The sequence below is a fragment of the Oncorhynchus tshawytscha genome, linkage group LG07 (genome assembly GCF_018296145.1).
Source record: "Oncorhynchus tshawytscha isolate Ot180627B linkage group LG07, Otsh_v2.0, whole genome shotgun sequence".
In the NCBI taxonomy this organism is placed as follows: domain Eukaryota; kingdom Metazoa; phylum Chordata; class Actinopteri; order Salmoniformes; family Salmonidae; genus Oncorhynchus; species Oncorhynchus tshawytscha.
In genome coordinates, this window is record NC_056435.1 from 21,669,635 (window position 1) to 21,802,210 (window position 132,576).

The following is a 132,576-nucleotide window of genomic DNA, read 5'->3' on the forward strand; positions in this document are numbered from 1 at the left end:
CAGAGCCGCCCGTCAGTCAGGAGCTGCCAGAGCCGCCCGTCAGTCAGGAGCTGCCAGAGCCGCCCGTCAGTCAGGAGCTGCCAGAGCCGCCCGTCAGTCAGGAGCCGCCCGTCAGTCAGGAGCTGCCAGAGCCGCCCGTCACTCCGGCGCTGCCATAGCCGCCCGTCACTCCGGCGCTGCCATAGCCGCCCGTCACTCCGGCGCTGCCAGAGTAGCCCGTCACTCCGGCGCTGCCAGAGTCGCCCGTCACTCCGGCGCTGCCAGAGTCTCCCGTCAATTCGGGGCCCGCTGAAAGGGTCCCCAGTCCGGGGTCGGCGGCGAGGGTCGCCGCTCAAAAGGTGCCACCTAAGTGGGCCCAGACTAAGGTGGAGTGGGGTCCACGTCCCACGCCAGAGCCGTCACCGCGGACAGATGCCCACCCAGACCCTCCCCTATGGGATTAGGTTTTGCGGCCGGAGTCCGCACCTTTGGGGGGGGTGTACTGTCACATCCTGACCTTAGTTCCTTTTTTATGTCTCTATTTTAGGTTGGTCAGGGCGTGAGCTGGGGTCGGCATTCTATGTTTGTATTTCTATGTGTTTGGCCTGGTATGGTTCTCAATCAGAGGCAGCCGTCAATCGTTGTCTCTGATTGAGAACCATACTTAAGCAGCCTGGTTTCGCCCTTGAGTTGTGGGTCCGTTGTTTTCTGTCTCTGTGTCTGCACCAGACAGAACTGTTTTGTGTTGGTCTATTTTTGTTATTTTGGTCTTAGTGTTCTGAGTTAAAATAAATATGAACATGGACACTTACCACGCTGCATATTGGTCCGATCCTTCCTACTCCTCCTCAGACGATGAGGACAGCCGTTACACAGCAACCTGGTATGTTTTGGTCTGTAGAGGTTCAACCATTTTGTAACGTTCAGGTCACGCTGTCTGTCATGCTGGTCCAATGTACATTTCTTTACCAAGGCTTTTATCCTCAGGTAAAAAGGGGTGTTTCAACACAATGTCTGTGCTCACTTGGGCGTGGTTACTGACTGGGCAAAAGTTTATATGAAAAACAATTATCTTATTTAGAAGGCTAAAATCACATTGCTATCTTCACAAAATTATTCTCATATTTAGTCATATTTTATACAATATTTAGATGTAAACTTGATACATACACTTTTAGAGTTACAGTTACTTTTTTATACCATCCTTAATGACATCACAAAAAAATAAACAATGTGACAGGATTATACTTTAGATCCCCCCGGACCATTCCTAACATTCCTATCCTATGAATATTATTCCATTCTCCTTATTCTGGAATGCCACCGTGATCGTGACGAGTTAGCTGCAATTATGTTTCTATTTCCGGCGACATTCACGTGTGCAAAATTGGTACTTTTAGTTTTACACTGACAGAACCGCAAAGAATCCTAAAATCTATCAACATGACAAGCAGTATGAGGCTATCACAATAGTTGGATGAAGAGACAGTTTTTACCACAGCAATGTTTTGAACACCAACCTCTACATCGATCTGAATGTACCTGTGGAGCCCCATACGACCTGCAGTCTTTGCGGCTATGGATCAAAGCATTGAATCTAAAGAAACCACCAAAATGTCCCTTTGTGTGCTCCTGTCACTTTTTTTCACCTTTATTTAACTAGGCAAGTCAGTTAAGAACAAATTCTTATTATCAATCACGGCCTAGGAACAGTGGGTTAACTGCCTTGTTCAGGAGCAGAACAACATATTTTTACCTTGTAAGCACAGGGATTCGATCTTGCAATCTTTCGGTTACTAGCCCAACGCTCAAACAACTAGGCTACCTGCCGCCCAAAGCTGAAATGCAAATGGCATTTTGTATCTAAGCACAATTTATTTCCTCTAGAACTTAATTTTAAAAAATCCCATTTTATATACACTTTATTATTATTATTATTAAATATTATTAGATGCGTCCATGCAGTATGGTGTTTTGTTGTATGGTTTTGTTATTAATTGTAAATTGACTTGTATAACACTGATTTCTTAACAGATGTCAAGTGTTCATCAAATTTTTAGAAAGGGATTGGCCAACACAGATAGAAGGAATAGATATGCCTTCAGAGAAGGATGCCCAAACCCAATGGGAAGACCCATCTCTAAGTGATCATGACTACAGCTCAGGTGATGTAAAGCCCACTACCTGTGAGGCAGGGATACAGTGCCCCGCAGCACCTCTCTACAAAACCCTGCTGAGGAAGGAAGCACTCTGTCAACAACATACACGCTTGTCTCTTGCTGCCTTTTCTACCTTGGCAGAACATCTTCTACCCCTCTACAAAGGCAGCTTTCAGTTAGACCTGACAGACCAACTCCTGATGACACTGATGAAGCTGAAGCTCAACTTGCTGCATCAGTACCTAGCAGAAAATGTTGGTGTTTCCCACAGTATTGTCAGTCAAATTATTAGTTATTGGATTGACATGATGGAAGAGAATCTGAGGGAGTGCATTCCATGGCTGCCAAGGGAGACCATAAGTGCTACAATGCCACAATGTTTTAAGGACCACTACCCAAAAACAATCTGCATTATTGACTGCTCATAAACTGCTTTACAGAAGTGCAAGAATCTGGATTCAAGGGGGGAGTCATTCAGCCATTACTTCGCACAGAACACTATCAAGTACGTGGTGGCCATTGCACCTTGTGGTCTAGTGATGTTCATCTCAAATCAAATCAAAGTTTATTTGCACGTGCACCGCATACAACACCTTATAGTGAAATGCTTACTTTACAGGTTGTCACGCCCTGACCTGAGAGGCTTTTTACGTCTCTATTTTGGTTTGGTCAGAGTGTGATTTGGTTGGGCATTCTATGTTTTGTTTTCTATGTTTCTTTATTTCTATGTTTAGGCCGGGTATGGTTCTCAATCAGGGACAGCTGTCTATCATTGTCTCTGATTGGGAATCATAATTAGGTAGCCCTTTTTCCCTCCTTCAGTGTGGGTAGTTAACTTTGTTAGTGGCATTATCGCCCAGTTAAGCTTCAGTCTTTGTTTTGTTGGCGACATTCATTCAAATAAAAGGATTATGTACGCTCACAATGCTGCACTTTGGTCCACATTTTAAGACGCCTGTGACACAGGCCCTAACCAACAGTGCAATTTTTAAGTAAAAAATAGGTATTAGGTGAACAATAGATAAGAAATAAAAAACAACAGTAAAAAGTGAAAAATAACAGTAGCGAGGTTATATACAGTAGCGTGGCTATATACAGACACCGTTTAGACACGCTAATTGAGGTAGTATGTAGATGTGGGTATGGTTAAAGTGACTATGCATCTATGATAAACAGAGAGTAGCAGCAGCATAAAAGAGGGGGTGGTGGGTGGCAGGACACAATGCAGATAGTCCGGGTAGCCAATGTGCGGGGTCACCGGTTAGTCGGGCTAATTGAGGTAGTATGTATATGAATGAGTTAAAGTGACTATGCATATACCGATAAACAGAGAGTAGTAGCGTAAAAGAGGGGTTGGGGTTGTGAGAGAGGGGGATCCACACAATGCAAATAGTCTGGGTAGCCATTTGATTACCTGTTCAGGAGTCTTATGACTAGGGGCTAAAAGCTGTTGAGAAGCCTTTTGGTCCTAGACTTGTCACTCCAGTACCACTTGCCATGCAGTAGTAGAGAGAACAGTCTGTGGCTGGGGTCTGTCATGACGTGGCCCTTTCTGGGTTTAGAGCGTGGCATCCCCCTCTCTCTCCCTCCTACACCCAGGTTCTGTTATTTCAGGTCGTAAATTCCTGGAGGAGACTCTCTCCTCCTGGCCATGCAGTATAGAGAGAGTTTCACCGTAGAACAAAGGAACTTCTTCTACATCACAGAACTTGAGAACTGAACAATATCCATGTTTTGGAGAATGTGTAAACAGTCAGTTGGAGAAAGCCAGCTATGACCCGGTCCATTTTGTTTCATGTTTGTGACCTCATGAAAGACAATGCAGCCACATTACCATAACTCTGTTTACACAGGTGCCCCCATTATGGGATTTGCATCTAATTATTGTATAAAATTAATGAGTAAAGATTAAGCTATTTGTGAAATTATGTAATGATGTTATTGTGAGAGAATTGTATTCCCTTTAAAGTTTAGCTAAGTCATTGGCCCGCCCCCATGAGCACAGACATGATCTGGCATCATGGAACAGTACTTTTCTGCTGTTACGAATAAAAATCCCACCTAAAGAAATCCTCTTCAGACCATGCATACCTCGGTCAGCTGAGAGGGCAAAGGTTTGAGTAGAGACCACAAGAACCTCAGTCTAAGCTAAGGTTGTAATGGTTGTTGAATTCCTAACCATACCACGTGGAGCATTGGCTACACGGCGGGAAATGGTTAAACTCTGAGACTATCGATCCTGACAGAATAAGAGCAAATCTTAGATACTAATTACTAGTCTGCAGCTAGAAATTATGTCAACCTGAGATGCGAAGACCGACAACCGCCAAAACATCTATTCTATAAGAACATTTCTGAATGGTACTCTGAAGTATCCATTCTAACCATAAAAGACTTCAGGGAAGCAGAGAGACGCTCGGATGAACTTTCCAACAAAAAGAGACGGGCGATTCCAACAGAGATAAAGACACACTGAGCGTAAATATATTAGTTATTTACGCAGTTGAAGTCGGAAGTTTACATACAACTTAGCCAAATACATTTAAACTCGGTTTTTCACGATTCCTGACATTCAATCATAGTAAAAATGTTCTGTCTTAGGTCAGTTAGGATCACCAATTTATTTTAAGAATGTGAAATGTCAGAATAATAGTAGTGAGAATTATTTCATTCAGATTTTATTTATTTCATTACATTCCCAGTGGATCAGAAGTTTACATACACTCAATTAGTATTTGGTAGCATTGCCTTTATATAGTTTAACTTGGGTCAAACGTTTCGGGTAGCCTTCCACGAGCTTCCCACAATAAGTTGGGTGAATTTTGGCCCATTCCTCCTGACAGAGCTGGTGTAACTGAGTCAGGTTTGCAGGCCTCCTTGCTCGCACAAGCGTTTTCAGTTCTGACCACAAATTTTCTAAATGATTGATGTCAGGGCTTTGTGATGGCCAATCCAATACCTTGACTTTGTTGTCCTTAAGCCATTTTGCCACAACTTTGGAAGTATGCTTGGGGTCCATTTGGAAGACTCATTTGTGACCAAGCTTTAACTTCCTGACTGATGCCTTGAGATGTTGCTTCAATATATCTACATAATTTTACTCCTCATTGATGCCATCTATTTTGTGACGTGCACCAGGCCCTCCTGCAGCAAAGCACCCCCACAACATGATGCTGCCACCCCCGTGCTTCATGGTTGGGATGGTGTTCTTTGGCTTGCAAGCATCCCCCTTTTTCCTCCAAACATAATGATGGTCATTATGGACCAACAGTTCTATTTTTGTTTCATGAGACCAGAGGACATTTCTGCAAAAAGTACAATCTTTGTCCCCATGTGCAGTTGCAAACCGTAGTCTGGATTTTTATGGAGTCTTTTGGAGCAGTTGCTTCTTCCTTGCTGAGCGGCCTTTCAGGTTATGTCGATACAGGACTCGTTTTACTGTGGATATAGATACTTTTGTACCTGTTTCCTCCAGCATCTGCACAAGGGCCTTTGCTGTTGTTCTGGGATTGATTTGCACTTTTTGCACCGAAGTACGTTCATCTCTAGGAGACAGAACGCATGTCCTTGCTTGAGCGGTATGACGGCTGCATGGTCCCATGGTGTTTATACTTCCGTATTATTGTTTGTACAGATGAACGTGGTACCTTCAGGCATTTGGAAATTGCTCCCAAGGATGAACCAAACTTGTGGAGGTCTACAATTTTTTTCTGAAGTCTTGTTTGATTTCTTTTGATTTTCTTGGAAAATTCCAGAAAATGATGTTAGCTGATGATGTCAATTAGCCTATCAGAAGCTTCTAAAGCCATGACATCATTTTCTGGAATTTTCCAAGCTGTTTAAAGGCACAGTCAACTTAGTGTATGTAAACTTCTGACCCACTGGAATTGTGATACAGTGGAATAAGTGGAATAAGGGAAATAATCTGTAATAACCGACTTGCCAAAACTATAGTTTGTTAATAAGAAATGTGTGGAGTGGTTGAAAAAGGAGTTTTAATGACTCCTAAGTGTATGTAAACTTCAACTGTAATAGCACAATTGGTTAGGCCCCCGTAAAACTGCTGCCATTTCTTCCAACGCCATTTATCTCCTAAGCATATGGAGGTAAATGTAGCGACAAATAAAAACATAGGATTCTGGGCTCCCTCTGTCCAGGTGATGAGGTCATGGCTGACCGGGGCTTCACAATCTGTGATCATCTACACGAGAGGAAGGTCAAATGAACAATTCCAGCCTTCACAAAAAGAGGTGCACAGCTGTCTGAGGATAGCACATGTACAAGACGGATAGCTAACTTGAGGGATGCAAGCGCATCCAGCCTTCTCTACTGATCCTTTGTTGGATACAGGTACACAAGGAGAGTGGTAAAGAGCTACTTGATTGGTTGGGCAGAAAATCGGCCTTCAAAAATAAGAATCCTTTTCCCTCCTCCTGGTGAAGAAGAACTCGGCCCACCTTACCACTGTGGAGGTACTGATAGGCCTCTGTACTCTTGTAATGTTTTATAGTGGAACCATCAACTCCCAAGGAGAGCACAAGGTAATAAAAAATGTCCCCATGTGTAATTTCAGGTCATTTTATCATGTCATCCACTCAATTATTAATCATGGACGGATGGGGTACGGTGATACCATCCGACCTCTGAAGAGCCATTTGTGTGTTTCCCAAATGTGAGCCATGTTTTGTTTTTGTTTATTTGTTATGATGTGATGCGTGTTTTTTGTTATTAGCTAGCCACCGCTCTGAGGTAATTCACTAGCATTGACGGAAGTTGTGAAACACAAACACAAACACAATCGCATTCGTATGGAACTGGGTCGAGTAGGCGGGATTCCATAAGGCGAATACTATAGACACAGTAATATTACATTTGTTGGCTTCATTTTGCAGTGTTGGGCTGAGTTTATGTTAGCCCAACCATAATAAGATTACAGTGTTGTTGGATTTTTCACACAGTTGCTGGGTTGTGATAGTTTACTGTCACACTATTTTACAGTACAGACAGTAACCATCATAGTTTCCCATGACAACGCACAGCTAAGTGTGTAGCTGTGTTTACTATACTTCCGTTGCACTACTTTACAATACAGCTTGTAACTATCCCTTAATTGGAAATTGACAGCTCTATTAAACTACTGTTTTCTTCACACATTGTGTAGCTGGGTTTACTATAGTTTTTCTGTTGCACTACTTACATTAGGCTACATACAGTTAATATGCTAGTTTCCAGTGACTATCCTAGTTTTCCCGTGAGAACTCCTTTTTCAACTATTACACTGAGGCCTTGCACAGTATACAGCTGGGGTTACTAGTTTTCTGTTATACTTACAGTTAAGACAGTAACTATCCTAGTTTTCCCTGGAAACTCGCATTACAGCTCTAAAGTGCAGCCACAACGAGAAGTGCAATGCATTTAGCCTATGCCTGTTAACTGTGCACACACTTGTAAAACAAACTGGCTATCATCACAATCATAGAGATTATCTTACTATTGCAAGCAAAAATAAATTGTAGGCCGACGATATACATGCGTCCTGCTGTGCATTGGTTATAATGTTACTGGATTAAATGTCTATCACAACGTCGGAAATGAAAGGAAAAATATCCACAGTGCAGCAACAACGAGAAGTGCATTTACCCTATGCCTGTCAAATGTGCACACATGGTGTAAAACGAGCTGGCTATCATCACAATCTTAGCAATTTTATTTCTATTGCAAAAATACTTGTAGGCCGACTGGCAGACAATATGGATGCGTATTCTTGTTCCATCCAGATCCAGATCAGCGCGATTGAATTATGTTCTGATGGGGTCAAGTTGGGGGTCATGATAGGGACTGCACCAAATGTTTGATGTATTATAATAATTGATTATGCTTATGTTGTATTAATAGAAGGGGAAGGGCTTTAAGACCCCTCCCCCGCTACATTTATAGGGTCCTAGACTACAGATTAACAATATATATGAACTATAATGTTTCATATTATTCCACAGTTATTTTCTAGTCTCTGCCTCTTAAAAAGAAATGGTCTGAGAGATGTGAGTTATTGCAGTCAAAACAGGGTGTCTGTGAGAAAGAACCTCAAGGCTAAAAGAGATTCATAGACACAGAACCCTGCAGGGGAGTGAAAGAGATAAGAGACTAGTCAGACATACCACTATAAAGCAAATTGGGGAGTGGAAATGTACTGCTGAGCCCTTAGAAAACACTGGAACTACTCACCAAGTGTTGTTTTATAGAAGAACGATGCGTCTGTTGTGGGTCAGTGCAAATGAGTCTTTAATCTTCTGGACATCCAGGGCCTTGGTTCTTTCTGCGTGTATGGACAGGCAGGCAAGGTTGCTGAGTCGAGGGTTTGCCCAGTATTTCATTCTGTATATCATGATGCATGTACTTAGCATCTCGAGTATTATCTGAGATTTTCTGTGAAACTGTTTTGTAGAATTTGCCTATGACCTGTAAAAGTTCAAGGAAGTTTCCATGGTTGACAGCCATGTCGTCTTCTATGTCTCCTCTCTGTGAAAGTCCCTGGTATGCAGCGTATAGCAATGACTCCGCAACTACTCTCATATACTCTCTGTTCTCTCTGACTATTTTCAAATGTCCATCACTTAGAGCATTGCATATTGTTGAGCCAGACTCTTTCTGAATAGTCCACTCATTCCATGCTGTCATTGCATATTTATGCTCCACACTAGCATTGTGTGTCTTGAACAAAGCTGTTGCCATCTTTCAGTTCTGGTAGCCATCGTGGGTAAATACCGCCTTCTCCACCATGGTTTCCTGGACGTTGAAAGTGGCGGCATGCAAAGCAGAAAGCACAGTCCTTTGAAATATAATATTCCAGCCATTTGTAATCCTCATACCATCTACGATTGAAGTAGAAATCCTGCTGTCCAATTTTTGTGGCTGGATAACGTCGAAGAAGAGGGCGCCTTGATTCTTCAACAGGCGAATGGCTTAAATCAGAGGGACGGTGGCTGTGCTAACATTGCAGCTAACAGTGGCTGTGGAGCAGCTAGCAGCGATAAACTGCTCTGGTGCTCCCTCACGTCGTGGCTCACAAGTTTCTCTCTCCAACTCCCTCTTCTCTTCTTTGGCCCCCTCGGAGACAGGGTCTGGATTTTTTTTTCTTCTACCCGGACCCTTCTCTTGATCAGAAAATGGTTCATTTGGGCGGCTAGCTAGCTAGAAGTTAGCTCATATAACGTAGCCTAACATGCGCGAGCACACACACCCCCCCACCCCCCAGGGATCGGATTGGGAACAGAATGGCTGGTTATCAACTTTTACATGTTTCTTTATTTTTAAAACAAATAATACTAAAATGCTTGAGGGGGCTTAACTGGGGCTACACAGATTTGTAATGGGGCTTACAGCCCCCCTAGCCCCGGTGTAGCGCCGTGCATGCATCCTGAGGGGCTCAGACGAGCCATGTCGGCGTTAGAGTGCCAACAGTTACTGTCTACAGATGGTGGCTTCACTGTTGGTTCCGCTGGGCATTCTACATCAGGCCACTCCCCCGATGGTTCAACTCCTACTGCCGGCGCCTAAAACAAAACAGACAGTCAACTGTTGGTGATGAGTGCATGTTTGAGGCCCCTATCGAAAAAGCTGCCCCTTCTTGTTAAAGGGGGTGAGCCTGATCAAAGTCCACCGCAGAGAGCTGGTATGTATGGAAGCCTGTCTGAAGCCTGTTCCGTCAACTGCAAGATAAAGAATGGTTGGCTGATTTTTGCCTTCACCGTGGACATGAAGCGATGAACTGTGTGAATTGAATTCCAAACTACAAGGGAAGGGCCTTTTTGCACATCAGATGTACCGCCTTGTCAAAGCCTTCAAGGGAAAATGACTCCTGACTTTTCCCTCCGTACTTTTCCCTCTGTGTAGTTCATTGCATGTTTAATAATGAAAATACCTACCAAAAGGTGAACATGGGTGTGGTTTATTTCTGTGCATGTTAAAAAAGTAAAATAAGTAGCATATCTGGATGGGATTTACAGTAGATGTATCTGTCAACACAGTCGTAAACATTATGTATAATCCTGTAATATGATTCTGGCCCAAAATGTCAAAAATATATTCAAATGTGCCCCTCCATGGAAAATAATTGCCCAGGCCTGGTGTAAACTCTAGCCCCCTGGGCAGTCTCTCGAGAGCATGTCCGCTGCATTGTTCAGGACCCCGGGATATGTTCTGCTCGCAGTGATGCCAAGCGGGTCTGAGCCCACGGCAAGAGCTCCCGGGCCATTGGATCAGGAAATGCTGTCCTACCTGGTAGGGCGGGAACGGTTTAAAGAGCTAGTCGAACCACCATGAGCTCCAACACATTGATGTGACGTCGGACCCTACGGGTCTGGACGCCCTCGCTCACGATTGGCTAGCAACGACAGTCTTATACTCAGCTGGCCCCTCCCTGGAATTTGTGTTAAATGCTCTACAACAAAGCTTTCTTAGTGTCCAACAAGCTTTCTCTACCCTTAATAACATTGTTTTGAACACCTCCAAAACAAAGGTCATGTGGTTTGGTAAGAAGAACGCCCCTCTCCCCACATGTGATTACTGCCTCTGAGGGTTTAGAGCTTGAGGTAGTCACCTCATACAAGTACTTGGGAGTATGGCTAGACGGTACACTTTCCTTCTCTCAGCACATATCAAAGCTGCAGGCTAAAGTTAAATCTAGACTTGATTTCCTCTATCGTAATCACTCCTCTTTCACCCCAACTGCCAAACTAACCCTGATTCAGATGACCATCCTACCCATGCTAGATTACGGAGACATCATTTATAGATCAGCAGGTAAGGGTGCTCTCGAACGGCTAGATGTTCTTTACTATTCGGCCATCAGATTTGCTACCAATGCTCCTCATAGGACACATCACTGCACTCTATAAACCTCTGTAAACTGGTCATCGCTGTATACCCGTCGCAAGACCCACTGGTTGATGCTTATTTAGAAAACTCTCTTAGGCCTCACTCTCCCCTATCTGAGATTACCTACTGCAGCCCTCACCCTCCACATACAACACCTGTTCTGCCAGTCACATTCTGTTAAAGGTCCCCAAAGCACACGCATCCCTGGGTCGCTCGTAGTTTCAGTTCGCTGCAGCTAACGACTGGAACGAGCTGCAACAAACACTCAAAATGGACAGTTTTATATCAATATCTTCATTCAAAGACTCAATCATGGACACTCTTACTTACAGTTGTGGCTGCTTTGCGTGATGTATTGTTGTCTCCACCTTCTTGCCCTTTGTGCTGTTGTCTTTGCCCAATAATGTTTGTACCATGTTTTGTGCTGTTGTGTTGCTGCCTTGCTATGTTGTTGTCTTAGGTCTCTCTTTATGTAGTGTTGTCTCTCTTGTCGTGATGTGTGTTTTGCCCTATATTTATATATATGTATTTTTTAATCCCAGCCCCTGACCCCACAGGAGGCCTTTTGCCTTTTGGTAGGCCGTCATTGTAAATAATAATTTGTTATTAACTGACTTGCCTAGTTAAATAAAAACATTTTTAAAATGAAATTCCACTTCTCACCATTTTCCTCTGATCACAGCTACGCTAGACAGGGTCATCTAGACTGGCCACCAGCTGCTCTTGATTAGAGATCGACCAACTAATCGGAATGGCCGATTAATTAGGGCCGATTTCAAGTTTTCATAACAATCGGAAATCTGTATTTTTGGACACTGATTTGGCCTATTTTTTTTTTTAAAACACCTTTATTTATCCTTTATTTAACTAGGCAAGTCAGTTAAGAACGCATTCTTATTTTCAATAACGGCCTAGGAACGGTGTGTTAACTGCCTTTTTACCTTGATTTTTACCTTGTCAGCTCGGGGATTCAATCTTGCAACCTTACAGTTAACTAGTCCAACGCTCTAGCCACCTGATTACATTGCACTCCACGAGGAGACTGCCTGTTACGCGAATGCAGTAAGAAGCCAAGGTAAGTTGCTAGCTAGCATTAAACTTATCTTATAAAAAAACAATCAATCAATCAATCATCACTAGTTAACTACACATGGTTGATGATATTACTAGTTTATCAAGCGTGTCCTGCGTTGCATATAATCGATGCGGTGCGTATTCGCGAAAAAGGACTGTCTTGCTCCAATGTGTACCTAACCATAAACATCAATGCCTTTCTTAAAATCAATACACAAGTATAGATTTTTAAACCTGCATATTTAGTTAATATTGCCTGCTAACCTGGCTCGTTGCGAACTCTGTGAAGACTATTTCTTCCTAACAAAGACAGCCAACTTCGCCAAACGGGGGATGATTTAACAAAAGCGCATTTGCGAAAAAAGCACAATCGTTGCACGACTGTACCTAACCATAAACATCAATGCCTTTCTTAAAATCAATACACAGAAGTATATATTTTTAAACCTGCATATTTTGTGTCACTTCTCTTGCGTTCATTGCACGCAGAGTCAGTGTATATGCAACCATTAGAGCCGCCTAATTTGCCAGAATTTTACGTAATTATGACTTAACATTGAAGTTTGTGCAATGTAACAGGAATATTTAGACTTATGGATGCCACCCGTTAGATAAAATACGGAACGGTTCCGTATTTCACTGAAAGAATAAACATCTTGTTTTCGAGATGATAGTTTCCGGATTCAACCATATTAATGACCTAAGGCTCATATTTCTGTGTGTTATTATGTTATAATTAAGTATATGATTTGATATTTGATAGAGCAGTCTGACTGAGCGGTGGTAGCGTTTCAATTGGTGACGTCACTCGCTGAGACCTTGAAGTAGTTGTGTTCCCCTTGCCCTGCAAAGGACGCTGCTTTTGTGGAGCGGTGGGTAACAATGCTTCGAGGGTAGCTGTTGTCGATGTGTTCCTGGTTCGAGCCCAGGTAGGGGCGAGGAGAGGGACGGAAACTATACTGTTACACTGGCAATACTAACATGCCTATAAGAACATCCAATATTCAAAGGTATAGGAAATAGAAATGGTATAGGGAGAAATAGTCCTATAATAACTACAACCTAAAACGTGTTACCTGGGAATATTGAAGACTCCTGTTAAAAGGAACCACCAGCTTTCATATGTTCTCATGTTCTAAGTAAGAACATAAACGTTAGCTTTTTTACATGGCACATAATGCACTTTTACTTTCTTCTCCAACACTTTGTTTTTGCATTATTTAAACCAAATTGAACATGTTTCATTTTATTTGAGGATAAATTGATTTTATTTATGTATTATATTAAGTTAAAATAAGTGTTCAGTCAGTATTGTTGTAATTGTCATTATTACAAATACTTTTTTTTTTTTTAATCGGTCGATTTAATTGGTATCATTTTTTTGGTCCTCCAATAATCAGTATCGGCATGGAAAAATCATAATCGGTCGACCTCTACTCTTGATAGCCTCATTCTGGCCGAGACCACCATGCTTTAGCCTTCTGTTGTCCCCTCACGGGGACCACATGGCAGCTGACCCTAAGGCTCGACCTACTCTTTCAAGCTGGGGGGGAACACTGTGGATCAGGAACTTCACCGCCTCCAGCTTGGCCTCTGAGAGGTGTTGATGGACCAGTCTAGGCCTTCAGGATAATGTGTGAACACGTTGCGGAGCGCCATGGTTTCTTCCACCAGTGCGTCATATCAAATGTGGTTGAGCATATTTTGTACCTGGTGTGGGTGTCATATGTGCAAACGGTTTTATATTTTTCACATTCACTGCTCGATGCAGGCCGAGTGGCATCCACATTGAGAGTGTATTTCCAAGAGGGACCCATGAGTGGCTACCCATTGTTCTCCAAATTTATGAAGGTAGTTTGATGTCTGTTTCTAGCAATGGCCGCTCGGTGGCAGAACCTTGACGTGGGGCAGTCAGCGCTTGCTAAGCTGCCTCGAGCCCCTAGAGACGATGACTTTGAAGCACCTTTCTATGAAGGTGGCATTCCTGTTGGCTATTACCTCCACTGAGAGGGTGAGTGAACTTAATTTTACAGTGAGCACTGAATGTTTTTCTGAATGGGTCCAGACAAGGAGTGTCACCCTCTGTCTCGTAACCCCTCATTCTTGCCAAAGGTCCTGTCTGATAGACATGTGAACCGGCCTTTACATTTGTCCACATGCCCCTTCTGTGGCTGTGGGTGAGCTGGTTGTTTTTTTCCCAAGTGTGCTGTGGGTCAGGGCCTTGGACACTTACATTACACACACACACAGGCAATACGACAGTCTGATCAGCTATTAGTTTGCTATGGTGAGAGAGTTCTTGGCCAGATCCTATCAATACAAAGGCTCTCACATTGTATTGTGGGCATTATTACTACAGCATATTGGCTGACCAGCCAGCCTCTGCTGTCTGCTGTAGTGGCGCATTCTACTAGAGGAGTAGCTATCTTGGGCGTCCCTCAATGACATTTGCACCTCGGCCAGTTGCGGTTCGTCTAGCACTTTTTCTAGGTACTACCAAGTTATTGTTGCACCCGGCATTGAGGTCGGGGCGGCTGTGCTGGGTGTTGCCTCCGCTTCCCTGAGAGTTGACAGAGGGACATAGTAACTATGACTGCCCTGAGCTTAGTCCTACAGACTTTCCTCTCTGTCTGGCCCGTACCTAGTTCACCAATTAATCTGGTACTGTGGTCCCATATTGTACTGATCCAATATAGTGCTACATAACGAAGGTCACATGAGGTATTGGATCACGCCAATCTTCTTCTTTGTCAGTGATCTACGGTGCCTCAAAGGACACAAGGTGGAACTAGTGCTTCGGCAGCTATTTAAGGGGGTCAGCCGCAGCGCTACACAGGACTAATCTGAAATTCTTACTCGGAATATATCCTGCTGTGGGGAAGGATTAGAGTGATCCAATAGCTCACATGACCGTGTTACATACAAAACCTTCGTTTTTATTTTCTTTACTATTGGTTCCCCTTTGCATCTGTAAGAACGTTTCACAAACCCTTGACAATATCAAATCGAATTAAATGTATTTATATAGCCCTTCGTATATCAGCTGATATCTCAAAGTGCTTGTACAGAAACCCAGCCTAAAACCCCAAACAGCAAGCAATGCAGGTGTAGAAGCACGGTGGCTAGGAAAAACTCCCTAGAAAGGCCAAAACCTAGGAAGAAACCTAGAGAGGAACCAGGCTATGTGGGGTGGCCAGTCCTCTTCTGGCTGTGCCGGGTGGAGATTATAACAGAACATGGCCAAGATGTTCAAATGTTCATAAATGACCAGCATGGTCAAATAATAATCACAGGCAGAACAGTTGAAACTGGAGCAGCAGCACGGCCAGGTGGACTGGGGACAGCAAGGAGTCATCATGTCAGATAGTCCTGAGGCATGGTCCTAGGGCTCAGGTCCTCCGAGAGAGAGAAAGAGAGAATTAGAGAGCATACTTAAATTTACACAGGACACCGGATAGGACAGGAGAAGTACTCCAGATATAACAAACTGACCCTAGCCCCCCGACACATGAACTACTGTAGCATAAATACTGGAGGCTGAGACAGGAGGGGTCAGGAGACACTGTGGCCCCATCCGATGACATCCCCAGGACAGGGCCAAACAGGAAGGATATAATCCCACCCACTTTGCCAAAGCACAGCCCCCACACCACTAGAGGGATATCTTCAACCACCAACTTACCATCCTGAGACAAGGCCGAGTATAGCCCACAAAGATCTCCGCCACGGCACAACCCAAGGGGGGGCGCCAACACCGACAGGAAGATCACATCAGTGACTCAACCCACTCAAGTGACGCACCCCTCCTAGGGACGGTATGAAAGAGCCCTAGTAAGCCAGTGACTCAGCCCCAGTAATAGGGTTAGAGGCAGAGAATCCCAGTGGAAAGAGAGGAACTGGCCAGGCAGAGACAGCAAGGGCGGTTCGTTGCTCCAGAGCCTTTCCGTTCACCTTCACACTCCTGGGCCAGACTACACTCAATCATATGACCCACTGAAAAGATGAGTCTTCAGCAAAGACTTAAAGGTTGAGACCGAGTTTGCGTCTCTCACATGGGTAGGCAGACCATTCCATAAAAATGGAGCTCTATAGGAGAAAGCCCTGCCTCCAGCTGTTTGCTTAGGAATTCTAGGGACAATTAGGAGGCCTGCGTCTTGTGACCATTGCGTACGTGTAGGTATGTACGGCAGGACCAAATCAGAGAGATAGGTAGGAGCAAGCCCATGTAATGCTTTGTAGGTTAGCAGTAAAACCTTGAAATCAGCCCTTGTCTTGACAGGAAGCCAGTGTAGGGAGGCTAGCACTGGAGTAATATGATCACATTTTTTGGTTCTAGTCAGGATTCTAGCAACCGTATTTAGCACTAATTTAAGTTTATTTAGTGCTTTATCCGGGTAGCCGGAAAGTAGAGCATTGCAGTAGTCTAACCTAGAAGTGACAAAAGCATGGATTAATTTTTCTGCATCATTTTTGGACAGAAAGTTTCTGATTTTTGCAATGTTACGTAGATGGAAAAAAGCTGTCCTTGAAACAGTCTTGATATGTTCTTCAAAAGAGAGATCAGGGTCCAGAGTAACGCCGAGGTCCTTCACAGTTTTATTTGAGACGACTGTACAACCATTAAGATTAATTGTCAGATTCAACAGAAGATCTCTTTGTTTCTTGGGACCTAGAACAAGCATCTCTGTTTGGTCCGAGTTTAAAAGTAGAAAGTTTGCAGCCATCCACTTCCTTATGTCTGAAACACATGCTTCTAGCGAGAGCAATTTTGGGGCTTCACCATGTTTCATTGAAATGTACAGCTGTGTGTCATCTGCATAGCAGTGAAAGTTAACATTATGTTTTCGAATGACATCCCCAAGAGGTAAAATATATAGTGAAAACAATAGTGGTCCTAAAACGGAACCTTGAGGAACACCGAAATTTACAGTTGATTTGTCAGAGGACAAACCATTCACAGAGACAAACTTATATCTTTCCGACAGATAAGATCTAAACCAGGCCAGAACTTGTCCGTGTAGACCAATTTGCATTTCCAATCTCTCCAAAAGAATGTGGTGATTGATGGTATCAAAAGCAGCACTAAGGTCTAAGAGCACGAGGACAGATGCAGAGCCTCGGTCTGATGCCATTAAAAGGTCATTTACCTCCTTCACCAGTGCAGTCTCAGTGCTATGATGGGGTCTAAAACCAGACTGAAGCATTTTGTATACATTGTTTGTCTTCAGGAAGGCATTGAGTTGCTGCGCAACAGCCTTTTCTAAAAATTTGAGAGGAATGGAAGATTCGATATAGGCTGATATTTTTTTATATTTTCTGGGTCAAGGTTTGGCTTTTTCAAGAGAGGCTTTATTACTGCCACTTTTAGTGAGTTTGGTACACATCCGGTGGATAGAGAGACGTTTATTATGTTCAACATAGGAGGGCCAAGCACAGGAAGCAGCTCTTTCAGTAGTTTAGTTGGAAAAGGGTCCAGTATGCAGCTTAAAGGTTTAGAGGCCATGATTATTTTCATCATTGTGTCAAGAGATATAGTTCTAAAACACTTGAGCGTCTCTCTTGATCCTAGGTCCTGGCAGAGTTGTGCAGACCCAGGACAACTGAGCTTTGAAAGAATACGCAGATTTAAAGAGGAGTCCGTAATTTGCTTTCTAATAATCATGATCTTTTCCTCAAAGAAGTTCATGAATTTATTAATGCTGAAGTGAAAACCATCCTCTCTTGGGGAATGCTGCTTTTTAGTTAGCTTTGCGACAGTATCAAAAAGGAATTTTGGATTGTTCTTATTTTCCTAAATTAAGTTGGAAAAATAGGATGATCGAGCAGCAGTAAGGGCTCTTCGATACTGCACGGTACTGTCTTTCCAAGCTAGTCGGAAGACTTCCAGTTTGGTGTGGCGCCATTTTCGTTCCAATTTTCTGGAAGCTTGCTTCAGAGCTCGGGTATTTTCTGTGTAGGGGTGCAACTGCATCTAGGGTATTGCGCAAGGTTAAATTGAGTTCCTCAGTTAGGTGGTTAACTGATTTTTGTCCTCTGGCGTCCTTGGGTAGACAGAGGGAGTCTGGAAGGACATCAAGGAATCTTTGTGTTGTCTGTGAATTTATAGCACGACTTATGATGTTCCTTGGTTGGGGTCTGAGCAGATTATTTGTTGCAATTGCAAACATAATAAAATGGTGGTCCAAAGAGTCACCAAAGATTAGAATATTATCTGCTATGACTACAATGTCCGATAGGAATTCAGGGAACTCAATGAGGAACGCTGTATATGGCCCAGGAGGCCTGTAAACAGTTGCTATAAAAAGTGATTGAGTAGGCTGCATAGATTTCATGACTAGAGGCTCAAAAGATGAAAACGTCATTTTTTGTTGTTGTAAATTGAAATTTGCTATCGGAAATGTTAGCAACACCTCCGCCTTTGCGGGATGCACGGGGGATATGGTCACTAGTGTAGCCAGGAGGTGAGGCCTCATTTAACACAGTAAGTTCATCAGGCTTAAGTCATGTTTCAGTCAGGCCAATCACATCAAGATTATGATCAGTGACTATAATTGCTTTTGAAGTAAGGGATCTAACATTAAGTAGCCCTATTTTGAGATGTGAGGTATCATGAGCTCTTTCAATAATGACAGGAATGGAGGAGGTCTTTATCCTAGTGAGATTGCTAAGGCGAACACCGCCATGTTTAGTTTTGCCCAACCTAGGTCGAGGCACAGACACGGTCTCAATGGGGATAGCTGAGCTGACTACACTGACTGTGCTAGTGGCAGACTCCACTATGCTGGCAGGCTGTCTAACAGCCTGCTGCCTGGCCTGCACCCTATTTCATTGTGGAGCTAGAGGAGTTAGAGCCCTGTCTATGTTGGTAGATAAGATGAGAGCACCCCTCCAGCTAGGATGGAGTCCGTCACTGCTCAGCAGGTCAGGCTTGGTCATGTTTGTGGGTGAGTACCAGAAAGAGGGCCAATTATCTACAAATTCTATCTTTTGGGAGGGGCAGAAAACAGTTTTCAACCAGCGATTGAGTTGTGAGACTGCTGTAGAGCTCATCACTCCCATTAACTGGGAGGAGGCCAGAGACAATTACTCGATGCCGACACATCTTTCTAGCTGATTTACACGCTGAAGCTATGTTGCGCTTGGTGATCTTTGACTGTTTCATCCTAACATCGTTGGTGCCGACGTGGATAACAATATCTCTATACCTCTCTACACTCGCCAGTTTTAGCTTTAGCCACCACCATCTTCAGATTAGCCTTAACGTCGGTAGCCCTGCCCCCTGGTAACAGTGCATGATCGCTGGATGATTCGTTTTAAGTCTAATACTGCGGGTAATGGAGTCGCCAATGACTAGAGTTTTCAATTTGTCAGAGCTAATGGTGGGAATCTTCGGCGTCTCAGACCCCGTAACGAGAGGAGTAGAGACAAGAGAAGGCTCGGCCTCTGACTCCGACTCGCTGCTTAATGGGGAAAACCGGTTGAAAGTTTCTGTTGGCTGAATGAGCGACACCGGTTGAGCATTGCTACAGCATTTCTGTCCAGAAACCATGAGAAAGTTGTCTGGATGCGGGGACCGTGCGAGGGGATTTATACTAATGTTACTATCTGTACTTGCCTAACGATTGCGTCTGAAGCTGGGCTTGTAGCACAGCTATCCTCGCCGTAAGGTGATCTTTCTCCTGTATATTATTACAGTACAGCGACTGCAATTAGAAGGCATCATGTTAATGTTACTACTTAGCTTTGGCTGTTGGAGGTCCTGACAAACCATGTCCAAATAAAGCGTCCGGAGTGAAAAAGTTGAATGAAAATAAAAAGTTGAGGGAAAAACCAAAAATATAAACGGTAATTAAAAAGTAAAAACCGTAAAGTTGTCAGGTAGCAAAGTAAGGTTGGCAACAAAATGCACAGCAACACGTAAACAAGTCTGCAAGTAGCTTGTCATCAACTTATGGCGTCATTTCCATCTCACTATTTGAAGGCACAGGGGGGCATTTGTGAAAAATAATGTTGAGTGCGGGTGGAGAGTTGAGAGTTCAGATTAAAAATCTGGAGGGCGCAGAGGATCTTGTTGAGGAGCTGAGAGAGTTAAGAGCTCAGACAAAAATGCTGCTTTCCACAAAAGTGGAATTGAGCGCAAGAAATTAAGTGCAGAACACACGTATCCCTGCACTCCATTTGTTTTTGCAAATTCATAATATATTGTACGTTTTATTATCTATAAAGATTATAAAAAGGCCATTAGGAAGCTAGATATCTAGGTTGACACTGCTGGAGAACAGCAAGCTAACTAGATAACTTAACTCCCACCATCAGATGAGTTCATTCCCCTGACTGTTTATTGATGAATTGGTAACTGAAAAAGTAGCAAAGAGGCTGTTGTTTTGGTGTAATTGAGCTAATAAAGAATAAGCTTGTACATGTATTCATTAGTTAGCTAAGTTACTGACTGAGTAGGCATATTGTTATTCCTGTTTTTGTTGTTATCATAGCAATTCAAGTGGAGAGGGAATAAGATCACTAGAAAGGAGCATGCTGACAGACCAGGAAGAAAGCAGAGGTTTTACAGTCAGTGCTTATGAATTTAATTTTGAGTGTGAATTTCCCATTTATATCATTGGCACTAACAAAAGGATTGGATTGTTCAGCAACATGAGCAGTAAATGCTAACATGGCTTTGGTGATGAAAGGTATGTCACAGAGGTGACGATGTATCTATTAGAAGCTGCCCCCAGAACCTAATTCACCTGGTACGGGTTTCAATCCCACAAATAAGGTGTACACATATTTTGCCCTGGTAACTCTTCTCCCTGTTAATCACAGAGTAATTAATTGACGCATCACTGACTGAGACCTGAGAGGGGCTTGCACCTGTTCTTTATTTAAGGTGAATGCCAGAAGCAGCAAGCCATCAATGTGAGCTGGGAGCAGCGAGGCTGAAGCCGAGGCTACTGAGAACACGTCAAATGGAGAGTTGAAATGGAGATAGAAGGCCTTTATGGGAATGTTTAGGGTGAACGTGTCACCCTTCTCAAGTGTCCATATTCCATTTCATCTGCTGGCAATGCCTGCCGACCTTCTTTACTGATTTGTGTGCTATGCACTCGTTAATGCCAGTGCACCCACTGTGAACTAGAGAGGAGGCCTTTTGGGATACTGGGAGGGTGAAGCACATTCCATCCACAGTTTGGGAATTCCTTTTGATCACACTAGACAAGTTATTGTGGGTTATAGTGACTATTCTGCCTGAACACTCACATCTGAACTATTTGAGTCACTAGTGTCCCCCCACTGGCTCTTACTACAAAGACAATTGAAAACCTGAACTTTGGTGAATAGACATGATTGGCCTTTTTTGATACCAGATAAGGTTACTTGAGCCACTATGCCCTGTCTCCATTTGTTTTGGTTGAAATTACTGTTTCAAGCCTTGTTTATTTTCCCATTAAGTTTGTTTGAATTTACATATTTACTGTTTCCCCATTAACTTTAATATTATTATACTAATTTCCTTAGTTCTATTGTGGCTTATTGTGATTTTGTTTAATCATTTTTGGAGAGGTATTGTGGAGGTGTATTGTGTTTGGCCATACAGCATCTCAGCACAAGCTGCTGACAGAATCTTTATATTTTACTCACAACACAACCCAGGAGAGGCCTGATGCGAACACTGGCTTGTGTCCCTCAAAGTGTGCCTGCCGTGGTGGGACCACAGAACGCTCCTCAAGGACATTTAAAATAGGACTTTTACAATTTATCAGTTTGGACTTGTCCACTTGGGACTTTAATCTATTGTTAAACAAATAGTGTAGAACAGCCTTCTGTCTGGTGTGTGTTTGGAAGGTCTACATATCTTGCAACCACTCATTCATACAAACTGATACAAATGCAATAACTGACTTGTCTATAATATCCCATTCTTCAATCTGGTCTTTGATATATATTTAAATTGATACACCTGCGTGATATGTCCGATATACAGTGCATTTGGAAAGTATTCAGACCCAATACTTTTTCCACATCGATCTACAAACAATACCCCATAGCGAAAAAGGGAAAACAGGTTTGGGAATGTTTGCACGTTTATTAAAAATAAAAAACTGAAATATCTTATTTACATTTTTCCACAACTTGATTGGAGTCCACTTGTGGTAAATTCAATTGATTGGACATGATTTAGAAAGGCATACACCTGTCTATACAAGGTCCCACAGTTGACAGTGTACGTCAGAGCAAAAACCAAGTCATGAGGTCGAAGGAATTGTCCATAGAGCTCCATGACAGGATTATGTCGAGGCACAGATCTGGGGAAGGGTACCAAACAATTCTGCGGCATTGAAAGTCCCCAAGAACCCAGTGGCCTCCATCAATCTAAAATGGAAGAAGTTTGGAACCACCAAGGATCTTCCTAGAGCTGGCCGCCTGGCCAAACTGAGCAGTCAGGGGAGAATGGCCTTGTTCAGGGATGTGACCAAGAACCCGATCGTCACTCTGACAGAGCTCCTCTGTGAAGATGGGAGAACCTTCCAAAAGGACAACCATCTCTGCAGTACTCCACCAATCAGGCCTTTATGGTAGAGTGGCCAGATGGAAGCCACTCCTCAGTAAAAGGCACATGACAGCCTGCTTGGAGTTTGCCAAAAGGCACCTAAAAGTCTCTCAGACCATGAGAAACAAGATTCTCTGGTTTGATGAAACCAAGATTGAAGTCTTTGGCCTGAATGCCAAGTGTTACATATGGAGGAAACCTGGCACCATCCCTACGGTAAAGCATGTTGGTGCCAGCATCATGGCTTACTTACAAGCCCTTAACCAACAATGCAGTTCAAGAAAGAGTTAAGAAAATATTTACCAAATAAACTAAAGTAAAAAAATATTTTCATAAGTAACACACTAAAATAACAATAATGAGGCTATAATACAGGGGGTACCGTTACCGAGTCAATGTGCGGGGGTACAGGTTTAAGCACAGTTGGTTAGGAGCCTGTAAAATGGCAGCCATCCCCTTCGGCGCCAGTTAGTTTCAGAATGGGTGGCAAGGAATAAGTTAGTCCTAAATATAGTTAGTCCTGTCTCCCTGTAGCGCTGTCTTAGGCATCTCACAGTACGGACATTACAACTTAATTCCCTGGCCACATCTGCAGTCCTCATACCTCCTTGCAGCATGCCTAAGGCACATTCACGCAGATGAGCAGGGTCCCTGGGCATCTTTCTTTTGGTGTTTTTCAGTCAGCAGAAAGACCGCTTTAGTGTCTTAAGTTTCCATAACCGTGACCTTAATTGCCTACCGTTCATTTACATTAATTTCACCCGTCTGATAGAACATGATTCCACCATCTTTACCGTACCATACTTCCACCCAGTTCCAGCAATAAGCTGATGTAGTAGCAATTTAATTTACACATAAACTAGCAATGAAACTCCCCCCCCGCCCCCTAAGAAAGCAACAGAATTGTTAACGGGATATGTAATGCTCCATACCAGTTACTCTTTCGCTAATGGAAAAGTTTGCAAGGAATATTTTTTTACTAACAAGTTCGTAAAACTTTCTTTCTCAATTCAGTCAAAAGAGAATCTTATAAAACATGTCCAATTGCAGGTGGTTCTCCAAAAACCAGAGAATTTTCATCAAGATATTAAATCCACGTTTTGTATTGAGAAATGCCTCAAGTGAGCAGATCTTGGTTTTGGTCGACTGATGCGCTGTCATCTACTTCCACACTTCGCAGTGTTGCATAGAAACAACTAAGTCCTGCAAAGATGTTGGGAAACGCAAGATATCTGGCAGCTAAAATGGCAAAGGAACTCATCACTTGGTACAAAATGTGGGTTTATCTTTCTGAATATTTTCTGGAGAACCATCTGCAACTGGACACAGACATTTTAAAAATATACTTTTTGCTGAATCCAGAACAAAAGAAAGCAATGTCAAGAACAAGTTATTTGAAAAAAATCCTTGCAAGGCTTTCCATCAGCCAAGCTGCAACGGTTATGGAGCATCACATCCCATTAACAATTCTGTAGCTATGGAAGCACGGACTTTACATGTACATATTTCCTCAATTAACCGGTGCCTACCCCACACTGTACTGGTATCCCCTGTATAGAGCCAAGCTATTGTTATTTTACTGCTGGATATTTTTCTTAATCGCATTGTTGGTTAAGGACTTGTAAGTATTTCACTGTAAGGTCTACACAAGTTGTATTCACCAGTTGTATAACATTTTATTTGACTTCAACTGGTAATCTATGAGAATGATAGCTATGTTGCTTTCTTGAGCAAAGCTGTTTCTCTATCACAATTTTTGTGATAATTCAAAACGATGAGACAGAGGCACCCATAGAGAGAATAGTTTATTTATGAGAACATAACAGCAATGTTCGATCAGTCAATCACAGAGCAGGAACATCAGACCAGGAATGCACAATGGGATGCAACCTGTAATACAAAGGGAGACAGCATAAGATGTTGCACAGTACTGCAGTTATAACAATGAAAATTTGACAATAATTGATTACAAAGATATCCACCAAGAGGTCCGCAGCATGCCTTTGTTCTCCTAACCCAGCACCAACTAATCATCTGAAGACCTTGTTTAGATGATTCAAAAGGTGTGTTCAATAGGCAACAACATTTTGAAATACTTGCACACTTATTACACATTGAAACACCTAATAACTTGTGCCTACAGAACACAACCCAGGTGTGCTGCTGGCTGGGACAAAAGCCTGCACACACCCAAAACCTACAGGACAAGAAGTAAAAACACTAGCCTAATAGATAGATGAAATTATGCCTAATTGGTTGCAAAATACTCACGGGGGTTTATTCACCAGTTGGCCTGACACTTTCAAAAATACCAGCTTCCCTCATGTTGTTGAACTCCTTTGTGGCATCATAATGTTTGTAGAAATCGGCATAGGCCTGTTTCCTTGGTTCTGTTACGCCGTACTGAGAAGACAAAGTATTTACATCATGCCTGTTCCTGAAGACATCCATTCAATGTGGTAACATCAATTCCATGATGGACTTTAACTCTTTCATTTACACTTCTCTACCCAGAGTCTCAAGATATTATTATTATTTTTTTAATTGGCAAATTATTAGCATCCATCAGCTGACCTTGAAAGCTGCTGCAGCCACCACTGACAGGGCGAAGGCGATGGGCAGGTGGAACCTCAGACGCTTCCCGAGGAGTCCTCGCATTGCAGGCTTAGCCAGAGACATTGTGGAGTACCTGGAAAGTTCAGAAGAAAAATGTAACATTGTTTAATTAGGTTGAAGTAGAACAATGCTGCTTTCAGAAATGTCCTTATGTCAAGAAAATTCTTGATATGGTTGTAGTTAGACGTCCTCCAGCAATGTATGAACTTTTACTGTTGAAAAGCCATATCCCAAGCATAAATACAGTAAAGTACACACGGAAAAAATATATAAGTTGAGCACAATAGTGTTTCCTAGACAACTGCCAACTTCGAGTAGGGTATTCAAGGAGTTTGTCTAACGGGAATCTGTGATGTCATTGGCCTCCCCCTTGCTTGCGGAGGAATAGAGAAAAGTGGAAAGGCACCTGGGTTTGATACTGCATTTGCAACCATTTGACTCCTATTTTAGACAGCCAAGTTAAGTTTAGATAGCTGGCCGCTAAACTATCATGGTCGAATTACCGGCCGGGGGGCCCCCATTGATTTTGTTAGTCTCACTCAGTTACTAAAACAGCAAACATTTCTCTCCACCCCATGGCAAAATGTGTAGAATTGCAGCAAACTTGCTTTAAAAACAGCAACATTTTCTCTACACCCATTGCAAAATGTGTAGAATTGGGGGGGGTGTATGGGGACCAATGAGCAACAGCGGCCCCTCACGAGTTCAGATTTTTTGTGGCCCCCACCCTCATATGTGCCCATTCCTGCTATAGATAATATGTCGGGCAGAGAGCACGCAGCTCTCAAACAGCTGGTTGTTGTGTGGAGCAAAGACCAACAGCATTAAAGGTTGGAAAGATGTTCCAAGTTATGATAGCTCTACCAGTAACTGCTAAGGCATGACTGGGTATACAAACCAGGTATTTGAACTTTTTAAACACTTGGTTGAATATATGCGGGCAAAGTTCAGTCATCACAGCTTAACTTAAATCCGACATTTCCCCTAGGCTCCTTGGTCCTTGAAAAGTCATTGAAGTTATGGTAGCCGATTTAGGAGTTCTACTGCGCAAAACAAAATGTTTTCTATACAAAGCGTTCCATTACAAAGGGAACCTGGTTTTTGGTCACTTTCTCGTTTTAAAACATGATACAGTAAACCCCTCAACAACTCTTCAATATATCAAACGGCAAGACTGACAAGACATGGACAGACTTCATTAGTGTGTTCGTGTCAGGAACATTTTGTCTATTTAGCAATGTGGACATATTTGATTTCTTTAAAATAATGTGAATGTCAATGCATAATGTCAATGCATAATGTAATTCGGTAGGCCTATAAAAAAAACATTTAAAAAAGGCATTATTCTCAGTGGTAATGCATACTTTTTTTGCATATATTTGGGATATTTTTCCCCCTATAAGATTGTTACAATAATTAAATATAAAACGTAAGTTAGGTCCTTAAATTATTACAATTAATTGCTTGAAAAACCATTATATTTGACTTGCCAATGTCTGTATAAAACACTGTATAGGCTACTTGCTCACCCCGCACATGAAAGAGAATCACATGCTCCTGAAATTATGAACGTATCATTCGCTTTCCTGTCAGATCTTGACGTGACCCAGTTATTTTTTTATGTTTTCCTCATTCGGCCAGTTAGGTTTGGGCGACTGGCAAATGTACCTGAATGTAGAGCCCTGCTGTGTGCGATGATGAAGGGCTACTATGTCTAACACTTTGTGTAGCAGTTAGCGATGCTAATGACAGCCTAATCTTTTTCGGGTAGATGGAAGGCAATTAATATAACTACAAAGTAGCCTATGCCTACCTGATTATTTGCATCAATACAATGGCAATTTTTTTAAAACAGTATTTCAATATTCGGGAAAAAATCCAAATAAAACGTTTGCTGCAATTTGGTTGCTAGCTATAGTTTTACCGGAAGAATAAATATCTACAACACCAACCACTGAAAAGTGCATTGAAAATAGAACGTCGACAGTCCGAGGCTAAAGAAGCTAGCTAGCAAACGTTGCTACAAACTAGAGGGCAATGTCGACAATTATAATATTACTATGCAATGGACAGAATCATAACATTTCAACATCTTGAAGTACATATTTTCTGTACTGGTTAGATGGAAAGTATTCGATTTAGCGTTCACATTTACTAAATACTTACAAGAAGAACTCACGACCTTCACCAAAATATGTTAGCGCGACACTGAGGCGTTGATCTTCCGGAAGGAATACTATTGGTCTCGCGAAGGGACAATCAGAGTAAATAAAGTGGGCAATCCGAGACACGCGAAACGTCCATCTACGGAAATGTCATGGGCACAAAAATGATCAGAGATAGACAAGTTCAAGTGCAGGGTTCCCGACCGATTCGTGTATTGTTCTTTCAATCAATATCCGAATTTAACTAAGACGGATAATCATTTCGAATGCGTTAATTCATTTTTCATATTTCGTCCAGAAGATTGAATTAATGAACAGAGACGGTGTTGGCGTAGAGAGGAGGGGCTCGAACAGGAAGCGTGTGCTAGCTGTCTTCAAAGTAAAAGCTGTGTGACTATCTGACCCCAGTCAACACGGTGGGTTCGAGCCTATTCAGTTTGAGACTCAGGGGGACTCAGCATCGACTCCGGCAGAATCATACTACTCTGGGTTCCGGCTAATGTTACTCGGGCGAGTCCACTAAAGCATATCTGTCCCGATTAACTTTCAGAAGTAGGGCAATATGAGGTTTTTATTTGGCACGTGATGGAAGAGCTAAAAACTAATAAATATAATAATTTCACCTCTAATTAGCTAGGTCATTTGCATGCTAAAATTCGTCCCATTAGGCTATTAGATGGAGAAGGACCGTAGAGAATTGATGCTATAAATGAATTCAATTTTACCACAGATTTTTTTTTCTCCACCTAACTCACACTAATTCTAAAAATGTAAGTCCATCGGCCAAACCTGGCTGGTATAATGGCTGGTGGCCACGTTAATTATAAGATGACTTAGGATACATGATCCAGCACATCTCAGTGTCATAGTCTATAGCCTATTTTTCTATAGTAGGTCTATTCGCTGATACATCCTGACAAAATACACCATATGAGTGGCCTAATGTAATTTTACATCATTGCCATTTACAGCCTAGCGTAGACAATAATTGTGTTCCAACAATAATAAATTCGTCATTGTTACAGCATAGGTCTAGGAGGTATAATGTTTTTTTTTTCTTCTAAAAATGTAGGCCTATCAATAATGGAGGAAGGAATGAATTATGGGATGTTTCAGGCCCCGAAGTGAACATAATTGTACAAGCAAACTCAATCAGAAACGAGGGCTGTGGGCCTTACATTGCAAACTTCCCTTGTTTGGCTATTCGTTTGAACCGAGAGCCAAGATGGTGACAGGGATTCCCCCAAGGGCATAAGGGTAAGTGGCGGAGGGTGTGTCTTTAATGATTTTGAAGCGCAACCCGAAATATACAAGCAGTGGACCCTATTTCCATGCTTTTAGGGCCCATACTGCAATTCAACAGAAAATGGGCGTGGCTTCGCAATGTTTTCAGATTTAACCTTTTGGGATAGGGAGCAGCATTTTCACTTTTGGATGAATAGCGTGCCCAGAGTGAACTGCCTCCTACTTTGTCCCAGATGCTAATATATGCATATTATTATTAGTATTGGATAGAAAACACTCTGACGTTTCTAAAACTGTTTGAATGATGTCTGTGAGTATATCAGAACTCATATCAGAACGCAGGCAAAAACCTGAGAAAAAAATCCAGCCAGGAAGTGGGAAATCTGAGGTTTGTACTTTTTCAACTCAGCCCCCATTGAAGATACAGGGTGATATTAGTTATGTTTCACTTCCCATGGCTTCCACTAGATGTCAACAGTATTTAGAACTTGTTTTGAGGATTCTACTCTAAAGGAGGGGCTCATAAGGGCTCTTTGAGTGAGTGGTCTGGCAGAGTGCCACAGCCTCTGTCTGGAGCGCTCACGTGAAAGGTAGCTACGTTCCACTTCATTTGTACAGACAAAGGAATTGTCCGGTTGGAACATTAATGAAGTTTTATGTTAAAAACATCCTAAAGATTGATTCCATACTTAGTTTGGCATGCTTCTACGAGCTGTAACGGAACCTTTTGAACTTTTGGTCCGACGTTCGGCGCGACCTGAACGTGCTTTTGGTTTGTTTACCAAACGCCCTAATAAAAGAAGATATTTGGACATAACTGATGGACATTATCGAACAAATTAAACATTTATGGTGGAACTGGGATTCCTGGGAGTGCATTCTGATGAAGATCATCAAAGGTAAGTGAATATTTAAAATGCTATTTCTGAGTAATGTTGACTACCCAATATGGTGGGTATCTTTTTGGTTGCTTTGTTGTCTAAAGGCTGTACTCAGATTACTGCATGGTTGGCTTTCTTTTTTGAATATCTGACACAGCGGTTGCATTAAGGAGAAGTTTATCTAAAGTTTAATGTATAATAGTCGTATCTTTATCAATGTTTATTATGAGTATTTTTGTAAATTGATGTGGCTCTCTGCACAATCACCGCATGTTTTAGAACTACTGAACGTAACGCACCAATGTAAACTCAGATTTTTTATATAAATATAAACTTTATCAAACAAAACATATGTGTATTGTGTAACATGAAGTCCTATGAGTGTCATCTGATGAAGATCATCAAAGGTTAGGGATTAATTTTATCTCTATTTCTGCTTTTTGTGACTCCTCTCTTTGGTTGGAAAAATGGCTGTGTTTTTCTGTGGCTTGGTGGTGACCTAACATAATCGTTTGTGGTGCTTTCGCTGTAAATCCTTTTTGAAATCAGACACTGTGGCTGGATTAGCGAGAATTTTATCTTTAAAATGGTGTAAAATACTTGTATGCTTGAGGAATTTTAATTATGAGATTTTTGTTGTTTTGAATTTGGCGCCCTGCACTTTCACTGGCTGCTGCGGTGGGTTCCGCTAGCGGTCCTAGACAGGTTAAAGAAAATGGCAACTCCCGTACGGACTCAGGAGAGGCAAAGGTCGAGAGCCATGCGAAATACAACCCAACCAAGCCACACTGCTTCTTGACACAATCTCCACCTAACCCGGAAGTCAGCCACACCAATGTGTCGGAGGATACACAGTACACCTGGCGACCGTGTCATCGTGTATGCGCCTGGCCCGCCACAGGAGTCACTAGAGCGCATTAGGACAAGGACATCCCTGCCGACCAAACCCTCCCCTAACCCGGTCAACGCTGGGCCAATTGTCTGCCTCCCCATGGGGTCTCCCAGTCGTGGCCGGCTGCGACAGAGCCTGGACTCAAACCAGGATCTCTAGTGGCACAGCTAGCAACTGTGATGCAGTGCCTTAGATCACTGCGCCACTCGGGTGGCCACTGAACAGGTGATGTTGAGATGTGTCTGCTACTTAAGCATCAGCTGTCAGAGCAGCTTACCTATCGCTGCTGCTGTACACAGCCCATCTGTAAATAGCCCATCCAACCAACCAACTACCTACCTCATCCCCATATTTGTTTTTGTTTTTCTGCTGTTTTGCACACCAGTATTTGCACATCCTCATCTGCACATATATCACTCCAGTGTAAATTGCTAAATTGTAATTACTTCGCCACTATTGGCCTATTTATTGCCTTACCTCCTTACTTGATTTGCACACACTGTATACAGATGTTTATGTTGTGTTATTGACTGTATGATTGTTTATACCATGTGTAACGCTGTTGTTTTTGTCACACTGCTTTGCTTTGTCTTGGCCAGGTCACAGTTGTTAATGAGACCTTGTTCTCAACTGGCCTACCTGATTAAATAAAGATGAAATATTTGTTTTATTTTTTTGTACTTGAACTCTGTGATGCATTTATTTGGGCTGCAATCTGAGGTTGGTAACTCTGACTGCACTTGAAGAAACTTTCAAAGTTCTTAAAATGTTCCTCATTGACTGTCCTTCATGTCTTAAAGTAATGATGGACTGTCGTTTCTCTTTGCTTATTTGAGCTGTTCTTGCCATAATATGGACTTGGTCTTTTACCAAATAGGGCTATGTTCCACCCCTACCTTGTCACAACAACTGATTGGCTCAAACGCATTAAGAAGGAAAGAAATTACACAAATTAACTTTTAATTGAAATGCATTCCAGGTGCCTACCTCATGAAGCTGGTTGAGAGAATGCAGAGTGTGCAAAGCTGTCATCAAGGAAAAGGGTGGCTACTTTGAATCATCTTTATTGGTTACTACATGATTCCATATGTGTTATTTCATAGTTTTGATGTCTTCACTATTATTCTACAATGTAGAAAATAGAAAAGAAAAACCCTGGAATGAGTAGTGTCATATATATATATATATGTAAACATTCATACACATAGCTCATATATTATACAGCGCCAAGCCAAACCGCCTGACTCAAGTCATCTTACTTACCCCTGCTAAAACAGGAACCAGCTCACTCACCCAGCAATAAAACTACCCCCCCTCAGCTCTGTTGTCTTACCACCCCAGGAAACAAAGACATTCCATCGCAAGAACACATACACCCAGCCATAAAACTGACCCCCTCTGTTCTCTTCTTTCACGACCCCCTCTGCTCTCCTGTATCAGATTTCCAGACACACAAATATCTCCTTGTATAAACACACATCTCACCCCCCTCTACTGGTCGGGTGCTCAGAACAAGACTCTGCTGTGCACCAATGGGGCTTCTGCTCTGGCTAGAGCAGGTCCGCCTCCAATCCTTTGGGACCAGTCAGAAGACCAACACGACAAGACTCCACCTACATATTCCATGTATAAAATCTGCTGTGACCAATGTCTAGGTCCCTTTTTCACCTGACTCACTTGATGAGTTATATGAACTAGGTCCATGCACGTAAAACTGCAGGACGAGATATCTTTGACTCAATAAATTGCCTTTTGATACACCTGATTCCACTCTGTCCAGCATTGTTGTTTTGCATTCCCTCTCCAGTATGTAAACACTAACAGTAGATGTGTCCAAACTTTTTACTGGTACTGTATATATATATATACAGTGGGGCAAAAAAGTATTTAGTCAGCCACCAATTGTGCAAGTTCTCCCACTTAAAAAGATGAGAGAGGCCTGTAATTTTAATCATAGGTACACTTCAACTATGACAGACAAAATGAGGAAAAAAATCCAGAAAATCACATTGTAGGATTTTTAATGAATTTATTTGCAAATTATGGTGGAAAATAAGTACAGTGCCTTGCGAAAGTATTCGGCCCCCTTGAACTTTGCGACCTTTTGCCACATTTCAGGCTTCAAACATAAAGATATAAAACTGTATTTTTTTGTGAAGAATCAACAACAAGTGGGACACAATCATGAAGTGGAACGACATTTATTGGATATTTCAAACTTTTTTAACAAATCAAAAACTGAAAATTTGGGCGTGCAAAATGATTCAGCCCCCTTAAGTTAATACTTTGTAGCGCCACCTTTTGCTGCGATTACAGCTGTAAGTCGCTTGGGGTATGTCTCTATCAGTTTTGCACATCGAGAGAGTGAAATTTTTTCCCATTCCTCCTTGCAAAACAGCTCGAGCTCAGTGAGGTTGGATGGAGAGCATTTGTGAACAGCAGTTTTCAGTTCTTTCCACAGATTCTCGATTGGATTCAGGCCTGGACTTTGACTTGGCCATTCTAACACCTGGATATGTTTATTTTTGAACCATTCCATTGTAGATTTTGCTTTATGTTTTGGATCATTGTCTTGTTGGAAGACAAATCTCCGTCCCAGTCTCAGGTCTTTTGCAGACTCCATCAGGTTTTCTTCCAGAATGGTCCTGTATTTGGCTCCATCCATCTTCCCATCAATTTTAACCATCTTCCCTGTCCCTGCTGAAGAAAAGCAGGCCCAAACCATGATGCTGCCACCACCATGTTTGACAGTGGGGATGGTGTGTTCAGGGTGATGAGCTGTGTTGCTTTTACGCCAAACATAACGTTTTGCATTGTTGCCAAAAAGTTCAATTCTGGTTTCATCTTTACCAGAGCACCTTCTTCCACATGTTTGGTGTGTCTCCCAGGTGGCTTGTGGCAAACTTTAAATGACACTTTTTACGGATATCTTTAAGAAATGGCTTTCTTCTTGCCACTCTTCCATAAATGCCCGATTTGTGCAATATACGACTGATTGTTGTCCTATGGACAGAGTCTCCCACCTCAGCTGTAGATCTCTGCAGTTCATCCAGAGTGATCATGGGCCTCTTGGCTGCATCTCTGATCAGTCTTCTCCTTGTATGAGCTGAAAGTTTAGAGGGACGGCCAGGTCTTGGTAGATTTGCAGTGGTCTGATACTCCTTCCATTTCAATATTATCGCTTGCACAGTGCTCCTTGGGATGTTTAAAGCTTGGGAAATATTTTTGTATCCAAATCCGGCTTTAAACTTCTTCACAACAGTATCTCCGACCTGCCTGGTGTGTTCCTTGTTCTTCATGATGCTCTCTGCGCTTTTAACGGACCTCTGAGACTATCACAGTGCAGGTGCATTTATACGGAGACTTGATTACACACAGGTGGATTGTATTTATCATCATTAGTCATTTAGGTCAACATTGGATCATTCAGAGATCCTCACTGAACTTCTGGAGAGAGTTTGCTGCACTGAAGGTAAAGGGGCTGAATAGTTTTGCACGCCCAATTTTTCAGTTTTTGATTTGTTAAAAAAGTTTGAAATATCCAATAAATGTCGTTCGACTTCATGATTGTGTCCCACTTGTTGTTGATTCTTCACAAAAAAAATACAGTTTTATATCTTTATGTTTGAAGCCTGAAATGTGGCAAAAGGTCGCAAAGTTCAAGGGGGCCGAATACTTTCGCAAGGCACTGTATTTGGTCACCTACAAACAAGCAAGATTTCTGGCTCTCACAGACCTGTAACTTCTTCTTTAAGAGGCTCCTCTGTCCTACTCGTTACCTGTATTAATGGCACCTGTTTGAACTTGTTATCAGTATAAAAGACACCTGTCCACAACCTCAAACAGTCACACTCCAAACTCCACTATGGCCAAGACCAAAGAGCTGTCGTAGGACACCAGAAACAAAATTGTAGACCTCCACCAGGCTGGTAAGACTACATCTGCAATAGGTAAGCAGCTTGGTTTGAAGAAATCAACTGTGGGAGCAATTATTAGGAAATGGAAGACATACAAGACCACTGATAATCTCCCTCGATCTGGGGCTCCACGCAAGATCTCACCCCGTGGGGTCAAAATGATCACAAGAACGGTGAGCAAAAATCCCAGAACCACACGGGGGGACCTAGTGAATGACCTGCAGAGAGCTGGGACCAAAGTAACAAAGCCTACCATCAGTAACACACTACGCCGCCAGGGACTCAAATCCTGCAGTGCCAGACGTGTCCCCCTGCTTAAGCCAGTACATGTCCAGGCCCGTCTGAAGTTTGCTAGAGAGCATTTGGTTGATCCAGAAGAAGATTGGGAGAATGTCATATGATCAGATGAAACCAAAATATAACTTTTTGGTAAAAACTCAACTCGTCGTGTTTGGAGGATAAAGAATGCTGAGTTGCATCCAAAGAACACCATACCTACTGTGAAGCATGGGGGTGGAAACATCATGCTTTGGGGCTGTTTTTCTGCAAAGGGACCAGGACAACTGATCCGTGTAAAGGAAAGAATGAATGGGGCCATGTATCATGAGATTTTGAGTGAAAACCTCCTTCCATCAGCAAGGGCATTGAAGATGAAACGTGGCTGGGTCTTTCAGTATGACAATGATCCCAAACACACCGCCCGGGCAACGAAGGAGTGGCTTCGTAAGAAGCATTTCAAGGTCCTGGAGTGGCCTAGCCAGTCTCCAGATCTCAACCCCATAGAAAATCTTTGGAGGGAGTTGAAAGTCCGTTTTGCCCAGCAACAGCCCCAAAACATCACTGCTCTAGAGGAGATCTGCATGGAGGAATGGGCCAAAATACCAGCAACAGTGTGTGAAAACCTTTTGAAGACTTACAGAAAACGTTTGACCTCTGTCATTGCCAACAAAGGGTATATAACAAAGTATTGAGATAAACTTTTGTTATTGACCAGATACTTATTTTCCACCATAATTTGCAAATAAATAAATTAAAAATCCTACAATGTGATTTTCTGGATTTTTTTTCCTCATTTTATCTGTCATAGTTGAAGTGTACCTATGATGAAAATTACAGGCCTCTCTCATCTTTTTAAGTGGGAGAACTTGCACAATTGGTGGCTGACTAAATACTCTTTTGCCCCACTGTATATGGTCCCGGTGTTTCTGTGTATCGTTCACAAACTGAATTATTTGGACCTAACTAGTGGTTGACAACAAAACAATAAATCGTTTTGCAAAACTATTCATGGTTGACCCTGTACAGTCAATGGGTCAATCAGCACTGTCTTCTTTCATTGAAAAGCAAATCTATAAAAACAAACTAAGTATAATGTTCAACAGAGGTTGAATGTTTAGTGTTTCAAGTTGATCCCATCTCTCACTTGAACCCCATGTAAAGCAATGTGCTCAAATGTACTGTATGTCTTCTTGTTTGTCATCCTTCCAGCATGTTCTCTCTCCACCCTCTGATGGACAGTCTCCACCTTCCACCACCATTTGCCAAATACTCCGACTGTTCACAGCCTGAAACATATGTATGACAACAGTTTTCACTCATAATAACATTATTTGTTGAACAATTACAGTCCATCCATTCTGGTTTACAATTTTTTTTAAATAATTGCAATACTTTACCTTCCACCACTGTGTGCCAAATACTCAAAATGTGAATCTGAAGGCAGTCGCCCTGAGCTGGGCACTGTATACCCATTCATTCTTGAAGAAAATAATATATAAATGCTTGTTGAGCTTAGTGTAACTGTTCTTCCCATCAGAACCAATCATATGCCTTTTTTACTGAAAAAAAGACTGTATAGCCTCAAAACATGGTTAAAACTATCATTTGTATATAATGGATGGCCAGTCCTTGCACCAATTGCTCCTAAATGTTTATGGGCAGTGCTAACTGGAATCCTTGGGACATCCCTACCCTAAACCATAACCAAGTCCTTTACCTAACCATTGTAAAATGTCAACATCAATGTAGTAGGGACGTCCAAATGATCTTAAAATTGCACGCAACATATGTTTATCATCTGAGAGCTGTATCCATGAATACTAGGCAGAGGACACACGATAAGCGAGACTGGTGTGAGAGACCTTAGATTGACCATTGAATTAGAAATTAGAATGCTATTATTAGCATGAAAATAGAAAAATTTTATTTTCCGAGGGAAATTGAGCCAAGGCCTTTGTGGCCCGCCAGTTGCCCATAACTGACCTAGAGTCCTGAAATTCGGTGCAATGTTCCCTCTCAAATTTGCCTCAAGGACCCACAAAGTCTGCCATGAGGGATTTTTCGCATTTCGAAAAACACTTAAATGACATCTCCCGAACCACAGGGCTTGATACTGTGGGGAGAACAAGTATTTGATACTCTGCCGATTTTGCATGTTTTCCGACTTACAAAGCATGTAGAGGTCTGTAATTTTTTTAAATCATAGGTACACTTCAACTGTGAGAGACGGAATCTAAAACAAACATCCAGAAAATCACATTGTATGATGAAGTAATTCATTTGCATTTTATTGCATGACATAAGTTCTTGATACATCAGAAAAGCAGAACTTAATATTTGGTACAGAAACCTTTGCTTGCAATTACAGAGATCATACGTTTCCTGTAGTTCTTGACCAGGTTTGCACACACTGCAGCAGGGATTTTGGCCCACTCCTCCATACAGACCTTCTCCAGATCCTTCAGGTTTCAGGGCTGTCGCTGGGCAATACGGACTTTCAGCTCCCTCCAAATATTTTTTATTGGGTTCAGGTCTGGAGACTGGCTAGGCCACTCCAGGACCTTGAGATGCTTCTTACGGAGCCACTCCTTAGTTTCACTGGCTGTGTGTTTCAGGTCGTTGTCATGCTGGAAGACCCAGCCACGACCCATCTTCAATGCTCTTACTGAGGGAAGGAGGTTGTTGGCCAAGATCTCGCGATACATGGCCCCATCCATCCTCCCCTCAATACGGTGCAGTCGTCCTGTCCCCTTTGCAGAAAAGCATCCCCAAAGAATGATGTTTCCACCTCCATGCTTCACGGTTGGGATGGTGTTCTTGCGGTTGTACTCATCCTTCTTCTTCCTCCAAACACGGCGAGTGGAGTTTAGACCAAAAAGCTCTGCCGTGTAGTTCTGGGCTGATCCCTCACCTTCCTCATGATCATTGATGCCCCACAAGGTGAGATCTTGCATGGAGCCCCAGACCGAGGGTGATTGACCGTCATCTTGAACTTCTTCCATTTTCTAATAATTGCGCCAACAGTTGTTGCCTTCTCACCAAGCTGCTTGCCTATTGTCCTGTAGCCCATCCCAGCCTTGTGCAGGTCTACAATTTTATCCCTGATGTCCTTACACAGCTCTCTGGTCTTGGCCATTGTGGAGAGGTTGGAGTCTGTTTGATTGAGTGTGTGGACAGGTGTCTTTTATACAGGTAACGAGTTCAAACAGGTTCAGGTAATACAGGTAATGAATGGAGAACAGGAGGGATTCTTAAAGAAAAACTAACAGGTCTGTGAGAGACGGAATTCTAACTGGTTGGTAGGTGATCAAATACTTATGTCATGCAATAAATTGCAAATTAATTACTTAAAAATCATACAATGTGATTTTCTGGATTTTTGTTTTAGATTCCGTCTCTCACAGTTGAAGTACCTATGATAAGAATTACAGACCTCTACATGCTTTGTAAGTAGGAAAACCTGCAAAATCGGCAGTGTATCAAATACTTGTTCTCCCCACTGTATATATGGCATATATATATGGCATCTATGGACCAATGTCTTTCAACACAATATTTTCCAGACTAGTATGTCAAACAACTGACCTATAAACATTCTTGAGATAGTGAGATGGAGAAGTTTGTCATTAAGGTTGCTGCAGCTTGCACCAGACAGAGACTAAGGCAGAAAGGTTAAGACCGAACACAGGAAAGGGCGGATAGATCCAGAGAGACGTAGATACATTTACATACAAAACATACAGTGCATTTGGAAAGTATTCAGACCCCTTGATGTTTACCACATTTTGTTACATTACAGCCTTATTCTAAAATTGATTAAATATTTATTTTTCCTTCCCAATCTACACACAATACCCCATAATGACATAGCGAAAACCGTTTTTTATACATTTTTGCAAATGTATAAAACATTTCAAACAGAATTACCTTATTTACTTAAGCATTCAGACACTTTGCTATGAGTCTCGAAGTTGAGCTCAGGGTCATCCTATTTCCATTGATCATCCTTGAGATGTTTCTACAACTTGATTGGAGTCCACCAGTGGTAAATTCAATTGATTGGAAATGATGTGGAAAGTCACACACCTGTCTATATAAGGTCCCACAGTTGACAGTGCATATCAGAACAAAACCCAAGCCATGAGGTCGAAGGAATTGTCCGTATTGTGTTGAGGCACAGATCTGGGGAACGGTATGAAAACATTTCTGCAGCATTGAAGGTCCCCAAGAACACAGTGGCCTGCATCATTCTTAAATGGAAGAAGTTTGGAACCACCAAGACTCTTCCTAAGGCTGGCCTCCCGGCGAAACTGAGCAATCGGGGGAGAAGGGCCTTGGTCAAGGAGGTGACCAAGAACTTGATAGCCACTTTGACAGAGCTCCGGTGTTCCTCTGTGGAGATTGGAGAACCTTCCTGGAGGACACCCATCTCTGCAGCATTCCACTGATCTGGCCTTTATGGTAGAGTGGCCAGATGTTAATCCAAAAAATGTCATGTGAAAAAGTAGATTTTCAGCCGGTGCCTGATATTTCTGGTTTGAGCAACATTGTAACCTGTTTGAGACCAATGTGTGGCCTTGGTTGTGTGAAAAGTGTGCCTGTCTCTCTCAGAACTAGAATGAGATTAACTCCCACTCTCTGCTCTGACAGACATCTCCCTAGGATTGCACTTCATAATTTAGTTCCTTATAGAATCATAGCCGCGCAAAGGTTTCTGGAGGAGCTGAAGCACCTCTGATAAATTGAAATACATTTGGAGAAAATGTTAGTTATTGCTGTCTGTTTATAAATACATTTAATAACTCAGAATAGCCTACTACACCATGAGAAAGCCTGTATTTTTGCCCCAGAGGATCAGTAGCAGTCTTGTAAAAAATAGCCTAGCTGTGGAGTGTAGCCCAAAAACAAGGCATAGCTTACAGTTGGGCACGCGCAGAAAATCTGTCATTGAACAAACAGCATGCAGACAAAACAGGCCATTTTGCAATATTTCAAATACAGTCGCGGGTAAACACAGGTTGGAAAGGAAATTTCTCTTGCTAAAAAGAGAGAAAGAGGCTTTTGGCATGAGTGCATTGGCCATCACCAGCGAGTAAGCTGCGCATTATTGGGTGAGTCAGTGAAACTGGATATCATTTTTAGGACTATAATTTCCTCATATTGTAGCCTGCAATATGTTTCTCCACACATAGGCCTAACTACCTAATTCAAGACAAGGTCGTTTTTATTTAGGACGTAGAATTGCATGAAAAAAGTTTGTTTATAAAAGGCAAAGATTTTCACAGACCTAGGCCACTAAAACTTTCCCCATGTGTGCAAATTCTGTAATGCCTCTAACTCTACTGCTCTATGCCACTATATCAATGTGATGATATGCATGCAATGCTTTGTTATTATAATGTTTTTTTTAGTTTTTCTCATGCAGTCTGGTACCTCAGAGCTCCCCAGGTCTCCCCCCTCTTGCGCTCACTTTTTGTTCCAGCACCTCCCAGTTTTCAAATTAAGCACGGCCTAGGACCATAAAATACCGCCATAAATGAACATGGACTATGAATGGAGACAAGTTTTTTTCTAAGGCATCCTCAAACTGCCGACACATTTAACCTATGTTAATGTAATGTGACACGTACACGTCCTGTAGACATAGTGTTCACCTCGTGTACAGGTGAAACTGACACGTCACGTCATGTGTCAGTTTGTATGGGGGGTGATAAGGGCCGTAATTAAGCCGTGTGAAGCTACTCTCATGAAGTCACTTAACGTCTTCCTAGCGCCATAAAATACCGGCATGAATTAACATGGACTGTCAATGGAGACAAGTTTTTTTCTAAGGCGTCAAACTGCCGACGCGTTCACTTCACGTGACACGCCATGTAGATGTAGTGTTTACATTGTGTAACGTGTCACTGACCCGTCTGACCCGTCTGTCAGTTTGCTTAAGTTTATTATGAACAATCTTACATCTACGTGTTACGCGCAGTGGTGGGCCGTCAGGGCCAGCAAGGCCTTCTCTGCTGGCCTAAACATCATCAGAATATCATTTAAAAAAAATATATTTTCCCACAAATATGTATTAAATTATTCCCCAGAGTAAGAGTTATACTCTTCATTTCATAGCTTTCCTCTTGGTTGCACTGCTTCCAGCCCCAGGTTGAGATTTGGAGGGCTGGTCTTTATGTTAGATCTTTATCCAATCATATTCCGCCATCATGTGTTGCCAGGGGTCTAAAATCTGCCCTCAGGCCTTCAGAATCAACAGTGCGGGCGCTTGTAAGCTTAAAGTGAATGGAAATGAAAATTTAGTGTCAACCAATCAGCTTTAGAGTTGGCTATTGTACGCCTGCTGGCTGGCTCCAGTGTTACACAGGAGCCAGCGAGCAGGCATAGTGCGTGCACGTCTTTTGATTGGATTAACAATATTGAGAGGCAGGTCCTATGGGCATGTCTATGCAGAACCTCAGAACTAGGAAACTGAATTTGATAAACAAATTAATTTGCGTACTACTAAGCTGTTTTTTCAACCCACAATGGCGGAAGGAGGAGAAGATATCGATTTGGTCGAGGATATAATTATAACGCCATTCTCAAGACGAACTTTTCAAGAAAAGTTAGACATTGTAAGGAGGGGTCGCCCGACGCCGACGCTACAAAGCCTGTCACAGGCGGGAAAAGGGTTCGTTTGCCACTTTCAAAGTTCCAACTACGAGCGCTATCAATGGCTCACAGGCTCAGAGAAGCACTGCAAACTGTACTGCTGGGAATGCCTATTATTTGCAAGTGATCGATTTGGTGTTTGGAGCCACACTGGCTTTGCAAACTTGAGTTGTCTAACCAAGGCAGCAACGAGACACCAAAGTACGGCTGGGCACTTACAAGCAATGGTGCTTTTGAAAACTTTTTGGGACACCCGAGTGGATCTACAGCTCAATGAACAAGCGCGCAGGGCAACGGAGCTGCACAATGAAAAGGTGAAGAAAAATAGGGAAATATTGAAAAGACTCATTGATTGTGTCATGTTTTTGGGTAAACAGGAACTTTCATTTATGGGACACAATTTTTTTCGCATTTTATTTCGTTAATATTAAATAGCCTATATATTAACAAAATAAAATGGCAAATAGCCTATGTTGCAAATTATTTGTTTTCTTTCTTTTATTTTCAGTGAATAGTTATGTGTCTTTATCATCACGGTGAAACTGCTTTGGGTGCGACAATGCGCTGTTTAGTGAACACATTGTATATATTTTTTGGGACTTAAAGCTCAAAGTTTGTGGACCAGAAATGGATAGAAGAAGAATATTAATATAACTCTGTTGCACTCGACTATGTTCTTGCCTATTAGTTGAACTGTACTGTATTGTACTCTTCCCCTGCAATTCTCTGAATAAAAATGTCAATTTCAAGGTGACGCAACGCCTGGTTATACTGCGTTTCTGTCTAAATTTATAGTGTCTAGAGCCATGGCATCATAATGATGGTAATAAGAGGTGGATTAATTCGGGTGGGACTGTGTAGGACCTCACTGAAGGCCCAGGCCCACGGCACACCACTGGTTACGCGTCACGTGTTAGTTTGTCAGTTTAGTTTATTATTAAAGATCTCACCATGAACACCTTACAAATCATGTACATGATTTTGTAAAAAATATTTTTCATTGCCAGAGTAATCTAATCAATTTAATTTGTCGATTTAGCTAAAATAGGCATATCACCTCAGTACAACAATTATTAGGCTAGTTGATATCGCAGCCAGCCACTATTACTGTGTAGATATGCCAATTTATCATCAATACAGACACAAGGGCTTCTTTGTAGGAGGTAGCCCTATTCAGAAATAAGAGGTAGCCTGGCGCATTCAAAACAACTCGGAAGTCGGCAATCTCTGACATCCGACATCAGTGCGTTCAAGACAACTGGGAACTCTGAAAACAACGAGCTCAGCCTGGGATTTTTTTTGTACGGTCAATTCAGAATTCCTATTCAGAAACTCCTGCATCTTTCTCTAACCTGAAAATCACTGATGTCATGATTTGACCTATTTTTCCCCCACTTCCCAGTTTACCAGATTAACTTCTTATGGCTGCAGGGGCAGTATTGAGTAGCTTGGATGAAAGGTGCCCATATCAAATGGCCTGCTCCTCAGTCATAGTTGCTAATATTTGCATATTATTATTAGTATTGGATAGAAAACACTCTGAAGTTACTAAAACTATTTGAATTATGTCTGTGAGTATAACAGAACTCATATAGCAGGCAAAAACCTGAGAAATTCCACTTCCTGTTTTTTTTCTGGAGGTGGCATATTTTCAACCAAGGTCTCATTGAAATTACAGCGAGATATCGATGAGTTTTCACTTCCTACACCTTCCACTAGATGTCAGCAGTCAATAGAACTTTGTCTGATGACTCTAATGTGAAGGGGTGTCGAATGAGACAGGAAATAGTTACCAGTGCCACGAGTTGACCATGCTTTCACCAGGCGCATTCACAAGGGAAGGACTTGCGTTCCACTGCTCATCTGAAGTAATTCTAATTCTCCGGTTGGAACATTATTCAAGATATATGTTAACAACATTCTAAAGATTGATTCAGTACATCGTTTGACATGTTTCTACTGATTGTTACGGACGACAGACAAAGGCATCTAAGCGTAAATATATGTTGCATTTCTAAATCCGAATGAGCGGTTGTTAGGGTGCTAAATATCCATATTTACGTGAGCGTATTATTCAACTGTATGTACAATAGCTGAATTCCTTTGTCTCTCCTTCTCCCCCTCTTTTTTTCCCTACCCCTTCCATTGTATAACAAGCTGTCATAACCACTGGAGTCTTACACCTTACCAGTACCTACCTAGAAGTAGCTGTTACTTAACGTGACCCAGTGGTTAGCCTTGAGATTTACTATTTGGAGAAACCCCTGAGCCAGTGTTGGTACTGCTGACAGCATGGCGATGCCGCCCACCACAAGGAGGTAAATGCAAATAGTTATAATCTGAGATGTTTATATTCACCTTAATGGATGGTGACACCAGATAGGAGCGAAACAGCCCCAAGGTTTCCCAGGTCTCACCTTTCTTTCGTCCTTCTTCCAAGCCAAATCATTCACCCAGATGTCAAAGCACTTGATCTCCTTGATTCTCCTCCGGTGGCTCTCCTTCTGTTTCTCCTGTGCCTTGTCCATGTTCAGTCTCAACTTGATTGATAATAGAAATAATAAATGGTGGTGGGGAGTTAAGATAATCATAAATACTATGAAACATCCCAACTTTTAGCACACATTTGCAAGCAGGCAAAGTAACATGTGTGCGCTGAGGCATGTGTGATCACTCAACATTGACAGGACTGACAAAAGGACATGCTCACATGCAAACGAAATATATTGTGTCTAACTTGCACCTATGCAATTATTAGGAGACTAGAAACAAATAGCTAATCCTGGCTACCAATGTTCTAGCATTAATTTATTGAGGCAAGCAGATCAGAGATGTCAAGGTGGTACCCAAGCATATGCCATGTGTACATGTGACACACATATATGTATGCTCATATTGTTGATGTTTTATTTTGTTTGTTATTTTATGGAGCCATTTTCTAGAAATGTTAGTTTTCAGCCAGCAGCATACCACCCTGCATCCCACTGCTGGCTTTCATCTGAAACTAAGCAGGGTTGGTCCTGGTTACTCCCTAGATGGGAGGCCAGATGCTGCGGGGAGTAGTGTTGGAGGGCCAGTAGAACGCACTCTTTCCTCTGGTCTAAATAAATATTTGACTTAGTGTTTTTCCATTGCTATTTTTGTATAACGTACTTTGAGATCACTGATACTCCACCAGTTGTCAAACTAGATCTGAACGCCTTCGAGGACCACTGAAAGATGATTGGAGTCTGTGTGGGTATCTGGACAGGTAGGATGACAGACAATAGTGAAGGTGAACGGGTCAGGAATGGATGAGACTGAGGCAGGAATTCCTTTAACCACAAAGTGGTATATTTACTGGGTAATTTCTGTGCTGCATAACAAAGGAAAAAGACTAACACGTATCCAATCAAATTCAAATCAGAAAGTCAAATCATAACAATCATTCAATCATTCTCATTATTAACAGAATCCTGATTTAATGAAGTGGTGGTTAAAGAGCTCAGCCATGTGCTTCTTGTTAGTAACAACCACATCATCAACATTAAGGGACATGGGCAGCTGTGAGAAGGAGGGTTTATTCTGTAGGTCTTTAACTGTTTTCCAGAACTTCTTGGGGTTAGACCCACAGAAAGAGAACTGCTCCATAAAGTAACTAACTTTGGCCTTCCAGATAGCCTGAGTGCACTTATTCCTCATTTGCCTGAACGAGAGCCAGTCGGCCTGAGTATGCGAGTGCTGAGCCTTTCGCCAAATGCATTTCTTGATTTGGAGTAACTCTGCAAGATCATGGTCGAACCAGGGGCTGAACCTGTTTTTAATTCTCATTTCTTTATGGGGGCGTGTTTGTTAACAATACAATTGAAAATATCAAAAAAAGAAGGTCCAAGCGTCTTTAACAGAGGGGATCAAAGCTGATTCTATAACAATTTACAGATACCAGGTCATGAAGGAAGGGTTGCTCATGAAAGTTTTTTAGCAAGCTCTATGACAAATCAGGACAGGTCGTTTCACTGAGCAGCCATTACAAACACAGGCTGTAAAATAGTGATCAATAAGGTCATTACAGAAAACCCTGATACCTATCAGGATTTATTTGTACGGATAACATTGAGGATAGTAGCCTTTTCTGGGTGTTTGTGGGATTGGTAATTATCTGAGAAAGATTTAGGGAGTCCCATTGCTTTAGGACTTGGTCAGGTGGTTTAAGCATATCCCAGTTTAGGTTACCTAGCAGGACAAATTCAGACATAGTGTAAGTGGCCAGGGGAGAGCTTAGGGTAGGGTACATGCCGGTGCTGATGGAGGATGATAACACAACAGTCAACAGTCAACAAAGAGCTATTTGAAAGTTTAATGCTTAAAACCAACAAATTAAATTGTTTGGGGACAGACAACCGAGCCCTGAAGGTGATCCTTGGTTAAAGATTGCCACTCCACCACCTTTGGAAAATCTGTCTTGCCAAAAAAATGTTATAACCAGAAAGGTTACCATCAGTATTCAACACTCTTCCTTAAACACATCTCAGTAATGACCAACACGTCTGGATTGGTGCTGTGAAACCACACTTTCAATTGATCCATTTTAGGTAATAAGCTTCTAGTGTTAATGTTTAGAAAACCCAGGCTTTTACAAGAGCAGAAAACAGTGAAGCATATATCAGAGCACAAGTCAGAATTGGGGCTAGCAACAGTGTAACAGTGTAATGCCCGGGTGTAGTGGAGGAAGAAGTCAGGCGCAGGAAACAGAGTTCAGAGTAGCAATACTTTTTAATTCACCACACCGGTGAAAACAACGCCACCCAAACAAATGCCCTAAAACACGGGGAACTAAACAGTCCAGAAAAACACACATACACGGACAACTTACAGGCGTGCACAATAGTACACAGAAAACAATCCCGCACACCCAGCAGGCGGGCCGGCTGGATAATAAAGCCCAACCAATTAACCTAACTAAACACAGGTATAACTAATAAAGAGACAAGGGGGAAAAAAGGATCAGTGGCAGCTAGTAGGCCGGTGACGACGACTGCCGAGCGCCACCCGAGCAGGAAGGGGAGCTACCTTCGGTAGGAGTCGTGACATGTACATTTCCAGATATCATCAGCAGTAATACAATCTGGAGGGAAGTTTATCCTGTGGAGGGTGGCATCCTGTAAATGTCCCTGCCGAAAGATTCAAGTCTATCTTTCTTTTTATTTTATAATATTGAAAAATGTGAGGGCTTGCATGCAGCTGTGTGTCTCTCCCTCTAGTACTAATTATGGCAAATAATATATAGCAAATAGAAATCAAACTTGATGGACATCAGAAATAGATGGGAGGGTAGAGGAAGGACAGGACTAAAAACAAACAAAATAATACCCTTGTAAAATAGTTTGTGTCGTAAAATGTATATAGTGTGTATAAGCTGGAAGTTTGATTTATTTTACCAGGCAAGTCAGTTAAGCACAAATTCTTATTTTCAATGACGGCCTAGGGACAGTGGGTTAACTGCCTGTTCAGGGGCAGAATGACAGATTTGTACCTTGTCAGCTCGGGGGTTTGAACTTGCAACCTTCCGGTTACTAGTCCAACGCTCTAACCACTTCTTGTTCATGAGTTTACTCTAATTAGGGGAGGGGTGGTAGGGTTAGAGGAAAATTTAAGGAAAACATATTTTTAAAAGATGTATGTATGTATGTATGTATGTGTATATACAGAGTACCAGTCAAAGGTTTAGACACAGCTACTCATTCAAGTTTTTTATTTTTTTATTTTACATTGTAGAGTAAAAGTGAATACATCGAAACGATAAATTAACGCATATGGAATGATGTAGTAACCAAAAAAGTGTTAAACAAATCCAAATATATTTTATATTTGAGATTGTTCAAATAGCCACCCTTTGCCTTGATGACAGTGTTGTATACGCTTGGCATTCTCTCAACCAGCTTCATGAGGTAGTCACCTGGAATGCATTTCAATTAACAGGTGGTCCTTGTTAATTTGTGGAATTTCTTTCTTTCTTAATGTGTTTGAGCCAATCACTTGTGTTGTGTTGTGACAGGGTAAGGTTGGTATACAGAAGATATCCATATTTGGTAAAAGACCAAGTCCATATTGTGGCAAGAACAGCTCAAATAAACAAAGAGAAATGGCAATCCATCATTACATTAAGACATGAACGTCAATAATTACGGAACATTTCTAGAACTTTGAAAAAGTTTCTTCAAGTGCAGTCGCAAAAACCATCAAGTGCTATGATGAAACTGGCTCTCATGAGGACCGCCTGTAACATATACGCTGGGAGTAACGAAGCAAGTACAGGGAGTGCAAATGTAATAATAAATATATCATAGTACAAAACAAGAAACAAGAAATGCTTACAGACATGAAACAGAAACAGAATCAATAACACCTGGGGAAAGAACTAAGGGGAGTGATAGATATAGGGGAGGTAATCAGGAAGGTGATGGAGTCCAGGTAAGTGTCATGAGGCGCAGGTGCGCGTAACGATGGTGGCAGGTGAGACAACTGGTGACATCGAATGCCGGAGAAGGGGAGCTGCAGTAAACGTGACACCACCACAGGAAAGGAGGACCCAGAGTTACCTTTGCTGCAGAGGATCAGTTAATTACAGTTACCAGCCTCAGAATTTGCAGCCCAAATAAATGCTTCAGAGTTCAAGTAACAGACATATCTCAACATCAACTGTTCAGAGGAGACTTTGTGAATCAGGCAATCATGGTCAAATTGCTGCAAATTAACCACTACTAAAGGACACCAATGAGAAGAAGAGTCTTGCTTGGGCCAAGAAACACAAGCAATGGACGTTAGGCCGGTGGAAATTTGTCCTTTGGTCTGGAGTCCAAATTTGAGATTTTTGGTTCCATCCATCCATGTCTTTGTGAGACGCAGTGTGGGTGAACGGATGATCTCCGCATGTGTATTTCCCACCGTAAAGCATGGAGGAGGTGTGATGGTGTGGGGGTGCTTTGCTGGTGACACTGTCGGTGCAAACATTTTAAAATAAAGAAAAACCCTTGAATGAGTAGGTGTGTCCAAACTTTTGACTGATATATATACGTACTGTTTATATATATATATATATATATATATATATATATATATATATATATATAAACAGTATGTGCAAATGGCATGAGGAGGTATGGCAATAAATAGGGCATAGTAGCAAAGTAATTACAGTTTAGCAGATTAACACTGGAGTGATTGATGAGCAGATGATGGTGTGCAAAAGAGCAGCAAAGTAAATTTAAAAAAATATGGGGATGAGGTAGGTAGATTGGGTGGGCTATTTACAGATGGACTATGTTCAGCTGCAGCGATCGGTTAGTTGCTCAGATAGCTGATGTTTAAAGTTAGTGAGGCAATTGTAAGTCTCCGGCTTCAGCGATTTTTGCAATTCGTTCCAGTCACTGGCAGCAGAGAACTGGAAGGAGAGGCGGCCAAAGGAGGTGTTGGCTTTGGGGATGACCAGTGAGATATACCTGCTGGAGCGCGTGTTACAGGTGGGTGTTGTTATCGTGACCAGTGAGCTGAGATAAGGCGGAGCTTTACCTAGCATAGACTTGTAGATGACCTGGAGCCAGTGGGTCTGGCAACGAATATGTAGCGAGGGCCAGCCGACTAGAGCATACAGGTTGCAGTGGTGGGTGGTATAAGGTGCTTTGGGAACAAAACGGATGGCACTGTGATAGACTGCATCCAATTTGCTGAGTAGAGTATTGGAAGCTATTTTGTAGATGACATCGCCGAAGTTGAGGATTGGTAGGATAGTCAGTTTTACGAGGGTAAGTTTAGCGGCGTGAGTGAAGGAGGCTTTGTTGCGAAATAGAAAGACGATTCTAGATTTGATTTTGGATTGGAGATCTTTGATATGAGTCTGGAAGGAGAGTTTATAGTCTTACCAGACACCTAGGTATTTGTAGTTGTCCACGAATTCTAGGTCAGAACTGTCCAGAGTGGTGATGCTAGTCGGGCGTGCGGGTGCAGGCAGCGAACGGTTGAAGAGCATGCATTTGGTTTTGCTAGCGTTTAAGAGCAGTTGGAGGCCATGGAAGGAGTGTTGTATGGCATTGAAGCTCATTTGGAGGTTAGTTACCACAGTGTCCAAAGAAGGGCCAGATGTATACAGAATGGTGTCGTCTGCGTAGAGGTGGATCAGGGAATTGCCCCCAGCAATAGCGACATCGTTGTAATATACAGAGAAAAGAGTAGGCCCGAGAATTGAACCCTGTGGTACCCCCATAGAGACTGCCAGAGGTCCAGACAACAGGCCCTCCGATTTGACACACTGAACTCTATCTGTGAAGTAGTTGGTGAACCAGGCGAGGTAGTCATTTGAGAAACCAAGGCTTTTGAGTCTGCCAATAAGAATAGGGTGATTGACAGAGTCGAAAGCCTTGGCCACATCATTGAAGATGGCTGCCCAGTACTGTCTTCTATCGATGGCGGTTATGGTATCGTTTAGTACCTTGAGCGGGGCTGAGGAGCACCCGTGACCAGCTCGGAAACCGGATTGCACAGTGGAGAAGGTACGTTGGGATTCGAAATGGGGAGTGATCTGTTTATTAACTTGGCTTTCAAAGACTTTAGAAAGGCAGGGAAGGATGGATATAGGTCTGTAAAAGTTTGGGTCTAGAGTGTCACCCCCTTTGAAGAGGGGGATGACTGTGGCAGCTTTCCAATCTTTAGGGATCTTGGACGAAATGAAAGAGAGGTTGAACAGACTGGTAGTAGGGGTTGCAACAATGGCGGCGGATAATTTTCGAAAGAAGGGGTCCAGATTGTCTAGCCCAGATTTGTATGGGTCCAGGTTTTGCAGCTCTTTCAGAACATCTGCGTTCTGGATTTGGGTGAAGGAGAAGCTGGGGAGGCTCAGGCAAGTAGCTGCAAGGGGTGCGGAGCTGTTGGTCGGGGTTGAGGTAGCCAGGAGGAAAGCATGGCCAGCCGTAGAGAAATGCTTATTGACATTTTCGATAAACATGGATTTATCGGTGGTGACCGTGTCGCCTAGCCTCAGTGCAGTGGGCAGCTGGGAGGAGGTGCTCTTGTTCTCCATCGACTTTACAGTTTACAAAAACTTTTTGGAGTTAGAATTACAGGATGCAAATTTCTGTTTGAAAAAGCTAGCCTTTGCTTTCCTGACTGACTGTGTGTATTGGTTCCTGACTTCCCTGAACTGGGACTATTCTATGCTGTTGCAGTCCGCCACAGGATGTTTTTGTGCTGGTCAAGGGCAGTCAGGTCTGGAGTGAACCACAGGCTATATCTGTTCTTAGTTCTACATTTTTTTCAAAGGGGCATATTTATTTAAGATGGTGAGGAAATTACTTTTAAAGAACAACCAGGCATCCTCGACTGACGGGAAGAGGTCCATATCCTTCCAGGATACCTGGGCCAGGTCGATTAGAAAGGCCTGCTCGCAGAAGTGTTTTAGGGAGCGTTTGAAAGTGATGAGGAGTGGTCGTTTGACCGCGGACCCATGACGGTTGCAGGCAATGAGGCAGTGATCGCTGAGATCCTGATTGAAAACAGCAGAGGTTCATTTGGAGGGCAAGTTGATCAGGATAATATCTATGAGGGTGCCCATGTTTACGTATTTAAGGTTGTACCTGGTGGTTTCCTTGATAATTTGTGTGAGATTGAGGGCATCTAGTTTAGATTGTAGGACTGCTGGGGTGACAACCTTTTAGGGATAGGGGGCAGCATTTCACTTTTGGATGAATAGCATGCCCAGAGTGAACTGCCTCCTACTCTGTCTCAGATGCTAATATATGCATATTATTATTAATATTGGATAGAAAACACTCTGAAGTTTCTAAATCTGTTTGAATGATGTCTGTGAGTATAACAGAACTCATATGGCAGGTAAAGACCTGAGAAGAAATCCAAACAGGAAGTGAGAAATCTGAGGTTGGTCGATTTTCAACCCAGTCCCTATTGAATTCACAGTGAGATATGGATGAAGTTGCACTTCCTAGGGCTTCCACTAGATGTCAACCGTCTTTAGAAACTGGTTTGAGGATTCTACTATAAAGGAGGGGCTCATGAGAGCTCTTTGAGTCAGTGGTCTGGCAGGGTGTCTCAGGCTTGTGACGCGCGCTCCCGACAGAGTTTGCCCTCCTTCCAGTGCTTTTCTTCAGACAATGAAATTCTCCGGTTGGAACCTTATTGATGATTTATGTTAAAAACATCCTAAAGATTGATTCCATGCATTGTTTGGCTTGTTTCTACGACCTGTAATGTAAGTTTTAGAGTTTTTGTCTGGACGAATTGCTCGCGCCTCATGAAGATGGATTTACTGGGCTGAACACGCTAACAACAAGTGGCTAAATTATGGACTTTATGGAACTTTATGGAACAAATCAGTATTTATTGTCGAACTGGGATTCCTGGGAGTGCCTTCTGATGAAGATCATCAAAGGTAAGTGAATATTTATCGTGTTTTTTCTAACTTCTGTAGACTCCAAAATGGCGGATATTTCTTTGGCTAAATTGGGCTCTGAGCGCCGTTCTCAGATTATGCTTTTTCCGTATTTAAAAAAGAAATCTGACACAGCGGTTGCATTAAGGAGAAGTCTATCTTTAATTCTGTGAATAGCACTTGTATCTTTTATCAATGTTTATTATGAGTATTTCTGCAAAATCACCAAATGTTTTGGAATCAAAATGTACTGCAAGTAACGCGCCAATGTAAACTGAAATGTTTGAATATAAATATGCACATTATCGAACAAAACATACATGTATTGTGTAACATGATGTCCTATGAGTGTCATCTGATGAAGATCATTAAAGGTTAGTGATTCATTTTATCTATATTTCTGCTTTTTGTGACTCCTATCTTTGGCTGGAAAAATGCCTGTGTGTTTTTTTTACTTGGCTCTGACCTAACATAATCATATGTTGTGCTTTCGCTGTAAAGCATTTTTTAAATCGAACACGATGGGTAGATTAACTTCTTGCTTCGAGCAATCCCGTATCCGGGAGCGTAATCATAGCCTCAAGCTCATTACCATAACGCAACGTTAACTATTCATGAAAATTGCAAATGAAATGAAATAAATATATTGGCTCACAAGCTTAGCCTTTTGTTAACAACACTGTCATCTCAGATATTCAAAATATGCTTTTCAACCATAGCTACACAAGCATTTGTGTAAGAGTATTGATAGCTAGCATAGCATTAAGCCTAGCATTCAGCAGGCAACATTTTCACAAAAACAAGAAAAGCATTCAAATAAAATAATTTACCTTTGAAGAACTTCGGATGTTTTCAATTAGGAGACTCTCAGTTAGATAGCAAATGTTCAGTTTTTCCAAAAAGATTATTTGTGTAGGAGAAATCGCTCCGTTTTGTTCATCACGTTTGGCTAAGAAAAAACCCCGAAAATTCAGTCATTACAACGCCAAACTTTTTTACAAATTAACTCCATAATATCGACAGAAACATGGCAAACCTTGTTTAGAATCAATCCTCAGGTGTTTTTCACATATTCGATGGTAAATCATTCGTGGCAGTTGGGTTTCTCCTCTGAAGCAAATGGAAAAATGCACGCAGCTGGAGATTACGCAATAATTTCGACTGAGGACACCAAGCGGGCACCTGGTAAATGTAGTCTCTTATGGTCAATCGTCCAATGATATGCCTACAAATATGTCACAATGCTGCAGACACCTTGGGGAAACGACAGAAAGTGTAGGCTCATTCCTGGCGCATTCACAGCCATATAAGGAGACATTGGAACACAGCGCTTTCAAAATCTGGGCCATTTCCTGTTTGTAATTTCATCTTGGTTTCGCCTGTAGCATCAGTTCTGTGGCACTCACAGATAATATATTTGCAGTTTTGGAAACGTCAGAGTGTTTTCTTTCCAAAGCTGTCAATTATATGCATAGTCTGAGCATCTTTTCGTGACAAAATATCTTGTTTAGAAAGGAATGTTTTTTTATCCAAAAATTAAAAGAGCGCCCCCTATATCGAAGAAGTTAACAAGATTTTTATCTTTAATTTGCTGTATTGGACTCGTTAATGTGTGAGAGATATATATTTTTAAAAAATTATAATAAATTTCGCATGCTGACTTTTCACCGGAATGTTGTCGAGGAGTTCTGCTAGCGGAACGCCTGCCCTAGAAAGGTTAAGCATATCCCAGCTTAGGTCACATAACAGTACGAACTCTGAAGATAGATAGGGGGGTAATTGTTAGTATAATTTAATTATGCCAATGTGCTTTCATCAATTGAAAGCCCTTCATCTATTTTATGAGAATTTGTAAGATTTCTTGTTTGCATAAAATAGACGCAGACCCGTCTTTAAATAATAGGTAATAGAATTTATTCTCGGAGCGCGCTATCACTCAAACACATGCATCAGTTTATATACAGATCATGACGTCATTACACTGCCTTAACCGAATCCCCTCCTCTCGACTGGGACAAAGTAAGGTGAAAAGTTCATTCTAACTTACTAACACACTCCCAAATAACTTTTGACCCCTCAACATTATCGATCACCACTGAACTGACAGTTTTAATTAACAGAAACCCTAGGAATGCACTCACTGCCTTATCTAAAAACCCCAGAGCTAAGTTTCAGTTGGGTCAACCATAGGCTAACGACCTTATGTGTTTACACAGTCCACAACCCATTTGTTCCTGCCCAGTTGGAATGGTGTTCATTAACATTTTATTACTCCTTGTCCTGTCACACAATTTCTTCTTATGAACTCATATTGTCTATTAAACATACAGAGTATAAGTTTACCTAGATACAATTCGATTTAAAATGGGGATATTGTTTATTCATTTATCCATAATAAATCCATAAGAAATTCAACAATCCACCCTGAAAATGACAACAAACAATTCATACTTTCATTAAACACTAAAAGAAAACTTCAATGATATCCTAAGAATAAGACAAACCAATACACGTATGTACATAATCAACGCCCATGACTGTTCTATCCTCCATCAGAATCTTAATTCTACTTATCAGGATTTTCTGTTCATCTTCATGAAAAAAACAGTCTATACATTGAAACAAGAAAACATCTAAATTTCCTAAACATCAAATTTGGTCTCCTCGCGAGTGAAAGGATCCGGATTCTTCTATTACGTCCAAGCCATGTATTTTGTATTCCACTGGTCAGAGCTTAGGATTGGTCCATATATCTCCATCTGAAGTGTCTTCGATTTCTCCTGAGTCCTGGAAATGATAACTTTCATACATACACGCAATCAACCACGTCCGTACACAACTAACACAGTCACACAGGTGAAGGTAGCCCATAACACAGTAATCATAACATTTTTCCATCTTTCAAACACACTGTCAACCCAATTAGCCAAAGAAGTATCCACCCCTGAGTTTATTTCCAACTCATGAACTAGGGTGTGTAAACCAGACAAGGCCTTGGTCACTGATCCATCCTAACTGTATATCCCGGAGTCAAATTACCTATACACCCCCACCCTCTTCAGCCAGCAAACATCCAAGACTATTCTATTCTGCCAAGTCATTCATTACATCTCTAAAATAATTGGTGAAGCGCTGTGGATTTTTAATAGATATAATCGATCCAATCCACATTCTCATTGAGAGTGGACCACCAAAAAATACTTGACTCTAATCCTACCAGGATCTAATTTATAGCTTTGATCTCATCTGCCACCCTTGGATCCACAATGTTATTAATACAAACCCTATCAACAAAAGACCCAGTCGGAGTACTTATTTTCTCCCGTTTAGTCAACACCATGTCATGGTGTTGAATGAGTGTAAAAGGCATTCTCAAAATGTACCAGTACACATACCTCTGTTCAATTAGTCAGTAATACTCGGCCATCATGTCATTCTCCCACACATTCAACAGATGTGAGCCCTGAGCCTCCTTATCTTACTGAAATACCCAGATCTCAACCAGTCTGCCAAATCACTCATTGGTCGCATCAGAAGTAACTTTATCTGTCCTATTGCAGTACTGATTTTACCTCACATATTTCTCAGGAGTACTATACTGAATCAAACAATAAACAGTCTCCCGTTGCCTCTGTGAAAGGAGGAAGCTCAGATTTCAGAGGAACATGTGGATATAAATAGTGCAAATCCATACAACTTATTATCTGGCTTTCCTGCTTCCATGAATAGCTTTACCATACAGGCTGTTCCCTTAGGTGAATAATTCCATTTCTGAACTATCCACACTGGCTCTTGGCTCTGGACAACTCCACAGTCAGAATCTGCTTTGTCAGGGACTATGCTTGTATTCTGCTGACTATAGAGCAACCAGCTGCTCTAACTTTTTCTACCTGGAATGCACTAGGTTATCAACTGAAACCCTTACTTTCACTACACTCCATCTCCTTCCATGCTGGGTTAATACTAATTTCTCCTTGTTTAACTATGTCAATATTACCCTCTGGCCTTCTCGGGTTCATGTTGTAGGAATAAGATCTCCAACCATACAGCATAGGATGGACAGCTCACCTATAAAGCCCAACCCTCTTCCAGAAAACACATCATTAGCAAGAGTCAGACACATTTTCACTTCTATGAACAAGAACAGTGAGGAAAGGACAGGTAAGGTATTTTTCATTCGAGAGATGGCCCCCAGAATTCTGTTAATTCCAGTTCTCCTCTCGAACTCTGTTATTGTTCGACAGTGTCAATGTGTCCTACCCTCCCGCAGTGTGATATGAATCCGGGTAGTTCTTTCTGCTAGTTGTCACCAGGAGTCCTTGGTATGGTCCCCCCAACAGGCCTCAGGGACTGGATTGAGTGACTTCACCTGTAATTCACCTGTACTGCATAAAATCTTGGACATACAGGTTTGGTTAACAAACAGTTTCTCATTTGTTCTATTATTAGCTAATTTTTTTTTTTTAATCAGTTAATTATCCCATAGGTCACATCCTATCCTAGAACACAATTCACCCATCCCCCCTTTGTTACCTGGCTCTGCCCAGGTAACAACCTTGTCTACTCTTAAACAATGACTTAGGTAAGATTAGTAAATTATCCTTGTCTGACATCATCATGTAGGTGCCCCTTTTAATTTTCCACATGTCCAATTCTCCCTTGGGCGTCCATTCATGTCAATCCTGTACCAATACTCTGTCAAGTTTCTTATCTACTTTAAAGAAGTATCTGTACTACTTATATATTTTCTTAAATATATGTTTACCGATTTTAAACCGTAACCCTTTTCTCTCATATCTCTCAAATACCACTAAGCTTCTAACTGTTTGACTTTATCTAAAATCATTGATTTTAGAAAAAACATGTCTATGAGTGGCAATCTCTAAAGTCCTTACATTTCCTTAATCAATCTATCTTAATCCTTACAATAATCCTAAATCATCACAGATGTCCTATATTCCTGTTAAATTTAATACTATTTAAAAAAACTCCTAATAGTCAAACAAATTCAAAACAAATGCTAATCATATCAAAATCCTTCCTACACTAACAAGCTCTTTCCTTCAGGGACCCTCAGTATTCTCTGACAATAACATGAATTTATATGTTGCAAAGTGTGGAATACCTTATCTACAGTAATTTATCACCCCTAAGAACTGAAACGTATTTTTCTATGTAATTCCCTGCCCTATTGGCTTAATATATCTCCTATCCAAACCTCAATGTATCTTATCTTCCCCTATTTATTCTCAATGATAAATAGGATTTTTTTTCTCTGTTATAATACCAAATCAATAATAGCCCATTCAAAAACTTCACAGCTAATGTTGTTAAACAGAATCCTGAACCACTTTCTCTTCAGTGATTCAAACAATAATTCTAACCCCCTAACCAAAACTCCATTATAATGAATTTACCTTAAAACTAGTAACTCAATAGGACCACATTCATTATACCTATGACTCTCCCCTGAGGCTGATCAGACCTCAGAAGACAGTCATGATAAGGTCAATAAGTCAACCCACCCTTTATAAGTCAAGTTCTATACTACATTAGACATATTAAAGAACCCTTTATCCTTAAAATCAAAATTCACTTGTGTAATTTAAAACTCATAAAATAAAAACTCATAAAGTTCCATATTTGAGTGTGCCTCTTTAAAATACCTTTGCACCAAAACCAATAGTCCTAACAAATGTTTTATGTGTATATATTTGCAAACCTTAATGATTAATCAAAACTTCCAGGCCTTTCCAATTTGGTCGTTTATGGCCTCATTCTCCCCAAGATTATAATCCCAGATATTTAATAAAAATGTAACGTATTTTCCCTTGGCTCCTTCAACTCACATATTTTAGATAACTTCCATCCGTCCCGGTATAAAGAATCCTTACTTAAACACACCAGAACAAATGCTTAATTAAGTTAAATCAAACCAGGAATCAATAACCATCAGAATCCATTATCACGATGTTTTACGATTCAGACATTCAATCTCCCTTTCTCATGGCCTAATTACAGTCCAAATAAACGCCACAAATCAATGATACCCACCTAGCGAATCAGCTGCTAGTTTTTAGCATCTTTCCTGACGACTTACATACTCCTTTTTAAAAATGTATTTCGACATTTTTTATCAACTTCTGAAAAGTGACTCAACAATAATGCACGCATTTTCCTTCTAAAAGACACAAACCATTTTCTCCGTTACCCCCAGTCACGACATCATTTCCGTGGCGACGAAAGCCTCGCGAGTGATGTCATCAACAAGCGCTCAACCTCGACTCAATTCGCAACGATTTTCAATGAATTGTAAATAATGGTTGGCCGTCTGCAGCAACAGTATTTCGGGTTCGATAAACCAAACCTAATTTATCACATCTGTTGAATCCTGAATTAGAGTTTACAACATCAATCAACATCTCTCAATTCGCAAATTTTATAAAAACATTTCGATGGACACAAATCTATCGTAATTGTTTCCCCGTTATTATTCATAATTAATTTGATTTAAGTTACTGTCTCGTCTTTGATTTAGCATTTTAATTACAACTCTATTCCCAATATATTATTCCCAACAGATAATTTAGTGAACAGACATCGTCTTGCATCAAAATTCGCTTCGTTCTTATTTTAAGTTGAATGAATTAGTCTTTCAATTTGAACCAAACAAACTATTTAAAACGTTCAGTTTATATCTTATACCAATACTAGTGACTATAACTTTCTCTGCAAAACAATTAGTTTAATTACAACCAAAAACTCAGATGTATATATATATTATTCTTTTTTACGCCTCAGCTGGGAACTGAACCCTGGACTGCAGGTTGTGAGACTGCTACACTCACCACTATACCACCAATGCTATGGAACTGAGATTCTCTGCAAATAGACCCAATTTACAGTTATCTGTATTTGTTACTCTGGCATCTGAACAACAGAAAATAGCCCTAATTTAGACGCCCAAAGTTTTCCCTCAGTTAGGATTCTCATTAATCTCGCTCCCTTTGTATCTGACCCTTTTTCTTTACCCGATTGTCGCCTCTGGCCTTTCCCTCAGTTAAACTACAATATTGGTGGTGACGTCTTTTGCAGGGAGTGTTACACTCCCGGGCGAAATGTCCAATTTTGTTACAATTAAAACATTTTATCTTTTTCTTTTGACTCGCCTTGTGCTCTTTTCTCGACTTTATTCCTTTTTCTACCTCTATTATCCCTCCCTCGGCTTCAGCAGGATTCACATATATGGGTGATAATCCAGCAGGTAGCTCCTGCAGCCGTATTCTCACCACCACTATTTCATCGACTAGATTACCTCTGTATTTTTGGCTTATTCGAGAAGGACATAGTTTGATACCCTCACCTACACCCAATTGGTTAACCTTTTTTTCATCTGCGGGAGCGGAGAGCAGCCCATCTTTGCTCCTTTTAGGCTCAGTCACTCAGTCACTTGTCTACCGGTTGCATGATAACGTGTTTCTCACATGACTGGCCTATCTGGGAGATGTTTTTTCTCGCATGAATGATCTGAATCTAGGATTACAGGGACTCGCCGCGACTCTCAATGTGCGGAACAAAATTGTGGCTATGATTAAGAAGTTGGGGCTCTTTTCTGTCTGCATTAGCAAGGACAACACATAGGTCTTTCCTTCATTGTATGATTTTTGGTGTGAAAATGAACTCAAGCTTACAGATAATGTCATCGATTTGCAACAAGCGGTTCTGTGAAAATTGAATTTAATCAGAAGCCTCTGACAGATTTCTGGATAGGGCTGCGCTCAGAGTATCCTGCCTTGGCAAATCGTGCTGCTAAAACACTTTTATTTTTTTAATTTGACCTTTATTTAACAAGGAAAGTCAGTTAAGAACAAATTCTTATTTACAATGACGGCCTACTTCGGCCAAACACTGATGCCCTTTGCAACAACGTAACTATGTGAGAGTGGATTCTTGGCCCTCACTAGCATGAAAACTAAACACAGGCACAGACCGTGTGTGAAAAATGATTTAAGACAGACTCTCTTCGATACAACCCAAGATTGCAGAGTTATGTGCAATCTTGCATTTCAAGCACACATTCTCATTAACCTGTGTTAAGCTGTCCACCATTTTTGATGAACAAATAAGGTTTATATGTAAGGTGGCTAAATAAAGAGCAAAATGATTGATTATTATTATATTATTATTTGTGCCCTGACACTTTGTCACTTCCCACGAGCCGGGTTGTGACAAAAACTCACACTCATTCTTATGTTTAATAAATGTACCGTATAGTGTGTGTGTGGCAGCATTTGAGAGTGCGCTGACCCTGGTGCTTAGAGGGGGTACGCAGCTGGAGGTTGAATGTATGAAGGGGTACGGGAGTATGAAAGGTTTGGGAACAACTGCCTTAACGGTTTTGATTGAGCTGTGTTCATTTTTTACCATGCAACTACTTACATTGAGCTACCATACCTTGAGCGTTTGGACTTCTGTTTTTAAGCAAAGAATGAGTCTGAATCGTATTTCACTGTTAGTTTTCCACAAATAATTATTTATTTTCAGTTATAAAACTGATGATTGTTTATTTTTTCATTAAAAGTATAGATGATGGGTGTACTGTTGCTTCTAGTGTTGTATGCATGTGCTTTCTGTGACTGTCACCCTGATATTGGCTACTAGGTAGCAACTTCCTATGCCCGTTGCCTGACAGTAGTGCCACAGAGAGAACAATGAGACAGATATTTCACCGGATGTATAAATATAAAGCATCCGCTTGATGTTTCCACTCACTACCAAATATGGTTGTGAGAGGAAGCCCAGTAGCCTCCAAAGGGAGAAGATGAAACTGAAATTCTGTAAAAAAAAATTAAGGTGAAATCTAGGTGGATATCAATATTAGATATTTATTGTGTAGGTTGCTATCATACTTTAAATAAACTGATGTGAGCAGAAAAAAAATGGCCACGTAGCTACTGCCAACGACACTACTATGATACCAAGCAGGACACACTTCAAGTGGGCAAGCACAGCACCAGAGCACTGGTCGCAGATTTACTATGAGTAATACTGCAGACCAGTCAGCAACGCAAAACGGTCTTGTGTGGCAACAAATCTGCCAAATTAGCTGATTCGCTTTCCATACACACACTACTTAAAAAAAAAAAAAAATAAAAAACATGCATTACTTTCGACACACCCAGTCGCCATATTGGGCTGGAGCTACCCATACTTTCCCTGTCCAAAGAAAGGAAGAACCGAAAATAGCGTGTCCGTCCATGCCAAGATCTCCATTCCGCCAGCAAGAATAAGCAAGAACTTGCCAGAATAAAGCCGTGACCTCGGCAATTTTCCTTCAAAATAAAAGTCCCACAATGAAGATGAAAAAATAATGCAAATGGTCGAAATTCGTAACATTTTATGAGGAAATGTTAGCAGACTTTGTTTAACAATATGAAAAAAATAATAAATGTAATAGCCTTTATAGCACAAATAATATTATATAGCATTGACATTATTGTTAACAGCATTAAAAGTAATAATTACTAGATAGTTATCATGGTAACAACAGTAATATAAATTACAAAACATTATTTAAAAGCCATTATTACTATAATAATAGAAATAACAATATTAATAGTATTACTATATTATTATAGTTTCCAAATTAAGAGAGTTTACACCCAGAGGAGCGTCACTGCTCATTTGGCGGCCCTTATAGAGTGGCCCGTCAACTTAAATCCAATTGTTTTTTCATATTGGACATATAATTATTTGTTGTACTTTTCCAAGATGGATTTGAAAGCACAATCATCTGTTGAATGCTTCATGTTGCATGATTATCAGAAATTGTATTTTGTCTTTCAGGAACTGAAGGCCTGGGACCTTTGAGACAATGTTCCTCACCAAGGTCATTTGCTGAAATCACAAAGAGAACAAAGTGGAAGTTGTGTTGATCTTCTTGTAAATATATTGTTTAAATTCAAAAGCATTTACTTATGACATTTATATTAGCCAAAAATTTGAAAGCATAGATTTTAGGCCAGTTATCAATCAACTAATTTTCTGTTTCATTTTGTAATTTTTTTTGTGTGCTTTTGTACTTGTCTAATGACTCATCCTTTTATGGGTGTTTCCCAGCAGTTTGTGATTTGTTGGTATTTTGTATCGGGGATGGTGGCTTCATGTTCAATCTCCGTTCTACCACACCTAATTCTACTAATCAGCTTATTAGTAGAAACATGTATGGTAGAACTGGGCTTGAACAAAGTCCTGCACAACCTGTGGGTCCTTAAGAGCAGACACCAGCCCTGATTATTAAGTACTAGTTCGAAAGTCTGATTATTGTAGGTTATTAAATAATTGTTTTTGTTGTAATAAGTCACTATTTTTTACATGTATTTGAAAGTATGTTTCCGTATAAATAATTGAGTTATTGTTAATGATTTGTGTGAGCTTGCTCGATTGTCTTAAAAGCGATTAGGGAAGTTATTTTTCAGTTTCTCCAACATTGGCTTAAGTAGGTATCTGTTTTTTCACTTCCCTCTTGAAAATAGGTATTTCAAAATAGCAACAAATAAAAACTAGCATTGACATTATTTTTGTTTCCATTTGTCATTATTTTGCATTCGTATTCATCAGCGACTCACTTACTCACTTAAGGAGCATAACCAGCTCTATGCCTTGAATATGAGTTTTCAGGAACTTTTCCACAGATTAAGGGTCACTATGATAGTATAAATTGCGTACAGTGCAATATGTATGTTCCAGAGGAGGCTGGTCAGAGAAGGTATAGGAGGACAGGCTCATTGTTATTGCTGGAATGGAATCAATGGAATGATACCCAGCCTCAGGAGGCTGAAGAAATTCGGCTTGGCCCCTAAGACCCTCACAAACCTTTACAGATGCACAATTGAGAGCATCCTGTTGGGCTGTATCACCGCCTGGTAAGGAAACTGCACTGCCCACCACCGCAGGGCTCTCCAGAGAGGGTGGTGCGGTCTGCCAAATGCATCAACTGGGGCACACTGCCTTCCCTCCAGGATACCTACAGCACCCTATGCTAGTGGAGGGCCAAACAGATCATCAAGGACATCAACCAGGCGAGCCACGGCCTGTTCACCCCGCTTACCATCCAGAAGGCAAGGTCAGTACAGGTGCATCAAAGCTGGGACCGAGAGACTGAGAAACAGCTTCTATCTCAAGGCCATCAGACTGTTAAATAGCCATCACTAGCTGGCTACCACCTGGTTACTCAACCCTGCACCTTAGAGGCTGGTGCCCTATATGGCACACTATTCACTTTATTAATAATGTTTAGATATTGCTTAACTTACTTAATATGTATATACTGTATTCTATTCTACTGTATTTTAGTCAGTGCCACACCAACATTGCTTGTCCTAATAATTATACATTTCTTAATTACTTTCTTTTACTTTAGATTTGTGTGTATTGTTGTGAATTGTTAGATAGTACTGTACTGTTGGAGCTAGGAACACAAGCATTTCGCTCTACCCGCAATAACATCTGCTAAATATGTGTGTGAATGTGACCAATCAAATTTTATTTGACTTGAAACACACCAAACATATGGAAACAACGTGTTTAACCCCGTTCGATTGATTACATCCCAGCCATTAAAATGAGCTCCTGACACCAGCCTCCTCTGATATGTTCAATGTAACACTGAACGCTACAAAAAAATGATATTTTCCATCATTAGTCAGAATTTTAAAAGCACACTAGATGGGGTAGTTGTTCAAAGTGAAATGTTTTAATAAATATTTTTCTCTTTTATTAATCATGTTCATTTTCTTATAAATCTTGTAAACTCTGTTTACTTGGAAGCTACAGGTGCTCCTGAGTAAAATGGACCCCCTTTTGCTGCAACACAATGTACAGAAATGGTGCAAAATGTATGTCCGTCATGAAATATGGCCTCAAAATGAGCAGCGAAACGACTGGGGGTGTAAACTCTGTGGATTTTGAAATTAAAAATGCTCTTGAGTAGAATGGACACCCCCCCCCCCCTTTTACAGTGGCACAAAGTATAGATCATTTTGTACAGTGCAATAGGTATGTCCAATATGAAGAATTTTTTACATTTAAGTTGATGGGCCACTCTATAAGGGCCGCTAAAATGAGCAGCGACACTCCTCTGGGTGTAAACTCTATGGATTTGAAAACCTCAAGTGCTCCTGAGTAGAATGGACCCCCTTTTACTGTGACACAAGGTACAGATAATTTTGTAGTGCAATACGAAAAAACCATTGGATTTAAGTTGATGGCCCACTCTATAAGGGCTGCCAAATGAGCAGAGATGCTCCTCTGGGTGTAAACTCTGTGGATTTGGACACTAGAAGTGCTCTGAGTAGTATGGACCGCCCTTTTACTGCAACACAACATACAGATCATTTTGTATGATGCAATAAGTGATAGAAGTACACACACACAAACATTGTTGACCATATAGGCTTGGAAAAAATATACATAAAAAATGAAATTACATAACATAATATGGAAATACTCGTATTTATTATTTGTAGGATAATTAGTATAAATTAGTATATATATGTCGATAGTTGTGCACATTTTCATTATTCATTTACAAAGTACACAGGACGGAACTTTTACTCTGAATGATTCCACAAATCCGTGACCCGGAAGTACTTATTTGTTCTTGCCTTTTTCAATCACAGCGGTTAACGTGATTCTGAAAACCCACTGATCGATGCTCGTGATTAGCTAGTAAGCGAGACACGTATTACACCTCTATAGCTAACTTGTTTAAGATCTTGAGTTTACTAGCTAACATTATTAGTTAGACGATTTGCGGACGAGTACAGTAGATTATAGCTAGTTACACAACCGGCTTGCCCAGATATCAATATTAATTCCGTCACTGGTAAATTGAGACCTAGCGGGATACACTAATACTATGCTAGTTAGCTACTGTATTTTTAAGGAATTAGCTCAAATTATGCTGGCCAGATTATTAAAGGGAAGTATGTAGAAGCTAACGTTAGTTGGCTGGCTAAATTTAGTAGCTATTAACAATAACTTTTGTTGACTGTAAAAGTTAGCTTGCTTGCTTGCTAGCCAAACGTAAAGCTAACGTTAGCCAACTAACGTTATTTTGCAACTGTTTCTGTCATGTGTTACAGAAAAACAAAGATGTCACAGAAGCGTCGTTCCCAGTCTTGGATAGAGTTGAAACAAGCAGGCAACGAATTCTTTAAAACTGGACAGTATGGGGAGGCTGCCTCTATTTACAGCCAGGGTATCAAAGAAGTGGAGAAGTCAGGTAGGTAGCTAGCTAACAAGCCAGTCACAACAATGGCTTAATGTTCTAGTAGTGTTTTCTGTGACCAGGCTACATGGTAGGGGGTTACATTAAACGTTGGTTCTGGTGTTATACTTTGTATTGCATGTTATAGAGAAGCTTCCCAGGAACACACAGCACTATTTCATGAGGATAGGATTTACCATTGCTAAAATCTTATTTTATGGGAAGATTGTTCCATTTAATTAGATCTGCTATCATATTGTTGAGTAATGGGATAACGTTATCTTTATACACTGTGTACAAAACCTTGGAAACACCTTACTAATATTGAGTTGACCCCCTTTTGCCCTCGGAACAGCCTCAATTCGTCAGGGCATGTGCTCTGCAAGGTGTCAAAAGCGTTACATAGGGATGCTGGCCAATGTTCACTCCCAATGCGTCCCACAGTTGTGTCAAGTTAGCTGGATGTCCTTTGCATGGTGGGTCATTCGTGATACACATGGGAAACGGTTGAGCGTAAAAAAATCCAACAGCGTTGCAGTTCTTGATACGCTCAAACCGGTGTGCCTGGAACCAACTAATATACCCTGTCAAAAGTACTTAAATCTTTTGTCTTGCCCGTTCATCTTCTGAATGGCACACACACAATCCATGTCTCAAGGTAAAAACATTTTTTAAAAGTTTAAACTGTCCTCTCCTGATCAGTCTGTCATGGAAAGAGCACTTGTTTAATGTTTTTTACACTCAGCGTATATTTGTTGTTTGTGGTCACTAATAAGCATTCTAAGTATTTGATATTGTTTGTGGTCAACTTAATAGATTGCTGTAGATCATTAATCTTCCTAATGATATTATTTTGTTTTTCCCCCAGGTGAATTGTATTAGTATTTTGAAAATAATTTTAGCAAGGGGGGCATTGTTTTCAATACTGGTTAGGTATAGCAGGACATAATCTGCAAATGCGTTTAGTTTATATTAATGTTTGCCAAGACTGATACTTGTTACGCTTGGGTCCTGTCTAATTCTTTCTGCAAGAGATTCACTTGCCAGTGCAAACAGGAGGGAGAGAGAGAAGACATGCCTTTCTTTTGCCCCTTTCTTAAGCAATTTAATCAGATAATGTATTATTTGTGTATATTTTTGCATCAGCACATTTATTATTTCAGCTGGAAAGTTGAAAGCTTTCAAAGTTTTGAATAGAAAAGGACATTCAAGATGGTCTAATAGCCTTTTCGGCATCAATAGTCATTTTTGCTGAATCTATATACAGTGCATTCGGAAAGACTCCCAGACATTTTGTTAAGTTAAAATTCCAAGGCCCTTCTCCCCTGATTGCTCAGTGTGGTAAGGGCGGCCAGCTCTAGGAAGAGTCTTGGTGGTTACCCTTCTCCAGATCTGTGCCTCCTCACAATCCTGACTCAGAGCTCTACTGACAATTCCTTTGACCTCATGGCTTGGTTTTTGCTCTGACATGCGCTTTGGGACCTTATACAGACATGTGTGTCTTTCCAAATCATGTCCAATCAATTGAGTGTACCAGAGTGGCACCTGAGCTCAATGTCAAGTCTTAGCAAAGGCTTTTAATACTTATGTAAATAAGGTATTTCTGTTTTTTTATTTGTAATAAATTTGCTAACATTTCTAAAAACCTGTTTTTCACTTTGTCATTATGGGATATTGTGTGTAGATTGAGGAAAATGTTTTAGTCTTATTCTAAAATGGATTAACTAACGTAACAAAATGTGGGGAAAGTCAGTCTGAATACTTTCCCAATGTTCTGTATACAAAGTATGTGGACACCCCTTCAAATTAGTGGATTTAGCTAGTTCAGCCACACCCCTTGCTGGCGGGTGTATAAAATCGAGCACACCGCCATGCAAACTCACAGAACGGGATTGCGTTTTTTTGTGTAGCGTTTTTTTAAAAGCCTGTCCTCAGGAAGCAACGTCAGGACAAGAACTGTTTGTCGGGAGCTTCATGAAATGAGTTTCCATGGCTGATCAGCCGCACACAAGCCTAAGATCACAATGCGCAATGCCAAGCTCGCCGCCATTGGACTCTGGAGAAGTGGAAACGCATTTTTCTCTTCACGAATCTGGGTTTGGCAGATGCCAGGAGAACGCTACCTGCCCCGAATGCATCGTGCCAACTGTGTTGGAAGAGGAATAATGGTCTGGGGCTGTTTTTCATGGTTTGAGCTAGGCCCGTTAGTTCCAGTGAAGGGGAATCTTAAACGCATAAAGTGGCATTCTATACGATTCTGTGCTTCTAACTTTGTGGCAACAGTTTGGACAATGCCCTCGTGCACAAAGCAAGGTCCAGACAGAAATGGTTTGTTGAGATCGGTGTGGAAGAACTTGACTGGCCTGCAGAGCCCTGACCTCAACCCTATTGAACACCTTTGGGATTGGAACGCGAGCCAGGCCTAATCGCCCAACATCAGTGCCCGGCTTCACTAATGCTCTTGTGGCTAAATGGAAGCAAGTCCCCGCAGCAATGTTCCAACATCTAATGGAAACGGGGGACCAACTCCATAATAATGCCCATGATTTTGGAATGCGATGTTCGATGAGCAGGTGATTAGGCTATTGTGGTTTGTGGAATCCCAGTCCACAATCCCAGTGTGAAGTTGCTGGATATTAGCGGGAACTGGAACACGCTGTCGATCCAAAGCATCCCAAACATGCTCAATGGGTGACATGTCTGATGAGTATGCAGGCCATGGAAGAACTGGGACATTTTCAGCTTCCGGGAATTGTGTACCGATCCTTGCGACATGGGGGCATGCATTATCATGCTGAAACAGGATGTGATGGCAGCGGATGAATGGCACGACAATGGACATCATGATCTCGTCACGGTGTCTCAGCATTCAAATTGCCATCGAAAAAATGCTACGGTGTCCGTTGTCCGCTTATACCATAACCCCACGCCACCATGGAGCACTCTGTTCGCAGTGTTGACATCAGTGAACCGCTCACCCACACGACGCCATCCATGCTGTCTGCCATCTGCCCGTCGTAACCAACTTCAGTGGGAAAATGCTCACCTTCAATGGCACGCTGGAGAAGTGTGCTTTTCATGGATGAATCCCGGTTTCAACTGTACCGGGCAGATGGCAGACAGCATGGATGGCGTCGTGTGGGTGAGCGGTTCGCTGATGTCAACGCTGCGAACAGAGTACTCCATGGTGGCGGTGGGGTTATGGTATTGGGAGTCATAAGCTACGGACAACGAACACCGTAGCATTTTTTCGACGGCAATTAGAATGCTGAGACACCGTGACGAGATCATGATGTCCATTGTCTTTTATTTTTCCCAGCACAATGTGCACCTGTGTAATGATGATTCTGTTTAATCAGCTTCTTGATATGCCACACCTATCAGGTGGATGGATTATCTTGGCAATTATAATTGGTTTGGCGTCTATTCTTTGTCCTGTCTACATTTGTAATGGTAACGGTTTTAATTTACATATTTAATAAGAGCATCTTGACTGGCTAAATCACCACTTGGTGACTGTAAGGTGCTACAGAGGGTAGTGGTTATAGCCCAGTACATCACTGTGGGCCGAGCTCCCTGCCACCCAGGACCTCTATACCAGGCGGTGTCAGAGGAAGGCCCTAAAAATGGTCAGACTCCAGCCACCCAAGTCACAGACTGTTCTCTTTGCTACTACAAGGCAAGCGATGCACCAAGACTGGAACCAAACAGGACTCTGAACAGCTTCTACCCCCAAGCCATAAGACTGCTAAATAGTTAAATAGTTAACCAAATAGCTACCCGAACTAACTGCATTGATCCTTTTTGCACTGACTTTTTTGTCTCATCACATACGCTGCTGCTATTGTTCATTATCCGTCACTTTATTCCTAGTTATATTTGCATATCTACCTCAGTTACCTAATACCCCTGCAGATTGACTCGGTACCCTAGTGTGTGTGTGTGTGTGTGTGTGTGTGTGTGTGTGTGTGTGTGTGTGTGTGTGTGTATGTAGTGATGAAGAGAGAGATATTGTCTCTAGAAACATCATTGAAACCAGGAGATGTCATTGCATGTGTGGGTGGTGGAACTAATAGGTTGGATAAGGTATAATGATTGTGTCCCACTTGTTGTTGATTCTTCACAAAAAAATACAGTTTTGTATCTTTATGTTTGAAGCCTGAAATGTGGCAAAAGGTCGCAAAGTTCAAGGGGGCCGAATACTTTCGCACTGTACTTTCGCACTGTACGTACGTACGTACAGTGCGAAAGTATTCGGCCCCCTTGAACTTTGCGACCTTTTGCCACATTTCAGGCTTCAAACATAAAGATACAAAACTGTATTTTTTTGTGAAGAATCAACAACAAGTGGGACACAATCATTATACCTTATCCAACCTATTAGTTCCACCACCCACACATGCAATGACATCTCCTGGTTTCAATGATGTTTCTAGAGACAATATCTCTCTCTTCATCACTCAATACCTAGGTTTACCTCCACTGTATTCACATCCTACCATACATTTGTCTGTACATTATACCTTGATGCTATTTTATCGCCCCCAGAAACCTCCTTTTACTCTATGTTCCAGACGTTCTAGACGACCAATTCTCATAGCTTTTAGCCGTACCCTTATTCTACTCCTCCTATGTTCCTCTGGCGATGTAGAGGTGAATCCAGGCCCTGCAGTGCCTAGCTCCACTCCTATTCCCCAGGCACTCTCTTTTGATGACTTCTGTGACCGTAATAGCCTTGGTTTCATGCATGTTAACATTAGAAGCCTCCTCCCTAAGTTTGTTCTATTCACTGCTTTAGCATACTCAGCCAACCCGGATGTTCTAGCTGTGTCTGAATCCTGGCTTAGGAAGACCACCAAAAATTCAGAAATTTTAATTCCAAACTACAACATTTTCAGACAAGATAGAACTGCCAAAGGGGACGGTGTTGCAATCTACTGCAAAGATAGCCTGCAGAGTTCTGTCCTACTATCCAGGTCTGTACCCAAACAATTTGAACTTCTACTTTTAAAAATCCACCTCTCTAAAAACAAGTCTCTCACCGTTGCCACCTGCTATAGACCACCCTCTGCCCCCAGCTGTGCTCTGGACACCATATGTGAACTGATTGCCCCCCATCTATCTTCAGAGTTCGTGCTGCTAGGTGACCTAAACTGGAACATGCTTAACACCCCAGCCATCCTACAATCTAAACTTGATGCCCTCAATCTCACACAAATTATCAATGAACCTACCAGGTACCTCCCCAAAGCCTTAAACACGGGCACCCTCATAGATATCATCCTAACCAACTTCCCCTCTAAATACACCTCTGCTGTCTTCAACCAAGATCTCAGCGATCACTGCCTCATTGCCTGCATCCGTAATGGGTCAGCGGTCAAACGACCTCCACTCATCACTGTAAAACGCTCCCTGAAACACTTCTGCGAGCAGGCCTTTCTAATCGACCTGGCCGAGGTATCCTGGAAGGATATTGATCTCATCCTGTCAGTAGAGGATGCCTGGATATTTTTTTAAAAATGCCTTCCTAACCATCTTAAATAAACATGCCCCATTCAAGAAATTTAGAACCAGGAACAGATATAGCCCTTGGTTCTCCCCAGACCTGACTGCCCTTAACCAACACAAAAACATCCTATGGCGTTCTGCATTAGCATCGAACAGCCCCGTGATATGCAGCTGTTCAGGGAAGCTAGAAACCATTATACACAGGCAGTTAGAAAAGCCAAGGCTAGCTTTTTCAAGCAGAAATTTGCTTCCTGCAACACTAACTCAAAAAGTTCTGGGACACTGTAAAGTCCATGGAGAATAAGAACACCTCCTCCCAGCTGCCCACTGCACTGAAGATAGGAAACACTGTCACCAATGATAAATCCACCATAATTGAGAATTTCAATAAGCATTTTTCTACGGCTGGCCATGCTTTCCACCTGGCTACTCCTACCCCGGACAACAGCACTGCACCCCCAACAGCAACTCGCCCAAGCCTTCCCCATTTCTCCTTCTCCCAAATCCATTCAGCTGATGTTCTGAAAGAGCTGCAAAATCTGGACCCCTACAAATCAGCCGGGCTAGACAATCTGGACCCTTTCTTTCTAAAATTATCTGCCGAAATTGTTGCCACCCCTATTACTAGCCTGTTCAACCTCTCTTTCGTGTCGTCTGAGATTCCCAAAGATTGGAAAGCAGCTGCGGTCATCCCCCTCTTCAAAGGGGGGACACTCTTGACCCAAACTGCTACAGACCTATATCTATCCTACCGTGCCTTTCTAAGGTCTTCGAAAGCCAAGTAAACAAACAGATTACCGACCATTTCGAATCTCACCATACCTTCTCTGCTATGCAATCTGGTTTCAGAGCTGGTCATGGGTGCACCTCAGCCACGCTCAAGGTCCTAAACGATATCTTAACCGCCATCGATAAGAAACATTACTGTGCAGCCGTATTCATTGATCTGGCCAAGGCTTTCGACTCTGTCAATCACCACATCCTCATCGGCAGACTCGACAGCCTTGGTTTCTCAAATAATTGCCTCGCCTGGTTCACCAACTACTTCTCTGATAGAGTTCAGTGTGTCAAATCGAAGGGTCTGCTGTCCGGACCTCTGGCAGTCTCTATGGGGGTGCCACAGGGTTCAATTCTTGGACCGACTCTCTTCTCTGTATACATCAATGAGGTCGCTCTTGCTGCTGGTGAGTCCCTGATCCACCTCTACGCAGACGACACCATTCTGTATACTTCCGGCCCTTCTTTGGACACTGTGTTAACAACCCTCCAGGCAAGCTTCAATGCCATACAACTCTCCTTCCGTGGCCTCCAATTGCTCTTAAATACAAGTAAAACTAAATGCATGCTCTTCAACCGATCGCTACCTGCACCTACCAGCCTGTCCAACATCACTACTCTGGACGGCTCTGACTTAGAATACGTGGACAACTACAAATACTTAGGTGTCTGGTTAGACTGTAAACTCTCCTTCCAGACCCATATCAAACATCTCCAATCCAAAGTTAAATCTAGAATTGGCTTCCTATTTCGCAACAAAGCATCCTTCACTCATGCTGCCAAACATACCCTTGTAAAACTGACCATCCTACCAGCCCTCGACTTTGGCGATGTCATTTACAAAATAGCCTCCAATACCCTACTCAACAAATTGGATGCAGTCTATCACAGTGCAATCCGTTTTATCACCAAAGCCCCATATACTACCCACCATTGCGACCTGTACGCTCTCGTTGGCTGGCCCTCGCTTCATACTCGTCGCCAAACCCACTGGCTCCATGTCATCTACAAGACCCTGCTAGGTAAAGTCCCCCTTATCTCAGCTCGCTGGTCACCATAGCATCTCCCACCTGTAGCACACGCTCCAGCAGTTATATCTCTCTAGTCACCCCCAAAACCAATTCTTTCTTTGGCCGCCTCTCCTTCCAGTTCTCTGCTGCCAATGACTGGAACGAACTACAAAAATCTCTGAAACTGGAAACACTTATCTCCATCACTAGCTTTAAGCACCAACTGTCAGAGCAGCTCACAGATTACTGCACCTGTACATAGCCCACCTATAATTTAGCCCAAACAACTACCTCTTTCCCAACTGTATTTAATTTTTATTTATTTATTTATTTTGCTCCTTTGCACCCCATTATTTTTATTTCTACTTTGCACATTCTTCCATTGCAAAACTACCATTCCAGTGTTTTACTTGCTATATTGTATTTACTTTGCCACCATGGCCTTTTTTGCCTTTACCTCCCTTCTCACCTCATTTGCTCACATTGTATATAGACTTGTTTATACTGTATTATTGACTGTATGTTTGTTTTACAACGACACAGAGTTACACATGGAGTATCTGTCGAACTGCTTTGCTTTATCTTGGCCAGGTCGCAATTGTAAATGAGAACTTGTTCTCAACTTGCCTACCTGGTTAAATAAAGGTAAAATAAAAAATAAATAAATAAAATCATGAAGTGGAACGACATTTATTGGATATTTCAAACTTTTTTAACAAATCAAAAACTGAAAAATTGGGCGTGCAAAATTATTCAGCCCCTTTACTTTCAGTGCAGCAAACTCTCTCCAGAAGTTCAGTGAGGATCTCTGAATGATCCAATGTTGACCTAAATGACTAATGATGATAAATACAATCCACCTGTGTGTAATCAAGTCTCCGTATAAATGCACCTGCACTGTGATAGTCTCAGAGGTCCGTTAAAAGCGCAGAGAGCATCATGAAGAACAAGGAACACACCAGGCAGGTCCGAGATACTGTTGTGAAGAAGTTTAAAGCCGGATTTGGATACAAAAAGATTTCCCAAGCTTTAAACATCCCAAGGAGCACTGTGCAAGCGATAATATTGAAATGGAAGGAGTATCAGACCACTGCAAATCTACCAAGACCTGGCCGTCCCTCTAAACTTTCAGCTCATACAAGGAGAAGACGGATCAGAGATGCAGCCAAGAGGCCCATGATCACTCTGGATGAACTGCAGAGATCAACAGCTGAGGTGGGAGACTCTGTCCATAGGACAACAATCAGTCGTATATTGCACAAATCGGGCCTTTATGGAAGAGTGGCAAGAAGAAAGCCATTTCTTAAAGATATCCATAAAAAGTGTCGTTTAAAGTTTGCCACAAGCCACCTGGGAGACACACCAAACATGTGGAAGAAGGTGCTCTGGTCAGACAAAACCAAAATTTAACTTTTTGGCAACAATGCAAAATGTTATGTTTGGCGTAAAAGCAACACAGCTCATCAACCTGAACACCATCCCCACATCCCCTCAAACATGGTGGTGGCAGCATCATGGTTTGGGCCTGCTTTTCTTCAGCAGGGACAGGGAAGATGGTTAAAATTGATGGGAAGATGGATGGAGCCAAATACAGGACCATTCTGGAAGAAAACCTGATGGAGTCTGCAAAAGACCTGAGACTGGGACAGAGATTTGTCTTCCAACAAGACAATGATCCAAAACATAAAGCAAAATCTACAATGGAATGGTTCAAAAATAAACATATCCAGGTGTTAGAATGGCCAAGTCAAAGTCCAGACCTGAATCCAATCGAGAATCTGTGGAAAGAACTGAAAACTGCTGTTCACAAATGCTCTCCATCCAACCTCACTGAGCTCGAGCTGTTTTGCAAGGAGGAATGGGAAAAAATTTCACTCTCTCGATGTGCAAAACTGATAGAGACATATCCCAAGCGACTTACAGCTGTAATCGCAGCAAAAGGTGGCGCTACAAAGTATTAACTTAAGGGGGCTGAATAATTTTGCACGCCCAATTTTTCAGTTTTTGATTTGTCAAAAAAGTTTGAAATATCCAATAAATGTCGTTCCACTTCATGATTGTGTCCCACTTGTTGTTGATTCTTCACAAAAAAAATACAGTTTTATATCTTTATGTTTGAAGCCTGAAATGTGGCAAAAGGTCGCAAAGTTCAAGGAGGAATACTTTCGCAAGGCACTGTATACAAGTTCTTTATTTATTAATTATTTATTACTTTTATTATTACATTAGACTTTTCTATTATTTCTCTCTGCATTGTTGGGAAGCATTTTACTATTAGTCTACTCCTGTTGTTTACTAAGCATGTGACAAATAACATTTGATTTGAAATTAAGCATTACGGAATACATAATTTAAGCCCAATAATTGAAGGTAGCCTAGTCATATTATTATCAAGACTTTATGCAAAGCTGAGAGTTTAACAATTTATGAAATTAGAATACAACTTTTTATACTGTCTTATGTTCAATTAACTGCTATTTAGCAATGTTTTTTTAATCGATTGTAGGGCTGTAGCCACTCTGGTAGTTTTTACTTGAAATAATAAAACCATCAATCACAAAATTCGCAGCGGGCAAAATAACGTCAATGCCTCGCAGTGCTGCCGCTCGCCCAGCTCGTTGCCTCAGCAAACAGGCACTCCCACTACCACGAACTGCGTCAGACACTCGCGCTCCCACAAAACACGTTCCATATCCCACAGCTAACAAGCTAGCGCTCATCATTGAAATGGCCACACGTGAATTCGGACCAACCCCCGACGACCTATACATGAACATACAGTGGGGCAAAAAAGTATTTAGTCAGCCACCAATTGTGCAAGTTCTCCCACTTAAAAAGATGAGAGAGGCCTGTAATGGTCATCATAGGTACACTTCAACTATGACAGACAAAATGAGAAAAAAAATCCAGAAAATCACATTGTAGGATTTTTAATGAATTTATTTGCAAATTATGGTGGAAAATAAATATTTGGTCAATAACAAAAGTTTATCTCAATACTTTGTTATAGACCCTTTGTTGGCAATGACAGAGGTCAAACGTTTTCTGTAAGTCTTCACAAGGTTTTCACACACTGTTGCTGGTATTTTGGCCCATTCCTCCATGCAGATCTCCTCTAGAGCAGTGATGTTTGGGGGGCTGTTGCTGGGCAACATGGACTTTCAACTCCCTCCAAAGATTTTCTATGGGGTTGAGATCTGGAGACTGGCTAGCCCACTCCAGGACCTTGAAATGCTTCTTACGAAGCCACTCCTTTGTTGCCCGGGCGGTGTGTTTGGGATCATTGTCATGCTGAAAGACACCGCCACGTTTCATCTTCAATGCCCTTTCTGATGGAAGGAGGTTTTCACTCAAAATCTCACGATACATGGCCCCATTCATTCTTTCCTTTACACGGCTCAGTCGTCCTGGTCCCTTTGCAGAAAAACAGCCCCAAAAGCATGATGTTTCCACCCCCACCCCCTTCACGGTAGGTATGGTGTTCTTTAGATGCAACTCAGCATTCTTTGTCCTCCTGTTCTTTAGATGCAACTCAGCATTCTTTGTCCTCCAAACACGACACGTTTTTTTACCAAAAAGTTACATTACGGTTTCATCTGACCATATGACATTCTCCCAATCTCCTTCTGGATCATCCAAATGCTCTCTAGCAAACTACTGATGTGTACGGACATGTACTGGCTTAAGCAGGGGGACACGTCTGGCACTGCAGGATTTGAGTCCCTGGCGGCGTAGTGTGTTACTGATGGTAGGCTTTGTTACTTTGGTCCCAGCTCTCTGCAGGTCATTCACTAGGTCCCCCCATGTGGTTCTGGGATTTTTGCTCACTGTTCTGGTGATCATTTTAACCCCACGGGGTGAGATCTTGCGTGGAGCCCCAGATCGAGGGACATTATCAGTGGTCTTATATGTCTTCCATTTCCTAATAATTACTCCCACAGATGATTTCTTCAAACCAAGCTGCTTACCTATTGCAGATTCAGTCTTCCCAGCCTGGTGCAGGTCTACAATTTTGTTTCTGGTGTCCTTTGACAGCTCTTTGGTCTTGGCCATAGTGGAGTTTGGAGTGTGACTGTTTGAGGTTGTGGACAGGTGTCTTTTATACTGATAACAAATTCAAACAGGTTCCATTAATACAGGTAACGAGAGGAGGACAGAGGAGCCTCTTAAAGAAGTTACAGTTCTGTGAGAGCCAGAAATATTGCTTGTTTGTAGTTGACCAAATCCTTATTTTCCACCATAATTTGCAAATAAATTCATTAAAAATCCTACAATGTGATTTTCTGGATTTTTTTTCTCATTTTGTCTGTCATAGTTGAAGTTTACCTATGATTAAAATTACAGGCCTCATCTTTTTAAGTGGGAGAACTTGCACAATTGGTGGCTGACTAAATACTTTTTTGCCCCACTGTAGCTACGAAACTACATTGTAACATGCTGTTTTTTTTCGTGTCTCTGAAAACATCAATGACAGAAGCGAAGGAAAAACATTTCACCATCTATTTCAGACAAAAGACGTCTATGACAGTGAAACACCCCCTACTTTCCACACTTTATCTTGATCTGATGTGTTGAGGAATACTCATCGCAAATATAATAAATACACAGAATTCGTGGGTTTCACAAAAAGGTTCTTAGCACGGGACTTTACATTTTGGCTCATATCGTGTAAATATGATAACGCACAGTTATTGGGATTTTTAGACATGGGTAACAACTGCCACATGGACATTTTCAAGTTATTTATTTTGTATTTTGACGACCACATTATTGAACAGATGTGTTTATTGCTTTTCTTTTGGTACAATTCTCGCATAGCGTCCATTTGTTTGCCGCGTCACCTAACACCATATACATGTGTTTTATATTGTGCGTCATTGAAGTCTTCTAAAACCAGAACAAGCTTTCCATGTTCTGATACATTGTTACCACTGTAAATTAATTTACAGGAAAGAAGAATCCAGAGGATCTTAGTATCCTGTATTCTAACCGTGCAGCCAGTTATCTGAAGGATGGAAATTGTTGGGAGTGTGTGAAGGACTGTACAGTGTAAGTAGCCTACATTGTGGACATTATGTTTTGTGTTAGGCCATGAAGGCCTTTTTCTTCGGCTCTACAGTCGGTTCATACTGCTGCAGTAACACTCCTACCTCAAACATATTGGAATGAAACTGGCCGCGCTTATAAACCCAGGGTCGTTACAATATCAACATGATCTTTTCCCAATATACTGTAGCTCATTACTTGCTCATTACTTTGTCCGGTGTTGCTTAGATTGTCTTTCTTTGTCCATACTACTGCAGTAACACTCCTACCCTAAAACTTATCAACATAACATTTTCCCAATTTACTGTAACTCATTACTTTGAAACTCATTACTTTGTCCAGTGTTGCATAGGTTCTGTTCTGTCTTTCCTTGTCCATGCGACTGCAGAAACACTTATACCTAAAACATATCATGATAATCTTTTTCCAATATACTCAAGTAGAACATTACTTTGTCTGTTGTATAGGTTCTCTGGCTTTCTTTGTCCATACTACTGCAATAACACTGCTACCTAAAAATGTTTTATTTTATAGATCTCTTGACCTAGTTCCGTTTGGCATCAAGCCTCTCCTTCGCCGGGCTGCAGCGTATGAAGCATTGGAGAGATACAGATTAGCCTATGTGGACTACAAGACAGCCTTACAGATCGACTGTAACATACCTGCCGCCCATGATGGTACCAGCAGGTATTACATGTTGCACAAATCCATTTCACTTACAAAAAGCCTTTCAAGTCCTTTAACTTCTAAGAACTTCTGTGTATATAGGGGACATAATCAAGATAGTGGAATGTACAACTTGTTAACGCTCTTTCTTTCTAGAATGACGAAGTGTCTGACAGAGGTAGATGGACTCTCGTGGCGAGAGAAGCTCCCACTTATTCCCACTGTTCCGATGGCCGTCAAAGAAAAATTGTCTCTGGCAACAAGCCAACAAACAACGCAACACAATGGCACCAGAGAAAATGAGAAATCTGGTTGGTCTTTCATAGGATTCAGTCTCTCAAATATGAGTAGAAACACAAAATGCTGTTAATAATTTGGCTATTACTATTGGATTCTCATCTTTGTACAACCTGTAACATATGTACTGTAAATAATAAGATGTATCATTTTTTATTTCAGTCCCAGGAGAGGATTCCATTAAAAAAGCCCTAACCCTGAAAGAGGAAGGCAATGCGCAGGTGAAAAAAGGAGAGTACAAGAAAGCCATAGAGAAATACACTCAGAGCCTCAAACACAATTCCTCAGAAATCACAACCTACACAAATAGGTGAGACTAATAATGTCTATCTGGTGTGTAGACAAATGCCAACAAACCCTTGGGAGTGGTATTCCCAACTCTGCATTGTTATATAGTTCTGTGAAATGTTATTGCCCAGCTCCTGTTGTACAAGGGATGTGCATAATTCCTATATGGGACTCATTTGTGCCTTTTGTACTAAATAGGGCACTTTGCTACCTCTCTGTGAAGATGTACAAGGAGGCAGTGCAAGATTGTGGAGAGGCCCTGCGACTTGACTCCGCTAATATCAAGGCACTGTACAGACGAGCACAGGCACACAAGGAGCTGAAAGTGAGAGCCTTTCTGATGAACAAAAAATTGTTAGTACATTGTATGGAGTTTTTACATTTTGTTTGATGTGTTCATTTTGCCGTTCAGGACTACACAGCTTGCATTGAAGATCTAAACAGCTTGCTGAAAGTTGAGCCAAAGAACACAGCCGGACAGAATTTACTGCTGGAAGTGCAAAATAAGAAATGAGCTTGTGATTCGGATGGTTGCCTGTGGATGTGAACGACCCTACGCTGACCTGGTGTACATGCCTGAAGTGCCTGTATTCACTCACAGAAGCAGGTTTTCCAATCTATTTCCTGGCCTGTTTAACTTAAATCCACTCAAGATGGAGTATTGCTTTGACTACTACAGAGGAAGCAGTCAATGCAGTGCATATTTAGCCTTCATATAAATCATGCAATCACTGCATGAAACTGAAAATATAGCATTCAACCATTGTTTTACAAGGACTATGCATTTGTATGTATTTCCACTAGCATAAGAGATTTTCACGATCAACTACTGTTGTATTTGAAGATATAGTTCACCCAAATTACAAAATTACATTGCTTACAGAGTAAGTCTGTAAGTAAACCATTCTATGGACGAGGTAGGACAGCAATCCATGCATTGTTTTTGTTTACCTGGTCACTGTTTCAAATGCTAACTTTTTAGCATTTATGGCACAAATCCAATGCAAGTCAATCGTACCTATATTAGCATTCCCACACTTAATGTCCAAATCATTTAAAGTAACTTATGAGTTACACAATCAATATTTAGATACTTTAGGATGATTTGGACATGAAGCATGAAATTCTAATATAAGCACCTATTTATATTATCTTTAATACATCTATAGGTAAACTATCCCTTTAAGATCGTAGTTATCTTGGGCTTCCGAGTGGCACAGAGGTCTAAGGCATCTTAGTGCTAGAGGCGTCACTACAGACACGGCCATGATTGGGAGTCCCATAGTGCGGCGCACAATTGGCCCAGCGTCGTCCGGGTTTGGCCGGTGTTGGTCGTCATTGTAATTAAGAATTTGTTCTTAACTGACTTGCCCAGTTTAAATAAAGGTTAAATAAATAAAAAATTGGAACAGTTTATGGGTATTTTCATTGAGTCAAGGAAAGTAACACTATACCAGAGAAACAGATGGTTACCGTATTATTGTGAATTTAAGAGCATATTGAAACATCATTACCACCTGTATCACCTAACATGTTGACAATTCTATCAGTAATGCATAATCTTTAATGTCATTTTTTTTACTAATTAGGATTCAGGAAACAAACGGGACAAATCAAACTTTCATCCTCCCTGATGGGGGCTGAATTGGATGATACCAGTTGTGAAACTAGTTGTTTTCCATTGTCCAGTTGTTGCTTCAATTGCGGAATGTTTGAACATCTTTTTTGTTAAATTTATCTTTGGAATATCAATGCTTTTGCAGTGGTGACACAAGTTAGTGTGGGTGTTTTACATTTCAGCAATGTCATCTGGGTATATTTGTGATTGCAGCACTTTTTTTCAATTCTGTGAAATGTTGGAACGCTTACCTCATGGTGCAAAATAATAAAGATATGACTTTATACACAGTGTAATCATGGCATTTCAATATGTCAATTAAGGCTCAGCAATATTTCCCAAATGCACGTATCCTACATGGTCAAAGGTAATGTGGACACCTGCTCGTCTAACATCTCTTTCCAAAATCATAGGCATTCATATGAATTTAGTCCCCCTTTGCTTCTATAACAGCCATTAATCTTCTGGGAAGGCTTTCCACTAGATGTTGGAACATTGCTGCAGGGACTTGCTTCCATTCATCCACAAAAGCATTAGTGAGGTCGGGCAATGTTGTTGGGCAATTAGGCCTTGCTCACTGTTGGTGTTTGCAATCCATTCCAAAGGTGATCGATGGGGCTGACATCAGTGCTCTGTGTAAGCCAGTCAAGTTCTTCCACACTGATCTTGACAAACCATTTCTGTGTGGACATCGCATTGTACTCAGGGGCATTGTCATATTGAAACAGGAAAGAGCCTTCCCCAAACTGTTGTCACAAAGTTGGAAGCACAGATTTGTCTTGAATGTCATTGTATCATGTAGCGTTAAGATTTCACTTCACTGGAATTAAGGGGGCTAGCCCGAACCCTGAAAAACAGCCCCAGACCATTATTCCTCCTCCACCAAACTTTACAGTTGGCACTATGCATTCGGGCAGGTAGTGTTCACCTGGCATCCACCAAACCCAGATTCTTTCATCCGACTACCAGATGGTAAAGCGAGATTAATCATTCCATAGAAAGCGTTTCCACTTCTCCAGAGTCCAATGGTGGTGAGCTTTACACCACTCCAGGCATCCTATGGCGGTGCCACGTTGGTCACAGAGTTCTTCAATACAGGCCATTCTACTACCAATGTGTATTTTTATACAATGCTCAAAAAAATAGAGGGAACACTTAAACAACACAATGTAACTCCAAGTCAATCACACTTCTGTGAAATCAAACTGTCCACTTAGGAAGCAACACTGACTGACAATACATTTCACATGCTGTTGTGCAAATGGGATAGACAACAGGTGGAAATTATAGGCAATCAGCAAGACACCCTCAATAAAGGAGTGGTTCTGCAGGTGGTGACCACAGACAACTTCTCAGTTCCTATGCTTCCTGGCTGATGTTTTGGTCACTTTTGAATGCTGGCGGTGCTTTCACTCTAGTGGTAGCATGAGACGGAGTCTACAACCCACACAAGTGGCTCAGGTAGTGCAGCTCATCCAGGATGGCACATCAATGCGAGCTGTGGCAAGAAGGTTTGCTGTGTCTGTCAGCGTAGTGTCCAGAGCATGGAGGCGCTACCAGGAGACAGGCCAGTACATCAGGAGACGTGGAGGAGGCCGTAGGAGGGCAACAACCCAGCAGCAGGACCGCTACCTCCTCCTTTGTGCAAGGAGGAGCAGGAGGAGCACTGCCAGAGCCCTGCAAAATGACCTCCAGCAGGCCACAAATGTGCATGTGTCTGCTCAAACGGTCAGAAACAGACTCCATGAGGGTGGTATGCTCTGGACCGACGTCCACAGGTGGGGGTTGTGCTTACAGCCCAACACCGTGCAGGACGTTTGGCATTTGCCAAAGAACACCAAGATTGGCAAATTCGCCACTGGCGCCCTGTGCTCTTCACAGATGAAAGCAGGTTCACACTGAGCACACGTGACAGAGTCTGGAGACGCCGTGGAGAACGTTCTGCTGCCTGCAACATCCTCCAGCATGACCAGTTTGGCGGTGGGTCAGTCATGGTGTGGGGTGGCATTTCTTTGGGGGGCCACACAGCCCTCCATGTGCTCGCCAGAGGTAGCCTGACTGCCATTAGGTACCGAGATGACATCCTCAGACCCCTTGTGAGACCATATGCTGGTGCGTTTGGCCCTGGGTTCCTCCTAATGCAGGACAATGCTAGACCTCATGTGGCTGGAGTGTGTCAGCAGTTCCTGCAAGAGGAAGGCATTGATGCTATGGACTGGCCTGCCCGTTCCCCAGACCTGAATCCAATTGAGCACATCTGGGACATCATGTCTCGCTCCATCCACCAACGCCACATTGCACCACAGACTGTCCAGGAGTTGGCGGATGCTTTAGTCCAGGTCTGGGAGGAGATCCCTCAGGAAACCATCCGCCACCACATCAGGAGCATGCCCAGGCATTGTAGGGAGGTCATACAGGCACATGGAAGCCACACACACTACTGAGCCTAATTTTGACTTGTTTTAAGGACATTACATCAAAGTTGGATCAGCCTGTAGTGTGGTTTTCCACTTTAATTTTGAGTGTGACTCCAAATCCAGACCTCTATGGGTTGATCAATTTGATTTCCATGGATAATTTTTGTGTGATTTTGTTGTCAGCACATTCAACTATGTAAAGAAAAAAGTATTTAATAAGAATATTTCATTCATTCAGGTCTAGGATGTGTTATTTTAGTGTTCCCTTTATTTTTTGAGCAGTGTATTTTTTATTTCACCTTTATTTAACCAGGTAGGCCAGTTGAGAACAAGTTCTCATTTACAACTGCAAACTGGCCAAGATAAAGCAAAGCAGTTCGACACAAACAACACAGAGTTACACATGGAATAAACAAACGTACAGTCAATAACACAATAGAAAAGTCTATGTACAGTGTGTGCAAATGAAGTAAGATTAGGGAGGTAAGGCAATAAATAGGGCATAGTGGTGAAATAATTACAATTTAGCAATTAAACACTGGAGTGATAGATGAGCAGAAGATGAATGTGCAAGTATAGATACTGGGGTGCAAAGGAGCAACAACAACAACAAAAAATATGGGGATGAGGTAGTTGGGTGGGCTATTTACAGATGGGCTATGTACAGGTGCAATGATCTGTAAGCTGCTCTGACAGCTGATGCTTAAAGTTAGTGAGGGAGATATGAGTCCAGCTTCAGTGATTTTTGCAATTTTTTCAAGTCATTGGCAGCAGAGAATTGGAAGGAAAGGCTTTGGGAGTTGGCTTTGGGGGTGTCCAGTGAAATATACCTGCTGGAGTGAGTGCTACAGGTGGGTGCTGCTATGGTGACCAGTGAGCTGAGATAAGACGGGGCTTTACCTAGCAATATGAGTCTCCAGCTTCAGTGATTTTGCAATTCGTTCCAGTCATTGGCAGCAGAGAATTGGAAGGAAAGGCTTTGGGAGTTGGCTTTGGGGGTGATCAATGAGATATACCTGCTGGAGCGCGTGCTACGGGTGTGTGTTGCTATGGTGACCAGTAAGCTGAGATAAGACAGGGCTTTACCTAACAAAGACTTATAGATGACCTGGAGCCAGTGGGTTTGGTGACGAATATGAAGCGAGGGCCAGCCAACGGGAGCATACAGGTCGCAGTGGTGGGTAGTATATGGGGCTTTGGTGACAAAATGGATGGCACTTTGATAGACTGCATCCAATTTGCTGAGTAGAGTGTTGGAGGCTATTTTGTAAACGACATCGCCAAAGTCAAGGATCGGTAGGATAGTCAGTTTTACGAGGGTATGTTTAGCAACATGAGTGAAGGATTATTTGTTGCAAAACTGGAAGCCGATTCTAGATTTGATTTTGGATTGGAAAGGCTTGATGTGAGTCTGGAAGGAGAGTTTGCAGTCTAACCAGACACCTAGGTATTTGTAGTTGTCCACATATTCTAAGTCAGAAACGTCCAGAGTAGTGATGCTAGTTTGGTGGGAGGATGCGGGAAGCAGTGGGTTGAAAAGCATGTACTTAGTTTTACTTGCATTTAAGAGCAGTTGGAGGCCACGGAAGTAGAGGTGTATGGCATTGAAGCATGTCTGGAGGTTTGTTAACACAGTGTCCAAAGAAGAATACAGTAGTATACAGAATGGCGTCGTCTGTGTAGAGGTGGATCAGAGAATCACCAGCAGCAAGAGCGACATCATTGATGTATACAGAGAAACATTTGGGCCCGAGAATTGAACCCTGTGGCACCCCATAGAGACTGCCAGAGGTCCGGACAACACGCCCTCCGATTTGACACACTGAACTCAGTCTGAACCAGGCGAGGCAGTCATTTAAGAAACCGAGTCTGCCGATAAGAATGCGGTGATTGACAGAGTCGAAAGCCTTGGCCAGGTCGATGAAAACGGCTGCACAGTATTGTCTTTTATCGATGGTGGTTATGATATTGATTTGGACCTTGAGCTTGGCTGAGGTGCACCCATTTCCGACCAGCTCGGAAACAAGATTGCATAAGCGGAGAAGGTATGGTGGGATTCGGAATTGTCGGTGATCTGTTTGTTAACTTGGCTTTCGAAGACTTTAGAAAGGCAGGGTAGGATAGATAGTCTGTAACAGTTTGGGTCTAGGGTGTCTCCCCCTTTGAAGAGGAGGATTACCCCGGCAGCTTTCCAATATTTAGGGATCTCAGACGATACGAAAGAGAGGTTGAAGAGGCTAGTAATAGGGGTTTTAACAATTGCGGCGGATAATTTTAGAAAGAGGGGGTCCAGATTGTCTAGCCCAGCTGATTTGTAGGGGTCCAGATTTTGCAGCTCTTTCAGAACATCAGCTATCTGGATTTGGGTGAAGGAGAAATGGGGGAGGCTTGGGCAAGTTGCTGTGGGGGGTGCAGAGCTGTTGACCGGGGTAGGAGTAGCCAGGTGAAAAGAATGGCCAGCCCGTAGAAAAAATCTTATTGAAATTCTCGATTATTGTAGATTATTCTGTGGTGACAGTGTTTCCTAGCCTCAGTGCAATGGGCAGCTGGGAGGAGGTGTTCTTATTCTCAATGGACTTTACAGTGTCCCAGAATTTATTGTAGTTTATGCTACAGGATGCAAATTTCTGTTTGAAAAAGCTAGCCTTTGCTTTCCTAACTGCCTGTGTATATTGGTTCATAACTTCCCTGAAAAGTTGCATATCGCGGAGGCTATTTGATGCTAATGCAGTACGCCACAGGATGTTTTTGTGCTGGTCAAGGGCAGTCAGGTCTGGAGTGAACCAAGGGCTATACCTTTTTTTTAATGGGGCATGCTTATTTAAGATGGTGAGGAAAGCACTTCTAAAGAATAACCAGGCATTCTCTACTGACGGAATGAAGTCAATATCCTTCCAGGATACCCGGGCCAGGTCGATTAGAAAGGCCTGCTCGCTGAAGTGTTCTAGGGAGCGTTTGACAGTGATTATCGGTGGTCGTTTGACCGCGGACCCATTATGGACGCATGGAGTGATCGCTGAGATCCTGGTTGAAGACAGCAGAGGTGTATTTAGAGGGCAGGTTGGTCAGGATGATATCGATGAGTGTGCCCATGTTTACGGATTTAGGGTTGTACCTGGTAGATTCCATGATAATTTGTGTGAGATTGAGGGCATCTAGTTTAGATTGTAGGATGGCCGGGGTGTTAAGCATATCCCAGTTTAGGTCACCTAACAGTACAAACTCTGAAGATAAATGAGGGGCATTTAATTCACATATGGTGTGCAGGGTGCAGCTGGGGGCTGAAGGGGGTCTATAACAAGCTGCAACAGTGAGAGACTTATTTCTGGAAAGGTGGATTTTTAAAAGTAGAAGCTCGTACTTTTTGGGCAAAGACCTCTGCAGGCTCTGCAGTAGATTGCAACTCCATCCCCTTTGGCAGTTCTATCTTGGCGGAAAAGGTTGTAGTTGGGGATGGAAATTTAAGAATTTTTAATGGCCTTCCTAAGCCAGGATTCAGACACAGCTAGGACATCAGGGTTGGCAGAGTTTGCTAAAGCAGTGAATAAAACAAACTTAGGGATGGGCTTCTGATGTTAACATGCATGAAACCAAGGCTTTTACGGTTATCAAAGTCAACAAATGATAGCGCCTGGGGAGTAGGTGTAGTACTGGGGGCTACAGGGCCTGGGTTAACCTCTACATCACCAGAGGAACAGAGGAGTACGGCTAAAGGCTATAAGAACTGGTTGTCTAGTGCTTTCGGAACAGAGATTTAAAGGAGCAGATTTCTGGGCATGGTAGAATAGATTCAAGGCATAATGTACTGTACGGACAAGGGTATGGTAGGATGTGAGTACAGTGGAGGTAAACCTATACGTTGGGTGACGATGAGAGAGGTTGTCTCTGGAGGCGTCAGTTATCCTAGGTGAGGTTTCCGCATGAGTGTGGGGTGGAACAAAGGCATTTTGAGCAGGACTGAGGGCTCTACAGTGAATTAAAACAATGAAGATTGTATGGCTGTCTATGGAGATTGCATGGCTGTGTGCTCGATTTTATACACGTCAGCAACAAAGGTGGCTGAAATAGCTGAATTCACTCATTTGAAGGGGTGTCCACATACTGTTGTATATAGGGTGTATGTAGATGCTGGAGATAACTAATATAAGGTTGAAAAGTTGTGGAGTTGCACTTTAAGGTTTAATCATAGGATGGCTATTTCACCCAATTCCAGGTCACTAAGGGTATACGCCATAACATTTCTACATGCATGCTAATGTGTATAATGTATGAGATGTATCATATAGGCTATGTAGTAGTAGGAATTAAATTGAGAGAAAATCCCATTTTTATTTGAAGCTATCCATTTGAAGTTGCTTGATAGTGTAACTGTCAAGAGTGGTCAGCCAAGCCACTCTATGCTGGTAGGTTCTTGTTCTAGGAAGTTGAAAATCTATAATAATACTGTAAGCAACTTGACTGCAGGGAAACTATGCAGTTTCTTAATTTTAGGTTCGCTGACTAAATTATTTTCAGCTGTGTTTTGTATTTTTGTTTATTTTATCTTTATCTCTTTATCTTTTTTTATCTTTTTTATCAACCCTCTTTTCCCCAACTAACCTTTTTTAAATGTTTTTTAAATGCTGTTAAATAATGCAAGGTACATACTATACTGGGTTCATGGTTGGCCGATCACAACATTTAATTTTAAAGAGAAAGCAAGTGCCATGATGATCCCATAGGAAATAAGCAGTTGGGGAGTTTAAAGGAAAAACTCCCTAAATAGGAAAAATCCATGAGAGTAACCAGACTTCAAAGAGGGAGCCCCACAGAAATGACTATCCTCAGATTTTCAGAACTGCTGGTCAATTCCTGGGGCTATTTAATCTATTTTGATATTTGGCAATCTTTTGTTGATGTAGCAAAATAATAATCTCCCCCATTTATCTTCATTGTGGTCAATGACTGCACTTCAGGATGTATCTAGTGCCCTGATACTTCATTTCAATTTCTAGGTTGTGTGCAATAGTATGTAGCCTAATTCAAGAGCCCATAGTAGAAAGGACCAAATAAAAATAGGACGCCTGAGGAATATATTAAGTGCTCTATTCAATCAGATCCGCTTTCAGACATCAGCATAGAGGTTGTTTTGACAGTGTCAAAGGTGAGCTGCGCTAGAGCTGTCAAATCCAAAAGCAGCTCCTGGCGTTATACCTAAAGTGGACATTGCCATTGGCTGCACGGAGTTGCATTAAGAGCAATCCCATGCAGCCTTGTTCACAAGTTCGAACAGTGGAATGTGACTTGTAGGCCTAATCTACTCAGTTAGGTTGATAGAAATCCTCAATCATTATTTTAAATGTAAGTGTCATTTCTATATAGCCTACACTTTCTCATTCTGAACATCTAATGCAAGCAGGAAGGTGTGGCTTTAATGACAATGATCAAGAGCAGCTTCTCACCAATTTGACAGCTCCAATGCATCTACACTGCCAAAACATCAGCTATGCGGGTGTTGGCTATCCTGTTAATACTTGATCTGATTGAATCTTCTTTGGCTGCATGTACACAGGCAGCCCATTTGACATTTTTTCCCACTAATTGCTCTTTTGACCAATCGCTGATCTGATTGGTTGAAAAACCAATTAGTGAAAAAAAGATCAGAATTGGGCTGTAAATGCAGCCTTTGAGGTCAACTAAAAAATGTGCCCGTTTTAATTGAACTTTAAATAACACTTATAAGTAAAAATGTATGCGAGTGTTTAACTGTCAGACAAACCACTCGTTACAAAAACAAAACAGGACAATTTGGAACTGATAAAACTTTTATTTCACTTTAAATTGTCTTTTACATTTTCCTGATAACATGTAGGGTGAAACTAGAACTGTTTTAAAAGACATACAAATCTAGTATTACGTCAATAACCAGGGGTTGTTTTTTTTGTGTATTTTTGTTTTAATGCTATTCTAAATTTTCACAACCACGTGCGCGCTAAGCAATATAAACCATCACAGAAGCAAACTTTAGGCAGAATACTGGTCAGTAAAAACAAAGCAATTGGAGATACCAGATATACAGACAGGCTCGGTTCCACATTCACTACTGCATTTTTTAAATTAAGCGTAGAATAACTGCCATTTATTCAGCTAACGGGGAGATTTTTTTCAGTGCATGAAACATTGTCTTCAGCAAGACTGATCCAGATGAATTCAACACCTAAGTGGAATGTTATGGTGATGACAAAGTATTGTGACACTGAGTGAATTCAGCTACTTCTTCAAGTTCCTTGCACTACTCCAGAATCTAACCCATCCACTGACCGCATTCCACTACAATATGGTCTCCTCTGATAGACCCTTAAGTCTGGAGATACACAAAACAAAAGCAAAAGCATCAATACCATCTCTGACTGACACAATTTACATAAGGGGACTTGCTTACACACTCTTCGTGGGCAAGAGCATGCATTCTCTTACTGCTTCCTTTATGAAATCTAAACTTTTGACTGGTCAGTTTGGACTGTCAGCATAAGGCCTTCAAGAAAGGCTTTAATAACCAATATGTAAAAGTTCAACGTAAAACAGCTTTAAGGTGTTTCTTTGCAAGCAGGTTAACAAATTTTAAGACAGATTTTAAATCTATTTTAAAAGTGTTTACAATTTACAGTTTTGAACCAATGTGCAAGTCACTATTACGCAAAGCAAAAAAGTAACATTTAAGAACAAAATAGTATCATTATACTAATGTCAAACAGCACCTTTTGTCAACTGTTCTAGCACATACCATTAGGAGAATGCTCCCGTTTGATCAAAAAATGTATAACATCTTGAAGATAGACTCAGCGACATGACGTCGATGCAGAAAGTAAACAGCATAGTGGGTATATTTCCGCAACTAAGAGCGCTGAAGTGGGAGCTCAACTTTCACTCTGTTTTGGTCTCGTACCTACCACACTAACAATGTGAAGAAAACCTGTGCGCATGCACAGATACTGTGTGACCGTGTAAGACCAAAGTCTTGCTCATCTTAATATCTGCAGTGCTGCAATGTTATTTCGCTGAGTCTACCTTTAATGTTAGGTTCTAATGGAATGTTTTTTTTCTTTTCAGCTGGACATGCATTGAATGGCAAAACCTAGGGTCCCTTGTATTCATTTTAGTTCCAGATCCAAAATAAAATTTACAATACACAGCAATATGCATGTTAATCAGTGTCACAATACAACCTCTTCTACCATTCTCTATGAGGCCACAGCAGAATTGCACTGCTACATACAGTACTGAATTTTAGCGACCAGAACTTGTGATTATGTGGAGAAAAACTAAGCATCACAGTGTTTGTTGAAAATAAACAGACAGTTTAATGACCTTTTTGAATAAAAACCAGCAATCGCCAGTTCACTAGCAAAGCAAAAAAGGATACTAAAATGCATATCTTGCTAGGTGAAAGAACATATCTTTATGAAATGTTAGGAGAGAATCAAAAAGGGGGGGGTGAATGGCCTTGCCACTCAACCGGATAAATGTATTTTTCTTTTATCCTCACAAAACAATACTCTGCTTGTTAACAACTGAGCATATCTGAGAAAGGGCACAACTGGTAGGTCAGGTACAATTCATGCTGCTTGTCATACAGAAAGGGAGGGGGCTGGATGGAGCAGGGATGTATGGGCTGTATATGTGTAAAATAAGAGAAAGAAGAGTGTGGGTGGATTAACAGTGATGTGCAACGCCTTTAGTTCTCCCCTTCGCCGGCATCCCCCTCGTCACCCTGGTTTTCTGATGTCCACAGCTGTAGAGGGGGAAAAAACATTGGATTCATACACTCGAGGCATTCAATTCCAAGTCTATCGAGCGATAATGCATTTGAATGGCATGACATTGGCAAGGCGCATATTGGCGGTAAGCACTTACAGTGAGATTGTCCCTTAGTAGCTGCATGATCAAGGTGCTGTCTTTGTAAGAGTCCTCGTTCAAGGTGTCAAGTTCGGCGATCGCTTCGTCGAAAGCCTATAGGGAAAATAGGTATATGGAAGGGGGTAAACAAAACATGTTTTATAAGGCCCAGAATACCACAGCATAAAATGCCTCCAAAACACTTTACTAATTGACAAAGGATGGTACTCCAGATGACAAAGCACCATCACAACAGTCAACAGTCTATTTTTCATTTAAATATTTGGCAAATGCCAACAGCACAAGCACCGGTGTTAACGAGCAGGTTTGTGTAAAAAAGCTGAGCAGGAGGGGCGTGTTTGCACTCCGTATTGATTCGGAGGCCAAAAAAAGGCTCCTTCTGTATCACGCAGTCACTGCAGTGTGATGGTGTAACGTGTGTGAGTGTATAACGGTGCCCCACCGCCTTCGCTAAACTGCAGGCCTGCTCGGGGGAGTTGAGGATCTCGTAATAGAAGACAGAAAAGTTGAGAGCGAGGCCCAGCCTGATGGGGTGTGTCGGCTGCATGTCCTTCTTGCTGATGTCAAATGCCTCCTGGTAGGCCTGCTGGGAGTTCTCCACTGTGGCTGTGATGGGGGAGAGAAGGGGCCCAATGAATTAACACCATTCACTCATCATGCTTTTGTTGAAGATAATTAATGTTTAATTTCACAGAGCATCTCCAGTATAATGGATACTGATTGAACATTGTCTAGATATTATGTACTGTGGACATCAAATCAGGCCAGCGATGATACCACTTAAGCCTTAAAAAGCACTGCAAGCAGCAGATTATAAAAATGTAGGTTTTGCTTATTTCCATGATAATCAGAGGCTGAGAAAAAGTGGCCAATTAACGATTATGGGTTCTTGGCAACAGTGTGACTCGGAAGCTTCCTTTTATTTTATTTTACCTTTATTTTACTAGGCAAGTCAGTTAAGAACAAATTCTTATTTTCAATGACGGCCTAGGAACAGTGGGTTAACTGCCTGTTCAGGGGCAGAACGACAGATTTGTACCTTGTCAGCTCGGGGATTCGAACCTGCAACCTTCCGGTTACTAGTCCAACGCTCTAACCACTAGGCTACCCTGCCGCCCACAGAACAGAGATCTACTTACTCTTTTTTGAGTCTCCAGATGCCACTTCGGACAGATATCTGTAGTAGTCACCTTTCATTTTAAGGTAGAACACCTTGCTTTCTGCCTGAGTCGCATTGGCAATGAGGTAATTGTCGAGGAGTGCCTAAAACCAAGAAAAGGGGTTGATTGGGTGTCAGTCAACTCCACTCTTTCAACACACAGGACCAAACAAAAGATTAACCAAAAATAGATGCTCTGCAACCTTGCTTTGGAATCAAATTCATTCCAGCTCACAATCACGCTAAATGAAAAATGCTTGTTGTGTAAATAGGGCATTTTCCCTGTACAATTTCCACTTCCAACCACATTCCCAAATTGCCTGGACTCTAAATGAATGTAACTCTAGCCCTAGTGTCACGTTATATCACCCCGTCCCCATAGCATCAAGGGACTCCTTTAAAAGCGATGGGGGCACATAGACTAGCAAGCTCTCGCTTGCATAGACTAGCAAGCTCTCTCACCAGCACATCCTTGCAGATGTCCTGCAGCTCGGCCTCAATCTTCTCGCGGTATTCACGGGCCATCTGCTGCTTCTTCTCGTTGCCCTCGGTCTTCTGCTCAATGCTGGAGATGACGCGCCAGGAGGAGCGACGTGCCCCCACCACATTCTTGTAGGCCACCGACAGCAGGTTGCGCTCCTCGTTGGAGAGCTCGCCGCCCTGCTCCGTCACCGCTTTCATCGCCGCCGCCATGTCGTCATAGCGTTCGGCCTGCTCGGCCAGCTTAGCCTTCTGTACCAGGTCGTTCTTGTCCATGTCGAGGCTGTGAAATGGCACAGAGTTATTGTGGTCATAGTCACACCAAACAAGTTATTAGTAGGGCTAGAAAGTATGAGGTTACCCATTCTACAATCCTAGTACTGTGGACCCAAGGGGATGAACATTTTGTATCTAGTCGTATACTAACAGACATGATTAGATGCATCTGGTGTGCTTGTGCTGGGCTAGAACAGTAATGTGCACCTGTGGGTTCTGAAAAGTTTTATAATGTTCTGATTTTATTAATCCGTTTTATCATGTAGCCTACTGAATACTCAGTTATTAGGCGTAATAAAATGCCCAACAATATACGGATATAAAGACAACCCAATAGCATTGTCCGGGTCAATTTCATTTCAATTCAGTTAATTCTGGAAGTAAACTGAAAAGCAAGTTTACGTGACTGAATTTAAATGGAACTGACCAAAAACCTGCAAGTGTTCTTCAAATGGAAAATTATTGAGTATTCAATAGGCTACACGATCAAATTGATTAATAAACATCATAAAACCTTTCAGATACCAGTCAGGAACTACTCCCTTACATCCAAACCACAGTGGCTACATTCCATGCACGAGCGTTGCAAAATAAATGTACCAGTCAAAGGTTTGGACACCTACTCATTCGCGGGTATATCTTGATTTTTTGTTTTTACTTTTAACCCTTTTTCTCCCCAATTTCGTGGTGTCCAATTGGTAGTTACAGTCTTGTCTCATCACTGCAACTCCCGTACGGACTTGGGAGAGGCGAAGGTCGAGACCCAAACAAGTCACACTGCTTCTTGATACAATGCCCGCTTAACCCGGAAGCCAGCCACACCAATGTGTCGGAGGAAACACTACACCTGGCGACCGTGTCAGCGTGCATGCACCCGGCCAGCCACAGGAGTCGCTAGAGCACGATGGAACAAGGACATCCCTGCCAGCCAAACCCTCGCCTAACCCGGATGACGCTGGGCCAATTGTGCGCCACCCCATAAGTCTCCCGCTCGCGGCCGGCTGTAACAGAGCCTGGACTCGAACCAGGATCTCTAGTGGCACAGCTAGCAACTGTGATGCAGTGCCTTCGACCACTGCGCCACTCGGGAGGCCACATTTGTACTATTTTCTACAATTGTAGAATAATAGTGAAGTCATCAAAACTATGAAATAACACGTGTTTAACAAATCCAAATATATATTTTTATTTAAGATTCTTCAAAGTAGCCACGCTTTGTCTTGATGACAGCTTTGCACACTCTTGGCATTCTCTCAACCAGCTTCATGAGGTATTCACCTGGAATGCATTTCAACTAGCAGGTGTGCCTTGTTAAAAGTCCATTTGTGGAATTTCTTTCCTCCTTAATACGTTTGAGCCAAGCATTTATGTTGTGACAAGGTAGGGGTGATATACAGAAGATAGCTCTATTTGGTTAAAGACCAAGTCCATGTTATGGTAAGAACAGCTCATATAAGCAAAGATAAATGACAGTCCATCATTACTTTAAGACAAAGGTCAGTTAATACGGAACATTTCTTCAAGTACAGTCGCAAAAACCCATCATCCATCAAGACCCAGAGTTACCTCTGCTGCAGAGGATAAGTTCATTAGAGTTACCAGCTTCAGAAATTGTAGCCCAAATAAATGCTTCACGGAGTTCAAGTAACAGACATTTCAAAATCAACTGTTCAGAGGAGACTGCGTGAATCAGGCCTTCATGGTTGAATTGCTACTACTAACGGACACCAATAATAAGAGAGCAATGGACAATAGACAGGTGAAAATCTCCTTTGGTCTGAAGAGTCCAAATTAGACATTTTTGGTTCTAACCACCGTGTCTTTCTGAGATGCATGTGCCGATCATCCGTTCACCTACTCTGCGTGGTTCCCACCATGAAGCATGGAGGAGGTGGTGTTATGGTGCTTTGCTGGTGATAATATATTCTTAATTTATTTGGAATTCAAGGCACACTTAACCAGCATGGCAACCACAGCATTCTGCAGCGATATGCCATCCCATCTGGTTTGCGCTTAGTGGGACTATCATTTGTTTTTCAACAGGACAATGACCGAACACACCTCCTGGCTGTATAAGGGCTATTTGACTGAGAAAGAGAGTGACGGAGTGCTGCATCAGATGACCTGGCCTCCACAATCACCCAACCTCAACCCAATTGAGATGGTTTGGGATGAGTTGGACCGCAGAGTGAAGGAAAAGCAGCCAACAAGTGCTCAGCATATGTGGGAAATCCTTCAAGAATGTTGGAAAAGTATTCCAGGGGAAGCTGGTTGAGAGAATGCCAAGACTGTGCAAAACTGTCATCAAGGCAAAGGGTAGCTACTTTGAATTATCTAAAATATATTTGGATTTGTTTAACACTTTCTTGGTTCCTACAGGATTTAATGTGTTATTTCATAGTTGATGTCTTCACTACTATTCTACAATGTAGAAAAAAATAACAATACATTTTTTTTTTTTTTTAAACCCTTGAATGAGTATGTGTGTCCAAACTTTTGACTGGTAGTGTACATGTTATTCAACCATTTTACCCACGCCGCTCACAGGCCTGAACGAGAGTATGCGTAGTCAAACGATAAAATATAACTTGTCTATTTTTGAGACACTTGACACGCTGGAAGTCCCACCTCTCCCATCTACTCATTGGTTTTCAGGAGCATACAACATCACGTGGGTATTTGAAAGATGGCCGAGGAGAGACTAATCATAGACAACTAAACTTAGAGAGCATCATTGAGGTCATATAAATTTAACATTTTAATTATTCTGCCATTTTCAAAGTCATGCCCCCCAACCCTTGACTTTTCTTAAATAAGTCTATTCAAAACACTGAGGACATGTAATTTCCCCCCCTTGCACTTGGCTGCCATCTGACAATGGCCCATGGCTCCCGAGTGGCACAGCGGTCTAAAACACTGCATCTCAGTGCTAGAGGCATCACTACAGACTCTGGTTCGATCCCGGGCTGTATCACAACCAGACGTGATCAGGAGTCCCATAGGGCGGCCACAATTGGCCTAGTGTCGTCCGGGTTAGGCCATCATTGTAAAATAAGAATTTGTTCTTAACGGACTTGCCTAGTTGAACAAAAATACAATTAAAATAGATTGAAACTACACCCTAACCAGTGGTCACCAACCGGTCGCTTTCAGTCGATCGCCAAACATTTCTGTATAAAAGGTGATAGGTGCACCCAATTTAGCTGCCCGAGCGCTGAGCAGGCAAAGAGTTTGCATTTTGAAACATGTGTCTGAAGTTACGGACTCTGCCTTCCAGGCAGGCCCGGAGAGTATCAAGTGCACTAAAGGCCTACCGCTGGCCAATCGTGTGGCTCAGTTTACCGTGTCTGCAGTAATGTAGCAGGAATTTTAAAAAAGCTATAGTAAAGCTGATACTGCGAGATTTTTTATTTTTTAAACCATGACGAGAGCTGCTGTTTTTATGAGTGAGTTCATGTAAGTCCTTACTCAGCACTGTCAACTCTTTTTATTCGACACCTTTATAAGCCATAAAATGCATATTCTTCCCACTTCCACTCGTGCTACAACCAGCGCTGCAGCTGTAACGAATGAGTAGGAAAGTGTATCGATAGGCTTTATTAGCGTCTTGGTTCTTTTTTAATATCCAGGAATATTTCACTTTCTCTGTTCACAGCATGAATTTGTGGTGCGTGAGTTGTCATCAGCTAGAAAACGGTGTCCCTTTTTGGTCAGTGTCAGCAGAGGAAAGGGAAAGCGGCAGGACGTTGAGGCAGACCCTCAGTCAGCTGCTCTCTCCCTCCGCTGAGACTGACCATCAGATGCAGGCACCATCAGCCCAGTAAAGTAAAAAATGAGCAAATTATTTAAATGTATGCTCAATCAGCTGTGACTCAAAAGTAATACAATGACTTATCTATTACCGCTGTGATCATATAACTCACAGTTTTAAATTAACTTTTTTTGGGGCGGGGGACAATGCATTGGGAGGGTAATTCAAGCAAAGCCAATGTGCGGTGATAATGTATTGGGCCTATAGCCCACTGCACAAATCTCATTGCTACAGTACTGTTTTTAATAGGTTAGTGTTGCATAGACTTAAATGTTTTAAGACACGTTAAAAGAAAATCTGAGCAGTAGATCTCGGGTTGCATTTTGACTCAGAAAGTGATCTTGAGAAGGCTAGTGACACCTGACCTAAACTATATCAAAACTAATTTCACACATAGATGTAGTAATAATAGATGTAGCCTAAAGACCAGATTAGAGTTACAATATTCTGATGGGTGACAATAGTATTAACTGCCTTGTGATTGAAGAGACTACAGCGCAGTGTGGGTAATTGACAAAGGGAAAGGAGCTTCAGCTTACCAAAAAGCAACCTTTTCAAATAATTCTTCATGCAGGCAAACTTTTTGATTTCCTAACCAGAAAAGAGCAGGTTAAAGTTTCTAAAACATGTGCATTTGCCAAAACAACTTAAAGGAAAAATCCACCCAATGCCACCTATTCCTTTAATTTACAGTGTGACTGTTACCTAGTCAGTTGAATGTCTGAAACATTTGTGCACCAATGATTTGCCCGCTGTTTCGTTGATTGACTGTCTTAACGCAATGACCACTGATCGTCTTGAAATCTAGCTGGGTAGATAGCCAATGAGCTGAGCTAAACGGCAATACGCCATGTTTATTGTGTTGCAAGACCAACCCATGTAGTAATTTCCAGAGTAAAGTGAGTCATTCGCTATTGAAGTGTCATACCGGAAGGAGCTACACATATTACGCACGCATTGTTTGGTGAACGCGCAGATTCAGCTGTTTATATATCAATCATTGTGGCAACAAAGTCAGGGAAAGCTAAATCTAGATATACAGATGTACACACAATTTCAGAATAAATTGATTGGGAAGGTGAGACAGAGATTGTTGTAGAACGATTCATTTAGTGATTGTGGAGGAATATTTTTTGAATGGGAGAAGACATTGTTTTGGACTGGTAAGTTATCATGCTAATGCCCTTGTTTGAAATTAATAATATAAAATATCATTTGTGATTTTTATTCGTTTATTTATATAAACATGTAATGTCATGAAATGTGAGATGCGTGTGTCTGCCGCCCCACCCAAACCCACATGAAATAGTCTATTTGAGGCTGTTGATGAGAGGGCAGGACCACATCAATGGCCAAAGTGAAATGGAGACAGTAGATACAGCTGGTCTGTCATAATATAAAAGAGACAGTAGATCTAGCAGGTAAGAGTAATATAATAATATATTCAACCTTCAACTCTCTATATATACAGTGCCTTGCGAAAGTATTCGGCCCCCTTGAACTTTGTGACCTTTTGCCACATTTCAGGCTTCAAACATAAAGATATAAAACTGTATTTTTTTGTGAAGAATCAACAACAAGTGGGACACAATCATGAAGTGGAACGACATTTATTGGAGATTTCAAACTTTTTTAACAAATCAAAAACTGAACGTGCAAAATTATTCAGCCCCCTTAAGTTAATACTTTGTAGCGCCACCTTTTGCTGCGATTACAGCTGTAAGTCGCTTGGGGTATGTCTCTATCAGTTTTGCACATCGAGAGACTGAAATTTTTTCCCATTCCTCCTTGCAAAACAGCTCGAGCTCAGTGAGGTTAGATGGAGAGCATTTGTGAACAGCAGTTTTCAGTTCTTTCCACAGATTCTCGATTGGATTCAGGTCTGGACTTTGACTTGGCCATTCTAACACCTGGATGTTTATTTTTGAACCATTCCATTGTAGATTTTGCTTTATGTTTTGGATCATTGTCTTGTTGGAAGGCAAATCTCCGTCCCAGTCTCAGGTCTTTTGCAGACTCCTTCAGGTTTTCTTCCAGAATGGTCCTGTATTTGGCTCCATCCATCTTCCCATCAATTTGAACCATCTTCCCTGTCCCTGCTGAAGAAAAGCAGGCCCAAACCATGATGCTGCCACCACCATGTTTGACAGTGGGGATGGTGTTCAGGGTGATGAGCTGTGTTGCTTTAACGCCAAACATAACGTTTTGCATTGTTGCCAAAAAGTTCAATTTTGGTTTCATCTGACCAGAGCACCTTCTTCCACATGTTTGGTGTGTCTCCCAGGTGGCTTGTGGCAAACTTTAAACAACACTTTTTATGGATATCTTTAAGAAATGGCTTTCTTCTTGCCACTCTTCCATAAAGGCCAGATTTGTGCAATATAAGACTGATTGTTGTCCTATGGACAGAGTCTCCCACCTCAGCTGTAGATCTCTGCAGTTCATCCAGAGTGATCATGGGCCTCTTGGCTGCATCTCTGATCAGTCTTCTCCTTGTATGAGCTGAAAGTTTAGAGGGACGGCCAGGTCTTGGTAGATTTGCAGTGGTCTGATACTCCTTCCATTTCAATATTATCGCTTGAAAGTAAAGGGGCTGAATAATTTTGCACGGCCAATTTTTCAGTTTTTGATTTGTTAAAAAAGTTTGAAATATCCAATAAATGTCGTTCCACTTCATGATTCTGTCCCACTTGTTGTTGATTCTTCACAAAAAAATACAGTTTTATATCTTTATGTTTGAAGCCTGAAATGTGGCAAAAGGTCGCAAAGTTCAAGGGGGCCGAATACTTTCGCAAGGCACTGTATGTAAACAGATGTTTATCATACCTGTTGATACAGGGCTCATATGTGAAACTATTCTAACTGAACATTTTCTTTCAAAGTGACACTGACTCCGAATAGGATTCTTATCCGGTGTCCTGTGTGAATTTAAGTATGCTCTCTCTAATTCTCTCTCTCGGAGGACCTGAGCCCTAGGACCATGCGTCAGGAATACCTGGCATGACGACTCCTTGCTGTCCCCAGTCCACCTGGCCTTGCCGCTGTTCCAGTTTCAACTCTTCTGCCTGCGGCTATGGAACCCTAAACTGTTCATTTTTACTCTTGAGGTGCTGTCCTGTTGCACCCTCGACAACCACTGTGATCTCCACCCGGCACAGCCAGAAGAGGACTGGCCACCCCTCATAGCTTGGTTCCTGTCTAGGTTTCTTCCTAGGTTTTTGCCTTTCTAGGGAGTTTTTCCTAGCCACCGTGCTTCTACACCTGTATTGCTTGCTGTTTGGGGTTTTAGGCTGGGGCTATATAAATTGATTTGATTTGATAGAGGACTGAGGGTCTTCCAAATATTGAAAGTGTGTAAATAGTTACCCATGTTATTTTGTCAATTCTGTGCGTTATTTTGTAAATACAGTTCGAAACAAATAACTATATACAAAATACCAAAATGGTATTCTAACACACCAACCCCCCCAAAAAAATGAGGGAATTTTTTTTTTTTTAAATGTATTTAAAAAAATATATGAAACAAGAAATATATATATTTCTTGTTTCATATATTTTTTTTAAATACATTTTTAAAATAATTTTTCCCCTCAAATTTTTTTGGGGGGGTTGGTGTGTTAGAATACCATTTTGGTATTTTGTATATAGTTATTTGTTTCAAAATGTATACCGTAGATCTATTGAGCAAGTTGGAACCGGTGTTTTTCTGGATCAAACGTGCCAAATAAATGGACATTTTGGATATATATAGACGGAATTAGTCGAACAAAAGGACCATTTGTGATGTTTATGGGACATATTGGAGTGCCAACAAAAGAAGCTCGTCAAAGGTAAGGCATGAATTATATTTTTATTTAGCCGTTTTGTGTCGCGCCTGCAGGGTTGAAATATGGTTTCTCTCTTTGTTTACGGGGTGCTATCCTCAGGTAATAGCATTGGTCGCTTTCGCCGAAAAAGCCTTTTTGAAATCTGACACGTTGGCTGGATTCACAACAAGTGTAGCTTTAATTTGCTATATGGCATGTGTGATTAAATGAAAGTTTGATTTTATAGTAATTTATTGGTACATCCAAACATCACACCTGCGGGACAGGTACAGGATGGCAACAACAACTGCCCGAGTTACACCAGGAACACACAATCCCTCCATCGGTGCTCAGACTGTCCACAATAGGCTGAGAGAGGCTGGACTGAGGGCTTGTAGGCCTGTTGTAAGGCAGGTCCTCGAAAATATAATAACAGCCGGACACTCTAGGAGCTCAGATCAAAGTCTACGTTGAGACCGAAGGGAGCAAGGGTCTTTAAGTTAAAGATCCAGGCAGCCACTCGTTTTAACAATAAATTATCAAGGTCACCCCCTCTCCTAGGGTGGGTGACATGTTCGATTCCAATGTAACGCAGAGACGAAATCGAGTGGCCTGCCTCCAAGAAGTGGGCCGCAACTGGGTAAGTAAAGTTTTTACACCTAATGGTGCTACGATGCTCTGAGATACGTACTTTTAATTTGAGCTTTGTTTTACCCACATCATTTTTACCACAAGGACAAGTTATAAGATAAATAACTGCCTTAGTGGAGCACGTAATAACACCTTTGATTGGGATTGATTTCCCTGTTTGTGGGTGTTTGAAGGATCTACATTTATAAGTGCCATTGCATTGAGCGTATGCTATCCATTTGTTGTTTGTATGCCATTTTAATATTTGATAATTAGCCAATGATATTAGGACACTCTTGGCCATGATTACTGACACCTGTGTCTTTTGACACTATATAAACGAGTCATCCCGCAGTGTTTGTGATTAAACCCTGATGAAGACAGCTTGGCTGTCGAAACGTTGGTAATTACATTTTTGCATCTGAGCTCCTAGAGTCTGCGGCTCTCTTTAATTTTCAAGTTTTCTACTCCGCTAGCCAGCACCTCGGCTAAATAGGTGTGCGTTTCTTTTTCTTCTAGATTGTAAGGCAGGTCCTCACCAGACATCACGGGCAACAACGTTGCCTACGGGCACAAACCCACCGTCGCTGGACCAGACAGTACTGGCAAAAAGTGTTCTTCACTGACGAGTCGCAGTTTTGTCTCGCCAGAGGTGATGGTCAGATTTGCGTTTATCGTCGAAGGAATGAGCATTACACAGAGGCCTGTACTCTGGAGCGGGATCGATTTGGAGGTGGAGGGTCCGTCATGGTCTGGGGCGGTGTGTCACAGCATCATCGAACTAAGCTTGTTGTCATTGCAGGCAATCTCAACTCTGTGCGTTACAGGGAAGACATCCTCCTCCCTCATGTGGTACCCTTCCTGCAGGCTCAACCTGACATGACCCTCCAGCATGACAATGCCACCAGCCATACTGTTCATTCTGTGCGTGATTTCCTGCAAGACAGGAATGTCAGTGTTCTGCTATGGCCAGCGAAGAGCCCGGATCTCAATCCCATAGAGCACGCGTGGAACATGTTGGATCGGAGGGTGTGGGCTATAGCCATTCCCCTAGAAATGTCCGGGAACATGCAGGTGCCTTGGTGCAAGAGTGGGGTAACATCTCACAGCAAGAACTGGCCAATGAGTCCATGAGGAGATGCACTGCAGTATTTAATGCAGCTGGTGGCCACACCAGATACTGACTGTTACTTTTGACCCCCCAGGGACAAGTTATTTCATTTCTGTTAATCACATGTCTGTGGAACTTGTTCTGTTTATGTCGCAGTTGTTGAATCTTATGTTCATACAAATATTTACACATGTTAAGTTTTCTGAAAATAAAAACAGTTGACAGTGAGAACGTTTCTTTTTTTGCTGTGTTTACATTATCACGCATTTCACACATTATTCAGATACTGACTGTTAGCACATGGTGGTCTATAGCAGCTTCCCATAAGAATGGGCTTTAGGTGAGGCAGATGAACTTGTAGCCATATTACATCAACAGTATTTAACATTAGATCCTCTCTAAGCTTTACAGGAATGTGGTTCTGAATATAGACAGCAACACCGCCTCCGTTGGCATTTCTGTCTTTTCGGTAGATGTTATAACCATGTAGTGCTACCACTGTATCATCAAATGTATTATCTAAGTGAGTTTCAGAGATAGAATATGAATGGCATCTGTTACAGATTAATTCTAAATAAATCATCAACAGTGTCACCAGCAAAGCACCCCAGCAGCAGCACCTCCATGCTTCACGGTGGTAACCACACATGTGGAGATCATCCATTCATCTACTCTGTCTCACACAAACCCACAGCAGTTGGAACCAAAAATCTCACATTTGGGCAAATATTTTAAAAACACAGTATACATGTACCTTTGAACACTTTCAGCATTTTTTTGAGAGGAAAGGAACCCCTTTCTCTGGGCCAGTAACACAAATTTAATGTTATAAAGAAAATCTTGTCCACATCGGAACGTCTAAATAATGCTGACATAGGATCAATATAAGATCAGCTTGGTAAATGTTAGGTATTATAGGTATAGGTTAGGTATTTTCCATTATGATTGGCCACAACTAAACAAACTCCAAATATTGTGGTTCTGATAATCTATCTTGAAAACACGACATTCTAAGAAATGTCGATTTGTCCCCATTGGGGCTCTAGAAAGTTTAAGCCATAATCAGCAGACTTTCTTCTTCTAAACAACCATTATAGAAAATGAACCATATAACTTTTACGTGAAACCCAGCTCTAGACGCAGGGCATGTTTTCAAAGGACATACATCCCTAAGAAATAACGTGCAGTAGTGACAACGCAGCAGGTGATCTTAGCTTTATTGTTTAACCAATGTATTATTATTATGGCCTTGTAGTTAGTTACACGGCTCGTGGCCATGTTACCTCAAGTCAATTTCGACTGTGATAAGGTCAGATTTGCTCACAATGGCTGTGTCACTTGCGCCAGTTGAGATCAGTTTATTTATTTAAAAAATTAAATTAAATAAAAAAAACTGGTATACTATGACAGTATGGTATCCTACATTACCATGGCTGTCTTAAATGTCACTGTGTTTTTACTACCGCTACAATTTCCTCCAACATAACCATCTTTCGATCGTTAGCAAATACTCGCTAACTAGTTATGATCTCGGATGTCAAATTTAACGTCCATGGCGGAAATACTGCACCATTGCGCTATAAAATCGGTAGCCAACCTAATCGCTAAAGCGCTAGCTTGCTATATTCCAGTTCGGCATTGAAGATGGAGCTGGAGAGCTAGTAACGCCCTCTCTGTCGCATTCCCTTGCGGAATTTTAATATGAAAGCTGCCGTTAGCAAACCAGCTAACGTTATCTAGCAACAGTTATAGTAATTGAATGCTACCAATGAGTTGGATATACGAAAATATAATTTAATTCGTAGCTATTAAGCACCAGTGTCATCGCAAAAACCTGTGCATTGCAGTCCATTCATTTGTAAAATTAGCTGGAGATAGCGTCAAGTTAGCATTAGCTTGTTAGCGCTAGTAAGGTAGTTCCTGTAAATCTTGATTTCACGACGACCAGGCAGGGAACATTAGCCTTGCAAAAAAAACAACATAGTCTTCTATGGATATATACATCAGCATTACGGTACCATTTTGGATTTGGATTCATATTTCCCAGGGCAGATCTGAGATCCCCCCTACGTGGTTTACAATAACCTAATACCTAGCTAGCTTGTGAGCTCTAGCTCGCTATTCAATCACACGTCTCGGCCTAAATCCTTGTACCCAGCCCCAAACCACAATAGGCACCTTCCGCCACAGATAGCGATTGTAGACATTGTTGGGTTATTATGAACCCACAATTACCAATCTTACCCAGGAGATAATAATATAATCGAACTTTTATGCAAGTGAACTCACATTTAGCTTGTATTTTGAATCCTGCTTTTTCTCTAAACGATGGAAGTACCAAGCTGTCCTCCGTTCGCTGCTCGGGATTTTCAGGGCAGTACCACTTCCGCCTGCGCTAACACTTCCGCTTCCTCTAAACTCCACCCCTGCCCCCGCCAGTATCTATGGTAAAAGCACTCCGGGGTTTCCTAAGCATTCTGCAGGGTAGTTGACGTCATAAAGAGTGTGCGAGCCACTATGCGATGACGTAAGTGGTAACCATAGTTACTGTCTCCAAGCGATTGCTTACAGTCCGATGTAAAGTGTAAATCACAGAACACAGATGTTGAGACAGGATAGTCTGGCTGTACTGTTTATGTAAAGTTGCAGGAGCGCCACAATACTTTTGAGCTAATATTATTTAAGAGGAACAGGAGCTCAAGCAGTAGAACATTTGGCAGTAATCAGCTCCTGTGAGCTCCTGTCCAGGTCAAGCACTGATCATGTCTTGTGAAATGACTGCTTGCATGAATATGATTGCATGCATATGATTAAAAATATATATTGCTACCATAATACTAACAACACTGCTCTTAGAAAAAATACTACTCTGAGAAAAAGTTATTCTGGCAGAAGAACCCGTTATGGGACTTGGTAGAATAACCCTTTCACCTGCACATTTTTTTTTTACATAGAGAATGTTCTAAGAACCCCCTCGGATGAAAAGAGTTCCATGTATACTGAACAAAATTACAAAGGCAATGTCTAAAGTGTTGGTACCATGTTCCATGAGCTGAAATAAAAGATCTCTGAAATGTTCCACATGGACAAAAAGCATATTTCTCTAAAATGTGTGCACAAATTTGTTTACATCCCTGTTAGTGAGCATTTCTCATTTTCCAAGTTAATCCATCGACTTGACAGTTGTGGCATATCAAGAAGCTGATTAAACAGCATGATCATTGCACAGGTGTAAGTTGTGCTGGGGACAATAAAAGGCCACTCTAAAATGTGCAGTTTTGTCACACAAAACAATGCCACAGGTGTCTCATGTTTTGAGGGAGCGTGCAATTGGCATGCTGACTGTAGGAATGTCCACCATATCAGTTGCCAGAGAGTTTAATGTTAATTTCTCTACCATAAGCTGCCTCCAACGTCGTTTTAGAGCATTTGGCAGTACGTCCAACCGGCCTTACAACCACAGACCTTGTGTAACCACGCCAGCCCAGGACTTTCTCATCCGTCTTCTTCACCTGCGGGATCGTCTGAGACCGACCACGCGGACAGCTGATGAAACTGAGGAGTATTCTGTCTGTAATAAAACCCTTTTAAGGGGGAAAACTCCTAGCTCCCCAGTTTCGTTTTAGGTTACATACCAGCATAAAGCATGCTCTTTCACTACTGCCACTAGAAATTGTGTTTGACCACGGCGTTATTACTGCTGAATTTTGGTCACTAACTGAAGAGTGCGTCTGCACTGCAGCTCAAGGCAGTACCACAAATGCCCAAAGAAAAGTTCAGAAACAAGCTGAACCCCATCTTGAACTTTAATTAAGCACCCCTGAAGTGGTGTCATCAGATTGCATCATATTCAGGTTTATTATTCAAGCAAGAACACCAAATAAATTACTGTTGGTATTATCGAATTATGGATAAATGTATGCATTTATGTAAAAAATTAAATAAGAAAAATAAGAGAGAGACGGAGAAATAAAACAAAAGGAATTCTAGGCCTCTCTTAATCATTCACAGGAGTCAAGATATAGTACGTCTCAAGTCATGGGTACAAATGTTTAACACCAGTGTTTGCAATGCACTCGTATCCATGACCTACTAGATGGCCAAGCTGCGAAGTCAAAATTGTCTACAGTGGCTTGCGAAACTATTCACCCGCCTTGGTATTTTTCCTATTTTGCTGCTTTACAAACTGGATTTTTTTTTTTTTTTTTGGGGGGGTGTATCATTTGATTTACACAACATGCCTATCACTATGAAGATGCTAAATATATTTTATTGTGAAACAAACAAGAAACAACACAAAAAAAAAAACAGAAAACATGCGTAAGTATTCACCCCCCCAAAGTCAATACTTTGTAGAGCCACCTTTTGCAGAAATTACAGCTGCAAGTCTCTTGGGGAATGTCTCTATAAGCTTGGCACATCTAGTCACTGGGATTTTTGCCCATTCAAGGCGAAAATGCTCCAGTTCCTTAAAGTTGGATGGGTTCTGCTGGTGTACAGCAATCTTTAAGTCTTATCATAGATTCTCAATTGGATTGAGGTCTGGGCTTTGACTCGCAAATTCCAATATATTTAAATGTTTCCTATTAAACCACTCGAGTGTTACTTTAGCAGTATGCTTTGGATCATAGTCCTGCTGGAAGGTGAACCTCCGTTCCAATCTAACATTTCTGGAAGAGTGAAACAGGTTTCCCTCAAGAATTTCCCTGTATTTAGCGCCATCCATCATTCCTTCAATTTTGATCAGTTTCCCGGTCCTTGCCGATGAAAAACTTCCCCACATCATGATGCTGCTACCACCATACTTCACTGTGGGGAAGAAACGTGTTGGATTTGCGCCGCACATAACGTTTTCTTTGATGGCCAAAAATATCAGTTTTAGTCTCATCTGACCAGAGGACCTTCTTCCATATGTTTGGGGAGTCTCCCACATTGCCTTTTGGCGAACACCAAACGTGTTTGCTTATTTCTTTCTTTTAAACCTCTCTAGGATAGGGTCTAGTTTCCTGAATTTCCGCCTGACTGACGTGCCCAAAGTAAACTGCCTATTACTTAGGCCCAGAAACTAGGATATGCATATAATTGATAACATTGGATAGAAAACACGTTGAAGTTTCTAAGACTGTTAAAATTATGTGTGAGACTATAACAGAATTAATATGGCAGGCGAAAATCCAAAGAAAATCCGACCAGAATGTTGTTGTTTTTTAGCTCCCAGGCTCTTATTATGGAAACCTATTGTTTCTATGTAAATCCAGATTGCAATTCTTATGGCTTCCACTAAATGTCAACAGTCAAGGTTTCAGGCTTCTTTTTGAAAAAATGAACAAGTATTTCAAGTTTTTATTAGGAGACCACCTGAAGAAAATCAGTCTTTCGGTCGCGCACTTACGATTTTCCTTTCCTATTGAACATACTACTTTCCATATGAAATATTATAGTTTATTTACATTTTAGAGTACCTGAGGATTAAATAGAAATGTCGTTTGACTTGTTTTGATGAAGTTTTGCGGTAGATTTTTGGACTCCTTTGTCTGCATGTTGAACGAGTGGATTACTGAAATCAATGGCGCCAACTAAACTGACTTTTTGGGATAAAAATAAGGATTTTATCTAACTAAACGACCAATCATGTTGTAGCTGGGACCCTTGGGATTGCTAGCAGAGGAAGATCTTCAAAAGTTAGTGATTTATTTAATCGCGATTTGTGATTTTGTGAAGCCTGTGCTGTTTGAAAAATATGTTGATGTGGGGCGCCATCCTCAGACAATCGCATGGTATGCTTTCACCATAAAGCCTTTTTGAAATCTGACAATGCAGTTAGATTAACAAGAAGATAAGCTTTTAAATGGTATAAGACACTTGTATGTTCATGAATGTTTAATATTAGGAATATTTATTTGAATTGCGCGCCCTACAATTTCACCGGATGTTGTCGGCTTGTGTCCTGCTCACAGGACACCTATCCCTAATTAAAGCAATAACGTTTTTTATGACCACTCTTCCTTAAAGCCCAACTCTGGAGTGTATGGCTTAAAGTGGACAGATACTCCAATCTCCGCTGTGGAGCTTTGCAGCTCCTTCAGGGTTATCTTTGGTCTCTTTGTTGCCTCTCTGATTTATGCCCTCCTTGCTGGTCCATGAGTTTTGGTGGGCGGCCCTCTCTTGGCAGGTTTGTTGTGGTGCCATATTCTTTCCATTCTTTTATAATGGATTTAATGTTGCTCTGTGGAATGTTCAAAACTTCAGATTTTTTTTATTTTATAACCCAACCCTGATCTGTACTTCTCCACAACTTTGTCCTTGACCTGTTTGGAGAGATCCTTGGTCTTCATGGTGCCGCTTGCTTGGTGGTGCCCTTTGCTTAGTGATGTTGCAGACTCTGGGCCCGTTCGGGAACAGGTATATATATACTGAGATCATGTGACACTTAGATTGCACACAGGTGTACTTTATTTAACTATTTATGTGACTTCTGAAGGTAATTGGTTGCACCAGATCTTATTTAGGGGCTTCATAGCAAAGGGGGTGAATACATATGCACGCACCACTTTTCCGTTGCATTTTTTTAAACAACAATTTCACTTCACCAATTTGGCCTATTTTGTGTATGTCCTTTACATGAAATCCAAATAAAAATCCATTTAAATTACAGGTTGTAATGCAACAAAATAGGAAAAAGCCAAGGGGGATGAATACTTTGCATGGCACTGTATATCGTTTAAAAAATGGATGAACAGAAAAATTTGCTTTTTCCTCTTCATTTAAGGTTAGGGTTAGGCACAAGGTTAGCAGTGTGGTTAATGTTAGGGTTAGGATGATCCCTATAAGGCTAGTCCTCAGAGGTATTTTATAAGGGTGAACCTGACTGTGGTAAAGTTATGCTTTGAAGCAGCCAGCAGGGTGTAGTGGAGACTATGCTATTGGATGGATAGTCCTACATGTTTTTTTTTTTTCATTATTAACTTTGGCCTGCCTTACAAAATGCTGCTAATAGGATCATTTTTCAAGACAATAACTTTCACATTTTGATATTGTTCAAAAAATAAAACCAACCTTATAATGAAGGTATCAGTATTTTTTATTTCACCTTTATTTAACCAGGTAGGCAAGTTGAGAACAAGTTCTCATTTACAATTGCGACCTGGCCAAGATAAAGCAAAGCAGTTCGACACATACAACGACACAGAGTTGCACATGGAGTAAAACAAACATACAGTAGAAACAAGTCTATATACGATGTGAGCAAATGAGGTGAGATAAGGGAGGTAAAGGCAAAAAAAGGCCATGGTGGCAAAGTAAATACAATATAGCAAGTAAAACACTGGAATGGTAGATTTGCAGTGGAAGAATGTGCAAATAATGGGGTACAAAGGAGCAAAATAAATAAATAAAATAAAATAAATACAGTAGAGAAAGAGGTTGTTGTTTATAGGTGGGCTATGTACAGGTGCAGTAATCTGTGAGCTGCTCCGATATGCTAAATGAAGAGTTTTAAATCAAATACCAAAAATTGTAAGAACATTTGATTTATATTGATCTGTTCTATGGTTTGCATTTAATTGACATCTTCAATAATCGATTGAAAGAGAGATTAGTCTTTACCATTCTTTCAATAAGTAATCAGCACATAATGTAATAACTCAGTCTTTACAGTCGCCTAACATTTCTACTATTGGCAATCAATTGAGTGTCCTTCACAATATTGTAATTTGGCAGAGCGGTTTGACAGACATAGGTTTGACATTAGTTAGGGGTCAGCCCTAACTAATGCCAGTCAAGACAGGACAGTCTAAACAAAAAACACTACACATGGCCTCTATAGACCTAGAGTGGGGCAAAAAAGTAGTTAGTCAGCCACCAATTGTGCAAGTTCTCCCACTTAAAATGATGAGAAAGGCCTGTAATTTTTGACAGAGGTCAAACGAAGACTTACAGAAAACATTTGACCTCTGTCATTGCCAACAAAGGGTATACAATAAAGTATTGAGATAAACTTTTGTTATTGACCAAATACTTATTTTCCACCATAATTTGCAAATAAATAAATTTAAAATCCTACAATGTGATTTTCTGGATTTTTTTTTTCTCATTTTGTCTGTCATAGTTGAAGTGTACCTATGATGAAAATTACAGGCCTCTCTCATATTTTTAAGTGGGAGAACTTGCACAATTGGTGTCTGACTAAATACTTTTTTTGCCCCACTGTATGATTGACTATATAGAGTCAGCTACCATTCTCTGTAGCTATCCATCTAAATTGTCAATGCCAGGAGGTTGCCATTATTGATCAATAACAATCATTTTCCAACTCTCCCACACGTACTTTACAAAATTCAAACTTGCAATGCTTTTCTTTAATTATTTGTTATTTTATGCATGAATACGATGGCTCACTGTTTCTAATGATGGAGTTATGTCACACATGCAGCTAACAAAAATATATGGAAATGTCTGCTCTGTCCAAAAATTACAAGCAACTAATTACAGCATTACCACAAAAATGGAAGAGGCAAGTGGAAGGGGTAGAAAGTAAGGAACATGTCTTTTGGCCTTGCATTAAAGACCAAAATTGTTCAAAGAAAATTGTGTTAAATAAAAAACTGAACCAGTTGACAGCCCAAAAATTGTCAGCTGTGCCATATACTGTAGATTGTAAAATAGTTGGAGAGATTTTATATGTACCGATTCCATGACACATGGTTTATGGACTGATACACAAAACGATACCTGTATTCACAATTTGAGTTTTTCAATTTAAATTATTATACACAATTTCTGCAACCAATAGAATGTTATATATATGGGGGATACAACCATCCCAGCTCCGCAAATAGCACTACTGGGTGATTTGAAAAGTCATAGTCAATCAATAAATAATATAATAGTTATCTTTGCATAAAATATTATCTTTAATTTACAATCTTTAGAAACTATGAGAATAGAAAGGATCAGAACTTTTGTAAGACAAAAAATGAGACCACTAATGTAAAATATATTGTGTCTGTAAAATGTAGACAGGTTCAGAACTCTTGTGAAACAGCACAGTTGAAAATACAATGGGGCAAAAAAGTATTTAGTTAGCCACCAATTGTGCAAGTTCTCCCACTTAAAAAGATGAGAGAGGCCTGTAATTTTCTTCATCGATACACTTCAACTATGACAGACAAAATGAGAAAAAAAATCCAGAAGATCACATTGTAGGATTTTTAATGAATTTATTTACAAATATCTAAATAAAAACATTTAATTAAAAAAATATGTATATATACAGTGCATTCGGAAATTATTCAGACCCCTTGACTTTTTCCAAACATTTTGTTGTGTTACAGCCTTTTCTCATCAATCTACACAAAATAACCCATCATGACAAAGAGAAAACAGGTTTATAATCGCTGCCAAATGTGTTTCAACAAAGTACTGAGTGTCTGAATAGTTATGTAAATGTAATATTTTAGTTTCTTTATATATGAGCAAAAATAAATACAAATCTGTTTTTGCTTTGTTATTATGGGGTATTGTGTGTAGACTGATGAGGGAAAACAACGATTTAATACATTTTTGAATAAGGCTGTAATGTAACAAAATGTGGAAAATGTCAAGGGGGCTGAATATGTATACGGTCAGGTCCATAAGTATTTGGACAGTGACACAATTGGCATAATTTTGGCTCTGTAAGCCACCACAATGGATTTGAAAGGAAACAATCAAAATGTGCTTTAAGTGTAGACTTTCATCTTTAATTTAAGGGTTTTGTCAAAATTATTGTATGAACCGTATAGGCATTTCAATCATTTTTATACATAGCCCCCCAATTTTAGTGGCTCAAATGTTTTAAAAAATCTGGGTTTCAAATCCTTTGCAAATCCTTGTGTTGAAGGTACCGAACCTCCTGTTCAAGCAGTTGGCACACAGTTCGGACACTCATCTGTACAACATAAGACATGCAACCAGAGGTCTCTTCACAGTTCCCAGGTCCAGAACAGAGCCTGGGAAAGGCATAGTATAAAATAGAGTCATGACTACATGGAATTCTGCCACCCCAGGTATCTCAAGCTAGCAATAAAACCAGTTTTTTTAAAAACAGATAAAAGAACACCTTACTGCACAAAGGGGACTGTGAAGAGACAGCCATTTTATATTGTATATCTTGTATTGTAATTTGCACTGCACTATGTATTAGACCTAGATATTGTGTGTATGTACTGATATGTAGGCTATGTGTGATGTTTTAAATGTATGTATTTCAGTCCTTGACTACTAATGCTCTGTACTATCTATTATGTCATGTTTCATGTGGATCCCAGGAAGTGCAGCTGATGCTTTTGCAGCATCTAATGGGGATCCTAATAAATACCAAATATGTTGCTGCAATAGTGTCACTGCTTACCTAAATAAAATGTCAGGCCCCACCACCCCCTCTTTACAATATGTTGTGAAAGGTCTAAGGCAATTGCCTGCCCCTGCCTCTGAACCACATTATGGCAAGTGTGCTGGAGCATGCAATTCCCTGGCAAATGTGATTCTCTCTCCAGGTACTCAGCCTGGGGAGGGAAAAACAGCTGTCTGCAAAATTTCTCCATGAGCCTTTCCTAGATCCCTACAGTAAATTGAACAGTCAGTGGACATCTGTGTCCTTGGATTCACAATATGACATTATAGGAGAACAGAGGTATAGCAAGATCAACTATTAAGTGTTCTGTCTGTGTCAAGTCCCACTGTCCCCTATTGTCAAGGGTTTAGTGCAATGTTTGTTTTGCAATATCTTAACATTTTCAGATCACTCACTCCAGGTGTTCAAACAAATTACATTTCACAACAACATTTTTTATTTTATTTTTTGTTTACAGACCAATTTTATTTTGTAAATGACTGTGTCCCCGCAAGGAAAGGTTGCAGTGATTTTCAGCACAATTTGTCTCAGTCACATCATAGGCAATGTCAGACTGTCTGGTGAAAATGTTGAATTGATAGTGCTGATTATATTCCCTTGCACTATTAATGCAAACTCTCCTCATGTTTGGTTGGTTATAATGCTAATACACAAAGAAATATCCAGCCCTGTTCACACAGAGTATATACTAAATTCAGCATAGGACATACATCATACAGTATATGAAATCACAGACATATTGTTTATCAGTAGTGGGTGTGACAAGCCTGTAGAGATTCACTCTGTCAAAGAAAAGCTTGCACATGCAGACCGTCATGAAATTAATGTACATATTACATGTATCTGAGTTTGAATGCTGGGAGCACCAAGCACCAAGATAAATATTTTCCCAAGCTCTTGTTGATGCAGCAAGAAACTCGTCCCTTGTTTCTAGGTCAGGCTGATACAGTGCATGTTTCAAATGAGAAACAGAGAGTGGGGGAGAGAGAGAGAGAAAAATAGAGAGAGGGAGAGAGAGAGCATGGTGCTAATTACTCTACATCAGGCAACCTGGAATCATGGGTAGATGTAACATAGTAAATGTAAATCAATCTCCCTCTCAGTGTTGTGTTCGAGACCACCTAAAGCGGGACTGATTCCTGGGGGGCGAGACCAATTCAAGAACATGATAGTAATTTTTCAAATCACCACCATAATAAGAGTTCAAAATGTCCAGTTTTTCTGTGTTCATATTTCAGAACAACATATGGCTTTTAGACATTCAGAATAGTGAAAAAATGTATGCTGAAGGAAAATAGTGCCACTACAAATTATTTGTGAAACAGTTGGGAACAATGGGCCTTCTAGGCTTTCAGATAAAGACTAAGTATATATAAAATAATGATTATAATACAATGGAATAACAGGCAGAATGAGATGGAGAGACAATTGATGATAATTATATTATTATTTTCAATGATGTTCTGATTTAATCTCTTCAGTTTTTGTTGAAAAGAAAAGGAATAACACTGAAGAGAAAAAAAGATTGCAAGCATGATTTATTTTTGCTGGTCTCTGGGGAGATAAATCTATCTAAGTCAGCCATTGGCTACTGTTTTTTTATTACATTGAGCTTGCTGTTGTTAGCCGTCTCTTTGAAAATAACTTACAGTATGTGTATGAAACATTGCAAGCTTTTCTTGCATTTAAAGTGGAACAGACAGCATCTTAGCAACAAATCTGTTCATATACACCCCCAGAAAGAATATGAAACAATTCTACTTGCAGTAGATATGGTAATTTTCATAAATTCTTAGATTGTTTTGGAAGTACGTCTACTAAGGCATTTGTGAAAATTCTATAGCAATATAGAGTGGGAAAGTGACTGCGTTTGGACAATTAATAGACACTGCAAGAAATAAAACCAAATAAAACCATCTGTCTTGTCCAGGACCGGAGTCGAAACAGACAAGTGCGCTATAGCCAATCAGAGCTACAGTAGACCTTCATACAAACAAGCCATTTGACATTCGGGCCTGCCATCATTCACTTTGAACTGGACTGTGTGTTTACAAGCAGTTACAACAGCGACTTTAGTTGATCAAACAACCACGAAAAGGTAGCCTCTCTGGCCTCTAGGTCATCAGGCTGCTGATTATCCCGCACACCTGCCACCATCGTCTTGCGCAACTGCGCCTCATGACACTCGCTGCAGCTGTACATAGACCATCCAATCTACCTACCTCGTCCCCATATTGTGTTTATTTACTATTCTGCTCTTTTGCACACCAGTATTTCTACTTCCACATCATCATCTGCACATCTATCACTCCAGTGTTAATTTGCTAAATTGTAATTACTTGCTACTACGGCCTATTTATTGCCTTACCTCCTCACGCCATTTGCATATACTGTATATATAGACTTTCTATTTTTCTATTGTTTTATTGACATATGCTTGTGTATTCCATGTGTAACTCTGTGTTGTTGTTTGTGTCGTACTGCTTTGCTTTTGCCACGACTTCGAGCGCTGCCGGTTTACTAGCCGCCACCGATCCCTTTTTCCTTTTCTGGTTGTTTTGTCTGTGTTCCTTTTCACACCTGGTTTCAATTGCGTTTATTTCTGTGTGTATATAGGGCACCTGTTGCCTGCCTTAGCTTGTGTGTATTTGCGTTCGATGATCTATGATGTTTATTGTTTTCGCTATTACGTACGTGTAGTTAAGTTTCGGAACTGAGTTTGTTCCCCCTTGCGTTTGGCACGAGTTTGTGTATTGTCTTCACTATTTAGGCACTTGTATGTAGTGTCGGAAATGTGGTTGTTCCTCCTTGTTCCTCCTAGTTTTGGATTTTCATCTGTGCCAATTTTGTATTGGTGGACTATGTATATATATATATATATATATATATATTAAAAACGCTTCTCAGAAATCCCTGCTCTCCTGCGCCTGACTCCTACACCTCTCACCGAGACGCACTGTCACGTTCTGACCTTTATTTCCTTTGTTTTGTCATTATTTAGTATGGTCAGGGCGTGAGTTGGGGTGGGCATTCTATGTTTGTTTTTCTATGATTTGGGTATTTCTATGTTTCGGCCTAGTATGGTTCTCAATCAGAGGCAGGTGCCATTAGTTGTCTCTAATTGAGAATCATACTTAGGTAGCCTGGGTTTCACTGTGTGTTTGTAGGTGTTTGTTCCTGTCTCTGTGTTTGCACCAGATAGGGCTGTTTAGTTTTTTTTCACATTTCTTGTTTTGTTAGTTTATTCATGTATAGTGTCTATATTAAAGAACCATGAATAACCACCACGCTGCGTTTTGGTCCGCCTCTCCTTCACCACAAGAAGACCGTTACCCGCACCTTATCACAGCTTTATATTGACCAGGTCGCAGTTGTAAATGAGAACTTGTTCTCAACTAGCCTACCTGGTTAAATAAAGGTAAAATAAAAAACTCACCTGGACTCCATCCACTCATTGATTATCTTCCCTATATCTGTATATCTGTCACTCTCCTTGGTTCTTTCCTCAGGTGTTTTCATGTCGGTGCGTTGTTTGTGTTTCATGTTCATTGTTTATTTTATTTATGAAAACACTCACTCCCTGAACCTGCTTCTCGACTCTCAGCGCACTCGTTACACTCTCTCCCTCAGTTATACACATCAACAACAACAAGATCAACAACTTATGCTATCCAGCGCAATATTAGCTAAAATCTAACAAAAGAACATTAGATAAACGCTCTCCAACGTTTTCAGCTAGTTGGCCATCAAAATTGCATTGATAAAAGATGGTTAATTGTAGCTTCCTCGTCCTTCTGCAGCTTGACTGCCAAGGCATGCTTGTCCCAACCAAGCATCCCAAGGTAACTGGCTAAAGTTGTCTAGCTTGCTAGCTACTTTCAGACACAAATGAGAGAACACCTCACTCCAACCATTTGACTTGCCCCTAGCAGACCTGGTTAGGGTGTTTACATGTTATCTAGAGTGTTCTTTTTTTTGCCTACGTTTCTGACACCGGCCCTGGCACACTCAGACGAGAGTGCTCTGAAATCGGAGTGAATTTGTGAACGCAATAGAAATGCTAATGAATTGCAATCATTCAAGTTTTTGCTAGCTAACCAAATGACACCAGCATCTCTAGCTGTGTATAGCCACCTAAAAACAATATGAGGGGAAAAGGTCACTCACTCACCAACTTCTACAATGGCATGACATAACATCCTCCTAGCAGCTTTCTAGCTAATGTTAGGCTCTGTGTTTTTAGCTTGTTACATAAATAGATTTTCTTCCCTATTATCCACATTATGACTGACTTGTGATCATCGCCCTTCCTAGTTTGATTGTATTGACATTCCCAGGCTTAGTTACATTCGTCCATTTTTGTCCAAAGATATTGAGTCATTGAAACTAAAACAGTGCACCCTGAATGGCAGCAAACAATGTACCAGGCCAGCTGTGATTTACAACCTGACAGCAATATCTACCAAGAAATGTATTGGTGAATTATAATAATAATGCATTGAACTTTATCCATCTATTCTGCCAACAATGCTTAAGTGTATGTCATAGAACGTTGAGACATATAGAACCTATTTTTAAAACCTCTTATGAAGTTGGTTTTGTAGCATAAACTGGGAATTTGAATTTTGATATTTATGTTTGTCTTTGTTTGATATCTGCACCTAAACTTTAGGTCACCGGTTACTTTGTGTTCTAAATGTGAAATGTTTTTGGCAATGGGAAGTAATATTTGTACATTTCAATTGGGAAATGCAGTTGTGTTTTTGAATTCCTATGATTGGGACCTCCTGGCTTATTATGAGTTTATGGACTGCTTATCCTTTAACAGCATGCTGTGTGTGACTGCTGTCTTGCCAGATGTAGTGGTGTAGTGGTGCCTAGAGAACTGGGTATACTCTAATTTTGTCCAAAGGTTCCCAAATGGCCCACCCAGCGACGGAAAGTCACACTGTGTTTTCCTATGGTTTTTATGAGTTCTTCTTATGAGTTTTCACAAAAAAAAGAAGAAAAATACAACCATGTCTACTCCGCTGATGCAAACAACACATGATGACAATTGCACATCACAAAAAACCTACTAGCCAACACTTCTGACTAAACTCTGACTACCTGGTTTGCATACCCATTGTTGCCTTTGTTGGCGTTTACTAGTAGATATCATAATTTGAAACCAATGTTAAAACTAATTGAGAGCTGCACACTCTTGCTGCTTGCAGACTATATTCCACTCAAACTTTGCGGTTGTGATTTCTCTATTGTACTACATAATTAAAAAGTTGTATACCTCCACTATACTACTTTGATACGCATCAGTGGGGATTACGAAGTGAGTATAAGCAATTCCCACAGGAAAAAGGTTGGTATACAGCTTATAATACATGCATATACCCTCCTCTACACCACAGCCCCTTATTGTTTTACAAAAAGTGCACCCACCTACATGAGTGCGCTGGTATTTCGGTTGCTGTCCTTTCAGAATCATGAATCTGTCACACACTGAATGGCTATAGGTTCGCCACTGCGCAAACATGTCTATAATGGATATATTGGTGGAACGGTTTTATGAGCTGACTGAATGGAAGCTGATAATTATGAGTTTTTTAAAACTCTGCTGGTCTGGGCTAGTTTCAGGAAGAAATTATGAGTCCTCACTGTCCGAGACCGAGTCAAGACCGAGTACAAATGTATCAGACACCAAGACAAGACCTAGACACTCAAAATGTGGTTTCGAGACCAAACTAGAGGCCGAGACTTGTCTTGAGTAACACAACACTGCTCCCTCTACTGCTCCCTCTATTTAGTATGATATTTCATATTTCACATTTCATATGGTATGTATTCACTTGTGGATGTCCATCATCCATTTCATTTGATATGTTAGAAATTATAATTTGTATGATATACTACAAATGACAATTAGTACAAAATGTAAACATGATATGTTATGAATTCCAATTTGTTGTGGCTACCTTTAGTTAGGTGGCTAACGCTAACATTAGGGTTAACCCTTGTGTAGTCTTAACATTCTGTATACTCCCCTTTTCCTAGTAAAAAATGACCAGCTTTCACTAAACCCCTTAAAATAAAGCAGCTTAATTGAAATTTAAACCCCAAATCTATTTTGCATGAAGAAACCACCTGTCATTCATCACAACACACCTGTCATAATTGTTTTCTTTACTAAAGTAGAGGTTTATTATTATTATTATTGCTAAAGGTACTGCATAGGTGTAAAATATATTTTTTAGCAAGAGATAGCACTTGTATAGCCTAAGAAAGTAGAAGAAATGTGCAGAAAGTAGTTTGGAATGCATTTAATTGAAGGGAAACAATAACAGTCTTGAACTTTATTGGCAACATAGTGATATTCTTATATACTGTACAATGAGAAACTACAAATACTAGTCTTCTCCCATTTTTTGAACCATTGCCCCCACCCACATGGTGTATAAACAACAAAAATAAGATCATAGATACAAAACAAAAACGTGAAGAACATAAATAAATAAATCAACTCTAATTAGCACATGTAGGACAGTATGCAAGTGTGTGTGCATGGACTTTGCAGTTATATATCTCACATGTACAGCACATTGTATTTGTTTTAAAGTCCTTCTTTGGGAGGCAGAATTGGCATCTCATCCTCTTGCCTGCCCCAGCTGCAGCCTCAGGTGGATCAGGACAAGATGCAGCCCACTGAACAGCTTTCACAAGCGCTACAGAGGCTGCTGTGCCAAGGAGGTGCTCCCTTCTTTGAATGTATGGGGTTACAAGTGCCTTTCCCAGCTGCTCCAGGAAAACCCTCCTCTTGTTCCGCTTATCAGAGATCCAGGTAGGGTTTATCTTGTTCCATATCCATATCATGAAGGCATTGTATGAGCACACATCAATGATGTTATGGAAGATGACCAGGGACCAGTGGGCAGTCATCCTCCTGCAGCTGTAAGTTCCAATCACCCTGTCAGGTTGTCCACCCCTCCTTTGTTGTGGTTGTAGTCCAGAATGATGGCTGGCTTCCTGTCCTCACGATCACTGATCTCAGCTGTTTTGTGCAGTGTGCTCAGGAGGACCACATTCTTGTTCCTCTTTGGGAGGTAAGAAACTAGACTGGTGGTGGGGGTGAAGGCAAACATTGATGAGAAAGCCTCTCTCTCCCTTGTTGCTAGGAGTGCAGTGGGGAGGTCAGGCTTGTTCTTTCTGACTGTGTCAACCATGATGTTTTTTTTCAGGAGCTGCTGGCTGACTTCAATCAGTAGCACACATATTCTCAATTTCTCATTGTGTGTGTGTCTTTGTGTTTTTTGTGGTGTGTAAATTATTTCTAACTGCCGGGTCGATCTTTGTACCCTGGTGGTAAACAGCTTTTATTTTACAGCGATGTTTCACTTTTTCTAATGTTGGAGTCACTCTAGGAAGAGTCATCAAATTTCAAGTTGAAAAATTATCATTTAGGCGGTTTTCTCTGCTGTTAAACATTGAGGGTCATTTTTTACCCTTAAGACAACCCAAGGATTAAGGTGATGGTTAAGAGTTAGGTTAGAGGGTTAGCTAACATGCTAAGTAGTTGCAAAGTAGCTAAAGAATATGTAGTTTATGAAAGTTCAATCAGGAAGGCTGGTCTGGCTCGTCACTTTTTTCATCACCTAGTAAACACATAATTCACATCGCTTCCTATCTCACTCATCAGCATAGCAGGTATTTATAGGGTTATGTTATGTTACCTCATAAGCATAGCAGGTATTTATAAGGTAGAGTTTGCAATGTTACCACATCAGCACAACAGGTATCTATGGTAGTGTCATAATCAGTGGTAGGAAAAGTACCCAATTGCTATACTTGACTAAAAGTAAAGATACATTAATTGAAAATGACTCAAGTGCCCAGTTAAATAATGCTTGAATAAAATTCTAAAAGTTTTTGGTTTTAAATATACTTAAGTATCAAAAGTAAATGTAATTGCTAAAATGTACTTAAGTATCAAAAGTAAAATAGAAGTGTAAATAATTTTTAATTCCTTATTTTAAGCATTTTCTAGTTTTTTTTATTTGCCGATAGCCAGGGGCACGCTCCAACTCTCAGACATAATTTAAAATGAAGCATGTGCTTAGTGAGTTCGCCAGATCAGAGGCAGTAGGGATTAACCAGGGATGCTCTCTTGATAAGTGTGTGAATTAGACCATTTTCCTGTCCTGCTAAGCATTCAAAATATAACAAGTACTTTTTGGTGTCAGGGAAAATGTATGGTGTCAAAAGTACATAATTTTATTTAGGAATGTAGTGAAGTAAAAGTAAAATTTCAAAAATATGAATAGTAAAAGATAAGTACAGATACCCCCAAAATTTTAAAAAGTACTTTACACCACTGGCCATAATGTTACTTCATTAGAATAGCGTCACTATTAGCCTTTACTATTAGTTAGCGTGCAGAATGTTATTCACCTATTGACTTGAGCCTATGAGCATGGCACACTAAGGCAATTCCACGATGCTTGCTGATTAATCTATGGGCTCACTCGTGTAATAATCACTTTCCTTTCTTTCAACCAATGGGCATATATCTAGGGGAGTATTTATATGTCAATTTAACACACACTCGCTTAACCCGGAAGCCAGCTGCACCAATGTGTTGGTGGACCCCAGGAAGAGTACATTCAGTCAACAACTGACAAAAGTCAGCCTGCAGGCGCCCTGCCCGCCACAAAGAGTCGCTTGAGTGCGATAAGCCAAGTAAAGCCCCCTTCCGGCCAAACCCTCCCCTAACCCGGACAACACTGGGCCAATTGTGCGCTGCCCTATGAGACTCCCGGTCACAGCCGGTCCTGTCGATTCTCAGGCTGTAGTGACACCGCAGCAGTACTGCGATGCAGTGCCTTAGACCACTGCGCCACTCGGGAGTACACAGCAACAGTCTTTCAACAATGGTATGTTTCTGTGTTGTTTAAGTCATGTCAGATGGCGTGTCTCCCCTGACGGAGAATCTACGTCCCTTGTTCCAATGATCAATCTACAAACACTCAGGTAATTCCTCCACGACTAGGTTCCCTGAGAAGATGTTAGAGAATCACAAGTGGGGCATCCTGGCCGAGAATGGAATTCAGCTGTTCCCGGCATTTCCAGCCATGAGCTCTTCTCAGCTGGCTATGAATGTACTCATTCTCATGTCCAGCAAAATTAAGGCAGTTATGTAACATTTTAAAAACTTTACAATACATTTCACAACGCATTAAGTGTGTGCCTTCAGGCCACTGCTCTACTACCTCATATCTACAACACAAAACGGTTTGATGCCAGCTGCCCAGCATTCCTCGGAGACAAAGACAACCCCAAACTATTCAATAAACTATTCATATTGTATTCTGTCTCCGTTCAGTTAAGTTTGTACTCGATTGAAATTAAGTAGTTGCAAAGCTGGTAATTAGATAACGCTATATGTCCACCCACCCCAAACAACACCGATCCACCCCCTTCCTTTAATTTTTGCCTTAAGTAACCTTCTGTCTTACAAAAGCATACCAAACATAACATACAGTGCCTTCAGAAAGTATTCACACGCCTTGAATTTTTCCACATTTTGTTGGGTTAGAGCCTTATTTAAAATGGATTTAATTGAGATTTTGTGTCGGTCGCTGGGCTATACACAATACCTTATGACGATGTTTTTAGATTTTTGTTTTTTTACAAATTAATAAAAATATAAAACGCCGAAATGCCTTCTGTGAATAAGTATTGAACCCCGTTGTTATGGCAAGCCTAAATAATTCTGGAGTCACATAATAAGTTGCATTGATTCACTCTGTGTGCAATAATAGAGTTTAACATGATTTTTTAATGTCTACCTCATCTCTGTACCCTGCACAGACAATTATCTGTAAGGTCCCTCAGTCGAACAGTGAATTTCAAACACAGATTCAACCACACAAAGACCAGGGAGGTTTTCCAATGCCTCGCAAAGAAGGGCACTTATTGGTACATGTGTAAAAAACAAAGCATTATTTGAATATCCCTTTGAGCATGGTGAAGTTATCAATTACTCTTTGGATGGTGTATCAAAACATCCAGTCACTTCAAAAAATACAGGTGTCCTTCCTAACTCAGTTGCCGGAGAGAAAGGTAACCACTCAGGGATTTCACAATGAAGCCAATGCTGACTTTAAAACAGTTTAATGGCTGTGAGTTAAATGGCTGTGATAGGAGAAAACTGAGGCTGGCTCAATAACAATAACACTCCACAATACTAACCTAAATGACAGAGTGAAAAGAAGGAAGCCTGTACAGAATAAAAATATTCTAAAATGTGCAACCTATTTGCAATAGAGTACCACAGTATGAGTCATGCCCATAAAACCTTGCGGTAAAACCCGGAAATGGTTCCAATCGTTTTTCCACCATTCATTTTAGGGGATTTTAGGACTACTTCATATAAGGTCTGTGTCCCGTGTAGGCCTACCCTAGCGTGACATTTTGATAACTGCTAAAATCTCTCTCGGACAAGGTAACTTTATCAATATATTTGCCTGTAATTACCCCCCAAAATGAAATACTAATTAGCCGCTAATGTGGCTTTCATACAGAACTACACATCCTGTCACAAGCTTTGACGTCATCACTCAAGGCAGTGTTGCAGGGTTGGAAAAAACTCAATTTCTTGACGCAAATTCTCAGCAACAAGTAGCAAGGAATCTAACAAGTAACAAGTAGATATTATAGCCTTTTTGTATTTTCTCATTTAAATTATTGAAATTGTGTATTTCTCATGTGTGTTGTTGTTTGGCATCTTTCCAATTAGCTACCTTAGCATTTTTTTATTACTAGAATTTTGGGAATTACACTGGCCTTTGTAACTAACTAACTAAACTTAGGTCAGTCCGTCGATCAGAAGCAAGGATGGTTCCGTGCTATGTACCGGATTGTAACCACTACTCCGATATTATCGTTTTCCAACCTCTAATCGGGATGTGTCGTTGGAGCCATGTGTTAAGGTAAGCCCTGTTTTCTAGCTGCTAACAAGTTATTTTGGTTAGGTCAAATATCTGTGTTTAGCTAGGTACTTACGTGTACAATGCATGTTACCTTCATTACAAGTGAAAAGAAAATCAGCATAGGCCAGCATAATGACTGTTGTGACCTTTTTATTGACAAGTCTTTAGTGAGCTAGCCAGCTAGTTAACCTTAACTCACGGTCTGTGTAGTTATAATTTTTCATGTGGTAACATGCTAGCTAGTAGTAGCCCACCAGAGAAGGGATATTTAGTTAGCTAGTTAACATTAACTCACTGTTTGTGTAGTTGGACTTGCTACTTAACGTTAGGCTGGCACCATGACAAGGATAGTTGGTTAGCTAGCATGCCACCACTTAGAAAAGTCTGACTACATGAACGGTGAGATAATGTTTCTAGCTAGCTAGCTAAATATCTCCTGGTGGGCTATCTAGTTAGACACCTTGGTTAGCTAGTTGGCTACATTAGCTAACGTTAGCTAACTGACGTTGCACTGCATCTCACTGTGGTGTAAGTCAGACTTTCCCGACAGGTGATAAATTAAATTGTTACAAATTGAACCTTTATTTAACTAGGCAAGACCGTTAAGAACAAATTCTTATTTACAATGACAGACTACACCGGCCAAACTCGGACGATAATGGGCCAATGTGGTGATAACATACTGCAGTGATCTGTATCAAGGATCTCTGTCGTACAAAGCCATTGTCCAGAAGTTTGGGTTTGGGATAATCTCCATGTGTGGAGGAGACATGATGTTGGCATACAAAGGCTTGTTGTTCCAGAGCTTGATGCCTGCAGGAGTCACTGTGAATATTCTCCTATTCCTGAAACACAGAAGGTTCACAGAGAGTGAGATACATCTCATGAAAGACATTGCGAGAAACAAGATCCATGTTGAGAGGGTAAATGCTCGACTATAAGATTAAAAAAACCCTGAGATTCATCCCACCTCATCTGCGTCAATATAGTATTGTGCTGGTTCAGACTTGCTGTGCACTTGTACATCTCCAAGACCCACTCATGAGAGAAGTAGCTGTTAATTGGGAAACAAGAACAAACAATGAGGCATGAGGGTTGAGTGTTGTGGGACCACTTGTCCAAGGTGGGTTTGTGTTATAAACAATGCATTTTCTGTCCAGATAAAGATGTTGCTATGGTGTTGAAAAAGCCCCACCACTGTCTCTATGTTTTCCAGTCCAACAGGAGTCCATCCCTCAGGTCAATCCTGAATATAATAAATGAGCAAAAATGTCTAAAAACATATTTTCACTTTGTCATTGTGGGGTATTGTGTGTAGATGGGTGAAAAAGGGTTTTATTTAATCAATTTTGAATTCTGGTTTGTAACACAACAAAATGTGAAATAGGTCAAGGGGTGTGAATACTGAAGGCACTGAATCATACTAATTTGAGTGTCCCAGATTAATGTTTACTATGTCTGAGACCAGGCTACATGGAACGGAGCAGCTGCCTGCAGCTACCTCCCTGGACCAGGAAGGAGAGTGAGGAGAGAGAGAATAGGAGGAGGGGGCTACCATGGAGAGAGCAGCTGTCAAAGGCAAATCAATGTCATACAGGTCCTGTTCTACTTAGGAGCAGGTTGGCATTTATTGTAATGAATCTTACCCTGGAAGCAGCTCTGCAGAGTGGTCACCAGCTGGCTCAGCAACAAATTCATAAAATCTGATTTTAAGCTTAACCTTAACCACCCTGCTAACCCTAATGCCTAACCCAAACCTTAAATTCTAAGACCAAAAAGCTCATTTTTGTCTTCATAAATTTTTACGATAAAGCAAATGTTGATTTTGCAGCTGGTCCAGCAAGCGGAAATCGCTCAGTTCTGACTTCATGGCAAGATTCATGATAATAAACGTCAATCTGCTACAGAGGAGGGCTGCACAGAAGCTGCTCCAATCACGCGCATGCAAAAATACGAACCCGTTCCCTTGCTCATAGGCTTCCAACAGTCCCCGAAAACGAACAATGCAGCTAACAACCTTTATTGCAGCTGGAACAAGTAAACACAAATGACTCAAATATGATTTATGGTACATTATGACTGAATCTCAAAGCCTCAGCAGCTAACAAGCATTGAGAGAACAGCTTAGAGACTAAACAGTATGCTACACAGAAGACTTGGGTTCAAATACTATTTAAAAATCTTACAAATACTTTTAGCATTTGCTTTAGCCTGCCTGTAGTGCCAGATGGGCGAAATGTGCACTTGTGCCAATATTCTAATGGTTCCATTGAATCCAGGTCTACTACACAGTGTGGCAGTTCTGTAGCTGACAGTCACAACAAAGAACAATATGTTTTAACATAATGTAGGACCACTGCTGCAAAGGGTCATGTTTGAATGTGTTTAATTACTTTACGTAGACACCTCCCCCTCGCCATGTCTCTCATTGTTGGTGTGAAGGAGCCCAGTGATGTTTGGATGACCACGATGGGGAAAATAATCTCTGGTGTCGTGTGCTCTCTCTATGCCAGGTCATGCTGTCGATACACAAGCTGCTTGAGGGATGCAACAAACGTGCAGAATTAATCATGGTGTATCCCCCAAGGAGGAGGACACAGCATAAACATAGGTTCAGAAATACTGAAGGCTCACCCTTCAGTTATAATACAATGGGATGTGTGGTATTCTAAATTAGTGGGAAAAATAAGGGTTATGTGTTATTTTATTGTCCCATTTTACCTGGTGTTTATTAAGAGGTTGTAATATTTACAAAACAATTGTGTTTCAGTTAATTTGGGATTCACTTTAACAAGCTGCACTACATAACATTTGGTATCAGTATGAGGTAAGTTATTTTATAATCCTAATTTAACTAACTAACTATGTGGTACCAGATGGTAACATACTGTAGTGATAGTTTCAATGAACAAACCAAATAAACCCAAACAGAAATACCTTACCTTATTTACATAAGTATTCAGACCCTTTGCTATGAGTCTCAAACATGAGCTCAGGTGCATCCTGTTTCCATTGACAATCCTTGAGATGTTTCTACAACTTGACTGAAGTCCACCTGTGCTAAATACAATTGATTGGACATGATTTGGAAAGGCAGACACCTGCCGAAATAAGGTCCCACAGTTGAAGGTTCAAGGAATTGTCCATAGATCTCTGAGACTGGTGAAGGGTAACAAAACATTTCTGCAGCATTGAAGGTCCCAAGAACACAGTGGCCTCCATCATGCTTAAATGGAAGAAGTTTGCAACCACCAAGACTTTTCCTAGAGCCGGCCGCCCAGCCAAACTGAGCAATTGGAGGAGAAGGGCCTTGGTCTGGGAGGTGACCAAGATCCTTTATGGTAGACTGGCCAGACAGAAGCCACTCCTCAGTAAAAGGAACATGACAGCCCGCTTGGAGTTGGCCAAAAGGCACCTAAAGGACTCTCAGACATGAAAAACAAGATTCTCTGGTCTGATGAAACCAAGATTGAATTCTTTGGCCTGAATGCCAAGTGTCACGTCTGGAGGAAACCTGGCACCATCCCTATGGTGAAGCATGGTGGTGGCAGCATCATGCTGTGGGGATGCTTTTCAGCAGCAGGAATTGGGAGACTAGTCAGGATCGAGAGAAAGATGAATGGAGCAAAGTACAGAGAGATCCTTGATTAAAACCTGCTCCAGAATGCTCAGGACCTCAGACTGGGGTGACGGTTCACCTCCCAACATGACAATGTCTCTAAGCATTGCCTGGAGGTGTGTTGGGTCATTGTCCTGTTGAAAAACAAATGATAGTCCCACTAACGGAAAACCAGATGGGATGGCGTATCGCTGAAGAATGCTCTGGTAGCCATGCTGGTTAACTGTTCCTTGAAATCTAAATAAATCACTGATATTGTCACCAGCAAAGCACCCCAACACCATTCTGTACCTTGTCACACCACCCTGGATTACTGATTACTCTGCCTGCCCTGACCCTGAGCCTGCCTGCCGTGCTATACCTTTCGGACTCTGTTCTGGACTACTGACATTTCCATGCCATCCTGCTGTGGGGGAACCAGTTGAAATCTCTCCGAGTATATATCGACTCTTGGGCCAATGAGAGTTTTATGGGCTCTACCCTGGCGTCTGAGCTTGGCATTCCCACTCATCCCCTTTCCATTCCCATGGACATTAGAGCACTAGATGGGCCTGTTCACCCACAATACTACTCCCATCAACCTGCGAGTGTCAAGGAACTACAGCAAGGCTATCCAAATTCATGCTGATTAGGTCTGCTCAGGTTCCAGTGGTATTGGGGTTCTCTTGGCTCCAGCGACAAATCCCCTTATTGACTGGACTGCTGGTGCCATCATGGGCCCATTCTGCCACACCCATTCCGCAGCATGCCCCGGGACGTCTTCTGGTGGGCTAGGGAGTTGCCCTGGACCTCTCCGCCGTTCCTGCGGTGTACCAGGACCAGGTTATCAGTAAGGCCCGGGCATCTTTACTTCCTCCACACAAACCCTATGACTGCCGGATCGACCTTCTCCCAGGCACCACACCACCCCAGGGACGACTGTACTCTCTGTCGGGTCCGGAACGCAATGCTATGGAGACCTACAGTAGAAGTGGGAGGTTTACATACACCTTAGACAAATACATTTAAACTCAGTTTTTCACAATTTTTTACATTTAATCCTAGTACAAATTCCCTGTCTTAGGCCAGTTAGGATGACCACTTTATTTTAAGAATGTGAAATGTCAGAATAATAGTAGAGAGAATGATTTATTTCAGCTTTTCTTTCTTTCATTACATTCCCAGTGGGTCACAAGTTTACATACACTCAATTACTATTTGGTTTCATTGCCTATAGGCGGGACGCAAATGTCTCAACTGGCCAAGTGCCAGGGGAAATGCAGAGTGCCAGATTCAAATAAAATGCTATAAAATTCAAACTTTCATTAAATCACACGTGTAAGATACTCAATTAAAGCTACACTCGTGAATCCAGCCAACATTTCAGATTTTAAAAATGCTTTTCGGCGAAAGCATAAGAAGCTATTATCTGATAGCCTGCACCATCTGCACCAGCAGTGAACAAAGGAGCTAGCATATTTCAACCCTGCATGCGCTACACAAAACGCTGAAATAAAATATAAAACATGCATTACCTTTGACGCAAACGCAACGTCACTACAAAATATTTCAAAAGTTGCCTATAAACGCTATTTATCCAAAAGTGAAAATTCTGCCCCCTCAAGATTGTTTGGGTAAAAAGTTTTGGGTAGCCTTTGGGTAGCCACAAAAGTTGGGTGAGTTTTTGCCCGTTCCTCCTGACAGAGCTGCTGTAACTGAGTCAGGACTGTTGGCCTCCTTGCTCAGAAAACATCCAAAGTTCTTCAAAGGTAAATGATTTAATTTGGTTGCTTTTCTTATTTTCGTGAAAATGTTGCCTGCTGCCAGCAGAGCCTAGCATAGCATTATGCCATGATAAACTTACACAAATGCTTGTCTAGCGTTGGCTGTAATGCATATTTTGAAAATCTGGGATGACAGTGTGATTAACAAAAGGCTAAGCTTGTGTTTGAATATATTTCATTTGCGATTTTCATGAATAGGAAAAGTTTCTAGGGGTATTTATGTCCGATGTGTTATGCTAATTTGTTTGAGGCTGTGATTACGCTCCCGGATCCGGGATTGCTAGTCGCAAGAAGTTAACTACCAGGGTCTCAATGACATCACGGCTACCTGTTACCACTCATCGCCTCGGCCTTCGAACCTCTCCAGGGGGCCCCCGCTTTCTCCAAGTTGGACCTGCGGAACGCTTACCACCTGGTGCGGATACAGGAGGGGGACGAGTGGAAGACTGCCATCAACACGGCCAGCGGTCACTACAGATATCTGGTCATGCCATTTGGCCTTACCAACGCCCCAGCAGTGTTCCAGGCCCTGGTCAATGACGTTCTCCTCAACACGTCCTTGTCTACCTCGACGATATCCTCGTTTTCTTCCACTCAGCCCAAGAACATGTGCTCCATGTCCGAAAGGTCATCCAGCGCCTCCTGGAGAACCAGAAAAATGTGAATTCCACCATCCCCTTTCTTGGTTACATCATCACTGCAGATAATGTACAGATGGACCCCGGGAAGGTGAGAGAGGTGCTGGATTGGCCCCAGCCTACATCTAGAGTGCAGCTGCAATGTTTCCAGGGATTTTCCAACTTTTATCTCTGCTTTATCTGAGGCTATAGCACCCTGGCTTCCCCCTGTCTGAACTCGCCTCTCCCAAGGTTCTGTTCATGTGGTTCCCAGCTCCCACATTGGTTCATCCTGACCCATCGCATCAGTTCGTGGTGGAGGCCGATGCTTCGGATTTCGGAGTGGGGGCTGTCCTGTCCCAGGGTTGTTCCCTGGACCTCAAGTTACAACCCTGCACCTTCTTCTCCCTATCGCCTCAACGCCACAGAGAGGAATTACGATGTGGGCAATCGTGAGCTTCTTGTGGTGAAGATGACATTGGAGGTGGCGGATCATCCGTTCATTGTGTGGACGGATCACAAGAACCTGGAATATCTCCGCACCTCCAAGCTTCTCAATTCCAGGCAAGCTAGGTGGACCCTATTTCTCACCCGGTTTAACTTCTCCATCTCCTACCAACCGGGATCCAATAATATCAAGCCGGATGCGCTATCATGCCGCTATAGCCCCGCAGCTACACCATCGGACCCCGAGACCATCCTTCCCACCTCGTGCCTGGCGACGGCACTCAGCTGGGGAATAGGGAAGCATGTCCATGAAGCGCATCGTTCCCAGTCGAACCCCAATAACTGGATGTTTGTTGCAGATGCTGTCCGCTCCTTGGTCCTGTAGTGGGCCTACTCCTCCAGGCTTGCCTGCCACCCGGGCTTCCGTTGGACCCTGGCCTTTGTGCAGTAAAGCTTTTGGTGGACGACCATGGTCCCATCCCAGACATCTCCGCTTTCATCGCCGCCTGCACGGTCTGTACGCAGAACAAGACTCCTCTGCAGTCTCTGGTTGGTCTCCTACAACCACTGCCTGTCCCTCACCATCCCTGGTCTAACATATCCCTGGACTTCGTCACGGGTCATCCTCCGTCTGATGGCAACACTGCCATCTAGACAGTAGTGTACCGGTTTTCCAAAGTCCACTTCATTCTCCTTCCCAAACTACCCTCTGCCAAAGAGATGGCCCGGCTCATGGTGCAGCATGCCTTCCGGATCCATGGACTCCCGGTGGACATGGCCTCTGACCGGGGTCCTCGGTTCTCGTCCCGGTCCTGGAAGACGTTCTGCATGCTCATTGGGTTGTCGGCCAGCCTGTCCTACGGGTAACACCCTCAGTCCAATGGCCAGTCGAAGAGAGCCAATCAAGACCTGGAGATGACTTGTCTTGTCTCCGCCAACTCACCACCTGGATGCATGAACTCGTGTGGGTTAAATACACCCACAACTCACTCCCCTGCTCTGCCACTGGGCTCTGCCACTGGAGTGTTCCCTGGGTTATCAGTCCCCGCTCCTCCCGGAGCAAGTAGAACAGGTTGGCATACCCTCGGCCCAGATGTTTGTCCGCCGCTGTTGCCGTACCTGGAAGAGAGCCTGGGCAGGCCCTTCTCATGACCACCTGCAGGTATCGATGACAAGCGGACCGCCACCGGACCCCAGCTCCCTGGTATCGTCTTGGGCAGAGGGTATTGGCTGTCCACACGAGACCTGCCACTCTGGGTGGAGTCCCGCAAACTTTCCCCTCGTTTTATCACCCCTTTCTCAATCTCAAGTTATTAGTACCTCTGCTGTTCGTCTTCTTTTGCTCCGTACCCTCTGTATTCATCATACTAGGCCCCACACCTCTTCCCCGTTTCATCGATGGCCAACTGGCGTTCACGGTGAGGCGCCTCCTGAAGGTTCGACCCCGGGGCAGGGCATTCCAGTACCTGGTTGACTGGCAGGGTAATGACCAGGGATATGAACATCCTGAGTTCCAATGCTGGCACCCTGGTCAACCAGGTACGTGCCCAGGTAGGACGCCAGGTGTACCTTGTAACACCACTCTGAACTTCTGACCTCTGCCTGCCCTTGACCTGTTGTTTGCTTGCCCCTCTCTTTTTGTAATAAACCTTTGATACATCAAAACTGTCTGCATCTGGGTCTTCTCCCGAGCCTTGACACTGATTGAAGGAAAGAAATTCCACAAATGTACCTTTAACCTCTCTGCGCATGGAACCCGCTAGCGGGTTGAAATTCCACAACATACGGTGATCGCTACATAAATAGTCATATAAAACATTCATGAAAATACAAGTGTCTCACATGTATCGAAAGCCTAGAATCTTGCTAATCCAACTGCGTTGTCAGATTTTAAAAAGGATTTACTGCGAAAGAATGCGATGCGATTATCTGAGCATAGAGCCCCATAAAAACTTTTTTTTAACCAGCATAGGCGTAACATAATCACAAACTGCATTAAAATAAATCGTTTACCGTTGACAATCTTCGTCTGTTTGCAATTCCAATGCTCTTTTGTTTGTTTGTTTGATAAAATCCGTTTTTATAGCCTAACATGAAACATGTTGTGAACCGCTTGTGTTGTGAATTCCGTCTCATTCCATTTTCGACGACACATTCCAGGTAAATAACCCACACAGAATGTGACTTTTCCAGTCATGTTTGGTTTCACTGCAATCAACTGGTTTGTTTGTAACACAATCAAACCTGATGGGCCATTTCGCGGGACGTATTGGATGAAAGAAACCGATTTGAAGACAACAAGTCATGACATCATTGTGCACCAATGATTTGCCCGCTGTTTCGTTGATTGACTGTCTATTAACCCAATGACCACTGATCGTCTTGAAATCTAGCTGGGTAGATAGCCAATGAGCTGAGGTAAACGGCAATACACCATGTTTATGTGTTGCAAGACCAACCCATGTAGTAAGCTCCAGCGTAAAGAGAGTCATGCGTTATTGAATTTTCATAACGGAAGAAGCTACGCATATTACGCACTGCATTGTTTGATAAACACGCAGATTCAGCTGTTTATATATCAATCATCGTGGCAACTAAGTCAGGGAAAGCTAAATCTAGATATACAGATGTACACACAATTTTAGAATAAATTGATTGGGAAGGTGAGACAGAGATTGTTGTAGAACGATTCATTTAGCGATTGTGGAGGAATATTTTTTGAACGGGAGAGGACATCGTTTTGGACTGGTAAGTTCTTATCATGCTAATGCTCTTGTTTGAAATTAATAATATAAAATATTATTTGTGATTTTTTTTAAATTTAGAAGCAATATATAAACATGTAATGTCATGAAATGTGAGATGCGTGTGTCTGCCGCCCCACCCCAACCCACATGATATAGCCTATTTGAGGCTGTTGAGGAGAGGGCAGGACCACATCAATGGCCAAAGTGAAATGGAGACAGTAGATACAGCTGGTGTCACGAG

The 132,576-nt window shown here is 41.5% G+C and overlaps 3 protein-coding genes across 4 annotated transcripts; 1 reads left to right on the top strand and 2 right to left on the bottom strand.

Annotated features, from left to right (window-relative positions):
* Window positions 1-24,430: 24,430 nt before the first annotated feature.
* On the bottom strand, window positions 24,431-27,576 carry LOC112254135 (cytochrome c oxidase subunit 6C-1). The gene is made up of 4 exons (XM_024426405.2): window positions 27,421-27,576; window positions 25,213-25,327; window positions 24,910-25,041; window positions 24,431-24,528 (listed from the first exon to the last, which is right to left on the bottom strand). The coding sequence occupies exons 2-3, from the start codon at window positions 25,315-25,317 to the stop codon at window positions 24,916-24,918; spliced, it is 231 nt and encodes a 76-aa protein (XP_024282173.1). The 5' UTR covers window positions 25,318-25,327; window positions 27,421-27,576; the 3' UTR covers window positions 24,431-24,528; window positions 24,910-24,915.
* A 36,774-nt stretch (window positions 27,577-64,350) lies between these two features.
* tomm34 (translocase of outer mitochondrial membrane 34) lies at window positions 64,351-80,468 on the top strand. 2 transcript variants are annotated; one of them, XM_024426406.2, is made up of 8 exons: window positions 64,351-64,433; window positions 64,850-64,989; window positions 77,219-77,318; window positions 77,850-78,002; window positions 78,138-78,292; window positions 78,441-78,588; window positions 78,765-78,891; window positions 78,979-80,468. In XM_024426406.2, exons 2-8 carry the CDS (start codon window positions 64,860-64,862, stop codon window positions 79,078-79,080), a joined length of 915 nt encoding a protein of 304 aa, XP_024282174.1. In that variant the 5' UTR covers window positions 64,351-64,433; window positions 64,850-64,859; the 3' UTR covers window positions 79,081-80,468. The 2 variants fall into 2 exon arrangements, with proteins under 2 accessions (XP_024282174.1, XP_024282175.1); XM_024426407.2 differs by lacking the exon at window positions 64,351-64,433 and adding an exon at window positions 64,440-64,590.
* A 7,924-nt stretch (window positions 80,469-88,392) lies between these two features.
* Window positions 88,393-104,215, bottom strand: LOC112254137 (14-3-3 protein beta/alpha-1). The gene is made up of 6 exons (XM_024426408.2): window positions 104,060-104,215; window positions 92,119-92,419; window positions 91,637-91,760; window positions 90,940-91,103; window positions 90,495-90,590; window positions 88,393-90,372 (listed from the first exon to the last, which is right to left on the bottom strand). The coding sequence occupies exons 2-6, from the start codon at window positions 92,410-92,412 to the stop codon at window positions 90,316-90,318; spliced, it is 735 nt and encodes a 244-aa protein (XP_024282176.1). The 5' UTR covers window positions 92,413-92,419; window positions 104,060-104,215; the 3' UTR covers window positions 88,393-90,315.
* Between the last annotated feature and the right edge of the window lie 28,361 nt (window positions 104,216-132,576).

What these genes read in the sequence shown, in the direction of transcription:
- LOC112254135 (XM_024426405.2), bottom strand. Translation starts at nt 25,317, where the DNA reads ATGTCTCTGGCTAAGCCTGCAATGCGAGGACTCCTCGGGAAGCGTCTG. An exon ending in TGGCTGCAGCAGCTTTCAAG is followed by an intron (nt 25,042 to 25,212) that starts GTCAGCTGATGG and finishes TTGTCTTCTCAG; the next exon opens with TACGGCGTAACAGAACCAAG.
- tomm34 (XM_024426406.2), top strand. Translation starts at nt 64,860, where the DNA reads ATGTCACAGAAGCGTCGTTCCCAGTCTTGGATAGAGTTGAAACAAGCA. An exon ending in GCCCATGATGGTACCAGCAG is followed by an intron (nt 78,003 to 78,137) that starts GTATTACATGTT and finishes CTTTCTTTCTAG; the next exon opens with AATGACGAAGTGTCTGACAG. An exon ending in AGGCACACAAGGAGCTGAAA is followed by an intron (nt 78,892 to 78,978) that starts GTGAGAGCCTTT and finishes TTTGCCGTTCAG; the next exon opens with GACTACACAGCTTGCATTGA.
- LOC112254137 (XM_024426408.2), bottom strand. Translation starts at nt 92,412, where the DNA reads ATGGACAAGAACGACCTGGTACAGAAGGCTAAGCTGGCCGAGCAGGCC. An exon ending in ACATCTGCAAGGATGTGCTG is followed by an intron (nt 91,761 to 92,118) that starts GTGAGAGAGCTT and finishes TCTTGGTTTTAG; the next exon opens with GCACTCCTCGACAATTACCT. An exon ending in CCTGCAGTTTAGCGAAGGCG is followed by an intron (nt 90,591 to 90,939) that starts GTGGGGCACCGT and finishes TTTTCCCTATAG; the next exon opens with GCTTTCGACGAAGCGATCGC.